General features: G+C 44.8%; 1 long non-coding RNA gene across 1 annotated transcript; it reads left to right on the forward strand.

Annotated features, from left to right (window-relative positions):
* Positions 1-16,496: 16,496 nt before the first annotated feature.
* Positions 16,497-88,020, forward strand: LOC147028630 (uncharacterized). Its single transcript, XR_015057635.1, has 5 exons — positions 16,497-16,838; positions 36,899-37,027; positions 44,814-44,928; positions 80,991-81,177; positions 86,654-88,020. It is a non-coding gene; the product is annotated as an uncharacterized LOC147028630 (long non-coding RNA).
* Positions 88,021-111,123: the final 23,103 nt, after the last annotated feature.

The raw sequence follows: 111,123 nt of genomic DNA on the forward strand, positions 1-111,123 counted from the left end.
AACATTTATTGTGGTGTTGACATTTTTGAACATTTTTTGTGGTGTGTTGAACATTTTTTGTGGTGTGTTGAACATTTTTTGTGGTGTTGACATTTTTGAACATTTTTTGTGGTGTTGACATTTTTGAACATTTTTTGTTGTGTGTTGAACATTTTTTGGGGTGTTGACATTTTTGAACATTTTTTGTGGTGTGTTGAACATTTTTTGTGCTGTGTTGAACATTTATTGTGGTGTTGACATTTTTGAACATTTTTTGTGGTGTTGACATTTTTGAACATTTTTTGTGGTGTGTTGAACATTTTTTGTGGTGTGTTCAACATTTTTTGTGGTGTTGACATTTTTGAACATTTTTTGTGGTGTGTTGAACATTTTTTGTGGTGTTGACATTTTTGAACATTTTTTGTGGTGTTGACATTTTTGAACATTTTTTGTGGTGTGTTGAACATTTTTTGTGGTGTGTTGAACATTTATTGTGGTGTTGACATTTTTGAACATTTTTTGTGGTGTTGAACATTTTTTGTGGTGTTGACATTTTTGAACATTTTTTGTGGTGTTGACATTTTTGAACATTTTTTTGTGGAGTGTTGAACATTTTTTGTGGTGTGTTGAACATTTTTTGTGGTGTTGACATTTTTGAACATTTTTTGTGGTGTTGACATTTTTGAACATTTTTTGTTGTGTGTTGAACATTTATTGTGGTGTTGACATTTTTGAACATTTTTTGTGGTGTTGACATTTTTGAACATTTTTTGTGGTGTGTTGAACATTTATTGTGGTGTTGACATTTTTGAACATTTTTTGTGGTGTTGACATTTTTGTACATATTTTGTGGTGTTGACATTTTTGAACATTTTTTGTTGTGTGTTGAACATTTATTGTGGTGTTGAAATTTTTGAACATTTTTTGTGGTGTTGACATTTTTGATCATTTTTTGTGGTGTGTTGAACATTTTTTGTGGTGTTGAAATTTTTAAACATTTTTTGTGGTGTTGACATTTTTGAACATTTTTTGTTATGTGTTGACAATTTTTTTGTGGTGTTGACATTTTTGAACATTTTTTGTTGTGTGTTGAACATTTATTGTGGTGTTGACATTTTTGAACATTTTTTTGTGGTGTTGACATTTTTGAACATTTTTTGTTGTGTGTTGAACATTTTTTTGTGGTGTTGACATTTTTCAACATTTTTTGTTATGTGTTGACAATTTTTTTGTGGTGTTGACATTTTTGAACATTTTTTGTTGTGTGTTGAACATTTATTGTGGTGTTGAAATTTTTGAACATTTTTTGTGGTGTTGAAATTTTTAAACATTTTTTGTGGTGTTGACATTTTTGAACATTATTTTGTGGTGTTGATATTTTTGAACATTTTTTGTGGTGTTGACATTTTTGAACATTTTTTTGTGGTGTTGACATTTTTGAACATTTTTTGTGGTGTTGACATTTTTGAACATTTTTTTGTGGTGTTGAAATTTTTAAACATTTTTTGTGGTGTTGACATTTTTGAACATTTTTTGTTGTGTGTTGTACATTTTTTTGTGGTGTTGACATTTTTCAACATTTTTTGTTATGTGTTGACAATTTTTTTGTGGTGTTGACATTTTTCAACATTTTTTATGTGTTGACAATTTTTTTGTGGTGTTGACATTTTTGAACATTTTTTGGCCCGTTTTTCACGAACCATCTGGCCAGTACCGACAGTCAACTGGGGTGACATGAAGTCGTAATTTGTTCGGGTTGCTGATGGTTTCTTCCCTCTTCATGAAAGGCACAGTGGGATCGTCAACCACCTGTGCAGAGCAAATGGATCCTTCGGCCTAATATTCCAATGGATGGCGCATACCTTGATGCCTCACCCCACGTGTGAAACACCAGGGTGACAGTTTATAGCTGGGTCGGATTTCAAAGGCGAGTGTGTTTGCCTTTAAAGCCGAATATAAGCTAATCTTCCAGCCCATAGGACTTCACTTCACTTCGTCCTCAATCAAATTCCCCAAAACCTTGAAAAATTGCAGGACAAGTTAAGGGTTCTAATTCTCTGTTCATCTGAAATAAATTTCATCTACTAGAGAGAGAAAACACAAAATGTTTTGCATTGGACTTGGAGATTAAAGTCACATCCATAAAGCATGTGATTAAAGAGGGAAAATAATCCATCTTTAAAGTACCCTTTGTGTGTGCTGTCTTCCCCCTTTGTATGTGCTGTCTTCCCCCTTTCTATGTGCTGTCTTCCCCCTTTCTATGTGCTGTCTTCCCCCTTTATGTGTGTGCTGTCTTGCCCCTTAATGTTTTGTGCTGTCTTGCCCCTTTATGTGTGTGCTGTCTTGCCCCTTTATGTGTGTGCTGTCTTCACCCTTTATGTGTGCTGTCTTCCCCCTTTCTATGTGCTGTCTTCCCCCTTTCTATGTGCTGTCTTCGCGCTTTGTGTGTGCTGTCTTCGCCCTTTGTGTGTGCTGTCTTCCCCCCTTTGTGTGTGTGCTGTCTTCCCCATTTCTATGTGCTGTCTTCCCCCTTTATATGTGCTGTCTCCCCCCTTTGTGTGTGCTGTCTTCGCCCTTTATGTGTGCTGTCTTCCCCCCTTCTATGTGCTGCCTTCCCCCTTTGTGTGTGCTGTCTTCGCCCTTTATGTGTGCTGTCTTCGCCCTTTATAAGTGCTGTCTTCGCCCTTTGTGTGTGCTGTCTTCGCCCTGAATGTGTGCTGTCTTCCCCCTTTCTATGTGCTGTCTCCCCACTTTGTGTGTGCTGTCTTCGCCCTTTGTGTGTGCTGTCTTCGCCCTTTGTGTGTGCTGTCTTCGCCCTGAACGTGTGCTGTCTTCCCCCTTTCTATGTGCTGTCTCCCCCCTTTGTGTGTGCTGTCTTCGCCCTTTGTGTGTGCTGTCTTCGCCGTGAATGTGTGCTGTCTTCCCCCTTTCTATGTGCTGTCTCCCCCCTTTGTGTGTGCTGTCTTCGCCCTTTGTGTGTACTGTCTTTGCCGTGAATGTGTGCTGTCTTCCCCCTTTCTCAGTGCTGTCTTCGCCCTTTATGTGTGCTGTCTTCGCCGTTTGTGTGTACTGTCTTTGCCGTGAATGTGTGCTGTCTTCCCCCTTTCTCAGTGCTGTCTTCGCCCTTTATGTGTGCTGTCTTCCCCCTTTCTCAGTGCTGTCTTCCCCCTTTCTATGCGCTGTCTTCCCCCTTTCTATGCGCTGTCTTCCCCCTTTCTATGCGCTGTCTTCCCCCTTTCTATGCGCTGTCTTCCCCCTTTCTATGTGCTGTCTTTCCCTTTTATGTGTGTGCTGTCTTGCCCCTTTATGTGTGTGCAGTCTTGCTCCTTTATGTGTGCTGTCTTGTCCCTTTATGTGTGCTGTCTTCGCCCTTTATGTGTGCTGTCTTCCCCCTTTGTGTGTGCTGTCTTCCCCCTTTGTGTGTGCTGTCTTCGCCCTTTGTGTGTGCTGTCTTTGCCCTTTGTGTGTGCTGTCTTTGCCCTTTGTGTGTGCTGTCTTGGCCCTTTGTGTGTGCTGTCTTGGCCCTTTGTGTGTGCTGTCTTCCCCCTTTCTCTGTGCTGTCTTCCCCCCTTTGTGTGTGCTGTCTTCGCCCTTTATGTGTGCTGTCTTCGCCCTTTATGTGTGCTGTCTTCCCCCTTTCTATGTGCTGTCTCCCCCCTTTGTGTGTGCTGTCTTTGCCCTTTATGTGTGCTGTCTTCCCCCTTTATGTGTGCTGTCTTGTCCCTTTATGAGCACTGTCTTCGCCCTTTATGTGTGCTGTCTTCCCCCTTTCTATGTGCTGTCTTCGCCCTTTATGTGTGCTGTCTTCCCCCTTTATGTGTGCTGTCTTCGCCCTTTATGTGTGCTGTCTTCCCCCTTTCTTTGTGCTGTCTTCCCCCTTTGTGTGTGCTGTCTTCGCCCTTTTTGTGTGCTGTCCTCGCCCTGAATGTGTGCTGTCTTCCCCCTTTCTATGTGCTGTCTCCCCCCTTTGTGTGTGCTGTCTTCGCCCTTTATGTTTGCTGTCTTCCCCCTTTCTCAGTGCTGTCTTCGCCCTTTATGTGTGCTGTCTTCCCCCTTTCTATGTGCTGTCTCCCCCCTTTGTGTGTGCTGTCTTTGCCCTTTATGTGTGCTGTCTTCCCCCTTTATGTGTGCTGTCTTCGCCCTTTGTGTGTGCTGTCTTTGCCCTTTGTGTGTGCTGTCTTTGCCCTTTGTGTGTGCTGTCTTGGCCCTTTATGTGTGCTGTCTTCCCCCTTTATGTGTGCTGTCTTCGCCCTTGATGTGTGCTGTCTTCCTCCCTTTGTGTGTGCTGTCTTCCCTCTTTCTGTGTGCTGTCTTCCCCCCTTTATGTGTGCTGTCTTCCCCCTTTCTATGCGCTGTCTTCCCCCTTTCTACATGCTGTCTTTCCCTTTTATGTGTGTGCTGTCTTGCCCCTTTATGTGTGTGCTGTCTTGCTCCTTTATGTGTGCTGTCTTGTCCCTTTATGTGTGCTGTCTTCGCCCTTTATGTGTGCTGTCTTCCCCCTTTCTATGTGCTGTCTTCCCCCTTTGTGTGTGCTGTCTTCGCCCTTTGTGTGTGCTGTCTTTGCCCTTTGTGTGTGCTGTCTTTGCCCTTTGTGTGTGCTGTCTTGGCCCTTTGTGTGTGCTGTCTTCCCCCTTTCTATGTGCTGTCTTCCCCCCTTTGTGTGTGCTGTCTTCGCCCTTTATGTGTGCTGTCTTCCCCCTTTGTGTGTGCTGTCTTTGCCCTTTATGTGTGCTGTCTTCCCCCTTTCTCAGTGCTGTCTTCCCCCTTTCTATGCGCTGTCTTCCCCCTTTCTGTGTGCTGTCTTTCCCTTTTATGTGTGTGCTGTCTTGCCCCTTTATGTGTGTGCTGTCTTGCTCCTTTATGTGTGCTGTCTTGTCCCTTTGTGTGTGCTGTCTTCGCCCTTTGTGTGTGCTGTCTTTGCCCTTTGTGTGTGCTGTCTTGGCCCTTTGTGTGTGCTGTCTTCCCCCTTTCTATGTGCTGTCTTCCCCCCTTTGTGTGTGCTGTCTTCGCCCTTTATGTGTGCTGTCTTCCCCCTTTCTATGTGCTGTCTCCCCCCTTTATGTGTGCTGTCTTCCCCCTTTGTGTGTGCTGTCTTTGCCCTTTATGTGTGATGTCTTCGCCCTTTATGTGTGCTGTCTTCCCCCTTTCTATGTACTGTCTCCCCCCTTTGTGTGTGCTGTCTTCGCCCTTTATGTGTGCTGTCTTCCCCCTTTCTATGTGCTGTCTTCCCCCTTTTTGTGTGCTGTCTTCCCCCTTTATGTGTGCTGTCTTCCCCCTTTATGTGTGCTGTCTTCCCCCTTTATGTGTGCTGTCTTCCCCCTTTATGTGTGCTGTCTTCACCCTTTATGTGTGCTGTCTTCCCCCTATCTTTGTGCTGTCTTCCCCCTTTGTGTGTGCTGTCTTCGCCCTTTTTGTGTGCTGTCTTCGCCCTTTTTGTGTGCTGTCTTCGCCCTTTATGTGTGCTGTCTTCCCCCTTTCTATGTGCTGTCTTCCCCCTTTTTGTGTGCTGTCTTCCCCCTTTATGTGTGCTGTCTTCCCCCTTTATGTGTGCTGTCTTCCCCCTTTATGTGTGCTGTCTTCCCCCTTTATGTGTGCTGTCTTCGCCCTTTATGTGTGCTGTCTTCCCCCTTTCTATGTGCTGTCTCCCCCCTTTGTGTGTGCTGTCTTCGCCCTTTATGTGTGCTGTCTTCGCCCTTTATGTGTGCTGTCTTCCCCCTTTATGTGTGCTGTCTTCGCCCTTTGTGTGTGCTGTCTTCCCCCTTTCTATGTGCTGTCTTCGCCCTTTATGTGTGCTGTCTTCCCCCTTTATGTGTGCTGTCTTCCCCCTTTATGTGTGCTGTCTTCGCCCTTTGTGTGTGCTGTCTTCCCCCTTTCTCAGTGCTGTCTTCGCCCTTTATGTGTGCTGTCTTCCCCTTTCTCAGTGCTGTCTTCTCCCTTTCTCAGTGCTGTCTTCCCCCTTTCTATGCGCTGTCTTCCCCCTTTCTATGTGCTGTCTTTCCCTTTTATGTGTGTGCTGTCTTGCCCCTTTATGTGTGTGCTGTCTTGCTCCTTTATGTGTGCTGTCTTGTCCCTTTATGAGCACTGTCTTCGCCCTTTATGTGTGCTGTCTTCCCCCTTTCTATGTGCTGTCTTCCCCCTTTGTGTGTGCTGTCTTCACCCTTTGTGTGTGCTGTCTTCGCCCTTTGTGTGTGCTGTCTTCGCCCTTTGTGTGTGCTGTCTTCCCCCTTTGTGTGTGCTGTCTTCCCCCTTTGTGTGTGCTGTCTTCCCCCTTTGTGTGTGCTGTCTTCCCCCTTTGTGTGTGCTGTCTTCCCCCTTTGTGTGTGCTGTCTTCCCCCTTTCTATGTGCTGTCTTCCCCCCTTTGTGTGTGCTGTCTTCGCCCTTTATGTGTGCTGTCTTCCCCCTTTCTATGTGCTGTCTCCCCCCTTTGTGTGTGCTGTCTTCCCCCTTTATGTGTGCTGTCTTCCCCCTTTATGTGTGCTGTCTTTCCCCTTTATGTGTGCTGTCTTCCCCCTTTATGTGTGCTGTCTTCGTCCTTTGTGTGTGCTGTCTTCCCCCTTTATGTGTGCTGTCTTTCCCTTTATGTGTGTGCTGTCTTGCCCTTATGTGTGTGCTGTCTTCGCCCTTTATGTGTGCTGTCTTCCCCCTTTCTCAGTGCTGTCTTCCCCCTTTCTTTGTGCTGTCTTCCCCCTTTGTGTGTGCTGTCTTCGCCCTTTGTGTGTGCTGTCTTCGCCCTGAATGTGTGCTGTCTTCCCCCCTTCTATGTGCTGTCTCCCCACTTTGTGTGTGCTGTCTTCGCCCTTTGTGTGTGCTGTCTTCGCCCTGAACGTGTGCTGTCTTCCCCCTTTCTATGTGCTGTCTCCCCCCTTTGTGTGTGCTGTCTTCGCCCTTTGTGTGTGCTGTCTTCGCCGTGAATGTGTGCTGTCTCCCCCCCTTTGTGTGTGTGCTGTCTTCGCCCTTTGTGTGTGCTGTCTTCGCCCTTTGTGTGTGCTGTCTTCCCCCTTTATGTGTGCTGTCTTCCCCCTTTATGTGTGCTGTCTTCGCCCTTTATGTGTGCTGTCTTCCCCCTTTCTTAGTGCTGTCTTCGCCCTTTATGTGTGCTGTCTTCCCCCTTTCTATGCGCTGTCTTCCCCCTTTCTATGTGCTGTCTTTCCCTTTTATGTGTGTGCTGTCTTGCCCCTTTATGTGTGTGCTGTCTTGCTCCTTTATGTGTGCTGTCTTGTCCCTTTATGTGTGCTGTCTTCGCCCTTTATGTGTGCTGTCTTCCCCCTTTCTATGTGCTGTCTTCCCCCTTTGTGCGTGCTGTCTTCGCCCTTTATGTGTGCTGTCTTTGCCCTTTGTGTGTGCTGTCTTGGCCCTTTGTGTGTGCTGTCTTCCCCCTTTCTATGTGCTGTCTTCCCCCCTTTGTGTGTGCTGTCTTCGCCCTTTATGTGTGCTGTCTTCCCCCTTTCTATGTGCTGTCTCCCCCCTTTGTGTGTGCTGTCTTTGCCCTTTATGTGTGCTGTCTTCCCCCTTTGTGTGTGCTGTCTTTGCCCTTTATGTGTGCTGTCTTCGCCCTTTATGTGTGCTGTCTTCCCCCATTCTATGTACTGTCTCCCCCATTTGTGTGTGCTGTCTCCCCCCTTTGTGTGTGCTGTCTTCGCCCTTTATGTGTGCTGTCTTCCCCCTTTCTATGTGCTGTCTTCCCCATTTTTGTGTGCTGTCTTCCCTCTTTATGTGTGCTGTCTTCCCCCTTTATGTGTGCTGTCTTCGCCCTTTATGTGTGCTGTCTTCCCCCTTTCTTTGTGCTGTCTTCCCCCTTTGTGTGTGCTGTCTTCGCCCTTTTTGTGTGCTGTCTTCGCCCTGAATGTGTGCTGTCTTCCCCCTTTCTATGTGCTGTCTCCCCCCTTTGTGTGTGCTGTCTTCGCCCTTTATGTTTGCTGTCTTCCCCCTTTCTCAGTGCTGTCTTCGCCCTTTATGTGTGCTGTCTTCCCCCTTTCTCAGTGCTGTCTTCCCCCTTTCTATGCGCTGTCTTCCCCCTTTCTGTGTGCTGTCTTTCCCTTTTATGTGTGTGCTGTCTTGCCCCTTTATGTGTGTGCTGTCTTGCTCCTTTATGTGTGCTGTCTTGTCCCTTTATGTGTGCTGTCTTCGCCCTTTGTGTGTGCTGTCTTTGCCCTTTGTGTGTGCTGTCTTTGCCCTTTGTGTGTGCTGTCTTGGCCCTTTATGTGTGCTGTCTTCCCCCTTTGTGTGTGCTGTCTTCGCCCTTTATGTGTGCTGTCTTCCCCCTTTCTATGTGCTGTCTCCCCCCTTTGTGTGTGCTGTCTTTGCCCTTTATGTGTGCTGTCTTCCCCCTTTATGTGTGCTGTCTTCGCCCTTTATGTGTGCTGTCTTCCCCCTTTCTATGTACTGTCTCCCCCCTTTGTGTGTGCTGTCTTCGCCCTTTATGTGTGCTGTCTTCCCCCTTTCTATGTGCTGTCTTCCCCCTTTATGTGTGCTGTCTTCCCCCTTTATGTGTGCTGTCTTCCCCCTTTATGTGTGCTGTCTTCCCCCTTTATGTGTGCTGTCTTCCCCCTTTATGTGTGCTGTCTTCCCCCTTTATGTGTGCTGTCTTCCCCCTTTCTATGTGCTGTCTTCCCCCTTTATGTGTGCTGTCTTCGCCCTTTATGTGTGCTGTCTTCCCCCTTTCTATGTGCTGTCTCCCCCCTTTGTGTGTGCTGTCTTCACCCTTTATGTGTGCTGTCTTCGCTCTTTATGTGTGCTGTCTTCCCCCTTTATGTGTGCTGTCTTCCCCCTTTATGTGTGCTGTCTTCCCCCTTTATGTGTGCTGTCTTCCCCCTTTCTATGCGCTGTCTTCCCCCTTTCTACATGCTGTCTTTCCCTTTTATGTGTGTGCTGTCTTGCCCCTTTATGTGTGTGCTGTCTTGCTCCTTTATGTGTGCTGTCTTGTCCCTTTATGTGTGCTGTCTTCGCCCTTTATGTGTGCTGTCTTCCCCCTTTCTATGTGCTGTCTTCCCCCTTTGTGTGTGCTGTCTTCGCCCTTTGTGTGTGCTGTCTTTGCCCTTTGTGTGTGCTGTCTTCGCCCTTTATGTGTGCTGTCTTCGCCCTTTATGTGTGCTGTCTTCCCCCTTTATGTGTGCTGTCTTCGCCCTTTGTGTGTGCTGTCTTCCCCCTTTCTCAGTGCTGTCTTCGCCCTTTATGTGTGCTGTCTTCCCCCTTTCTCAGTGCTGTCTTCTCCCTTTCTCAGTGCTGTCTTCCCCCTTTCTATGCGCTGTCTTCCCCCTTTCTATGTGCTGTCTTTCCCTTTTATGTGTGTGCTGTCTTGCCCCTTTATGTGTGTGCTGTCTTGCTCCTTTATGTGTGCTGTCTTGTCCCTTTATGAGCACTGTCTTCGCCCTTTATGTGTGCTGTCTTCCCCCTTTCTATGTGCTGTCTTCCCCCTTTGTGTGTGCTGTCTTCGCCCTTTATGTGTGCTGTCTCCCCCCTTTGTGTGTGCTGTCTTCGCCCTTTATGTGTGCTGTCTTCCCCCTTTCTATGTGCTGTCTTCCCCCTTTTTGTGTGCTGTCTTCCCCCTTTATGTGTGCTGTCTTCCCCCTTTATGTGTGCTGTCTTCCCCCTTTCTATGTGCTGTCTTCCCCCTTTATGTGTGCTGTCTTCCCCCTTTATGTGTGCTGTCTTCCCCCTTTATGTGTGCTGTCTTCCCCCTTCATGTGTGCTGTCTTCCCCCTTTATGTGTGCTGTCTTCCCCCTTTATGTGTGCTGTCTTCCCCCTTTATGTGTGCTGTCTTCCCCCTTTATGTGTGCTGTCTTCGCCCTTTATGTGTGCTGTCTTCGCCCTTTATGTGTGCTGTCTTCCCCCTTTCTATGTGCTGTCTTCCCCCTTTCTATGTGCTGTCTTCCCCCTTTATGTGTGCTGTCTTCGCCCTTTATGTGTGCTGTCTTCCCCCTTTATGTGTGCTGTCTTCCCCCTTTATGTGTGCTGTCTTCGCCCTTTGTGTGTGCTGTCTTCCCCCTTTCTCAGTGCTGTCTTCGCCCTTTATGTGTGCTGTCTTCCCCTTTCTCAGTGCTGTCTTCTCCCTTTCTCAGTGCTGTCTTCCCCCTTTCTATGCGCTGTCTTCCCCCTTTCTATGTGCTGTCTTCCCCCTTTGTGTGTGCTGTCTTCCCCCTTTCTATGTGCTGTCTTCCCCCCTTTGTGTGTGCTGTCTTCGCCCTTTATGTGTGCTGTCTTCCCCCTTTCTATGTGCTGTCTCCCCCCTTTGTGTGTGCTGTCTTCACCCTTTATGTGTGCTGTCTTCGCTCTTTATGTGTGCTGTCTTCCCCCTTTATGTGTGCTGTCTTCCCCCTTTATGTGTGCTGTCTTCCCCCTTTATGTGTGCTGTCTTCCCCCTTTCTATGCGCTGTCTTCCCCCTTTCTACATGCTGTCTTTCCCTTTTATGTGTGTGCTGTCTTGCCCCTTTATGTGTGTGCTGTCTTGCTCCTTTATGTGTGCTGTCTTGTCCCTTTATGTGTGCTGTCTTCGCCCTTTATGTGTGCTGTCTTCCCCCTTTCTATGTGCTGTCTTCCCCCTTTGTGTGTGCTGTCTTCGCCCTTTATGTGTGCTGTCTTCCCCCTTTCTATGTGCTGTCTCCCCCCTTTGTGTATTCTGTCTTTGCCCTTTATGTGTGCTGTCTTCCCCCTTTGTGTGTGCTGTCTTTGCCCTTTATGTGTGCTGTCTTCCCCCTTTCTATGTGCTGTCTTCCCCCTTTTTGTGTGCTGTCTTCGCCCTTTATGTGTGCTGTCTTCCCCCTTTCTATGTGCTGTCTCCCCCCTTTGTGTATTCTGTCTTTGCCCTTTATATGTGCTGTCTTCCCCCTTTGTGTGTGCTGTCTTTGCCCTTTATGTGTGCTGTCTTCCCCCTTTCTATGTGCTGTCTTCCCCCTTTTTGTGTGCTGTCTTCCCCCTTTTTGTGTGCTGTCTTCCCCCTTTATGTGTGCTGTCTTCGCCCTTTATGTGTGCTGTCTTCCCCCTTTCTTTGTGCTGTCTTCCCCCTTTGTGTGTGCTGTCTTCGCCCTTTGTGTGTGTTGTCTTCGCCCTGAATGTGTGCTGTCTTCCCCCTTTCTATGTGCTGTCTCCCCCCTTTGTGAGTGCTGTCTTCGCCCTTTATGTGTGCTGTCTTCGCCCTTTATGTGTGCTGTCTTCGCCCTTTATGTGTGCTGTCTTCGCCCTTTATGTGTGCTGTCTTCGCCCTTTATGTGTGCTGTCTTCCCCCTTTATGTGTGCTGTCTTCGCCCTTTGTGTGTGCTGTCTTCCCCCTTTCTCTGTGCTGTCTTGCCCCTTTGTGTGTGCTGTCTTCGCCCTTGATGTGTGCTGTCTTCCTCCCTTTGTGTGTGCTGTCTTCCCCCTTTCTGTGTGCTGTCTTCCCCCCTTTGTGTGTGCTGTCTTCCCCTTTTCTATGTGCTGTCTTCCCCCTTTCTATGTGCTGTCTTGCCCCTTTATGTGTGCTGTCTTTACCCTTTGTGTTTGCTGTATTCCCCCTTTCTATGTGCTGTCTTGCTCCTTTATGTGTGCTGTCTTGCGCCTTTATGTGTGTTGTCTTCCCCCTTTATGTGTGTGCTGTCTTCCCCCTTTCTATGTGCTGTCTTGCTCCTTTATGTGTACTGTCTTGCCCCTTTATGTGTGTGCTGTCTTGCCCCTTTATCTGTGTTGTCTTGCCCCTTTATGTGTGTGCTGTATTCCCCCTTTGTGTGTGCTGTATTCCCCCTTTGTGTGTGTTGCTTGCCCCTTTGTGTGTGCTGTATTCCCCCTTTGTGTGTGCTGTATTCCCCCTTTGTGTGTGCTGTCTTGCCCCTTTATGTGTGTTGTCTTGCCCCTTTATGTGTGTGCTGTATTCCCCCTTTGTGTGTGCTGTATTCCCCCTTTGTGTGTGCTGTATTCCCCCTTTGTGTGTGCTGTATTCCCCCTTTGTGTGTGCTGTCTTGCCCCTTTATGTGTGCTGTCTCCCCCTTTGTGTGTGCTGTATTCCCCCTTTGTGTGTGCTGTATTCCCCCTTTGTGTGTGCTGTATTCCCCCTTTGTGTGTGCTGTATTCCCCCTTTGTGTGTGCTGTCTTGCCCCTTTATGTGTGCTGTCTCCCCCTTTGTGTGTGCTGTATTCCCCCTTTGTGTGTGCTGTATTCCCCCTTTGTGTGTGCTGTATTCCCCCTTTGTGTGTGCTGTATTCCCCCTTTGTGTGTGCTGTATTCCCCCTTTGTGTGTGCTGTATTCCCCCTTTGTGTGTGCTGTATTCCCCCTTTGTGTGTGTTGTCTTGCCCCTTTGTGTGTGCTGTATTCCCCTTTGTGTGTGCTGTATTCCCCCTTTGTGTGTGCTGTATTCCCCCTTTGTGTGTGCTGTATACCCCCTTTGTGTGTGCTGTATTCCCCCTTTGTGTGTGTTGTCTTGCCCCTTTGTGTGTGCTGTATTCCCCTTTGTGTGTGCTGTCTTGCCCCTTTATGTGTGTGCTGTATTCCCCCTTTATGTGTGTGCTGTATTCCCCCTTTGTGTGTGTTGTCTCCCCATTTCGTTTTCTATCAAAATGTTTGTGATGTCAAACGAGACAATTCAAGAAAGCAGGCGAGCCTCAAAATGAGATGTATGTGTGTTTTTTAAACAGTAATTTTGCATCAAGTTATATTTAACATAAAAAGCATTTCCCCAGCAGCACCATCGGCGGAACCAAGTTATTATCTGTTCAATATTCAAGCAATCAATTCCCGTTCAAGCAGCCCAAGTTCAAGTTCAAAATTGGTCAATTCCGGGAAGCCCTTTGGGTGAGATCCATGAGCAACGCCATAATTCCGTCGAAGACATAAGCCATGAGCGAAATCCGTACGGGTGTACGACTTTTACTTGTCGAGGCCGGTCTGGGGCTGGGGGTCTCCGAAGCCCCCACGGTCTCGCAGGCTCTCCTCGGGGTGGCTGATTAAAACGCGGCCTGACAATTTCCGAACACCGCCAGAGAAATTCCGCTCCTTGAACTGACTTTCCCCCGACATCCCTGAAGTGCAACCATCCGCGGCTTGGTTCGTTCACTGCAAAAGACCCCGAAATTAATGCCACGACCCCTTCGGCCTTGAGTTTTGCACAAAACAAAGTGCTTTGTGTCCCGTTTCATTGCCCCCCCCCCACCTCCACAATCAAATTCCCTCCTTCACCACAACCTCACTGTTTGGTTGTGCTGCAGATTAGGACTATATTTTCAGAAAATTGGGACATACCAGAGAAAAAGCACCAAATTTTTTCTCATATAATTTTTGTCAAATACATTAACTTTGTTGGCGACCACCGACCCAGGTCATTCTGGGTCATTATAATGACCAACTGGTTGTGCCTACTTTTTGAAAATAAATCAAGAAAAATACTGTATTTTTTTTATTGAATGACATTGAAAATCGAACTTGGGTCATAATTCTTGTTTTATTTACCAGCAGAGTATCCGCCCGATGGGTAATGTTGTTCCAAGCAGGCAACACGTTCTTCTGACGCATAGCCTTATTTGGGCGGTGTATAGGCAAGTGACAGCTCTTTATAGGAAAAACGAATAACTAAGGTTTTGTGCAAGAAGCAAAACATACCTTCTGCTTATAATTCAAGACGCTTCACTGTGCTGGAAAATGTGGGTCCAGGAATACTGCACTGTGAATGGTGCAGACTTGTAATACTCTCCCCCACCTGGAGGCAGCCTGACACGATATACATTTACTTGGAGAATTTGCGTCCCTCACCCTCCCCCAAAGACCGCTGGCAAAGACTAGAATACAAAAAAACACCCCTACGCATTAAATGGGGTCATGCTGATCCTGGACAGCAAGTCTGGATGGAATTGGCCCACAACTGTCGGAGGAGTAGCGCGGCACACACACACACACACACACACACACACACACACACACACACACACACACACACACACACACACACACACACACACACACACACACACACACACACACACACACACACACACACACACACACACCGGTCCATGAATTATAGGGAGGATAAGGGAAGAAAGGGGGGAAGTGATTGTGAATTTAACGTTCCAGCGTTATTTACTTTTAGCGTTGTTCTTAACAAATGGGGACAGGAACAACGCAGGCATGATATGCCAAATGGCCTTCTTATGCGCAAAAGTTCCCTGTGTATCTCTGTGTAACATTGTTAAGAACGGGAAGAAATGGCGAGGGGAGGACGGAGAGTTGGGGATGAGGGTGCATACAGTTGGAAAAGGGAGATTGAGATGCTGGGAATGGGGAGGCGGAGGGGTTATTGAGTACTTGGGGGTTGGGGCAGTTGAGGACTTGAAAACGAAAGGGGGAGGGATGACAATTGGCTTTGGGGAGGGAGGGAAAAGAGGGGACAGAGTTGGGATCGAGGGTTTTGAGGGTTTTGAGAGTGGGGGGCTGCGCGGAGTTCAGGACATTCGGTTGGGAGGGGTTTGAGGATTTGAAGCAAGGGGGAGGGGAGCACAGATTTTGGGTTTGGTGGAAAAGGGGGAGCAAGGAGAGGACAGGGTTGGGAGTGGGGTTGAGGACCTGGGATTGTGTGTGTGTGTGTGTTTGGGGGGGGGGGTATTTAGCGACCCAAAGTAACATTATACATTGTCCACAATTTCCATGGGTCCCAGATAGTCCTGTTGGGTCTTTTGGGTCCTCCAGGTATTTGGGATTTTCGAGGTGTTTTGGGTTATCTCGGTGTTTTGGGTGCTCTCGGTGTTTTTGGTCCTTGTGGTCTTTTACGTCCTCACCGTCTTTTGGATCTCCTGGGTCTTTTAGGTCCTCTGGATCTTTTGGGTGTTCAGGGTCTTTCAGGTCCTCAGAGACGTTTCGGGTATCTGCATATTTTAGGTCCTTGGGGTAATTTACGTCTTCGGGGTCCTCAGGAATTTTTCGGTGCTTGGGGTCTTTTTGGTGTTTTGCGAGTCTTTTCCTCCATTGGACATTTGGGTCTTTGGGGCTTTTAGGTCTTCGGACGGAGTTTTTTTTGGTCTTTAAGGGTCTTGGGGTCTTTTGTGTCTTTGGGATTCATTGGGTCTTTGGGGTTCATTGGGACTTTGGGGTCTTTTCAGTCATTGGGGTCTTTTAGGTCCTCAGAGTCATTTAGGTCCTAATCATTGCTTGGGTCTTTTGGGTCCTCAGGGGATGGGTGCAGTCTTTTGGGTCCTCTGGGTGCTTTTGATTAAGTATTTCAAGTTACAGTTGTGGGTGATATCAGGTCAGCTGTCCAATCATTGGGTGAAGAGCAGATATACCTTCATAAATGCATTCATACATTCATGCATTCATGCATACATACATACATACATACATTCATGCATACATACATACATACATACGAACATACATTCATACATACATACACATACATTCATACATGCAAACATACATACATTCATGCATACATACATACACACATACGAACATACATTCATACATTCATGCATACACACATACATACATGCATACACACATACATACATACACACATACATACATACATACATACATACATACATACATACACATACATACATACACACATACATACATACACACACACATACATACATACATACACACATACATACATACACACATACATACATACACACACATACACACATACATACATACATACATTCATACATACACACACACACATACATACATACATACATACATTCATACATACATGCACAATACACACACATACATACATACATACATACATACATACACACATATACACACATACATACATACATACACACACATACATACATACATACACACACATACATACATACATTCATGCATACATGCATACACACATACACAATACACACATACATACGTACATACATACATACACACATACATACATACACACATACATACACACATACATATATACATACACACATACACATGCATACATACATACACACATACACAATACACACACATACATACATACATACATACATACATACATACACACATACACATGCATACATACATACACACATGCACAATACACACATACGTACATACATGCATACATACATACACACACATACATACATACATACACACACACATATACACACATACATACACACATATACACATACATACATACATACATACATACATACACACGCACATACACACACATACACACATACATACACACATATACACATATACACATACATACATACATACATACACACATATACACATACATACATACATACACACATATACACATACATACATACATACATACATACATACACACGCACATACACACATATACACATACATACATACATACATACACACATATACACATACATACATACATACACACATATACACATACATACATACATACACACATATACACATACATACATATATACATACACACATATACACATACATACATACGAACATACATTCATACATTCATGCATACATACATACATACATACATACATACATACATACATGCACTAGCTCCATCATGTATCTATCAATCTACACTAATAAAGGGGTGTGTGTGTAAATTGGGTGTTTGGGTTAATTAAAACACCCCATTTTGAAGATAATTAACAGCATTATGTAATTATATCCTTCATCAGGCGATCTTAGGCCACCTCGCTCTCTGGGTCTTTAGCCGTTTCCTGGGAAACCTCACCAAGGTCTGAAGCCGCCATGTTTTTTGGGCCTGCTCAACAATGCCTTGACTTGGAACTGACCGTCGTGATTTCTTCAGGATAAAGTTGTTTGTTTTTTTTCACTTTCCTCACTCATATTTGAGTGCGTGTTCATCGCAGCTCCGACTCGTTGTGAACATCGCTTTTGTAAGTACTACAAGTTTTCAAATTAGGAGTTCGGAGCGATTTCATGCATGAGATGATACGATTTTCCACGATTATTTTTCCGCTTTAATTAGTCTACTCTCACGGACTAATTAAAGTGTTTCATGGCAAATATTATTTCGGTTTTGAGGTTCGCTTATCGTCCGGACTAAATAAGTGTCGAAATCTGTTGTGAAATCTGGTAATTTGAAGAAATAACGAGTCTTATAATTAAGCCGATATACCAATTTACTTTAAGTAAGCAAGGCTATGTTCCCTCCTCCTCCAAACATACACAAGAAAATGTAAAAGTTCCAAAGCATTAAACTTCTCTTTTTCGAGTGTTTGGAGAATTATATTGAGTGAACAAAACATTTAGGAACATGACAATATTAACCAACTTCATTGAGCTGGATGATTTAATGCATTCTCTGCTTCAACCTCACGCCCTGGCCCCCCTTACCTGAGGGACTGCTTATCCATAGCGTCTGCCAGATGTGTGTCGATATTTTCGTCGGTTTCGTGAGGTAATCGACAGGGAATCAAAGCAAATGTGGAAAAAAAAAAAAAAACCGGACGTCTCAAAAAGCACAAGTTAAAACATTTGCGTGGACTCCGAACTCTTTTGTAGATAAAGTTATTTTATTTCATGAACTGCTGCATGCCCGGTGAAGACGGGCTTTAAAGTTAAAGGCATCCTTAATGGTATGTAGTGACAGTGGCAACTGTTTATCAACCATTGAATTGGTTGAGAAACGATTCGAGCTCCGTCACCCTGAGCGAGTGGTACGTGCTCCGTCACCCTGAGCGAGTGGTTCGTGCTCCGTCACCCTGAGCGAGTGGTTCGTGCTCCGTCACCCTGAGCGAGTGGTTCGTGCTCCGTCACCCTGAGCGAGTGGTTCGTGCTCCGTCACCCTGAGCGAGTGGTTCGTGCTCCGTCACCCTGAGCGAGTGGTTCGTGCTCCGTCACCCTGAGCGAGTGGTTCGTGCTCCGTCACCCTGAGCGAGTGGTTCGTGCTCCGTCACCCTGAGCGAGTGGTTCGTGCTCCGTCACCCTGAGCGAGTGGTTCGTGCTCCGTCACCCTGAGCGAGTGGTTCGTGCTCCGTCACCCTGAGCGAGTGGTTCGTGCTCCGTCACCCTGAGCGAGTGGTTCGTGCTCCGTCACCCTGAGCGAGTGGTTCGTGCTCCGTCACCCTGAGCGAGTGGTTCGTGCTCCGTCACCCTGAGCGAGTGGTTCGTGCTCCGTCACCCTGAGCGAGTGGTTCGTGCTCCGTCACCCTGAGCGAGTGGTTCGTGCTCCGTCACCCTGAGCGAGTGGTTCGTGCTCCGTCACCCTGAGCGAGTGGTTCGTGCTCCGTCACCCTGAGCGAGTGGTTCGTGCTCCGTCACCCTGAGCGAGTGGTTCGTGCTCCGTCACCCTGAGCGAGTGGTTCGTGCTCCGTCACCCTGAGCGAGTGGTTCGTGCTCCGTCACCCTGAGCGAGTGGTTCGTGTTCCGTCACCCTGAGTGAGTTGTGAAACAACACCCAATTTCCGAGCCGTTTGCCATATTAACGTGCTTTCAATTACCGAACCAAGTTTTTTCTTTTTTTTATTTTTATTTATTTTTTTTCCACCTGCCCACACAAAACTGTTGATAAAGAATAATGTTTGTGAACATATCCCTGAAATGTCTTTCTAAATGAAACATTACTTTTCGGTGAAAGCTTCTCAAGATTTCTGGGTTGTATGCAGTAAGTCCTGAAGTTGGTAATCACACTGACCTGGTTTTACCAGGTTGGTAAAACCTGTCGATTCCTGAAAAATTGCCTCCCCACTTTCGTAAATTACTGTCAGCGAAGCAACGGGTGGTATTTTTTTTTCCGTATATCTGTGTATGTATGTATGTATATATATATATATATATATATATATATATATATATATATATATATATATATATATATATATTGTTGCAAATTCGTGCCCGCCGGCGTGCGAACGGCCACGTAACTCGAATCACAGCACGTCGCCCACCGGATGGACAATTCTGTCGTGATCCTCTCGGACCAACGCCGGGAGCTAGTCACGGGTGGGCCTTTCGACCTCACCACGATCGTGCCAATCGGCCACCCGTGTAGGATAGGGTTGTTCGCCAAACTCGACCTACCTAAGTACCCACGCGGATGGTAAACCAGGCGATCGTACCTCGCCGCAGGTCGACTCTGGACACGAGCCGCTTGGGCGGCCCGTTCCGGACTATCGGAATAACCGAGCGGTGTTATCGTCGACCTCGACGGTTCAGATTATTTACCGGGCGTTTTGCACCCACTACGAACCCCTTACGTGAAGCAGGATGGAGAGTCAATAGAGAAAAGACAAAGGAAACGGGCACAGTTCAACATGCAAGCACTTTATTACGCGACACACGGAAAGCACGTATATACAGCCATACAGAATCAAAATGCACATAAAGCAAATACAAGAGTTAAAACCGACTACGCGCACACACGGCAACACTTATACAGTTTTACTTCACAGACGGCGCCAACACACATTTATACAAAAGCAAAGGAAAGAAGCCACCCTCACAGACAAGGAGGCAGACAGGCCCGTCGGCCAAATGTGCGCGTGACCTAGAGGAGCGGCCAGGTCCGCGAGACCAGCGAGGTCTTACCCGCGTCCTCGTGACGCGTTGGCGGGCAAGCTGCAAATGTGGCCGTGCCGCTGTGCCCCGACTCCGTGCCCCTTGGCGGGTTTCGTTGGCACCACGTTTGGGGTGGGGTGGGATCGTGGCCCCCTTTTGCACTATCTCAGCGCGGGGGAAAGGGGGAATTGTTGATGCCCTGGGGGAGGGGAGTGGCTGGCTGACTTGGGTCCCGCAATGAGACGAGCGATCCCCGACACCGCAACCTCGTCGCCGTCCTTCTTGCCTCGGACCCGAGCTCCCTGGCTTGCAGTTCCACCGCGCGCACTTGACTCAGCTCCGCCAACGCAATGCTCATTGTCCCCAAGAGCAACCTCTCGACGACACTCTCCAAGCAACTCCAAAATCCGACTTGCTCCAATTCGCCTTGCGCTCGCCTTTTTATAGGCGGCAGGAGCAGCCAATATGCAAATTTTAGGATCAGAACGCGATTGAAGGCAGGGCCACGCCGCTCCCCCCCCCGGTTAGCCATTGGTCGGGCAAAAATGGGCGTGAACCTCTCCTGATCCTAAAATTTGCATATACGGACTTCACATACACAAGCTTGGAGGCGGGGCCAAACCGCCCCGCGCTCGCCAATTGGACGGAGGAGAAGTGGGCGTGAAGCGTTTCTAATCCGAATTTTCCCCTCGGAAAGGCCGCCATTCGCGCTCGCGGCTCGGTGCGTTCGGCACCAATCGCCGAACAGGCCCGATACAGCCCTACGTTCAGTGTTCACAGGTGGTGCGGGAATGGCCGTAGAAGCGATGATGTGGGATGAATTCGTGAAGGTAAAGGTGAAGGTGGTGGAGGGTCTTCTGTGGTGAGGGTTGGCGTTGTTGTTGTCTGTGGGTTGGAGCGTGGTGGTTAAGGTGGTTGTTGTGTGATGGTGCTTGAGACGTGGTTGGTTCAAAATAACGACAGAAAAGAAAAAATGGCTAACTCAAAGCGTCGCAGCCCGGATGAATCGCATAAATTCCCTCTATACAATGGGTTTAGGCTAACTACACATGTACCTATGAAGATATCTCACCTGAGGGCCCTTTTATTTATGGTGTAATGCGAATTTACACAGCCGTAACAATATATATGATGTGGCTGGACGAGGAGGAGAGTTCTGACCTGTTCCGTGGCGCGAGGAGAAATACGGAGAAGAGCGCTGAATGGGCAGATCATTGACTCTGATCAGACCGATCTTTGACTTTAGCACTTGCACTTAGACTCTCGCACTCCATTATTAGCTATCCTCTCACAATTCTGTCTCTCTCATCTTCTGTTTTGTCTGCTGTGGATGCACAAGAGCTGAAATAGCAACCTACAGATACGCACCTGTTCATTTTCCCTCTCTGCACCCCACTTGCACTTCATTACATCCCATTTTCACCTCCCACTCATGCACCATGGACACCCCCAGTTTTCTTCCTCCCTCCCTCCTCCTAAGCGACTTGGTTTTCACTGGTTCGCCAGCCATGCCCAAGTACCATAGGGGTCATTTACACCTCGTACTCTCTCTTATCTTTCTAGCTATTCTAATTTTGTCAGGTGTGTCTGATGGCACCTGTAATGTTTGCATAAGATAAGATTGTAGAAGATAAGATCACGTGTTATATATTTATTTATATATTCTTGTTGTATCTATATACATATTTGAGGTGTGTGTGTGTGTGTGTGTGTGTGTGTGTGTGTGTGTGTGTGTGTGTGTGTGTGTGTGTGTGTGTGTGTGTGTGTGTGTGTGTGTGTGTGTGTGTGTGTGTGTGTGTGTGTGTTTTGATTTGTCGGCCACACCTTTTGACCCCCAGGGCTCAATCTTGCCATGAAGACTGTTTACTCCCCCAGGGTGGTTTTGCACTATCAACATCCCCCCCCCTCCCCAAAGCAAACTCCTAGAATGCTTCATATTTGTCCTCTCGGACAAGCCGAGCAACCAGGACCCTGTCAATGAGGCACGGAGAGAGATGTTCTGCCAACAAAACAAATTGATGGAAAACATCCCACCTATGCAGCACTCAAAGCGCTCCCACCTACGCAGCAATAAAATCAATTCAACTCAATTAAAATGGAAGAGTCCATCAGGCTGGGATCTGGACCACGAGTCGCATGACCCTGCAAGAAACTTCATCTCCTGAAGGACGAGGCTGGACTCTGGATAATGCCAACAAGTCTTGGTTTCCTGTGTGGACCATGCTCCCCATGGCATCAGAAGCATGCAATGAGCAGCTTAAGTGTGGCTGCAATAGCATGAAAGGCTGTGGTGGAAGATGTACAAGCAACAAGGCTCAGTTGATATGCGCAGAATTTTGGAGCTGTAAATGTCTCAAATAGATATCGGAGAACGATCAACATGTTTCTGTAAGTAGCTGCGATTGAGGTGGGAATTGGTAAAGGATATAAGCTATGATTACACCTGTTTATATAAGGAGTATATAAGATTGATTCTGTTTTTTTTTAAACATTCTGATAAAGCGCATATCGATGTCGACTGATCTGTTGACTCGTAACACTTTCATCTGCAAAAAAACGCTTTTCAATATCCCTAGTCCTTGATTTTCTATGGAATTTCAAAACTGTAAGCAAAATTTTGGGACATCCTCTGTATCTTCTATATATATTACGAAAACTCTTATCTTGTATGTATGTATGTTCCAGAAATACACCCAAGACTGTACACGATAGCGCAAAAAATGTAGGGCCACCTTACTCACCATTCGCCTGCGGTGTGCAGTATCAAGTTTCGTTAAAATCGGGCAACAAAAAAATTATTTAAAAATCAATTCCCAATTCAAGCAAGTACTCTTCGGGAGAATTTTGTCAATGCAAACAACCTCTGCGGTATCGTTCGCTGGAGTTTTTTTTTTCTTGAAATGATTTATTTAAAAAATCTCAAACCATTAGTATAGACAAAGAACGATTTATTTTTAAGCATAAAATAAACATCGCCATTTTGATCTAATACTTCCGTGTTCATTAATAAATAAAATTGTGTTTAGAAGATGACTCATAATTTTTTCGTTTTTTTTTTCACATTGATGTGCAATATCAAGTTCCGTTCAAATCGGGCAATGAAAAAAATTGTTAAAAAATCAATTCTCGATTGAGTCAAGTACTCTTCGGGAGTATTTGATCAATGGAAACAACCTCAGTGGTATAGTTCGCTGGAGCTATCTTTTTTCTTTGTTTTTTTTTTTTAATGATTTTTTTTTATCAACCGCTGTCACAACGGGAACCCAACGGGTTCATGGGTCGTTTAGTATATTACTAAATGTCATTTTCTGTCTGTGTGTAACACCAATCATGTCAAAACTACGGTGCCAATTGCCACCAAACTTGGCATATTGACCAAGTTCGACCTCATCATGAAAATGGTCTCCTTAGTTTCATCTGTAATCATGGGGGTTCGGGCAGGAAGACTGACAAAGATACTTTTTGTAAATTTGTATAGTGTAGCACCACTCGGTGGTGGTGGCAGAGGGCATTACAAGTCAGCTGTGGAGATAACTTGCATTTTTGTGCTGAATATGTTCCCAGAGAGTGGGAAGCCCTAAATGAAAGCCAACTTCCACTCATCAGGAGGAGGAGAATGGTGGGGGTGGGAGACTGGAGGGAAGGGTAGAGGTGGGGTGGGATGACAGAAGGGAGGTGGGGTGGGAGGAGGGAAGAGATGGGAGGAGGGAAGGACCCGCATTGCCCAGCAACACCCGGCACCCGTGCTCTTATATAAAAATAGGACCGCCTATCCAAAAACTCACCTGGATCAGGAGCAACAGTCACTCAAACCCCCTTGAGACCCCTTACCCCTGAATTTTTTTTAATGCCGTGAACAGACTTTGGTACATCAAGGGTGATGAAGGTTGTGGTCAAGTTTCATTGAAATTCTGTGTGTAGTTTAGAGAAGAGAGCAAATTTGGTGGGGGTGGGGGGGGGTCAGAACACCCTCCACCCTTCCATAGACTCTTTTAATGAGTGCAGATTTTGATGCGGTCAATAGACCTTTGGTAAATCACGGATGATGAAGGTTGTTGTCGTTTCATCAAAATTGTGTGTCGTTTTGGAGAAGAGAGGAAATACCTATTTTGGGGGGTCAGAACACCCCCCCCACCCTCCCATAGACCCCATTAATGAGTGCAGACTTTGATGCGGTCGATACACTTTGGAATATTATGGATGATGAAGGTTGTGGTGAAGTTTCATTTAAATTGTGTGTGTAGTTTTGGAGAAGACAGCAAATACCTATTTTGGGGGGGTTTAATATCCCTCCACCCCCTCCCCCCACCACCATGTACACCGTTAATTAGGGCAGATTTTGATGTGGTCAATACACCTTCATTTGGCATCAGATATTAAGCTTGTGGCCAAGTTTAATCAAAATCGTGTTTAGTTCAAGCGACAATGACTGAAGAGTTTACGGACTGACCGACTCACTGACTTACTCACCGACAGACACTGCTCGATCACATAAGCTCACCTGACTAAAGTCCAGGTGAGCTGAAAATGAGTCTTAATTTGCAACTCTCCTGCATAATTTAATTATTCCCGCGCTTTCGAAGAAAAGCGGGAATATTGTGATTGTCTCCGCCGTCCGTAAGTCCGTCTGTCTTACCCTGTAACTCCTCCTACACCGTTTGATATAGAAACTTGAAACTTTGGGACATAGTAGATATATGTATGGAGAAGTGCACAACACTTTTGGATTTTTGATATGATCCCTAGGGGCCGGGCCAGGGGGGTTGGGGTCATGGGGGTCGATTAAAAAAAAAATTGTCATAGCTTTTTAAATCAATAAAATTTCACCTAGCTTTAATTGGACAAAGCAGTATGCGTGGGAATATGCGATGGTGTGCCATCGGCAATGTAGTTCTAGTTATAATATGATTTGGTGGTTAAAAATGCTTTGATATTCTAAATGATGCAAATTACAGCTTCTGAGATGTCAAATTTAAAGGTCCCTATCAAAATATTTAATGGTAAGATATCACAAAAAGTGATCTACAAAATTTGGTGCTTTTTTTCAATGTCCCCATCTTTTGGTGAAGCTGCCGTACTATGGGTGCTCAGGAGGTAAACACGCTGAGCTCATGATCCTCCTGTAAAGAAAGGGAGAAAAAAGATGCTTCTCCACGTTGTGTGGGATTGAGACGACCCTTCAGGTGCGTGCGATTTTAAATCGGACAACATTCATATAAATTTTTGAAGACAGTAGGAGAGCGACCATTGGGTTGAGTGCTGCTGTGTGTAAAGAAAATAATGAATTAATTATTTTTGACTATGTAATGTTTTCTTTGGAGACATGTATGCGATCACGTGGTTTAAATGTATTCAATGTTTGCCATGTCCGAGGTCCAATCCTCGGCTCAATTTCCCCAGAAATCAGAATCCTCATCACGGCGCACTCCGATGCACCTGGAAGCATGGAATTATTTAAGTCCCTGTGGCATACTCAATCTGCACCAAATAATATAACCTTTATATCTAAACACTGACTTTCCATTGTTTGTTTTTTGAGAACAAGTATTCCGAAACTGTGCCAACATTTTCATTTCTTAAAGAGTAATTGAAAAAGGTGAAAAATCACTGCTTGTAAAGAAATAAATAATCTTTCTAATCATAATCAGTGGGTATGTCGATGGCATAAGTAGATCCTAAAAAACGTAAAAACGAAGAAAAAAACTGCATGATCGCGAAATCAGCAGCATAAACGCTGCCTTTTTAACTTGCTTGGAAACATTGTTCTTTCAATATTCCTTGGAAGAGGTCTGGAGGTGAACGTAGTGCAGCTGCGTAGCTGATTCTTTCCTGACGTTTAATTAGCGTGTACAACACACCGCCCGCGTTATCTCCAACGCTTCCTTCCGTTCACCAATCCTTATCGGCTTCGTGGTGCGGCACTGCTTCCATAATGGACTGCTTGCTCTTTGGGGGCTCTCACTTTTTCTCTCTCTCTGTCTTTGTATTTGTTTTTGTATTTGTCTTTGTCTTTGTTTCCATCACTGTCTCTGTCTTTGTTTCTGTCTCTGTTTCTATCTTTGTCTTTGTCTTTGTCCCTTCTGTCTTTGTCTATGTCTCTGTCTCTTTGTCTCTGTCTTTGTCTCTGCATTTGTCTCTGTCCCTGTCTATGTCTTTTTGTCTCTGTCTCTGTCTCTTTGTCTTTGTTTCTGTCTGTGTCTTTGTCTCTTTCTCTGTCTCTGTCTCTTTCTCTTTCTCTCCCCTTGCTCCTCTCCACTCATCATTCCCTTGGTTTTTTGGTTTTTTTGTCACTCACTTGGAATGCAGTTCCAGGGAGGTTATGGGATGACACATCATCTGTCCGTCTGTCCACAAATACTTTCAACTTCTTCTCTGAAACCACTCATACGATTTCGATGAAACTTTACCAGCAACGTTCATCACTGTGTATGTACCAAAGTTTGTTCAATGGCATTAAAAACAGGAAAAAAGCAATCAGAGATTGCAGACCCTCGCCAGGACTTTTGTGTCGTGTTTGTGCACTGGTGTGTTACGTAATTAATAAGAGACATAACTAGAACTGCCACTTTATAACTACTGGCAGTGATGACCTGGTACCAAGATGGCCTGCTTTGATCGGACACCTGACCTTGACCCATGAGGTTAAAAAAAATTATTATTCAATTTAATTCAGAATGGTATTAAAATAAATTCAACTCAAATCAAATGGAAGACCAATTCGGAACAGTCCTGCATTGGAGTAATCAGAAGGAACCCAAACAAGCAAAAATAAAAGATGAAGTCATTAGGAGGAACCTGGATAGGATTCACATTTCAGCTGCAACTCTTCCACCCTCAAACCCATCCAGGCACAGCCAAGTGAGCCTTATTCATAAATAAATAAATAAACTCAGATAAAAAAATGAAATAATTCTGGCTGCCAGACCATGTGTCCAATCAAGTTGAAATTGAAAACATGTATTCCCCATCACTACTAGATCACAAGTTTCACGTCGATTGATTAAGCGGTTCCAGAGAAAACATTATTTAATATTTTTCTTCAATCCAATATGACTGCCAAACCCCGTTACTTCAGTTATTCCTTCACAACCTTGTACACGCATGCCTTGGGGAACATTTGTGTGAAATTTCCCTTCGATTTGTCCAGCCGTTCTGAAGAAGAAGAATTTTTGTATGTTTTAGGATAAATCCAATGTGGCTGCCAAACCATGTGACCTCTGATGTAATATGTCTTGAACATTTTGTTCCTCATGGTTAGGCGGTCACAGGTGTAAAGTTTCGCCTTAATCTGTTCAGCCATTTCGGAGAAGAAGATTTTTGAAGGTTTTCAAAAAATTTTTTTTTGTGGATCATTTTATCCCTCGATGACCCTCAAAAATTTTCATACTGATCAGATGTAGCATTCTACATATTCAATTATGATGTCATAAAGAAGTCGGACTCCTTCCCCATGAGGAGTACTTGCCATGTGCCAAGTGTTAATTTTTTCCTTGGTGCGGTTTCCGAGATACACAGGTTCAAAGTTATTCCATTTTTCCAACATGGCAGCCACACCACGTGACCTATGACGTCATAATTGTCATTAAAATCTTCGACATGAGTAGTCGCACCAATGGTAAAAATTTCGTCTCAATCCGACAAGCGGTTGCAGAGAAAAACATGAAAGTTCTGTGCAAACAAACAAACAAACAAACAAGCAAATGAAAAATCACTCGTAGAGTAACAACTTGGCGAAACAGAACGGCACTCCAGAGAGAACAGACTGAATAGTTTATAGTTTACATCTTGTATGCCACTGATAGGTTGGATCTGATTTCAGACCTTGACCAAAATCGAATCGGCTTGTTCTTGTCACCTAACCAACTCTTCCACCTTTTGTCACAAGTCGTCCACAACGTTTTGAGATAACATGCTAATACATAGTTTTTGGCCCCATTTCTCAAGGGTGAAGAATCACCTGAAAAATTCTCGAATCCGAATCTGGATTGAGATCTTCACCAAAATTGAATAATTTGGTCCTTGTCACATACCCAACCTGTCCACCAAGTTTCACCCAAATCCGTCCTCAACTTTTTGAGATCTCATGCGATATTGTTTATACCCCCATCTCTAAATGGTGAAGAATCAGTTAAAAATTAAATAATTGTTGTCTCCAGATCTGGATTGGAATCTTCACCATAATTGAATCCATTCTTCCTCGTGGCACTCCCAACCTGTTCCCCAAGTTTTTGTGTGAATCCATCCATAACCTTTTGAGATATTGTGCTCTATCATTTTTGGCCCCATCTCTCAACAGTGAAGAATCACTTAAATTTCTCGAAATGTGATCCGGATTCGGATCTTCACCAAATCGATACAATTAGTATTTGTTACACACCCAACCTGTCCACCAAGTTTCATCCGAATCCGTTCTCAACTTTTTGAGATATCATGCAATATAATTTTAGCCCCATCTCTCAATGGTGAAGAACCAGATAGTAATTAAATAATTATTGTATTCAGATCCAGATCTGGATCTTCAAAACTGAATCATTTTGAATATTTGTGGAAAAATTATGGGTCCAGACCAGGAATCGAATCCAGGTCCTCTGGCAAACTGTATCAGTGCTCTGCCATCTGAGTGACCCACCGGCTAAGCAACGCAATTCGTCCACAAATACAAATGTCACTCTCTTTCTCCCACTGCTTCCTGGGCACTCGCTGCCAACCATAGGAGCAGCGAGGGCCTGCTCACGAGAGGGTCTTCCCCCCGTGAGGGGGACACATCCATGTCCGCTATCAATCACCACAGTGGGTGTAGTAATATAATTGGAAATGAACTGGATAAAACAAACATTATAAATGAATGTGGAAAAAATACGTGTCCAGATCGGGAACCGAACTCAGGTCCTGGGTTCTGCCAAACCACATGACATCACAAGACGCTCTCACTGCTCACAAGACCCACCAATCAGAATGTTGCCAAAAACGGAATCAATTCTTCCTTGTGGCACTCCCAACCTGTCCACCAAGTTTTATGAAGACATCCATAACCTTTTGAGATATTGTGCGATGTATCGTTTTTGGCCCCATTTCTTAATGGTGAAGAATCACGTAATAAATCCTCAGATCCGAATCTGGATTCGGATCTTCACCAAAACTTAGCGTTGCCGTCCTTGGCCGGTCACCTACACACAAAAATTTTTTTTCAAAACGATTACTTGAAAACTGTGGCCAAAAATTGTGTGAAAACCAGATAAACAAACAGGCAAACAGACAGACCAACATACTTGGCAAATTTTTTTTTTGCCAAGTAACAAACGGACCCAAAATGCAATACCCTCTCCTCCGGCGAGGGTAATAATCGGGCCCGAAGGAGGTCTACGGGGGTTGCCCCCCAAAAGGCGTATTTGTTTTCTTCTCAGAAACTACACACAAAATCCGATTGAAACTTGACCACCACCTTCATCACCCGTGATGTACCAAAGTTTGTTCATGATATAAAAAAGCAAATCCATAGATATTTACTTTCTTCCCGATTGCATATTTTATGGGTCATCCATGCCTACCAGTGGTTCCCTGGTTATCTTATCCAGCCACGACCAGGTGAGCACCCAGGGGTATTGACCCTATATTTTTAACCTCTGCCATCTTCGAAGATGGATGGAGGTTACTGTTTTCACCCCTTTCTGTTTGTTTGTTACTTACGAAATCTAAAGATTTCGTAAGTATATTGATGACTTCCGTTTCTGTTTGTTTGTGTGTTTGTTTGTGTGTTTGTTTGTTTGTGTGTTTGTTTGTAGGCACGATAACTCGAGAACAGAAGAAGCTACCAATGTCAAATTACACCACGTGATTCAGGAGGGTGGTGGCTCGCACTGATTATATTTTGGTCAAAATCGGTCAAAGGTCAAGGTCACGGTGAGGTCAAACATCCAAAACATTCGATTTTTGATGGTTTGGTGCAGAATCATCGTTGAAACTTCTGGTTTGCGTCGCTACCTTCTCTCGAGACAGCTTTTATTAGACAAGGTCAGAGGTCAAGTTGACGATTTCGTAAGTACCAGTCTATGACTGCTTGTTTGTTTGTTTGTTTGTTTGTAGGCACGATAACTCGAGAACGGAAGAAACTACCAATGTCAAATTACACCACGTGACTCAGGAGAGTGATGGCTCGTGCTGATTAGATTTTGGTCAAAATCGGTCAAAGGTCGAGGTCAAATATTCGATTTTTGATGGTTTGGTACCGATAACTCGAGAACGGAAGAAGCTACCAATATGAAATTGCACCCCGTGATTCAGGAGGCTGATGGCTAGTGCTGATTAGATTTTGGTCAAAATCGGTCAAAGGTCAAGGTCACAGTGAGGTCAAACATCCAAAACATTCGATTTTTGATGGTTTGGTACAGAATCATCTTAGAAACTTCTGGTTTGCGTCGCTACCTTCTCTCGAGACAGCTTTTATTAGACAAGGTCAGTGGTCAAGTTGACGATTTCGTAAGTACCAGTCTATGACTGCTTGTTTGTCTGTTTGTTTGTTTGATTGCTTGTAGGCACAATAACTCGAGAACGGAAGAAGCTACCAATGTCAAATTATACCACGTGATTCAGGAGGGTGATGGCTCGCGCTGATTAGATTTTGGTCAAAATCGGTCAAAGGTGAAGGTCACAGTGAGGTCAAACATCCAAAACATTCAATTTTTGATGGTTTGGTACAGAATCATCGTAGAAACTTCTGGTTTGCGTCGCTACCTTCTCTAGAGACAGCTTTTATTAGACAAGGTCAGAGGTCAAGTTGACGATTTCGTAAGTACCAGTATTTGGCTGCTTGTTTGTTTGTTTGTTTGTGAACAGTATTACGGAAAACTCCTCGACGGATTTCGACGAAACTTGGTGGGGGGGGGGGGAGGGGGTTAGGTATGGTCCAAGGATCATGACATTAAATTTTGGACTTGGTCCCCCCCCAAAAAAAAATAATGTTGGAGAAAAGAACTATAACTCTGTCAGCACTGTTGACATCATATTTAATGAATAAGATATAAGGTTAACTTGAGTGACCCAGCAGTATTGGCGGCGGAGGTTTTGCACTCTCCCGAGTGCTCCCCCTCTAGTTTTTTTTTCTTTTATGCTCAGGGATTCACGTATGTGTCTTGTGCTACTCTAAGTTGTATTTCTTTTCCCTACGTTCTTGTTTATTCTAGTTTTTAAAAGGCTCTTTGTTCAAGTTTGTGTTTCCGTGACATCTCTGTTCTCTTCATCTTGGTGCGTGGTTGCATTTTTAGCTTATCTGGAATTGGAATTCCAGATAAAGTATTGTCATCATGTTCCGTCTGTCCGTCTCTTATTTCGACTTCTCTGGCCAAACTGCTGGGCAGATCTGGCTGAAATTTGGCAGCAACGTTCTGCTCCTGACTGGTAATGCGGATTGCAAAGCTTGTTCCGGTCATGTGACTTTAAGTAGGTCAAAGTGGCTGACAGTAAATTCCTTTAAAAACCCTCTTCTCCAGACCCACCAATCAGAATGCTGCCAAATTTGGGTTACAACATTAGGACTGGATCCTAATGTTAAATTGTGGAGGCCATGCTGATCATGTGACCGGAATCTTCACCAAAATTGTGTGTATGTGTGTGTGTGATCCAAAAACAACTTCGTAAATTTTTGATAAAATCGCATAAATTCCTTAAAAAATCTTCCTAGCCAAACTCACCAGTCAGAATGCTACAAATTTGGGTTAGAACATTAGGCCAGGGCCCAGAGAAGTGACAGGTCTTGTGGTCTGATTTTTTTTTTTCCACCTGTAATATTTCACTGTTGGTTGCAATGCATTTGGCAATGTGAAAATGCCAAATTGAAGTGTTTTATTTTAATGAAAAGGACTATCTTTTTTTTTTAAATCATCATTTCTCTGAAGGCTGAAGAGTGAAGCACCAATGATGCATTAAATAATTGTGTGTGAAGCTGAGGGTCAGTGATTTACATGTTGAGATTTGAATCGCAGCGATTTGTTTTCACCATTGGACTGATTATGAAGAATATAAAACGAAGAACAAATGAGAAATGTTTCATGTCTCCACATGCAGTAAAAGATGTGCTCGATGGGGAAAGGATTGTCAAAAATGCAGCCTTTAAATTATCATATACACTAATAAATGTCAGTGTGTCTCCATAACTCCAAAACCATGAAACCTAGCAGCTTGAAACTTTGCATGCACACAAAGAAAACGCCAAGGAAGTGCAAGAGTGAAAATTGGGTGTTTGGGTTAATTAAAACACCCATTTTGAAGATAATTAACGGGCTTATTTAATTATATCCTTTATCAGGTGCATCCTCTGTCACCACTCACAATCGGGTCTTGAGGTGTATCCGAGGTAACCTCACTGGGGTCTGAAGCTGCCATGTTTTTGGCCTGCTCAACCATGTCTTGATTTGGAACAGGCCGCGATAATTTCTTAACGATTAAGTTTTTCTTTTTTCACTTTCCTCACTCATGTTATCAATTGCCTGTTCATCATAGCAATGAATCACTGAGTACATTGCAATGCTTATAAATGCCCGTAGACGTCAGCGTTCATTGCTTTATTTGATTTCTGCACATGCAATCACCGCAAAAAATCTCTTAAACGAAGCAGAATTTCAAAATTTAAGCACCACAATTGAACTTACAAGCAGCTCCAACTCGTAGAACAGTTTTCATTTGTCCAATTTGGACATGCACTACATGGCCAAAAGTATGTGGACACCCCTTCTCATTGGTGGATTCAGTTATTTCAGCCACACCCATTGCTGACAGGTGTATAAAATCAAGCACACAGCCATGTAATCTCCATAGACAAGCATTGGCAGTAGAATGGGCTGTACTGAAGAACTCAGTGACTTTCAACGTGGCACCGTCACAGGATGCCACCTTTCCAACAAGTAAAGTCATTTTGTCAAATTTCTGCACTGTTCGAGCTGCTCCGGTCAACCGTAAGTGTTGTTATTGTGAAGTGGCAACGTCAATGAGCAGCAACAATTTAGCCCCGAAGTGGTAGGCCACACAAGCTCACATAACGGGACCGCCGAGTGCCGAAGTGTGTCGTGCAGAAAAATCATGTCTTCGGTTGCAACACTCACTACCGACGTCCAAACTGCCTCTGGAAGCACGTCAGCACAAGCACTGTTTATTGGGAGCTTCATGAAATGGGTTTCCACGGCCGAGCAGCTGCATTGAAACCGAAGATCACCATGTGCAATGCCAAGCGTTTGCTGGAGTGGTGTAAAGCTCACCGCCATGGGACTCTGGAGCAGTGGAAACACGTTCTCTGGAGTGATGAATCACACTTCACCTTCTGGCAGTCCAACGGACAAATTTGGGTTTGGCGAATGCCAGGAGAACACTACCTCCCCGAATGCATAGTACCAACTGTAAAGTTTGGTGGAGAAGGAATAATGGTCTGGGACTGTTTTTCATGGTTCGGGTTAGGCCCCTTGGTTCCAGTGAAGGGAAATGTTAACGCTAAAGCATACAATGACATTCTCGACAATTCTTTACTTCCAACTTTTTGGCAACAGTTTGGGGAAGGCCCTTTTCTGTTTCAGCATGACAGTGCCCCCATGTACAAAACGAGGTCCATACTGAAATGGTTTGTTGAGATCGGTGTGGAAGAACTTGATTGGCCTACACAGAGTCCTGACCTCAAACCCATCGAACATCTCTGGGATGAATTGGAACGCCGACTGCGAGCCAGACCTAATCGCCCAACATCAGTGCCCGACCTCACTTATGCTATTGTGACTGAATGGAAGCATATCCCCACAGCAATGTGCCAGCATCGAGTGGAAAGCCTTCCCAGAAGAGTGGAGGCTGTTATAGCAGCAAAGTAGGGGGGCACCAACTCCATATTAATGACCATGATTTTGGAACAAGATTTTGGCTGAGCAGGTGTCCACATATTTTTGGCTATGTGATGTATTTGACATTTTGGGCATCTCTGGGGGGTATATGCCTCATATGACTGTTCGGTGGTTGCCTATTGTGTGCCAAGCAAGCCATTTCTGATCAATCATTTCGTTGGAGTGCTTAAGCCACCTGGCGAGCACTCTACAATATTCGCACTGTCACTGAATACTGTACGTTGATCGGCTTGAACAAAATTCAGGGGTCACTCGCATGCGTTCTTAGCCAAGTGTTGTTCTGCGGTGCAACAGGCAGTGGCTGGCTCACTGAAAATGTGAAATTCTATTTTCCACGACATTTCCCCTTTTTGTTTGATCTTCCATAAAACGAACCGTCACTTTCGCACAGATAAATACAAATAAAAACAAGAAAAAGAGCAATCGGAGATTGCAGACCCTCACCAGGACTTGTTTTGTGTGGTGTGGTGTGTTGTGTGGTGTTTGTGTACTGGTGTGTTACATAATTAATAAGAGACATAATTAAAACTGCCACTTTATCACTGCTGGGAGTTATGATTGGTTCAGCCATTTCAGAGAAGAAGATTTTTGAAAAAAACAATATTGCTGCTGAATCACGTGACCGATGATATCAAAAAATATTTTGTGGACCATTTTATCCCTCGATGACCTCAATAATTTTCAAACTGAGTGGATGTAGCGTTCTACAGATGCAATTATGATGTCATAATGAGGGCACCTATGATGTCATGAATATCACACTCATTCTCCATGATGAGTACTTCCTATGTGCCATTTCAAATTTTTCCTTGGTGCGGTTTCGGAGAAACAGAGGTCCAAAGTTTTTCCGTTTTTCCAATAGAGCTGCCAAACCACGTGACCTATGACGTCATAATTATCTTTGAAACATTCTACATGAGTCGTCGCACCAATTATGAAAATTTCGTCTCAATCCGACAAGCGGTTGTGGAGAAAAACACAATTCTGTGCAGACAAACAAACAGACAAACAGACCCAAATGCAATATCCTTTCCGAATCCTTCGGCGAGGGTAATTATTTGATCACAATGAGCAAAAAATGTTTTCAGTAATGAAATATTGGTAATGAAATGATGGCAGGAAAGCCGGGAGGTACGCATGCTCACTCTCTGTCGCCTGGATTCCAATCCTGACCCAGCTATAAGCTGTCATCCTGGTGTTTCACAAGCAGAGTGATTCATCAATGTGTGTGCAGTTTCTCGGATGGATGATAAACTCGGAGTCACATCTGCCGGAATCCCTCACCCCTCTCCCTGATTCACCCCTCTCCCTCCTTCACCCCTCTGCCTTCCTCACCCCTCTCCCTCTTCTCCCCCTCCCCTCTTTCACCCTCTGCCTCTCACCCATATTCCACACCTTTCTCTCCTTCCCCTCTCCCTCTTTCCTAACCCAACTTCTCCCTCTCTCTGACCCCTCCCCCCCTTTCCTCTTCCTTCTCTTTATCTCTCTCCTACCCCTCCCCCTGCTCACCAACCTTCCCTCTCTGTTGAGGAGACCAGCATGTACGAATCAGATTCGGAGTGAGCCGACCTGTGAGGTGCAAAGGTCGCTGCATGTACAAACATGCATGCATGTAGGCAGACCTTTGCCAGGAAGATAGCATGGGTTTTAAATGCTCCTGCACCACCTCTCAAAGTTTCCGTATGTGTGTGTATGTGCAAGTTGCTGTTGATGCCTATCTCCACATGTGGTGAATGGGTTTCACAGGTGAGAGACCTACCAGGTGTGTGTGTGTGTGTGTTTGCGTGCGTGCGTGCGCGCGCGCGCGCGTGCGTGCGTGCGTGCGTGCGTGCGTGCGTGCGTGCGTGTGTGTGTGATCTAATTTTTAGGAACCGTTTTTGTGAAAAAACGAGATGTGTGTGATTATGGACATTTCTTTTGGTGAGGCTTCTTACACTGATTTGTCATTTTCTTTTCGTTGAAAATCCACTGTGCTGTTTCTTCAATATTCATATGTTTATTATCTATTTATTTGATTCTTGTGTATTGACTGCCTGAACACAACTGAGGTTGTGGATCAGCTGGGGTAGGTAATCTACTGATGTGGATCTGTGACCAGGGTTGTGGATTCACCGTTTGGAGAGGTTCTGGGCTAAAAGGATCGAAACCTTGAGGAAGAACGGTGTCCAGCTAATGATCCACGCAGTCCGAAAAGTGTGTTTGTTTATTTTGGTGTGTGTGTGTGTTTGTATGTATGTATGAGTGTGTTTGTGTGTGTGATAGAATTGGTAGGAACAGTTGTGTGTGGAAAAAACATCTTTTTTTTGGTGGGGGGGGGGGGTGGTGGAGTCTTGGTGGCAGACGGACAGTTGCTCTTTGCGGATTATGCGGTTTAACCGTGTGAGACATAATCCACAGCGATGCTCACCATAACAGTCAGGAGGTGCTTCTGATGTATAAACGACGAATGTGGTCATCATTGTTTGATATTTATCGGTATGCTGTCCTGATGAGGGAAAATAAGCCTGAAATCCAGATCGGCGGCTCTGTAAGATGTTTCACTGATGTTGACCAAATAATCTTTGTCTGTTTGACAGTTACCGGGCCGAGGCCTCTGTGGTGGAGGTGATGCTTTGGTGTCTGACTGTGTCCAATGGGGATCGGGGGAGTGCTCGTCACACTCCACATGTTTCAATGTATGTAGATGTGTATATATATATATATGTATATATATATATATATATATATATATATATATATATATATATATATATATATATATATATATATATATATATATATATATATCACAGTACAGTATAACAAAGGGAGCACATTGAGCCTCGATGTGACATGACACTGACATCATGCACATAAATAATGCCAACAAGTCACCTCCAAACTAGGATGGTGTCCGTGTTGCACTTAAGTCTTTGCAGACTGGGATTTATGTGTTTATGGTTTTGAATAAATGAAAGCAGAGCGTCAATCCAGATTTCGCCCTTGTTATGAGCTCATCCAGATAACACTGCAAATCGTTTACTCATGACCAAATTAAGCTCATTACTAAATACAAATAGAATCCCCTGACTTGATGAGGCTGCAGGGTACACATCAAGTTTCCTCAAAGCATTTGCTGCATGATCTGTGAGCAACAAGTGTTGTCTGCCACACAAACGCATTGTCTCCGCCCTGTTGATCACCAGTTAGGATGGGACTCCATCTGTACTGGTTTCATCACTCGTTGGCGTGTCATCAGCGACAGTGTAGATAGAAACTCATACCACCGAGGCTCCCAAGGCCTTACCTTGTGCGGCTTTTCGTGGTTGCTTTATGCAACTTTATTTGGCTGGACTCACCACATGGGGTCATTCATTAGATGAGAACTGATTGGTTATTCCCTCCTACTCCTGGTGAAAGATGTGATTGGGTCTTGATATATTTATGTATGCATGCATGGATGTATGTTTGCAAACACACACATTGAGAAAAATATTTGTGTTGGACGACTCTGAGTATCTCGTTCTGAAAACTGTATGCATGCCCTCAGGATACTGAAAGATGAAACCTTTGCATATTTTCAGAATTGACCTCTTCTGCATTTATCCGATGTGGTCCATTGATGATCAAACTCTAAACAAGGCCACAAGCGACCAGTTCTGATTGGTGTTCACAGGTTGCTTCCAGCGGGATTGAGAAAAGGGATGTTTGAGGTTTGTGTTTGTTTGAATCACTATTATTTGTTACCTTTTTTTTCTTTGTAAAGTACTTTGAAATTTCATTTGATTGATTGGTTGTAAAACCTGAACCATCAAATACACACATGCTCCCTCAACTCCCCCTGTCCCTTAAACACCACCACCCATATCCCACCTTTTCTCAGCATATATGTGTGAACTGATTGCCATCTCCGTGTGCAATCCAATCATCCTTGAACATTTAGCGGGGGTAGGGAAGGGGGTGAGGGGGGATTTGGGATTGGGAGTTAACGGGTGGGAGCCTACATAGCCTTAATTCATATTTATGTTTCAACTTTCATTTTGGAACTATGTGGACCAGGACAGGTTGAATTACCATCTCCCTGGCTGATCCAGCTCTGTTTCCATGATAATTGTATTGGGACTAGTGGGTTTCTTGAACCCTGGGTCCAAATTCTTCGATACTGATTCTGCCTTCACTTGGATGCTCATTCATTGTCTTTAGCATTTAGCCACAACATCCACTGCTAGACTTGTGTTACTATCAACCAATTTAAAAGATTCGTTGAAGCTTGAAATACAAATAATGACAGATGAAACCTTGTTGGGAGCGAATGTATATTGGACTGAGATTTGATTCTAAATTGAGCCCACTGGTTGCGTCATTACTAATGTCCTGCTGTAAATCTGATGCAGTGCAACTGCAAATTTGGGCAGGAATTGGTAATTTGTTGAGGTTGCCGGAGATAAATTGCCTACTTTTCATGAAAGATCCCATGAGGTCTTTAACATCCACTGTCCACCATCGCTAGCAGATGGGTTCTCCCACTTAACATCCATCCGAAGGACAGCGCACACATATTAATGTCTCGCCCTGCATGTGAAACACGAGAATGCCAGTTTATAGCTGGGTTGAGATTTGAGCCCAGGTGAGACAGCTTAAGAGTGAGTGTGCTTACCTCTCAACAGTCCTGCCAGTCCACTTTTTTGAGTGTGACTCTGACTTGGCTTTATCTTAACGACGTATTTATGACGAAATCTTGATTTTGTTTTTCTTTAACACTCGCAAATACCACTGGTCTCTTCGCTGATCGTAATATTAAGAGGGGAGGGGAGGGAGAGAAAGAAGAGTATGAAAATGAGGAGGGGGGAGAGAGAAAAAGGAGGGGAGAGTGAGGATGGGAAGAGAGAGAAGGGGGAAAGAGATTGGGAAAAAGAGAGATAGAGATATATTGGGGAGCGAGGAACGGAGGGGAGAGCGGTGCCTCACCACACATCACTCTCCATTCCAGTAGGGAGAGGGTGGGAGGATAAGGGGGAGGGGGGGTGCGAGAAAGAGAGAGAAGGGGGAGAGAGAGAGCAAGAGAAGAGAAGCGAAGCGAGGCCAAAAAAAAAGAGAGGTGGGAGCGAGGAGGGAGGAGAGTGTAAGCAAGGGGGGAGGGAGGAGGGATGGGAGAGAAAGGAGGGAGGGCCGGGAGAGAGAGAGGAAGGGGGGTAGAGCGACGCCTCATCACATGTCGCGAGACACTGGGAGTGAGGGGTTTGAGGAGGGGGTGGGAGAAAGAGTGAGGAGAGTGCTGCATTTTATTCGGAGTGGACAGAGAGAGAGAAAGAGAGGGGGGAGGGGTAGAAAAAGAGAGAGAATGGTGAGGAAAGGAGGGAGGGTTAGCAAAAATAATGATATGTTATGCTGAATGACCACACACACACACAAACACACAAATATTATTGTATAATACTAGCAAATACCACCCGTCGTCTCGCTGACAGAGATGTCAGGGGGGAGGGAGAGAGAGGAGGCAGAGGAGGGGGAAGGAGAGGAAAACAGGATGGGAGGGGGAGGAGAGGCAGAGAGGATAGAGGGGAGGGAAGGGAGAGGATGGATGGTTGGAGTGAGGGAGGGGAAGGGAGGGGAGAGGCCAGAGGGAAAGGGGGAAGAGTGAGGAAGGAAGGGAGCGCGAAGGTGGGGAGAGCGACACCTCACCAAACGTTACTCTACACTGCAGGAGGGAGGGATGTGAGGAGGGGGTGAGAGGAAGACAGAGAGAGACAGAGGTTTTGGGAGGAGAGTGCTGCATTTTATTTGGAGGAGTGAGTGAGGAGGGGAGAGAGAGAATAGAGAGGGGAGAGAGATAAAGAGAAAGAGAAGTGAGAAGTGAGAGAAAGGTGAGGGATGGAGGTGGGGAAAGCAAAGACAATGATGTGTTATGCTTGAAGACCGAACACAAGTACAAAAATACTCATGTCAGAACAACTAAAAACTATACACAGGACGACACAACAGAGTTTCTAAAGTAATCCGCTGGCACATCTGCAAAAACTTTGACGTCCCAGTTACAGAGAATTTGTGGGAACATGCACGAAAAGCAATCACTGAAAGCATGGAAGTGCCTTCTGATCACATATGACCTAATGGTCCCATAGAGCATAAACATCGAAATCAAAGCATTGTAACCAGTTATCATACTTAGGTACAAAAAAGAGAAGACATTGCTGATTGAGTTGTTAATACCAGTGATGTTGGACTAAACGATGCAGAAATCAAGAAAATGACCAAACACCAAGACCTCAAGAATGAAATGAGAAGATCCTGAAAGCTGAAGAATGTAAAAGTTGTATCTGTGATTGTTTGAGCTCTGAGAATGATGACAAAGAACCTCACAGAGATATTAAAAACGATTCCTGGGAATATTATTACAAACAAACTGCAGTTGGAAGCTGTCCAGGGCTCAGTAACAATCCTGAAGAGAGCCATCGGCACAAAACTTTGCGAACAGAAAACTTCACAGCTTGGTCCATGAATCCTGACCCCTTACCCTATTGAAGGTGGATACTTTGAGCCTACCCTGGAAGGACTCCATTCCACATTCTAAAACCTGCATATGTAGATACCAGTTTACGACGGAAACACACAGAGGTGGATACTTTGAGACCTGGTAGGTCTGTTTCACCTCCTGAAACCCACTCACAATAACAACTTGGCAACAACAGCAACTTGCGTGCGTGGACACACACACACACACACACACACACACACACACACACACACACACACACACACACACACACACACACACACACACACACACACACACACACACACACACACACACACACACACACACACACACACACACACACACTAGTGGTCGGCTGATTTCGGCAATTTTTCAGGAATCGGCAGGTTGGAGTCAGTGTGATTACTGACTGCAGTAAATACTGTATGCAACTCAAAAACGTTGAGCAGCTTTCACCGAAAACAACATCACATTTAGATAGACGTTTCAAGGAGATATGCATAAATGTTGATCCTTATAAACAGTTGCGTATGACGGGTGGAAATTTTTTTGGCTCGGTAACGAAGAAAACATGTTAATACACCAAACACCTCGGAAATTGGGTGTTATCAAACATATTTTCGTTTGGAATTCATAAAGAGAAACTTATAACCTTTGTAAAGGACACCTGATAACCAAATCCTTCAGAAACGGGCACAAGAACAAAGTAAAACCTCAGGGATAAAACTTCCATGAGATACTGGATGAAACTTTGCCACCACGGGACCCATAACAAGCATGGCATGTCCACACGTCCACAGAGAGTCCACACACCCAAGCATTGCAATGTATCCAGTGATATGTAGTTATGATGATCAGGCATTCAATGAAATGAGAGGAAAGTGAAGAAAAAAAAACTTTATCAAGAAGATATCGTTGTGGCCTATTCCAAGTCAAGGCATGATTGAGCAGGCCAAAAACATGGCAGCTTCAAACCCCAGCGAGGTAACCCAGGATATGCCTTAAGACCCCAGAGAGCAAGGTGGCCGAGGATCACCTGTTAAAGGATATAATGAAATAATGCCATTAATAAAATCATCAAAAGGTGTGTTTTAATCAACCCAAACACCCAATTTTGAGTCATGCACTTCCTTTGAGTTTTCTTGGTAAGCTTGCAAAGTTTCAGGCTGCCAGGTTTCAAGGTTTTGGAGTTATGGAGGACACACACACACACACACACACACACACACACACACACACACACACACACACACACACACACACACACACACACACACACACACACACACACACACACACACACACACACACACACACACACACACACACACACACACACACACACACACACACACACACACACACTTATTCGTATATATTGGTTCACGAAAAATATAAGTGACCACTATATTTGTTATTGTTGTGTGTCTGTCTGTCTGTCTGCCTGTCCCGAGCAAAGCTCCGTGTGTGTTGATCCGATCCTGATGAAATTTTGGTGGGAGGTTTATATCATGATCTAGTTGTGTTTTTTCTGAGAATGGGCATGGTGCGCCCATTATGGGCAGAGCCATGCCCAAAAAACATGTGTTTTTAGGGGGTAGCAAATTTCAATTTGCATCTTCTCCTCGGGGTTTTGTCGAATCTGACGGGTTTCGGTATTTGGTTAGCACAATGGCACCTGCATAGCCCCACGGAGCTCGACTTTTTTTTTTTCATTTTCGTCCCAAGGTCAAGGTCACAAGGTCCCGAAGTTAGAAAATTGCGATTTTGACATAAAAAAATTTCTTCTCCGATGGGTTTGTCGAATCTGGCAGGGGTTTCGGTATTTGGTTAGCCCAATGGCACCTGCATAGCCCCACGGAGCTCGATTTTTCATTTTCGTCCCAAGGTCAAGGTCACGAACTTAGAAAATTGCGATTTTGACATAAAAATCCATCTTCTCCGAGGGGGTTGTCGAATCTGGCAGGGGTTTCGGTATTTGGTTAACCCAATGGCACCTACATAGCCTCACGGAGCTCGATTTTTTTTTTTTCATTTTAGTCCCAAGGTCAAGGTCACAAGGTCATGAATTTAGAAAATTTCGAATTTTGACATAAAAATCAGACGACCGCCCAAACTTTGAGAGCTAGGATGACAATATTTTTTTATGTATAATCTTGAGGTCATTCCCCACCTAAAGTCTTGAAACCATTTTGCTCTATCTCGAACACCTTGCCCGTGGCACCCATTTCAAGTTTGTTTTTACGCTGATTTCATCAAAGTATGGATATATAATCCGAGAAGTGCGAAATGCCATATAGCCTATATGACGTTATATTGTTCCTGAATGTTCCAGAGGAAGTTTTGCACCAAAGGTCATAATCCTTGACCTTTGACCTTTAAAGTTCACAAAGGCCAAATTTTCAAAGTTGTGGGAATCGAACCGGGTTTTCGACCTTCTTCGACGAACTAACTCCATTAAGCTATAGCACGTATCCTGTTTCCTTATTTTAATGTCCACAACATTGTTTTGGGACCTTTGAAGTTTATGCAAAGGTCAAATTTTTCACAGTGTTCAACAAAATCTGGTTTTCGACATTTTGCAGCTAATAACCTGTCACTCCTACCACATCATGTTGGTCATTTTCATAACTAGGTCAAACATTATCACATTGTCTCATCCTTGACTTCTGAAACAATCTACATCGTCAAATACCGCTCGTGAACCATCGTCTTCTTCAGACTTGTAACAGTTTAAATTCAACATAAAATAAATGTTTCAGTAACGTGCATGTCACAATTATTTTTAACTGCGTCGCATTGCGAACGCTGGCTCTAAGAGAGCGCCGCGTTGTTTGTCTTGTTCTTCTTCTGGTGAAGACAAAACCTTTATTTATTTATCTTTTTTAGCAGCGTCTCGCGTAGCGAAAAGAGAGCTCTACTTTCTTCTTCTTCTTCTTCTTCCTTCTTCCTTCTTCTTCTTCCTTCTTCTTCTTCCTTCTTCTTCCTTCTTCTTCTTCCTTCTTCTTCTTCCTTCTTCCTTCTTCTTCCTTCTTCCTTCTTCTTCCTTCTTCCTTCTTCTTCCTTCTTCTTCCTTCTTCCTTCTTCTTCCTTCTTCCTTCTTCTTCCTTCTTCCTTCTTCTTCCTTCTTCCTTCTTCTTCCTTCTTCCTTCTTCTTCCTTCTTCCTCCTCCTCCTTGAGGACTGCTCTTTTATGTACAGGATCCGGATCTCCTTAAATACTAAGCACCTGTACACATCCTCGCATTGAGGGTGCCTTTTGAGAGCGTCTATCATCAACTTTTAAATATATTCGGACATTTGGTTTAAAGTTTCGAAAAGTTCACGTTCCTATTTAAAGATTATTCCATTTAATGTATTGTAATTTCGTAAATACACTATTTTCTCGTCATGAACGAAGATCGTCCATGACGGACGTGATGTAACGGCACGTGACGAAATAGCGGAAGTTGTTGTTTTTTTATTTTTTTTTTAATTATTCTTCCTCTTCTTATTCTTCTTCTGGTGAAGACAAAACCTTTAGGACGCGGCTCTTGGACACATTTGTCCTTGTTTTTTTTTTTAGCCGCGTCGTGTTGCGAACGCTGGCTCTAAGAGAGCTCCGCGTTGTTCTTCTTCTTCTTCTTGTTCTTCTTCTTCTGGTGAAGACAAAACCTTTATGACGTGGCTCTTGGACACATTTGTCCTTGTTTTTTCAGGCCAATCCTCAATTTTTAGTTTTAAAAAAAACGATTTGGGATTCACATAAGAATTGAAAACACCTGCAAAAACGAGAAGGGCACTCGGTAGAGCACATACCTCCGCCAAGTAATGCCTGATCCACGAGAACATATCGGGCCCAACATGTTTTTGAAATACTATGCTAAACAGTTCGATAGCGTTTTTGCCCCTATCTCTCAATGGTGAAGAATCACTTAAAAAATTAAATAATTCTCTTATCCAGATCCAGATTTGGATCTTCACCAAAATCAAATCAATTCGTCCTTGCCACACACCCAACTTGTCCACCAAGTTTCGTCAGAATCCGTACACAACTTTTTGAGATATCGTGCTGTCTATCGTTTTGGCCCTATCTCTCAAGAGTGAAGAATCACTTTAAAAATTGTAGCAGTCGGATTCGGATCCGGATCTTCACCAAAATATCATCAGTTCGTCCTTGTCACACACCGAACCTGTCCACAAAATTTCATCCGGATTCATCCACAACAATTTGAGATATCCTGTACACAAACAGAAAGAAAGCGGTGAAAACATAACCTCCTTCACCTTTGGTGGCGGAGGTAACAAAAACTTTGCGAATGTCTTAACGTTTTCAGATTTCACTCCATATTTCGACATATATTTACTCCACAAGATGCGATCCTCAAAGCCAAAATCATATGTCGATTATATGCTTTAATTTATCCCCGAGAGGTCATCGTGGAAAAGGACATAAAGAAATGCATGATATCACTCCAAGCTCCGAATTTGTGTACTATAGCACTTACAAAAGCGACGTATACTGCGATTCGTAGACATGAAGAGCAGGAATTTGATGATATGACTGAGGAAAGTGAAAATAAAATTTGGTCACGGTCAGCTTTATCATTAAGAAATAATTGCGGCCTGTTCAGAGTGAAGGCATTGTTAAGCAAGCTGAACAGAATGGTGGCTTAACACCCCAGCAAACTGACAGAGGGCTGAGCAAGGCGGCACACCGCCATTTTGGGAAGGCTTATTCTGTGGGTTTTTTGTGATTAACACCCCCTAAATTACATTCAAAAGGTGTGTTTTAATTAACCCAAATACCCAGTTTTCATTCATGCACTCCCACAGAGTTCCATTAGTCTGCATGCAAAGTTTGGGTCCGCTCGGTTTCATGGTTTTGGAATTATGGAGAAGACGCACACACGCACACGCACACACTGACACACTGACATTTATTATTACAGATATAACAGTCAACATAAAATAAACGTGTTTCATTAACGTGCATCTCACAATTGTTTTTCTTTCTTTTTTCAGACTGATCCTAAATTTTTAGTCCAAAGAAACTGATTTGGGAATTCATGTGAGAATTGAAACAACCCAAAAACATAACGTCACTGGCGACTTCGTCACTTGAGGCATCACTAAAAAGGTAAAAAGAAAAACTGCAAACTGATTTATATTGTGAGTTTAATGGCGGCTTCTTGAACGTGTCTATGGAGTTAAGTAAAATGTATTTGGTTTTGAGGCTTTGCTTGATTGTTGATCTGCAGTACTATATCGACATTGAAAACCTGATTTTGAATTCTCAGCTGCAGTCAGATGGGATTAGGCATGTTGCTAATCTGGGCTTTATCTGGCTTAAACACGTGCATAATCTGTGACACATCTGCATAATCGTGAGGCCCGAAAAAATCCTGAAGCATTTACACAGCGACCCCAAGTCAAATTTACACAGCGACCCCAAGTAACCCAAGATTTGGAGCTGTAGTACAACGTCAAAGCCTGTCTTATATTTTGCATGGTCTTTTTATATCTTCAATTTTCTTCAAGCCAGACTTGGTGGCATTGCAATTGTTAGAGCATCAACTCAAGCAAGTCCAGTAAGTCGGCTGTTTGATCCTGATCCTGACCGAATCGTACCAAAGACTTTAAAAATGCTACATGCTGTTGCCCTGCTTTGATGCTCAGCATTTCTGGGGCACGGACGACTCCCGTGAGTCGGCATCCCATCGTGGGCTAGAGGAGGGGTAGTGGGGGAAGACTTTTCCTAATTCCCCCACTGAGTGAAGACAGAATAACGACGTCACAAGATGGCATCGTTAGAACCCAGAGTGCACCGGAAAGTAGTGTCACTTTCTCCACGGTTACTGGCTGTGTTTGTCTGACGTTGAAGTCGAATCCAGTGTTGTCTAGTGTCTGTGTCTGCACTTGTACGCGTGCTCTGTTCGGTGGCTCTTCCACGAGCCTTAGACCCTGCAAAAAAAAAAATGAATAAAAGAACACCATTGATTTGTCTTTACACAATAAATCGTGTCGCATTCTGCTCCGAAGATCTCTCAACCTGTCATGCTTTTTACAGGTTAGCAGGTCTTGAGAAAACAACCAAATGCAGTGAGCAAGAAATCAATCTCACTCTAACTAACAACAGCGTTTTGTAAACCCATCCGTGCTTGGTTCATTAATGCAACAACTGTCTCTACATTTGCTTGTCCATCCAGTTGTCTGTCCACTGCCTCATTCGTTATGGTTAGACTTTCTTCGGATGTAAACTCTTTTTCATGAATGATATATTTTTTTTTTTTTTAGCAAAAGTGATCAATATTATATTTCACCAGTTGATAACTTTTAATTGATCCTGGCCTCATGGTTGGATTGTCATTGTTTCATAAGTGGAGAAGTTTTATTTGTTTTTGGATGACATCGACATTGGAAAATTGTGCTCCACCTTGTTTTCAGGTTTGCATCTCCATCATTTTTATACACGGTCAAGGCTTGTGGAAGCGTTAGAACACTGAACACATCAACATGCAACAGAACAAAGGCAACAGTAAAGAGAGGGGGAAAACAGCAACAGCAGGGTTGAAGGACAAAATAGAGGGAGATTTGGACAAACAATGGGTATGGGGACGAATGATTGGGATGGGAGGATACATAAGGTGGACAAGATGGATGCAGAAGCAAAATCTCAGGAAGGAAAAACTGCAAATTTGAAAGTAGGTGGGTTTAGGGTGGGGGTTGTGGCAAAACGTTATCATGGTTTTGGATGGGGCATGATCTGAGATAGTGGTGAATAGCTGTCTTGAAGACTTGGAGGGGAGAATGAGATTGAGAAAAATATGGAAGTTGGTTCCACAGTTGGGAAAGAAAAAAGGAACAATTGAGTAGAGGTGAGCAGTGATTCTGGATTTTGGGAGTTTCACAAGAAGGGGTTTGATGATAGATGGCATTCACCCTGAAGAAACCTGGGGGGGGGGGGGTGGGAAGACAATGCATGGAAGAAGCAGAGGGTGCAAGACCAGAAAAGAGATGGTAAAAGGCACAGAGACCACTAACCTGTCTGCGATGGTAAAGTGGTAAGCCCATAGACTCAGCTTCATCACGGGCCATTCCAGTAATCTTGAAAAGTACCCCTTCTTCAGTCGTCTCTTGTACCTCCAGTATCCCTCTCTTCTTTCAGTTCTCTGCTTTTATCCTGCTTTTCCAGTGGAAAACTGGGCAATATAGGTAATTTCTGGTCTTTATATGGATGGAACACAGAGGAAGGGGCAAGCCCAGAGAGAAAGTGGTGACACCAGTGGGCTCCCAAAGTAAGAACAAAGCCTGGCACCCCACCCCAGGAGACTGAAAATGTCAAGGCCATTGAAGGTTTCTATAGGTTGTGCAGTGGTACTGTCCCAGGTAACCTGATATAAACCATCCGACCACCGTTAGTTTTCATCTGGAGTTTTCCTTCCAGGTGATATAGCTTTCATCATTGCTATCCAGGCCCACTTCCCCAGAGTAGTCTGGGTTTAAGGCAGCAGAGACTCCTCTTTCACACATCAATCATTTGTTGAAACAGGGTCAGCATGAGAAGTCAGGCAGTCGGAGTATGTGGAAAAGTTACATGCCCAGCCCAGGAATCAAACTTAGGTCATCTGGCAAACAATACCAGTGCTCTCTCATCTGAGCTATCTGGGTGACCCACCAGCTGAGTAACACAATTCTTCCACGTGTAAAAGTGCCACTATCTTTCCCCCACTGCTTCCGGGGCACTCACTGCCAACCACAGGACCAGCTCGGGACTGTTATTTGAATATGTGTATATATATATATATATATATATATATATATATATATATATATATATATATATATATATATATATACATGTGTGTGTATATATATATATATATGTGTGTGTGTATGTATATATATATATATATATATATATATATATATATATATATATATATATATATATATATATATATATATATATATATATATATATGTATGTGTGTATATATAAATATATATATATATGTATGTGTGTATATATAAATATATATATATGTATGTGTGTATATATAAATATATATATATATATATATATATATGTATGTGTATATAGATTTATATATATATATATATATATATATATATATATATATATATATATATATATATATATATATATATATATATATATATATATATATATATTGTTGTGGTTGACCAAATTCGCAAACCACCATTCAGGTCCCTTAGGTGAGATATCTCTGTAAGTATATGTGTAGTTAGGCCCAAACCCGTTGTCCAGAGGGAATAAATGTCATTCATGCGGGCTGAGACTCTTCAGGATAGCCGTTTTTCTTTTACTATCTTTATTTTGGACCAGCCGCCATTATTACCACCACCAACCACGTCTCAACAGCCATCACAATAACAACCACCAACCCCAACGCCGCTTCACAACAACAACCACCAACCACAACGCCGCTTCACCACAACCGCCACGACCTTTACCGTCACAACTCGCCACCATCGCATCACCGTCATTCCCACGCCACTTGTGGGCGCCGATGCTGGACTCGTGCAGGGCGTGCACCGAGCAGCGTGTCACGGACTTTCCGCATCAAAAACATCACGGACTTTCCGCAGAAAACGGATCAAAAACGACTCACGCCCACTTTTGTTCCGTCCAATCGGTGAGCGAGGGGCGAATTGGCCCCGCCTCCAGGGCGTTGGAGGGCGGTCGCTATATGCAAATTCATGGATCAAAAAGCATTCAAGCCCACTTTTCCTCGGGCCAATGGGGAGCCAGTTAGAGAGGTGAAGGGTCGGAGGCAGAGGGTCAAGGGTGGAAGAGCGAAGCCACGGGGCTTATATAAACGGCTGCGTCAGTCAGTCAGTCAGTTCAGTTGGAAGTTGAGAGTTCAAGTGTGCGGAGTTCAAGAGAGTCGTCGGTGGAGCTGGAAAGAAGTGGTACTAGTCAGAGTGAAGAGGACGGAGCTGTGGAGAGGTGACGGCGGTGAAGGCGGACGAGGGGGTGCTCGCGTCGGTGCCGGGAGCTGCACAGGGAGAGGCCAGCAACGCGACCGAGGTGGAGGAGGAGACGCTCGCCGCGGGACCCGAGACAGGGTGATAACCTCCTTCCCCCGAGCATCAGCAACCCCCTCCTGTTTCCCCCCGCGCTGAGATAGTGCGACAAAGGGGGCCCCCTTCCCACCCCCTACCAGACACTGTCCGCGAGGCCCGCGGAGTTGAGGCACCACCACCGCCGCTCCGCGTCTCATCATCAGACGGGTAGGCCCGACACGGTCTCGGCCCCAGGCCCGCCTACCCCCCTCATCCTGGAGGGTGGTTCTCTTTTCTTTTGCTTTGGGAATATGTGTTGTCGGCGCCGTCTGTGAAGTAAAATTGTATAAGTGTTGCCGTGTGCCCGGTAGTCGGTTAGATCTGCATTGTTGCATTTGCTTTTTGTGTAATATTGCATTGTCTTCTTCTTTTACATGTGCTTTTGGTGGAATTGTATATGTGTGCTTCCCGTGTGCCGCGAAATAAATGTGAGTTATGTTGAACTGTTTTCCCGCTTCGCTTCGTCTTTTCTTTCATTGAATCTCCATCTTGCTTCACCTAAAGGGTTGGTCGTGGGCTAAAATGCCCGATAATTAATCGAACCGTCGAGGCCGACGAATAACACCGCTCGGTTATCCCGATAGTACGGAACGGGTCGCTTAAAGTGGCCCGTGTCCGAAGTCGACCTGCGGCGAGGTGCGATCGCCCGGTCTACCCTCCGTGTGGGTACTTAGGTAGGTCGAATTTGGCGAGCAACCCTATCCCACGCGGGGGCCGATTGGCATGATCGTGGTGAGACCGAAAGGTCCACCCGTGACTGGTTCCCGGCGTTAGTCCGAGAGGGTCACGACTGGATTGTCCGTCCGGTGGGCGACGTGCCGCGATTCGAGTTACGTGGCCGTTCGCACGCCGGCGGGCGCGAATCCGCAACACTGGTGTCAGGAGTGGGATATAAATTCATCGCCCTCCTCGCGGCACTGGTATTGGAGAACGGGAAAACGGGCTCTCCTGTCTCCGGCTAAATTCACGGGAATCGGTCCAGGGGTGAGAGAAGCGACCCCCGATTCCCTCCAAATTACGAGCGAGCTAAATTAACCCTTTAAGAGAAGCAAGATGGCGTCTCAAGGCGAGCGGGAGCCAGGGGTATTAGAAATGGATGTAGAATGTGTAGAATCCATGGCTCAGGATGAAATCCCCGTGCAGGAAATGTTAATTGTACAGGAAAACGAACTCGCCCAACTGAACCCAGAGCCCGAAATAGGTGCGGCAGCGGCCGCGGTGTATGACACCTCCCCTCCCCCTCTCCACCAAAACCCCCCAACCCCTGCCGAAACGGCTCACCCAAGCGCACCCGACATGGCCCAGCTATTCACCATGCTGGCAAAAATGTATGCGGAAATGACAGCGAACATGATCAAGCAAATGAACGAAAAGATGTATACAAACACGAATGAAATGAAAAACGAAATGAAAGGCATGAACGAAAAGATGGATACAAACACGAATGAAATGAAAAACAAAATGAAAGGAATGAACAAGCAAATGAAGGAAGAAACTAAAAAGCTCCGGGGTGAGACGCAGAACATGGGCCGATGCCTGCAGGCGGGCATGAAGGCCGTTAGCAGGGAGCTTAAAATGGTGACTCCACGTGTCGGAACGAACGAGCTGGAAGGGGGTGCAACGGCTGTCGGGCCCGCGGTGGAGGCGGGTAAGGAAAAAGTAATTCGGGAGACAAGAGACGAGGTGAAAGTAATTGCGAGGGAGAGAAAAGAACAATTAATACGGAAAGCAAGGACGAGGTACGCGGAGATCGTGAAAGAGCAAGGAGTGAAAAACAGGGAAGGACGGGAGCGACTTAAAGAGAAAGCAAGATTGACCTACATAAAGATAAGGGAAAGACGCCAGAAAGAAGCGGAGACTAATAGACAGGAGGGGACAACAGAAACTTATAAATGTATAGAGACACGGGAGACAGAAAAAATAGAGGAGAGACTGCATGAATTGGACAAGGTCAGAGACGAACACACACACACAGAGGTAGTGGAGGACGATGAGGTTGAGCTGGCGGACCGTGTAGGGACCCAGTGCGAGCAGCTGGATGGCCTCCTCCAGGAACGAGGGGAGGGAGTATGCCCCCTTGAGGCGAGTCACGACCAGGTGAGTTCGGTCGTGCTTTGCGAGGTTGAGGGGACGGGTGCTGTGGACAGGTGCACGGAGAGCTTGGGGGGTATAGAGGCCCCGGAGACCCTTGTGGGGACACGAATCCCCAGTGTGGTTGTCCCTGTGTGTGTGGTGCAAGGCGTGAGTGCGTCCCCGTGTGTGGAAGCGACCCCGTGTGTGAGTGGTGTGGTGGCGATGGTGCCAGAGTACGTGCTTCCCAGCACGCCGTGTGTGGGTGAGGCACCGTGTGTGAGTGAGGCCGTGTGTGTGGATGAAACGGCCAGTGTGGATGAGGCACCGCGGGTGAGTGCCCCCGCGTGTGTGGGTGAGGCACCGTGTATGAGTGAGGCACGGTGTGTGGATGAGGAACCGCGAGTGAATGGAGCACCACGTGTGAGTGGTATGGTTTATGCAAGGGAGACCGTGTGTGTGAGAGAGCAGTATGTGAGGGAGATGTCGGTGGGCATGTGTGAACATGCAGCCGCGTCTCCCGGTGTGAATGTAATGGAATGGAGTGTGAGCGTCGTAACACGCAGGTGTGCGTGGGTCGAATGGCGACGACGGCGACATGTGAGGAAAGAAAGCCGAGTAGCGGCTGTAGTTGTTTCGGGGACCGTGCCGGGTTCACCCAGCCGCGAGCACGAGGTCCGTGCTGTGCAACGCACGAGGCCCCCACGTGCTCGCTTGCGAGAGTGAAGTCCCGGTCCGGAAACGCACGCGGTGGATTTGCCGATCCCGCGGACGGACAAAGTTTAGGCAGGATTATGGATTTGGACCGGACGGGTTCTCCACGCGATCGTGTGTGTGAAGCTCCAACGGGCAAAGCACATGTGTTCGCGTGGGGAACCCCTCGAGACGTGGGGCTTGTGTTTTTTTTTTTATGCGCACGGTGACGCCATGGCTGCACGTGGGGTTGGAATCCGGCAGGAGGGGTATCCCTGCCGGATGGTACCGTCCAAGGAGGGACGAGGTACACGTGCAGCTGCATGACGTCACGGGCATGTGCAAAGTGCGCGAGTTGCCGCGCTGGTGCTGCGCATAAAAAAAAATAAAGCAAGCCTCACTTTCGGGTGCACAGGATTCCTGGGCAAGGGGTGGAAGACCCCCTTGACCCGGGCACAGGATGGAAACTAGTTAGGGGGAACGGTTAGCTTAGCTAGACCGGCTCCATGGGGCAGGGGTAAGTCCTCATGGAGTCCGTGGAATGGATTAGTTAGAGGGATTGTAGCCAGATTTAGGATGGGAAATTATTTTTTTTTATTTTGAGGACATGGACAGACTGGTGAATGTGTAGAGGGGACGTAGTTTAGCTACGTAGTGTTAAATGGAACGTGCTATAGTATAAGGGACGACGTGGGAGCACGAGTTAGTTAGGGGATGTAGTAAGGAGGATGGCAGAGTTCAGCAGTGTGTGTGTTGAAGAGTTGGTGAGTTGTGAGGTGAGTACTTTGTCGAGTGAGTGAGGCCAGCGGGTCTGTGTATGGAGCGAATGGGGACTGCATGGTGCGATGAGTGATTGGGGGGAGGAGTGACTCCCGCCCAAGGGACCCCCGGGGTCAGTGTAGACTGAGTTAGGGGGTTAGTCAAATTTACAAAATGGAGGTCGTTTTGTTGTTGGTGGGAGTGTAGGCTCGAAACCCGTTTGGAGGGGTGCAGTAGCCCTGTTGACGGGCTGGGAGCTTGGCTGCGAAAGGTGAGTATCGCTGAGTGGGTACCCCGGGCACCAGGCTAGTCGGCCGTGGTAGGCCAAGGGCCCATGGGGGGCTGGGATAGAGTAGTGGGCACGGGTGCGCCTGCTTGGTGCGGGGGCCCGGGGGGTCATTAGCCGCGTGGGCAGTGTTGTGGGCACGGGTGACCCTCGGAAAGGGGCCCGGGAAGCCAGCCTGCCACGTGTGCGTTTCAGGGGAGGTGCCATGGGGGGCACTCCCCGGTGTTAGGGAGCTGGTAGGCTCGGAGGCAGTGTAGTGCCCGGGGGTGCCATAGCGGGAGATTCGGCAGAGGGTCGTGCCTGCCAAAGGGGGCCACGTGTCCCAGCCATGAGACCGTGTGAGGGCACGGAGAGAAAATTGGGGGGGGCGAGGCCCGAAATAGTAAGGACACCAACACAGGCGACGGGAATCTGGGTTGTTAGAACCAATAGTTTAAGCGAGAGGCGCTTGTTGAAAGCCCCGGGGTAGTTTAACAGTTAAATGGATAGGGTAGATAGGAAGTTTACCCCTCCGCACCATCCATCCCCTCGCTCTCGTTGTGGGCCGCTGGACCCACTTTGGTTATAGATCGCTGAAGTCTGGGGAGGCCATCCTGGGGCTTCGTTGGGCCTCGACACAGGACGTTAGCTCTCCCTTGTTCCCCTCCGGGAAGTGAACGTAGGGGTTGGGAGTACGCTAGGTGACAGGATAGGTTAGCCGAACAAGGACGATAAAGGGGGTTAGGGGACGATTTATAGTGGGGAAGTAAAAAAAGAAAAGAAAAGAAAATAAGTTGGGGCTAAATTGGGGTTTGACAAATTAAGGGTGTGGGTATGTACAGTGACAGGCAAAGGCGATAGGTGGGAGGGAGACAGGTAGGTAGGTCCGAGCCCGCCTTCTGAGTGGCCAGCACCACCGCACTCCCTCCACCAACCTCCACTGAACGGCAAAGGCTGGCCAGCTTCATCTGCTGGCTGCGTTGCTGCAAGGCAAAGGCCGGCCCACTTCATCGGCAGCTGTTGTTTTGCTGCAAGGCCTGTGCCGGCTGGATTGTCTGCAGCTGCTGTGCTGCAGGCCTGTGCCGGCCGGATCGTCTGCAGCTGTTTTTCTTCAAGGCCTGTGCCGGCCAGTTCATCTGCCGGCTGTGTTTGCCTGCAGCGGCCTTCTTCTGCGGGCTGTGTTTGCCTGCTGCTTTTGCCATGCCATGCCCACTGCCCCTGTTCACCAGCCCCGTTCAAATTTTGCTTTGCCCCCCCCCCCTATTCATTGCCATGTGCGCCAGGATCAAGGCAACAGTTTGCAAGCTGCAAGAACTGCCCTGTTGGCAGCTACAACACGGGCCTGCAGTGGCGGCCCGTGCACCGTGTTTGTGTTCATCCATCCATTCGTTGTGTTCATTGCGTGTGCCACTTGAGCTGGCACGGAGACTGCATTTGTGCAGCCCATGCACCGTTGTGGTTCACTGCGTTCAGTTCAAACCATTCATCCATCCATTCATTGTGTTCATTGCGTGTGCCACTTGAGCTGGCACGGAGACTACGTTTGTGCAGCCCATGCACCGTTGTAGTTCACTGCGTTCAGTTCAAAAGGGAAGGCCTTGGACTGCGTGTGAGCAGCCGGCCACGTTCCCTGTCACCTGCATTGTTTTGAGCCAGAGACTGCATGCGAGCAGCCTGGCTCCCTGCTAACTGCTTTCTTTTTGCAGAGTTCAGTGATCCTGGGCCATGGTTTAGTGTAAAATTTGTAAGTTAAGGTTAAGATGTACTGTAAATATGAGTGCGCCCCCGGCATGTCTGTCTTAGCGCCGGCAATTTTATTTAAGTCGTCCGTGTGAGTGAGTTTGTTTAGGTAGTTACTCAGCCCTCAGGTTATTTATTTTGGGGACACGAATACCATGAATGTCGCACTCAGGGATCCGTAGGTAAAATGTACTAGGGGAAAACTACACATGATGGCACACGAAAATTTGACGACTCGGGACGAGTCTGTAAAAAGGGGAGGGGGTAGTGTTGTGGTTGACCAAATTCGCAAACCACCATTCAGGTCCCTTAGGTGAGATATCTCTGTAAGTATATGTGTAGTTAGGCCCAAACCCGTTGTCTAGAGGGAATAAATGTCATTCATGCGGGCTGCGACTCTTCAGGATAGCCGTTTTTCTTTTACTATCTTTATTTTGGACCAGCCGCCATTATTACCACCACCAACCACGTCTCAACAGCCATCACAATAACAACCACCAACCACAACGCCGCTTCACAACAACAACCACCAACCACAACGCCGCTTCACCACAACCGCCACGACCTTTACCGTCACAACTCGCCACCATCGCATCACCGTCATTCCCACGCCACTTGTGGGCGCCGATGCTGGACTCGTGCAGGGCGCGCACCGAGCAGCGTGTTCAAAAACATCACGGACTTTCCACCGAAAACGGATCAAAAACGACTCACGCCCACTTTTGTTCCGTCCAATCGGTGAGCGAGGGGCTAATTGGCCCCGCCTCCAGGGCGTTGGAGGGCGGTCGCTATATGCAAATTCATGGATCAAAAAGCATTCATGCCCACTTTTCCTCGGGCCAATGGGGAGCCAGTTAGAGAGGTGAAGGGTCGGAGGCAGAGGGTCAAGGGTGAAAGAGCGAAGCCACGGGGCTTATATAAACGGCTGCGTTCGTCAGTCAGTCAGTTCAGTTGGAAGTTGAGAGTTCAAGTGTGCGGAGTTCAAGAGAGTCGTCGGTGGAGCTGGAAAGAAGTGGTACTAGTCAGAGTGAAGAGGACGGAGCTGTGGAGAGGTGACGGCGGCGAAGGCGGACGAGGGGGTGCTCGCGTCGGTGCCGGGAGCTGCACAGGGAGAGGCCAGCAACGCGACCGAGGTGGAGGAGGAGACGCTCGCCGCGGGACCCGAGACAGGGTGATATCCTCCTTCCCCCGAGCATCAGCAACCCCCTCCTGTTTCCCCCCGCGCTGAGATAGTGCGACAAAGGGGGCCCCCTTCCCACCCCCTACCAGACACTGTCCGCGAGGCCCGCGGAGTTGAGGCACCACCGCCGCTCCGCGTCTCATCATCAGACGGGTAGGCCCGACACGGTCTCGGCCCCAGGCCCGCCTACCCCCCTCATCCTGGAGGGTGGTTCTCTTTTCTTTTGCTTTGGGAATATGTGTTGTCGGTGCCGTCTGTGAAGTAAAATTGTGTAAGTGTTGCCGTGTGCCCGGTAGTCGGTTAGATCTGCATTGTTGCATTTGCTTTTTGTGTAATATTGCATTGTCTTCTTCTTTTACATGTGCTTTTGGTGGAATTGTATATGTGTGCTTCCCGTGTGCCGCGAAATAAATGTGAGTTATGTTGAACTGTTTTCCCGCTTCGCTTCGTCTTTTCTTTCATTGAATCTCCATCTTGCTTCACGTAAAGGGTTGGTCGTGGGCTAAAACGCCCGATAATTAATCGAACCGTCGAGGCCGACGAATAACACCCCTCGGTTATCCCGATAGTACGGAACAGGTCGCTTAAAGTGGCCCGTGTCCGAAGTCGACCTGCGGCGAGGTGCGATCGCCCGGTCTACCCTCCGTGTGGGTACTAAGGTAGGTCGAATTTGGCGAGCAACCCTATCCCACGCGGGGGCCGATTGGCACGATCGTGGTGAGACCGAAAGGTCCACCCGTGACTGGTTCCCGGCGTTAGTCCGAGAGGGTCACGACTGGATTGTCCGTCCGGTGGGCGACGTGCCGCGATTCGAGTTACGTGGCCGTTCGCACGCTGGCGGGTGCGAATCCGCAACTATATATATATATATATATATATATATATATATATATATATATATATATATATATATATATATATATATATATATATATATATATATATATATATTGTTACGGGCCGGTGCGTCAGCCGCGAACCGACCGCTCTGAAGGAGCCGCAAATCGAGTTGGCCCGACCGATCGCCCGGAATATAGATCGCCGCCCGGATAACTCCGAGGCCGACGGGTCCTTCTGCAAGAACCAAAATACGCCAATGGGCAGACCACGTGGGGTAGGGTCGATTGCCAATCTTCAATTTACCTAAATACCCATGTGATCCAACTGCTGGGGTATTCCACCCTCGACGGAACTCGTACAGAACAAGCCGCTTAAGCGAGCCTGTCCCGTGCACGATTCCGAGCGGCTTAATCGCCGAGAACCGTCGGTCCGAATATCCCCCTCTTACGGCAAACGAAATTCTCAGTCAATGAAAGAATCGACGTGACGAGCTGAAAACATTTAACAATTGGGGTATTTATTAATAATAATGGGGAACTAGGGAAGCACGTAAGAGCAGAACTATACCGACCATATGAAATGCAATGCAATCATTTACAGCACACACAGCACTTAACAGTTTCCTACTTATTAGACGGGCCCACGGACACACGTACGCACACACACACACACCCAATAAATGGTGGCTGATGCCTTTAATAACGGACTCCAGCTCGGAAGGACAGATGAGCTGAAACCCAGAACCTATCTCGAACCTCTCCACCTCGTGTGGTCTTCAAGCTGTTCAGACCCAGGCTCCAGCGAGAGCGAGCTGGATCCAATCGGCGTGAGCCGCAATCCTTCCCGAGCTCCAGCGAATCCTCTCGCGCTTCTGAACACGTGCTGGTGAGACGAGGCGCCGATCATTCCCGTCGATGCATCGCTATCTTGAAGAACCACCTCCAAGATTAGGCCGATGAGTCGCACCAAACCAGGAACCAAGTGGAGAACAGAGAGCTCCACGAACCAAGAAGAGCCAGTCGAGCAACCAGCTCAACTCTCTTCCGATGACCAAAGCCTCTCACAACACGAACCAAGAACTCCGAGCCGACAACCAGCTCAATTCTCTTCCGATGAACAAAGCCTTTCACAACACGAACCAAGAACTCCGAGCCGAGCAACCAGCTCAACTCTCTTCCGATGAACAAAGCCGACTCTCTTCGACGAACCAAGCCAGAGCCCAAAAAGCGAACCGAGCCAAGCAGAACCTGAAGGTCTGCTGAAAAGCCATGCCGAAGCAAAAAGCTTACTAAAAGCCAAGCCAAAGCAGAAAGCCTTCAAAAAGCCTCGACCCTAACCCAAGCCAAGCAGAAGCCGAAGCTCTACTGAACCCCAACAAAGCAGAGGATCTCTTCTTTATTCTTATCGACCCCCTCCCCGCTCCCGGTGTGACTCATGCCCTCGTGCTCCATCCTCTGCTCAACCATGGGTGGGAGGGCGTTGTTGACGTCATGAATCACGGGACGGGAGGGCTCTTCTTCCTCTTCGCAGAAGACAGGGAGGGGCATCTCCATTGTGTTATGATCGCTCCCTAACTATTAAATTGAATCGCAGCACACTTAATCGATTTCTGCCCATTAAACAATGGAAGGTGAACTATCTAGGGAACAAGCACTTATCGACATCACTGACTAAAGGAACCTGAATGTTGTGTGCAATCAAATTCCCAAATTCGTAACAATATATATATATATATATATATATATATATATATATATATATATATATATATATATATATATATATATATATGGATGTATTTCTATATGTATGTATGTATATACATATATATATATATATATATATATATATATATATATATATATATATATATATATATATATATATTTCTATATATATATATATATATTTGTCTTCTTATTTCGGCTGCTCCCGTTAGGGGTCGCTACAGCGGATCGTCCATCTTCATTTCGCTCTATCCTCCACATCTTCCATTGACACTCCAACCACCCGCATGTCCGCCCTCAAAGTATCCATGAACCTCTTCTTTGGCCTTCCTCTTCTCCTCCTACCTGGCAGCTCCATCCTCAGCATCCTTCTCCCGATATACTCCGCTTCCCTCCTGTGCACATGTCCAAACCATCTCAATCTCGCCTCTCTCACTTTGTCTCCAAACCGTCCTACTTGCGCTGTCCCTCTAATACAGGGGTCGGGAACGTTTTTGACTCAGAGAGCCATTAAAGCAAAATATTTGGAAATATATTTCAGTGAGAGCCATATAATATATTTTAAGACTGAATTCAACTAAATGTGAGTATAATAAGCCTCTGAATTTATTCTTTTAAATAATGTTGTTATAATACTCACCATTAATGGGACTTCTGGTGCTGCATGGATTTGCTGATGGCTTTGTAGTCTGGTTGGTACTTGGTGAGGTTAAGCTTCATGCAAGCGTTGAGGCTTTCATCCGTTAGACATGATCGTAGGTTGGACTTGATGTTTTTAAGATGTGAGAATGACTGCGCACATGCATACGTAGATCCAAACAAGGTCAATACAGCAATACTCACACGCTGCAGTGTGTGGTATGTGACAGGAAGCGCGTTCCAAGTTTTGATAATCAGCTCGTCTTCGGGTTGAAGTTTTTTCATTTCTGTCCACATGTGCTTGCTCGCCAACTCTGCTTTCTGTCGTGCGATTCTTTCCAAATCTTCATTCAGTGACTTGAACTTATTCACCCACATGTCTGAGGCCTTCAGGTCAGCCACTTCTGCTTCAAAATCTCTGACGGAGACACCAGGAATGTAACTCAGGTCGGCTGTGTTCAGTGAACACTCGTTTGGATGGGTGATGAACTTAAAAAGATGAGTGTGCTCACGAAATTCTCCAAAGCGTGCTTTGAATGACTGTAGGAGACTGGATGTGAAGCCAGCTAACTGGTGGAGATCAAAGTTTTGAGTGGGCTCACTTGCTGTGCATGCATCTTTAAATTGTCTCAGTTTTTCAAAATGTAGTAAACGACCTGTTTCAAGATCCATGATAAAGAGCTCCAGCTTGTTTTCAAAAGCAAACACAGCTTGTTGAAGGGATAACACTGTATTTCCAATGCCTTGCATTTTCACGTTGAGCTGGTTCAGATGTTCAGTCATATCCACGAGATAGTAAAACTTGAGGAGCCACTCAGTTTTGGCTAGCTCAGGATGCTCAATCCCTTTCATTTCAAGGAAAGTCCGGATTTCGTTCAGGCAAGCCGCAAAACGGCTAAGCACCTTCCCTCTTGACAACCAACGCACATTGCTGTGCAAAAGCAGACCGTGATAGTTATTTCCAACTTCATCCAGCAGTGTTTTAAACTGGCGAGCATTTAAGGCTCGGGCAACAATAAAGTTGATCACACGAATGACCAGCGACATCACTTCGCCAAGCTGCCCATCACACATCTGAGCACAAAGTGCCTCCTGGTGTAGAATGCAATGGAAACTTAGGATGGGTCTATTTTCATGTTCACGGAGAAGCGCCACAAATCCTTTGTTTTTCCCCACCATACATGGAGCACCATCAGTACACACTGAGATAAGTTTATCCAGAGGTAGATTTTTTTTCTTGAGCGAACTCCATGAAAGACTTGAATAAATACTCACCTCTTGTGGACCCTTTTATTGGCAGAACAGCAAGACTTTCTTCGCGCAGTGTATCACCAGCAGCATATCTTGCAATCACACTGAACTGCGACAAATGGCTTTCGTCTGTTGACTCATCCAAAGCCAGGGAAAAGAACGGCACTGTATTTATGTCATTCACTTGCCTTTCCTCCACTTGGTTTGCCATCATGATGGTACGATCATGAACAGTTCTTGCCGACAGAGGCATGTCTTGTATCCGTTTGATTATCTTGTCTTTGTTCGGAAGATCATCAAAAAGTTCATTGGCGACATCCAGCATGAACGTTTTTGCATACTCGCCATCTGTGAATGGTTTTCCGTTCCTCACTATTGCTAAAGATCCAGCAAAGCTGGCGGAATTATAGTCACCTTGCCGGGTCCATACGCGGAGTTGCTGCTGGCTGGCTTGCACCCTGCTCAGTAGCTCTTGGCACGCTTTCTTTCTGCTGTCTCCCACAGGGTATTTTGATGCAAAGGTAGCATGGCGCGTGTCGAAGTGCCGCTTTATATTCGACCGTTTCATCGATGCAATTTTGTCATTGCAAATTAGACACACCACAGAACCTGCTCTCTCCACAAAGGCGAATTCTTCGGCCCATTCGTCCTGAAATGTACGATACTCCTCATCTATTTTTCTTTTCGCCATCTTCTTCGTCGAAGGGCTAGCTTTGAGCAAATGAGAGAGAGGGAGATGTTGACCCAAGTGAGTCTGGCTGGCCTGCGCACGGGCTGACATACTCGAGAGGTGCGGCGCGGCCGGCCGCCTCTGGGATGCTGTCGCCTCAGCGGTGGCGCGTGATTGGTCGAGATGAATTCCGTGACGCGTCTCGGCGGCGGCACGTCATTGGATGAACCGAAATCACGAGTCGCCTCAGCGGTGGCGCGTGATTGGTCGAGATGAATTCCGTGACGCGTCTCGGCGGCGGCACGTCATTGGAGGAACCGAAATCACGAGTCTCCTCAGCGGTGGCGCGTGATTGGTCGAGATGAATTCCGTGACGCGTCTCGGCGGCGGCACGTCATTGGAGGAACCAAAATCACTACTCGCGTCGGCCGCATGACTGGACGAAACAAAAACCGCTTCAGACAATTCGGAGGTGTTTTTTCTTCTCTCCTTCTGCCAAGTTCAGCCCTGCACGTGAATGAAGCACGACACCATTCAAACTATAGGTAAAGCTTCTGCGAGAAATATTGGGCTTTCCAAGTTTCAAACTCCAATTTTATCTGCGAGCCAGATGCAATCATCAAAAGAGCCATACCTGGCTCGCGAGCCACACATTCCCGACCCCTGCTCTAATATATTCATTCCTTATCCTGTCCATCCTCGTCACTCCCAACGAGAATCGCAGCATCTTTAACTCTGCCACCTCCAGCTTCGCTTCCTGTCTTTTTGTCAGCGCCACCGCCTCCAAACCATACAACATCGCTGGTCTCACTACCATCTTGTATACTTTCCCCTTCACTCTTGCAGCTACCCTTCTGTCACAAATCACTCCTGCAACTCTTCTCCACCCACTCCATCCTGCCTGCACTCTCTTTTTCACTTCTCTACCACACTCTCCGTTACTTTGGACAGTTGATCCCAAGTATTTAAACCCATCCACCTTCCCCACCTCAACTCCTTGCAACCGCACCATACCACCACCCTCCCTCTCATTTACGCACATGTACTCCGTCTTACTCTTACTGACTAACATTCCCCTTCTCTCCAGTGCGTACCTCCACCTCTCGAGGCTCGCCTCAGCCTGCTCCCTACTCTCCCTACAGATCATGATGTCATCCGCGAACACATATATATTGATATGTATGTATGTATGTATATATATATATATATATATATATATATATCCATGTATATGTATATTTATATATATTGTTGCGAATTCGCGCCCGCCGGCGTGCGATCGGCCGCTCGACTCGAATGGCGGCCGCCTCGCCCGCCGGACGGACAATTCAGTCGTGACCCTCCGGGAACTATCGCCCCGGAGACAGTCACGGGTGGGCCTTTCGACCTCACCACAATCGTGCCAATTGGCCACCCGCGTAGGATAGGGTTGTTCGCCAAACTCGACCTACCTAAGTACCCACGCGGATGGTAGACCGGGCGATCGTACCTCGCCGCAGGTCGACTCCGGACACGAGCCGCTTGGGCGGCCCGTTCCGTACTATCGGGATAACCGAGCGGTGTTATCGTCGGCCTCGACGGTTCCGATTAATTATTGGGCATATTAAGCCCACTACGAACTCTTTACGTGAAGCAAGATGGAGATTCAAACGAAGGAAAGGACGCAGTGAAACGGGGAACGATTCAACATAATGCACATTTATTACCCAGCCCACGAAAAGCACACATATAGTCAATCAGTCAGAATGCACATATATCAATTTAAAACAAAAACAACAATGCAGAGCTACGACCGAATTGGCGAACACACGGCAACACTTATACAGTTTTACTTCACAGACGGCGCCGACACACATTTACTCAAAAGCAAAGGAAAGAAGCCACCCTCATAGGCAAGGGGGCAGACGGGCCCGTCGGCCAATGTGTGCGCGGGACCTGAAAGAGCGGTCAGGTCCGCGAGACCGGGTGGGTCCTACCCGCGTCCTCGTGACGAGCCGCAAATGTGGCTGCCCGGCCGTGCCCCGACTTCGTGCTCCTTCGCGGGTTTCGTTGGCACCGCTTGGAGTGGGGTGCGAACGGGGCCCCCTTTTTGCACTTTCTCAGCGCGGGGGAAAGGGGGGAATTGTTGATGCCCTGGGGAGGAGAATGGCTGGCTGGCTTGGGTCCCGCGACGAGCTATCCCGCTGCGACCTCGTCGCCGACCGCCGTCTTCCCTGCCTCGGACCCGAGCTCCTTGGCCTCCTTCCACAATTCTCCTCAGCCGACTGCAGAAACCACCTTGACGCCTTCGCCTCCCGACTCCACTCCGCTCTCCAACCCGACTTGACTGCCAAAACCCTCTGCTACGATTCTCTGCCTTCTACCAAAACTTCCTGCCCTTCCAAAACTTTCTGCGCTCGGCACTTTATAGGCCGGCAGGGGAACCCATATGCAACTTTCCGGATCAGGATGAGCCCGGGGGCGAAGCCACGCTCGCCCATTGGACGGAGGAAAAGGGGCGTGAACCTCCCCTGATCCTAGAATTTGCATATTTCGATTTCACACGGTCGTGCCTGGAGGCGGGGCCAAGCCGCTCCGCGCTTGCTGATTGGACGGATCAGAAGTGGGCGTGTAGCATTCTTGATCCGAATTTTCCCTCGGAAAGGCCGCTGTTTGCACTCGCGGCTCGGTGCGTATCGCTTGAACGAGCCCAAGACAGCCCGACGCTCAGTGTTCGCAGGTGATGCGGGAATGGCCGTAGAAGGAGAGAGGTGAGGGTGGTGGAGGGTTTTTGGTGGTGGTTTGATGGTTATGACGGTTGATTCAAAATAAAGATAGAACAGAAAAACGCCAAACTCAAAGCGTCGCAGCCTGAATGAATCACATAAATTCCCTCGAAACAACGGGTTTGGGGATAACTACACATGTACTTAGAGTTATCTCACCTACGGGACCTGAATGGTGGTTTGCGAATTTCCACAGCCGTAGCAATATATATATATATATGTATATATATATATATATATATATATATATATATATATATATATATATATATATATATATATATATATGTGTATATATTGTTACGGTGGTGGAAATTCACAGAACACCATTGAGGTTCCCCGAAGATCAGTTATTTCGATAAGTGTGTGTTCCAGGTTAGATTTCCCCCCACCAGGGCTGTGAATCTCTGAGTTAGCTGTTATTCTGTGCCATCTTTTATTTTAAACAAACTCTACAACCATGTCCATCTCCACAACACAGCGCTCTTCTCAGCAAACAGCGGCAAAATTCCGTTGTTACGAACTCGCGGCGCAACAGAGAGAGCCACATTCGAACGTCCGTGTGCAATCGGCCGTTTCGTGGCTGATTTGCATCAGTGGATCAGAACGACCTCTGCCGAGAAAGGAACTGTCCAATCAGTAGTGAAAGGGGCGGAGCCAGCCGGGGATGAATGGTCGAAGGTGAAAAGGGGGCGGGGCCGAGCCTCGGGTGAGAGGTGAAAGAGCGAGCGCCCCCGGACCCGATAAAAAGCCGTGCTGGAACGCTGAGAAGTCATTTGGGCTGGGTCGTTGGAGAGCAGTCGGTTGGCGGTTGGATAGCAGTTGAGTCGGTTGGAGGGCAGTTCTTTGGAGTCGTAGGGGAGACTGCCGTCAAAAGTCGGGCGTGCTGCCAGGCCCTGTAGTGGAGCGGTCGAGGCGAAAAAAGGGCCTTATTTTAGGAGTTACCCCTCCACACTTTAGAACAAGGCAAATTAGGTATCGTTGGATTCGTTAGGATGTCTACTTTATGAAAAACGATGTTTTACAGTCAGATTCTAATTAAAACATGGCCATTTAACCCATTTAACCCATAAAACGCATAAAAATTTGAGCATTATGGAATATCTTAATAATTGTTATTTTGGCACTTACAAAGATTGAAAACTTGGTAACATAACATTAATTCCTTTCTGCCAAGTACACTCTCACAATATTTGGGGTTAATGAATTGGGGGTTAACCCACTTCAGCTGGCCCAAAATAGCCCACAATTGGGAAGTTTTTACACACTATTTATACCATCATGTCCGTATCATCTCCGTCTTCATCTCCATTTGCCACCTCACTTATCTCCGGCCGATTCTCACATTCTCCACCACAGGAACAAATGTCAATGCACTCAAGTCCAGCTATGACACACTGCCATTTCTGTCCGCGACAACCTTTGTCAGTGCAGTACAAATGAGTTAGGTCTCTAACCTCTGCTGGTGCCGATTCATTCTGGTACATTGTTGGACGCAGTTCATCCTTTGCATTCACATGCCAACCATGGCCAACTGGGTTCATGTTCTCAGGTTTTGCGACGTGACTCTGACACCACACTGCTACTTGGTACTGGGCCCGCAATACATGTTGTTCGAAGGCATCATCTGTTGGTGGCAATATCGATGCGGGCTTATTAGTGGTGGTGGTGAGTTCGAAACGAAGCTCATTCAGTGAACTGAGATTTTTAGTTTTTTCACCATGCATGAGAAGGACAAATCGCCTTGCGGTATCTAGGAAAGTAGGCACATCCTGCAATGCTTCCAGGCCCTGTAAGGCATCTGAATTTTTGGTGAGAGCTGAATATGCCATTCGCTTTCCAAGTCTGTATAGAGCACTTGTCGTGTCACATCCTGACAGACCATGCACGGCTGGTAAGGACTTGCATGCTGCTTTGCCGAGTTTGGTACTGATATGGTGAACAGGGATGAATCGTTGATTTGAGACGAATTTCCCTGAGTGCCCAGCATGTATATATACTTCATCGGCCAGTGCTCTCCTGCTCCAGTAATACACCAACAAGACCAGGACATCCGGGTCGTCACACCGAATGATTATCCTTGGATGGTCTCTCGATAACATGATTGCATGCAATACCAGACGAGTGTCCGCTGGACAACCCCTCAAGGCTGGACACACCCACTTCATTCAGAACTTTGACCACTTCTCCATCTTCAAATCCACCTGCTAGTACTACCGGTTTATCTGCAGGCAGGAGATCTTGTCCATTGTCTCAGATGTACTGACAGATGAATGAAGCGAGACGAGCCTTGTTGGTACTGGTTTTGAGGAAGTTCCTGTAGTTCGGGACGTCCCTGTTCCCTTGTATCTGGTCGTTGAATCCGGAATCCATCATTCCTCGTCTGTGTCGTTCAGTCGACTTAATTGAATGTTCTCTATCGTACCGGTCAAAGACCAACGTCAATGGAAGGATCCATGTCACTGTTCTTCAGAAGATGCACAGTTCGGTTCAGAACCACCTTTCCAAGATCATTGAAAGTCTTGAAATGATTCTCGTTCAGGGCCTGACACATTTCCATGCCATCAATGAGGTATGCAGCAGACTGCGATGACGTCGGGGAATTCTGACTAGGAAGGACAAGAATTTCATCCGTATTTGCTTCCAGCTTTTTGGCAAGATCTGCTTTGTTGGTTTTCCTCATCGAACCATCGTCGTGGAACATTGAAGGCGGAACAGCTGCCTGTTCGTAGGAGAGGACCTTGCGCATATCTACGTCACGGTTCTTTGACACTGCAAGCAGTCTTCTGAAGAGTACCTCCGTATCGATCATTATCTTCCTATCCTTATCACTGGAAAGACACTTCCTCATAGCAGAAAACGTTTTGACTACTGTCTTGGGGATTGGATCCCAGAAATTCCTCTTCTTTTCGTCCTCAAGCCTTTCTTTCGTGAACTGATTGAACATTTCCCCACCCTTTTGTGGCACTCCATTTATCGACTCTTCGACGTCTTCTGATGCCACCTGACCACTAGTTATATTAACTAGGGTGGTTGCCACACTTTCCAGGTCAAATGGATCTTGGCATTGTTCCTTGATGTATTCCTTGATGACTTTAACATCATTCTGGTCCTTCGTCACTCGAGCACGTCCAAGTTCTTCATGTGTATTCTTGGATTTGGTAGGTGTACACATTTCTTTGAATCGTTCTGCGTATTACCCGGTTATGTGGAGGGTCAGCAGCCAGCGAACTAAGGCTCCTTTCCTCAGTGTGTAACCGATGACACCACCTTGGCTTTTAGCCTCGCGATTGATACTCTGTTCGAGAGACTGATCCGTAGGAACGCAGTTGAAAGTCCTTTTTGAGCGTTTCACAACGAAACCACCTTCCGACTTGTGCTGAAACATTCGTGGAGCTGACACCTCCAAGTGACGCATTTCCGCAACATAGACTGCGGTGTATCGTGCATAGTTGCTGCGGCCTGCCAGGAAGAAGTACGGTATGACTTCAAGGACGGTGGTAAGGTGCATTTCAAAATCAGCCTCACGGTCTTCCTGAAGTAACTTCAAGAGGGTGTCACCAGCATCCAGAAAGCTAATCCAGTAACGGAATGTTGCTGATTGTTCTCTTCCTTTGTCTTTGAACTTCTTCATTGTACTGAGAAGAGAGGATGACAACCGCATTTCAATCTCCTGACATACAGCAGTGCAGGCTTCCGGGGATTGCATTTTGAAGGTATTATCTAGATCTGAAATTAAGTGTGTGTTCTCATCATCCAACCAGGGCAACTTGTTTTTCATTGCAAAGGTTTCGGCAGCTGATAGAAACAAGTGAAACGGTGCTTCAAGTACCAGTCTGATTCCTCTTAGACCTCTGGCATACTGCTTCCCTTGCAACATCAAACTCACGGACGCATCAGCATACACTTCAGGTACTGTCAGCATGTTGTGGAGACCACCATCACTAAACAGCTTCCCTATACTAGCTATGAAAGCCATAGTGAGATGCATCCCACCAAGCCTCATCGTCACTCGACCAGCCAAGGGATCTGGCTCAATCCAGAGAATCTGTTCAGCCTTGCTATATATTGCCAGGTCAGCAGAGACCAGAACATGTTCTTGTCCCAATGCAGTTGCAATTTCAACCAATTTGATTTTTTTGTTCCTAAACTGGCTATTTAAAATATATTTTCTCATTTTTTTTGTTCCTAAACAGGTTATTTCTCAATTATCATGGGAGTCAGCTTATTGGACACAGCTACAGCAACTCCTTGGGCATGGTATTCATCAGTGCGATCAGACCAGTAGGCGGTGTAACTACCTGCCATGATCTGATGTGGCCTGACCTATATACATTCAGGAACACCTTCCTAATATTGAGTTACATCCCCTTTTACCATCAGAACAGCCTCAGTTCGTTGGGGCATGGACTCTACAAGGTGTTGGAAGCGTTCCACAGGGATGTTGGCCCATGTTGACTCCAATGCTTCCCACAGTTGTCAAGTTGGCTTGTAGTGGATCTCTACTCCGAATAGCTACTTCCATCTCATGCCACATATGTTCAATTGGATTGAGATTGGTAACTGGGCAGACCACTGCAGTAAGCTGAATTCACTGTTATGTTCATGGAACCATTCTTAGACAATCTTAGCCTTGTGGGATTGGGCATTATCCTGCTGATGAAATACATTCGTGGATGGATACACTACTGCCATGAAGGGATGCACCTGATTAGCAATGATGTTTACATATCCGGTGGCATTCAAATGTTGCTCCACTTTTATCAAGGGGCTCAAAACACACCCCACACCATCACACTGCCACCACCAGCCTGCAATGTTGACACATGGCATGATGGATGCATGAACTTATGTGGTTTTTATCCATACCCAAGTCCTCCCATCATCGTGAAACAGCAGGAACCGGGATTCATCACACGAGGCAATGTTTTTCCAATCCAACACGAGGCAATGTTTTTCCAATCCAACACGAGGCAATGTTTTTTTCCAATCCACCAGTGTCCAGTGTTTTCATTCCTTTCCCACTGCAACCACAGGTTCTTGTTTTTAGCTGAAAGAAATGGAACTCTGTGTGGTCATCAGCTGCCATACCCCGTTTGTGTCAAGGTGCAAGTTGTGCATTCTTTTATGGGTCTTTTGGCACCAATGTTGAACTGGACTGTCAGTTGACTAACTGTAGCCCGTCTGTTGCTATGTGCAATTTGGTGAACCTCCTTTGGCCTCTTTCATCAATGAGCCATTTTTGACCACTGGCCTGCCGTTGGCTGGGTATCCTTTGGGTGGTGGACCATTCTTGATACACACGGGAAACTGGTGAGCATGAAAAATCCAGTAGCGATGCAGTTCTTGACACACTCAAACCTGTGCACCTGGCACCTACTACTATACCCTGTTAAAAGGCACTTAAATCTTTTGGCTTGCCCATTCACCCTTTGAATGGCACACATACACAATCCATGTATCAAGGCTTAAAAATCTTTCTTTAACCTGTCTCCTCCAATTCATCTTCACTTATTGAAGTGGATTTAACAGATGCAATCAATCAGGAATCATAGCTTTCACCTGGATTTACCTGATCAGTCTATTTCATGGAAAGAGCAGGTGTTCCTAATGTTTTGTACACTGGGTGTGTATGACTCATTTCATTTCTTCCCGTTATATATATTCTTTTATCAGCATACTTTATTTTCCTTGTTTGTCTCAATAACTCAACAAACAAGATGGTTTACATGCGCAAACAATTATTAGGTTCGATTGCAAATGGTTATTTTCATGAACACAACCAGAAAATGCAGTCTTAGTATCCAAGAATTGCTGATGGCTTTACAGTACTTATCTGCGGATGATATTCTAACAAGGAAAACTTCCACTCCAGTTCCAATATTCTCAATGTCTGTCATTTGTCAATTTTGACAATAAATGTGTCATATATCTCAAGTACCCAACCCATCCTATTATGTCCCCATTTTGCTCCAGCATACCCACTGTCTACTGGGCATTATGTCCTTCTCACCTGAGACGATAAAGTTCTGTTCGACCTTGACTCTGCTTCAGTGATGGGCCCAGATGTCATCAGTTCCCATGTTCTAAAATCATCCTTGGCTGTCGGTATTGCTTTCCTTCTTAGTCATTATTGCTTATTTCCTTTCCTTATCTATCTTCCATAGCCATACTTCAGTTTTTTCTTTTCTTTTTGGTCTTCATCAAACTCTCATAATTTTTCCTGATTAAAAAACATGTAATTTAACTAAAGATGTCTGAAATTTAAACTGAATGGCAGGTGGGCAAGAGCAGGTTAAAGGATCCTGTTGCTGCTGGTCTGACAGGGTTATCATGATGGAGATATCAATTTATGTGAACAACCCACACTGTATCCCATAGCAGATGAAATTATATCGACTAAGCAATGAGTCCTGTCAAAATCGAAGTTCTAAGGTCCCATTAACTTTGATTCAAAAACGCGATATAGACCCATCCATGTTGTCCATATGGTCTCTTTCCATCATGACAAATTGTCCAATCAAAGTTATTTCTTTCCGAGTAAATGGCAGGTGTGATTTGACATGTGTACACCTCGGAGCCTTCATTTAAACTTGGTGCTCATGCTCAATTCAGCTCAAGTCTAATGTGGCCAAAATATTGGTACCCTTGCAATTTTCTCATAAATAAGTTGAAATTTACGAAAGTATTTGGTCTCCACAATTCTTTATTTCACTGTAAATATTATAGAACCTTTGTTTTTGATTCAGAACTTAATATCTCCTTTGAAATCAGAAAATAAAAAGAAATGGCATTGACAAAATTATTGACACTCTTTATTATTTGGTAGTACAGCCTGTGGACAAAACAACTGCAGTCAAGCACTTCATATAGCCATGAATGACCTTCCTCCACTTCTCTACTGCCAGTTTGGCTCACTCTTCTTGTGCAAACTGCTTCCTTTCTCCCAGATTTGAAGGGATTGAACTTTATCTCGTTTTTTTAATTCTCCCAACTGCTGTTTTCAGATCTCCCCACAGGTGTTCAATGGGATTTAGATCTGGGCTCATTGCTGGTCACTTAAGAACAGTCCAGCATTTTGTCTTCAACCATTCCTGGTTGCTTTTTGATGTGTGTTTGGGGTCATTGTTCTGCTGCAAGACCCATGACCTTTGACAGAGACCCAAGTGCCTTGGTAATCTCCTGATTTCATGATGCCATGCACACATTCAAGGCATCCATTGCCAGAGGCAGCACAGAAACTCAAAAACATCACTGAACCTCCTCCATGTTTGAATGTAGGGAAGGTGTTCTTTTCTTTGGAGGCTTCATTTTGTTTTCTGTAAACATAGAGATGATGTGCTTTTCCTAAATGATTTAATTTAGTCTCATGTGTCCACAGGACATTCTCCCAGAAGGATTTTGGTTTCTTCAAGTGTGTTTTGGTAAACTCCAGTTGGGCGTTCTTATGTCTTTCTCTCAGCAGTTCGGTCTACCTGGGTCTCCTTCCATATAACTCCCTTTCACTCAGTTGGCAACGGATGGTGCAAGTTGAAACTGTCATACCTTGTGTCTGAAGATCAACTTGAATCTGTTTGGCAGTTGATCTCGGTGCTTTCTCCACCATTTGAACACTCCTTCACTGCAATCTTCGATCAAGTTTTCTCTTGCGGCTACATCCATGGAGGTTGGCTACAGTGCCATGGGCCTTAAACTTCCTGATAACATTGCGTACGGTGGACACAGGAACATCAAGATCTCTGGAGATGGACTTGTCGCCTTGAGATTGTCCATGCTTGGCTTCAATCTTGTGTCTGACCTCCTCAGACAATTCTCTGGTTTTCTTTCTTTTCTCCATGTTCATTGCAGAATACACAGTGCCCCAAAACAGCAGAATTACCCCTTTTCTCTATTCAATCTGGTTGAATGAGTGATTTTTATATTGCAGGCACCTGCAACTCACCACAGTTGAGTTCAATTCCAAAGTAAAGGAGAAACACCTGCTTGAAATTTAATTATTTCTAACAACTTCTAAAAGGTGCCAATAATTTTGTCCGGGCCATTTTAGGATTTCTGTTTGGAATAAGTGAAGATTTCATAATTTTTTCAGCTCTTTTTTTTTGTTCCACTGCAAACCAAAGAAATACATCTGTGGATACCAAAATATTTTTTTAACTTCAACAATTTTCTGGAAGAAATGGTGCATTATTTGAAAAAAGTGCAAGGGTGCCAATATTTTTGGCCATTACTTTAATGTTGAGATATCTGAGGGAAGGGTTGAATGGGTATTGAAAAAAAACCAAATATTTGAAATGCATTTTTTTCCAGCATGAAATGGGCATGCTGTTTTGTGTGCGAGTGGGACACCATTAGCTACTGCAAGGGATTTTTGAGATTATAAAGGAAAAATAAACTGTCAAAGAGAACATAATGGCTTTGGCAAGATGTGTGGACAAATTTGATATTCTCTAGATGTCCAGTATGCACAGGCATGACTATTTATGGAACACAATGTCATTTGAAGAGAGACATTGAACTAGGTGGCCACTTTACAGTTGCATTTGGTCGTTAAACCATATCATTGTGTCTTTCAAACAGAAGCAGGCTTTTGGGTCAATATTATCCTTTGTGGTTCAAAATTCTTGCTCCAAACTGGAGAAATTGTACAACTGAACCTGTGAATACTGTCGTCAATTTTGGTTCAGGGTTGCTTCACATGTAAGTCAAATTTGCAGCCTCCTCCTTCCTCCTCAATCAAAGCCAAGTTTTCCAAATCGGATCTGTTGTGTTTTCCTGTTATATCTTCATCCCTGTGTGACTGCGTTTTCATCGAATTTTCCATGTTAAATCATACTTTGTTGTCTATATTGTCAAATTGGTTTTCATATCGCCCAAAACGATGGTTGGAAGCAAAGTCGTCTTGGTTTTGAGGTTGTTTGTCATTCTGTTTCTTGTTTTTTTTTCCCTCAAAATGTTATCATTTCTACCTTTTCAACATTATCCTAGTCCCTGTCCTTCTCTTTCTGCTCTTTTCACCCAATCATTTGCCCGAGGTCATCGTCCGTCTGCTTAGAAATCAGCCAACATCACCACATTCCATAAAAAGGTGCAAAAACCGACCCCTTTAACTACAGACCTATCAGCTGACTTTCAATCATCAGCATGGTCATGGAATCCATCATTGCAGGTTATATGAAATCCTTCCTTTTCTCCAACAACCTCATCTCAGATCACCAATTTGGGTTCAATCCAGGTCACTCTACCTTGGACTTACTGCTTCTACTCTCCCAACAATGGGAGGCCCTTGGTGTCAGACACGAGATCAAGGCCATCTCTCTGGATTGTAAACATATCTTGTCCTTTCAGTATAGTCAAGCATCTCACCTTGCTCTCCAAACTCTCTGCCTGTGGCATCCAAGGATAACTCCACATATGGCTCACTGACTTCCTCTACTCTCGTAGCCAATGTGTGGCTCTCAACTGAATATTTACATTTTCTCGTTCTCTCCCTGTTGAGGTTGGAGTGCCCCAAGGCAGTGTTCTGGGCCCAGTCATATTCTTAATCTTCATCAATGATCTCTCTGGCTTTGGAAAAACCTCTATCTATTTGCTGGTGACTCCACCCTCTGCCATGGCATCCCCCTCCATTCAAATTGGCAAGCATCAACCTCTTCAGGTCATGACAAAATCACAAGCTGATCAAACACTTGGAATATGTCTTTTGATACAGACATATCTCATTCTCTCTCTCTCTCTCTCTCTCTCTCTCTCTCTCTCTCTCTCTCTCTCTCTCTCTCTGAAAGGACCATCTGGCAACCCCTCCCCCCCCCATATACTTTCTTAACAATCCCCTTGAGGAAGTACAGTACTGAAACCCCTGGGTCTCACTCTCAGCCATGACCACATTTTGAGGTTGGCCTCCAAAGCCATTCACCGACTGGGCATCCTCCATCATCCAAATTCATTCCTTGGTACACCTGGACTCTTATACACCTGAGAGATTTTCATCCGCAACTTGATGGAGTACTGCTCTTCACTTTTGGCTGGCTCCCCTGCCTCACACCTTGCTCAGCTTGACGTCATGGAAACCAAGGCCTTTAAGATCATTGTAATCTCCCACATTGAAGCTGAGTCTATGTGCCAATCACTTTCCCATCGCAGACAAGTCGGTAGTCTCTCTGCCTTCTACCACCTCCTTTCTGGTCTTGCACCCTCTGCTTTGTCCCCCCCCTTCCAGGTTTCTGCAGAGTGCACGCAATCCACCATCACTCCCCTTTGGTGAACCTCCCAAAATCCATAATCACTGCTCACCTCCACTTGTTTGTTCCTCTTTTTCCCACCTGTGGAATCGATTTCCCCACACTCTACAATCTCATTCTAGCCTCCAGGTTTTTAAGACAGCTGTTCACCACCATCTCAGATCAGACTCCATTCAAAACCATGATCTTTTCTACCCCCGTTAATCCCTGCTCCATCCCAAGCCTTTTCTTTCCTGAGAGTCTGCTTCTGTCTTCACCATGTCCACCCCATGCATCCTCCCCTACCCACTTTCCTCCCTACTCCCCTTGTTTGTTCAAGTCTCCCAATATTTTATACTTCAACCCTGCTGTTGGTGTTCTCCCACTCTTTCTACTGTTCCTTTTGTTCTGTTGCATCCTGATCCATTCACTGTTCCCACTCTTTCAGGGATTTTGACCTTGTATACAATCCCCCCCCCAAAAAAACCCAGCAATTATGATAAATACTAACTTGCAATCCAGTTAATATTTATAGGATTAAGAGTTTTATGAGATTGAGTCCCACAACACAAGATACACTTCTTAAAAAAAAAAACTATTGCGATAGGACACCAAAACTTGAAATGAACCCTCCCCACCTGAAATTAATTCTGGTATGTGCACATCTTCTCTGATAACAAAATTAAGCAAGTGATTTGTAAAGGTTTACAGTGGGTATTAATGCACAGTTATAATCAACATGCCCATGATATATCTCACTGACCTTCAATGTGCAATAGATATTGGGTCTCAGAAGTTTGGAATATTTCTAACACGGTGGAGTGCACATGGATTAGAGGAAAAAATGAAAGAGGTCATTGTTGTTGAATTGTATGAAAACAAATAAATGATAATCTCTGGCATCTTTATAAAGGAATCTGTTGGAGTTCACTGGTGTCACCAAAATAAATAAAACAAGAAAAAGAGCAATCAGAGATTGCAGACCCTTGCTAGGACTTGTTTTGTGTGGTGTTTGTGTACTGATGTGTTATGTAATTAATAATAGACATAACTAGAACTGTCACTTTATAACTGCTGGCAGTGATGACCGGGTACGAAGACGTCCCACTTTGATGCAACCCTGCTTTGAATGGACACTTGATCCTGACCCATGACATTTATTATTATTCAATTTAATTCAGAATGGGATTAAAATGAATTTAATTCAAATCAAATAGAAGACCAAATAGGTACAGCCCTGCATTGCAGTCATCAGAAGGAACCTGAACAAGCAACGAGCCAAGATGGAGTCATCAGGAGGAACCTGCATAGGGTTCCGGTTTCAGATGTTACTCCTCTACCCCCAAACGCACCCCAGGTGTAGCCAAGTGGGCCTTATGAAAAAAAAAAATCAAAAAGAACCCAGATCAAAAAAGATATAATTCTGGCTGCCAGACCATGCATCTGATCAGGTTGAAATTTAAAACAGATATTCTCTTTCACGACTGGATCATAATTGTGAAGTTTCACGTCAATGAATGAAGCAGTTCAAGAGAAATATTTTTTAATATTGTTGCTTAATCCAATATGGCTGCCAAACCATGTGACCTATGACATCATATGTGTGAACGTTTTGTTCCGCATAGATAGACGGTCTTACGTGTAGTTTCACCTCAATTTGTTCAGCCATTTCAGAGAAGATTTTTGAAGGTTTTAAAAAAAACAAAAAAACAATATGGCTGCCGAATCATGTGACCGATGACATCAAATTTTTTTCTGTGTACCAAGATGACCCTCAAATATTTTCGTGCTGATTGGATGTATTATTCTACATATGCAATTATGACGTCATAATGAAGACACATGGCATAAAAAATCACATTCCCCGTGAGGAGTACTTACGATGTGCCAAGTTTCAATTTTTTTCCTTGGTGCGGTTTCAGAGAAACAGAGGTCCAAAGTTTTTCTCTTTTTTCCAACATGGCTGTCTCACCTCATGACTTATGACGTCATAAGTATAATTAAAACGTTGTACATGTTGCTTCTCGTCACTCTTATGGTAAAAAGATTTGTCTCAATCTGACAAGCAGTTGCTGAGAAAAACACTAAAGTTCTGTGCGGACAAACAAACAAACAGACAAACGGCCCCAAATGCAATACCCTCTCCCCTGGTGAGGTTATTAAAACGATTGGTGATTAAAAAAAATCAAGTCAATAATATTTTTTACAAAGGGGTAAAATCCATACAGTTGTCATTTCTGCCAGATTTAGGAAAAATTGGTCCAAAATTAGAAAACGTCTCATCAACATTCAAACACTTGCTCCTCTAAGAATTTGAACACTATGTTATTCTAATGTCAATCAAGGACCAGGTATAGGGGATAACTGTGCCCTGTCAAAATTCGTCCAGTGCTTAAATCATCAAACATGGGGAGTTTTGGCCTGATTAGAAGGAAGTGGACTTCTTTCTAACTTAAAAAAAGGGATTTGTTACTAAAAGTGTGCATCTGCCAGAAATCGAATAATAAAAGGGATGGAAAATCGCAGCATTCTGGTTCGCAGTACCTCCGCCGGAATTCCGTGGATTGTTGTTCTTCTATTGTCGTTTCCGAAGGGACAATTATGAATCGCATACAATATGAAGCGAGAATCACAAAATTAAGGAGATTATAAAATGGAAAAGTTAATTCCCAAATTAAACCTGCATAAAAGGCAAAACGGCAGTCATTAATTACTGACCAATACTTGTGCTTCTTCTTCTTTCTATATTATGTGATCGGCATAACAGATTATACCGACGAATGTAGGTATTTTCAAACTAGTGTCAAATCTGTGTATTGATGGTAAATTCTAATACTTTTCTTATGATAAAGATAAGGCTGACTGGTCTATATTTGCGAGGGTCAGTTTTTGGACCATTTTTAGCTCGCCTGTTCGAAGAATATATATATATATATATATATATATATATATATATATATATATATATATATATATATATATATATATATATATATATATATATATATATATATATATCGGGGCATATTATGTGATACCTGTCGTCCGTCCGTTCCTGTCCGTACTCTCACTCCCAAAGTTTTCAACTTTCACGTTTCATATTTGGTGCATAGGTACAGACTGTGGAGACGGTGTGTCGCGATATACGTTCGTCATCTAAAGTGGTTGCTATGGCAACCAGGATGCTGTTTTCCATCTGTTCCGGTCCCCACTCTAACTCCCAAAGTTTTCAACTTTCACGTTTCATATTTGGTACATAGGTACAGACTGTGGAGACGGTGTGTCCTGACATACGTTCGTCATCTAAAGTGGTTGCCATGGCAACCAGGATGCTGTTTTCCCTGTAGTAGCACAATTCTATACATACATTCTTGTTCATGCATATATTGTACTCACTTGCTTTCTTGTTACTGATTATAATATACAAATACATATATTGCTTTAAAATGATTTGGATCAGACCACTGCAATGCTTTATAAAAAATATTAATTATTAAATGAGTCTTTTAAAAACGATAAATGTATAAACAGGTGAGCATTCGGTGGCTTTGACACAAACTCTGGTTATAAACTAGCAAGTTATAAACCACACGGAGTTGTAAACGGGGTGGATATGAAAGCAGGAAAAACGCAAATGGCATCGTCTGTCATTGAGCCAGCAAGCTGGAAGCAACAATTCACATTTATTGCCACATCTGGTGCTATTTCAATGCTGTAATGAGGAAGAGGTGTTCCAATTGAAACTGTTCGATATATGTAGCTTTTTGATGCCTAGGGTTTGGTATAAATATTTCTATTCGTGTCAAAGCCGGTGACTAATTGCAAATTAATAAGAGGATCAGATTAGCAATGGCAACTTTCCACAACGCACACAGGCAACCCTTGAAGGAAGACCTGCAATCAGTAGAGAAAGAGTAAACAGGGCAGACAAACACTATTTTTTGGATTAAAACACTGGTGTAAGTTCATTAGCAGTGGCACATATCTCTGCCTTGTTGGGAAGGAAGCTCACATCCTCGAGGGGTTTTCTGGGATTGGATGGAGAGGGGCGTCGATTGGTACAAGAAGAGAGTGATTCAATGGGACCTTGGCTTTTTCCACAAAGATGGAGAAAAGGTACTCAACCTTTGCAAAAACGGGATCCATTTTGACTCCGCTTTTTCAAGAATGAAGGAACAGATGAGGTGCAAATCCCAGTGACAGATTTAAACAACTGCTGCCTGTTTCTTTCAAATGGGGAGATATCGTACAACAGGTGGGTCTAATTTGAGCATTTGCATGCCTGAGGACGGAAACACGAAAAGCAAGCTTTACAGAGCAACCACAGGTTCCTGTCGATGGGGTTTGCTTTCCTTGATCAAAAAGGAAGCTGCTTTCTTCCAATTGACTTGGTGCATGTATCATTGTTCTGGCCACAGGATGTTGATCAGTATATCGAGAGGAGTGAAGGTATGAACTGAAGGAGATAGAAGAGAAAGTTGAGAAATGAGTCCCAGAAACTTTGTCTAGAGATTGTGGTTCAATCTGTGTAAGAGACTGCAGGCCAAACCAATCTGCTTCGTTTAATCTGCCAGAGTGTCACCATGGAGGATTGGAGGTTCACTGAAGCCAACCAGCAAAATGAACACGTTCAAGGGAACATGATGTGAGGGGCCAATGGGAAATGAAGAAGAGAAAAGAAGAGAAGAGAAGAGAAGGAAAGGTTGGAAGGAAGTTTGGAAAACATAAAGTTTAGCAGAGTTTGCAATGTCGTGATATTGTTCTTTTCACATGTTCAACAGACCAACTCAGCAAATGATGAGTCAAAAGAGAGTTAATGGTATAATAGATATACCGTTATTAATAAATATTTTCGAATTGTTCTTGTTTATTTTCAGAGAGAGATAAACTCGATGCAATGTTGGCACAGCATTTGGTGAAAAAGTAAACAGTTTTTTTTTGTTGGAGTGGGGGGGGGGGGGGGACAGTATAGCGTTTAAACACTTTTTCCTCTAATGTGTTAAAGATCTGTTTCGGTTCTTTTCATTTTCCCATCATGCCTCCACTGGTTGTCCGATTCCGTTGGCAAATTGTTCATTTCCAAATTCTCATTCTGCTGCGAATGCCTCCTGTTTTTCCCTGGTGGGGTTAATTTTGTGCAGGAAATTGAGAACTATGCGCTCTACAATCTGCAGGAGACAAACTTAACACTTCCCAATCTTTCATTTTCACCTTTTCATTAATGTTGTCACCAACTCAGACCTTTCAATAAACTTGCACATAACGTTCTACCGCTTTCTTAAATTTCCGAACAAGTCGCTTGTGCAGTATGCTCTCTTTAGTCTGTGGTTTCATCTCGGTATTGTTGAGTCACTCTGTGAAGTAACATCCTTGAACGATGCCTCTTTCTTTTCCTTTTTTGGATATCGACTAACAAGGTGTTAGAGCAAGACCTTGGATCTTCCGGGTGTATTTGATTCGTAAATCTGTTAACAGTGTTAGCAAATTATTTGATGGCAACGAGAGACCCCTTGCTGGTGAATGACATTTCAATTTAAGTTGCAAAAACGCACATCGAGCGATATTAATTGTGTTGCATGCATTGCGAAGCGCCAACTAATGGTGTGTTTTGAGTGCCTGGGGGATAGCAATACGTGTTGGGACAGGAAAAATGATCTCAGGTTTGATATAGCAATTCTCTGAATGGACTATCTAAAATGCCTTCGACGTGCCATGTTTGCTCAAAGAGTAAACCTCTTTATGTGCAATTTGGGAAACGAATTTTCTGTTGAAATTTTGTAGGTTTTATATTATTTGAGATTTGACCCCCAAACGTAGAATGAGTTCATGCCTTCCTGATAACCACCAACTATGTCCCTCATATTCTGCCACTTCCAAATTCCCATTATCACCACCAGCAACTAGTTTTGAATGTGACAGAGTATAATTGAAAGTAATTACTTTTTCAATTCACTTCGTTTCATTTATGTTTTGTCGACACCTTTTAGCTCTTTTTCTTTTTTGTAGGCATAAGACTGACAGGAGCTTACCCTGCAGAAAGTTTTCTACATCATTGGGTTCGCTGTCACCACATCACCAGTGCGTGACCGTTTATAGAGGCACCTGAGTGGCACCATCATTGCTGCTATTGGCACCTGTCTGCAAACCTAAGTAACGCTTGGTCGACAGAAATAAGGCAAAGGATTGATCACCTGATTATTTTCTTAAGGGCATGTCCCAGTAGGCTATGAAACCCCTGGTAATCAAACCTTTCCGTGGCTTCAAAATGTTCTTTGTCCCCATGGATTCCTACTGTACATGAGGAAAGGAACGGAGGGTTGGGAGTTTGTACGTCCATGTTTTTCTTGCTTTGACCATTCTTCCACTTACATATGAGTTAATCTGAATCTGAATCTGTCTTCTTTTCTGCCTACCAATCTACCACATGTCAATAGTCAGCGTGCTGCATGTGTCAAACACGATATCCTCTTTGTCTGTCAACTGGGTTGGCCTGTTTAGTGTTCCCGTAGCTCAAGATGCTGCGATCGCAGTGAAGATCTAATATCCTGCTTTCTTTTTCCATTGTCTACTAATGTCACAGTAATTAATACAGCATGGTCTGTGTGTCTTGTTTCTACCATGTTTCATGTGATTTTGCATGACATTTTTGAAATTTCTTTAATTTCAATATCATAGATATTGCAATAAAATATAAATTTGTTTTAATTCACATGTTAAACCAATCACATGGTCATTGTGACTGAGAAGAGATATATAACAAAGTGATAAGATCTTCTTATTTGTAAGAAGTGATGAAAAAAATACATGGACCATCGTTTACACCAATGTAATTTGCATCCAAATTCCACCATGAGCGTGTGTTATCATAAAAATAATAATAATAAAAGAAGGATACACAAGGATTGTAATACAACACTTGATTTTGCGAGGAATCAGATATAAATATTTCATTGAATATTAATATAAATAGTGCCTTAAGAAAGTATTCACACCCGTCGACTTTTGTCACATTTTGTTGTGTTACAGACTGAATTGTAAAATGGATTCAATTTAAATTATTTGTCACCGATCAACACAAAATACCCTGCCATAACAAAGTGAAAACATGTTTTCAGAAATTTTTACAAATGTCTTGCGTCAATAAGTATTCAATCCCTGAGTCAATACTTGGTAGAAGCACCTTTGGCAGTGATTACAGCTTCGAGTCTTCTTGGGTATGTCTGTATCAACTTTGCACATCTGGATTTGGGGATTTTCTCCCATTCTTCCTTGCAGATTTGCTCAAGCTCTGTCAGGATGGACGGGGAGCCTTGGTGAACAGCAATCATCAAGACTTTCCACAGATTCTCAACCGGATTCAAGTCTGGGCTAAAAGCCTGGCGTTGGCTAAGTGGTTAGGGTGGCTGACTTGGGATCCTAGGGTCCTGAGTTTGATCCCCATTGGCTGCTGAATAAACACCTGGTAAGGTTTACCCAGCCTGTCATCCTTCTGAGGTTGGTGAAATGAGCACCGGTGTATTAGTAATCGGGGCACTGCATCAGTGATCCCTAACCAATGTTACAACCAGCAGCCTCAAGGCTGCACATGAGAGTGTGTGTGTGTGTGTGTGTGTGTGTGTGTGTGTGTGTGTGTGTGTGTGTGTGTGTGTGTATGTGTGTGTGTGTGAAATATGGGCTTTTGCTTGGCCACTGAACGACTTTCACGTTGTTTTTCTGAAGCCATTCTAGTGTTGCTTTGACTGTTTGCTTGGGGTCATTGTCCTGTTGGAATGTAAATCTTCGCCGCAGTCTGAGGTCTTTTGCACTCTGAAGCAGGTTCTCCTCAAGGATTTGCATGTATTTGGCTCCATTAATTGTTCCCTCCATCCTTGCAAGTCTCCCAGTCCCTGCTACTGAAAATATCTCTATAGCATGATGCTGCCACTACCATGTTTCACACAGTGACCAGTCTTTGGTATAAAGGCCTGTAGCCCTTTCAATGCTGATGATCTCGGCATCTTTATAAAGATTTATAAAGGTCATAGCTCATATTCTAACAAGCCTGGTGTTGGGTTAGCAGTTAGGGTGGCGGCTTGGGATCCTCGGGTCCTGAGTTTAAGCCCTGTTGGCCACTGAATTAATACACCAGAGGGGTTGACTCAGCCTGCCAACCTTCTAAGGTCGGCAAATTGAGTACCAGATTGCTGGGATAATTGAGCCATTCGAGTATTCTGTGTCGGAGTGGCAACCTGTCCAGGATTGTGCCCAATAGCCCAGGAAACTGCTTCGGCAGCACCGACACTCTCTGTACAGAGTATGGTTCCAATTATTATTATTTATGATCATATTCAGGTTAGAATATGATCATATTCAACCATGCGGAGCACTTGTTGACCTGCAACATGTAGCAGGTAAAAATCTCGAAGTTTAGTGCAACTCAAACAGTCTTATATACACCGCCCTTATACACTGTAATGAAACGACATTGAGTCACAGTTCAGGAGATGAAGGCTTCATTGATCACCACAGAACACAACATCAATCGGAATCTTATTCATCCCGGCTCTCTCACATGCCACTTCCTCTCATGCTATACATTGATGTATAGCGAGGTTCTTGGAAATATTATGAAGGTGACTTTTGTTCTACAGTGTGAAAGTATATAATTCAATTTTAATCAAGGTTTAAAGAGGTCTAAAGACATGTATATATATATATATATATATATATATATATATATATATATATATATATATATATATATATATATATATATATATATATATATATATATGTAAACTAATTACTGCCATTTTACTAGGTGTCTATTGCATGCCCCTATCAAACATGGAACGTTAGTTCTTTGTGTCTGTTGTTTGTGTCCTATTTATGACGTCTTTAAAAACAGTAAGTTTCCTGTTTGGAATGATTTTGAATTTTGTTTGACTTCCAGGCAGGCATTTAAAAATAGAAAAATCTCACTCTCTGCTCATGTGCGATCGGGACAAATTTAGAGCCAAAGTACTGCTAAACGGCAGGTTTGTTTTTTGATTCATGTTCCAATTCGTGTTCAAAATAAAACATTCAATTTAAATTAAGCTGTTCCTCCATCATAAACCGATGTTTGTGGATGGACAGACATACAGACAGAAGGACAGACAGACAGAAGTGAACCTATTGCTTATACTTCAGTCACATTTGGCTCGGCGGCCGTAGGGTCTAAAAAAATCTACGGCCACTAGCAATTGTAGGGCGGCCGCAGTATTTCCACGGTTACACAATGTAGCAGTCATATATGTTTTTATTTTTCGGGTAGCCGCACGGGCTATTTAGAAATTGTGGAGACGGAAAACGTGGGGGTGCCGGGCATATTTAGAAATCGTGGAGAACGAAAACGTGGGGGTGCCGTACGGTCTTTGATTTGATGTCGCATGGTGACTTTAGGGCGTCCCTGCGGCAACCATAGAATTTTCAAGGCAGACGCAAGGCCACAGTACGGTGAACACAGGGACGCTTTAGGACTACCCTACGGCGACCGTGGAAATAGTGCGGCCGCCGTAATTGTTTTGGGGTTGGCAAAATTCATTTTTCATTGATAAGAGCCTACGGCAGCCACACGAATAACTCAAGCCCACCGTATGCCCTACGTACGGTCGACCTGGAACACATTTACATCATGGCTACGGCTTGTCGAATTGGTACGGCCAACCAAGAAATGAAAAAAGTTATAACTCCGCGTTTTAATTCCACGGAGACCCCTATGGCCTGTAAAAGATAGCCATACACCCTAGGGCCACCCTGGGGCCACCTCAGAAACTCTGCGGCCGCCGCACGTTTCTGTCAATTCGGGGGGGGGGGGGGTACGGCCACCGTATCCTAGCCATAGAGCAAATGTGACCGAGTCATTAACCCTTCTTTTCGCTTCACATGCATGGGATAAAAAGCAATAATTGACAATAACGAACAAGGAAGTAATGCTCACGTACACCTGATGATCCCATCGAACATACACATAGAAAACAAAGCATTGCAACTGAATACAGTACTTAAGTGCAAATATGAAAAGACAGCATTGTTTACAGAGGTGTCATTACCCAGATGACAGAGGTGTCATCAAAACTTTGAGAACAAGAAAACCTCAAAACTTGGTCCATGAATTGTGATCTGTTACCAAAACGAAGGTGCTGATTAGGGTTCAAGACCTAGAATGACTCTGTTCCACCTTCTGAAGCCCACATATGGAGATAACGTGCACGCGCGCGCACACACACACACACACACACACACACACACACACACACACACACACACACACACACACACACACACACACACACACACACACACACCATGCTACACACGTGCATTTACAAATCCATTCTACAATATGAAACACTAGATCTTGCTGAATTCATACACAGGACATATTTTACTCTTTGTATGCTACTTTTGCACATGCAAAGCAGTTTGTGAACTCACAGATACTTTGTCCTATCAATAATACAACCATACCACAAGTATGGTTGTGCTCATGGAATTGCACAGTTATATCGGTGTCCTCTGAGCTTGGATTATGTACTGACATCATTTTTATTTGTCAGGCAACATTGTGGGAATGTGGAAGCTTTATATTGTATTTTGCTTTGCATCCTTTCATATGTTCTGTTAACCACTAATTTGAGCCACAACTTGCACACAAATGTTTCACTAAAAATCCTGACAACCCTTTCTCAGTTCACATTAAAAATATTTCGTCGTCATTGTGGGCCTTAAGCATTTGGTCGAAATATCAATCTTCCAACATCCGATATCACTTGCTAGCACAACTGTCTGATTCGAGGCATATGGAGACCTTTGCTGATCAAAGTCAAGGTCGCTTTTTCAAAGGCTCCAATAAACTGGCTTCGATGTAAAGCAATTACATTTTTCTCTACAGGCTAGGATGCCTGGGTTTTTCAGGTCAATCCAGCATGGTAAAGGATGGGAGAAAAGGTTAACTTACAGCTCTGACCTGCAGATGGAAGCGAGGTTGTGAGCCGTGGGGGTCAGGCCTAGCGGGGGGAGCTAATCTAAAGTAGGTTAATCGCAATGGGCTTGCAAGCACCTTGCCCTTTGGCTCCACATTCCTGCCTCGTATAATCTCACTCACCAAAGCACAGCACCTTTTATGCTTCATCGCCGCCATACCGCATCTCACGTCTTGTCCCCTATCTCATGCGACAAATGGGGGCACCACTGTTATGCTCTTCAGCTTGTGCTCCCCTTGCTGTGCACTGGGTTTTTGCCACAAGGCCCGTTGGGTAGCCCTGGGGTATTACAACGACCTAATACTCGGTTCAAGGGGGAAAAAAACTTTGGTAAGCTCTTTCGTTCTCAGCCCTGACCTCATGAGGTGTCACACAAGCATTACAATACCATTTGACCACAGCGACATGTGCTTTCTTCGACAGGTTTCCCGTTGGGAAATACAAAGTATATGGAAGGTCATGGTACATAGCTCATTAAGTCCCAGGTACTCACTCGCCTGTTGTGTTCCAGAAGTCAACTATGGCGAGACCACAACAAAGTTTTATTAACGTCTTTTTTTTCTTTTTTCTTTTTAACTTTTGTATGAATCTTTATTGGCTGTTCTGCCACTATGCTATTGAAACTTGCCTCCCCTTTTTGCTTTGGAAGCTAATCTCAGAATTCCCACACCTTCGATGGTGATCTCACCGAAGACTGAAGGAGAAGCTTCTACATAAATGATATGCAAGTCAAGAATATGAGGACACATCGGTGTATGGTTTCATGAATTGCACTGACATTAGTTAACAGTGGACAAATAAGCACATTGTGTGAGATTTTAACTTGGTTTCGCAGCATCATGAGCTGCCTACTCAGGAGCACAAAAGCAGGCTAATCCAGTTGGTTTGAACACCTTCAAAGAGTCTATATTTAATCACTGGGTGAAGGTCCTATTTGTGTTGGAAACCCAGTTAACCATTTTTTAATTGTTTATAAATTTGTTTTGCATACATAGCCGAGGTTCGTGGAGGAACGAGAACAGAGAATGAACCAGGAAGTAACAGACCAAAAAGAAAACTGAAACAAAGTTTGATGACAATTTTATTGAATTAAGGAAAGAAAGAAGATTGACAATTTTGAATTGTTATGTTGGAAACTAATGTTAACAAATGACTTCTTTTGAGTGGTGTATTTTTATAGGTTTTAGGGTAAAAGCAATATGGCTGCCAAACTATGTGACCTATGACGTCATATGTGTGACACTTTTGTTCCTCATGGATAGGCGGTCATATGTGTAAAGTATCACCTCGATCTGTTCAGCCATTTCAGAAAAGATTTTTGAAGGTTAAAAAAACTCCCAAAAACCCAATATCATGACCGATGACATCATCAAAGACAAGTTTGGGAACATGTTATCCCTCGATGACCCTCAAAAATGTTCATACTGATCGCTTGTAGTGTCATACATGTGCCATTATCACGTCATAACGAAGGCACCGATGATGTCATAAAAATATTGCACTCATTCCACATGAGGAGTAACTTGCTATGTGCCACGTTTCAGTTTTTTACTTCGTACGGTTTCAGAGATACAGAGGTCCAAATTTTTCTGTTTTTCCAACATGGCGGCCAGACCACTTGGCCTATGATGTCAAAATTACCATTTAAACATTCTACATGAGTAGTCACACCAATGGTGAAAATTTCGTCTCGATCCAACAGGCGGTTGCGGAGAAAAACACAAAAGTTCTGTGTTAGACAAACAAACAATCAAACAAACAAAAAAAAACATACAAACAAACAAACGGACCCAATGCAATACCCTCTCCTTCAGTGAGGGTAACAGACAAATCAGTGGTTGTCGAAATTAGACCACCATATACATTAGAAGCACTGATGTTAAAACAGAAATTTTCACACCTTTGGTAACCTTGGACACATCATGTGTGCAGAAATCGTCTGGAGAAATCAACCATGCACAGTGTGGTCGAATGAAGATGAGGAAGAGGCAGACTTTGTATGTGCTGGATGCATGGGGACAAGGCGGCAACCATGCTGTCTCTGCCAGAGCTTCGGGAAGCAATGCAGGATCGGAATGTTTGGAGAAATGTCGTCACCAGAAGTCAGACGCAACTTGACGGAACAAGATAAGTATTTATCAATCATCCAAAAGATTAATGTTGGCTTAAGGTAATGATGATGAACTCATCTCATTTTGATAATGAACGATGAAATTGTTGATAAAGACCGATGTCAATAATTAACTCATCTGAGTTTGGCCTGATTGCTGACTGAAGAAAAAGAATGTTAGCTACTCAGGCCTTAGATAATGGGCTACATAAACGACATCCACATCCTTCTTGGTTACTTCTTGTAATTTTGCACAACTTTGTTGATGAACTTCTTGAATGCAGAGCGATCATTTTTCATGGCTTGGCTTGCCCATGTATCTGGTACTTCTGGTCCTTCAATTGATATGCTCATTAGTTCATTTACATGATCAGTGTTACACTTGTGGGGTTTATTGTTTAATGATGGTGCACTCGTGGGGCTGGGCTTGCAACGATGAGAAGCTGTGACCGTTAGGGTGTATCTCCTGTGAAATGCTGGGTCGGCTGTGGAACCAGAATAGGTCCTTTCTTTCTTCCTTTCCTTTCAATTTTATTTTATTATTTTTGAAAAAGATCTTCCTTTTCGACTTTATCCCACCCTTGAGGGCCCGACATAATTTCATGGGCAAAGAACTACAACAGAAAAAAAAGAAGAGGACATGAAAGAGTGAGTCGAGTGACGAGAAACTTGGCCTCCGAGATGAGAAACTTATGACGAGAAACTTGGCCTTCAAGAGTTCTTTGAGGATTTGAGCGATCCCTTCTAGGGGTGTCTGTTGGAGAGATTGTCTGTGTTGAAGAGGCTGGTGTGGAGGAGAGTCTCTCGGTGCACGTGGCATCGTGCAGTAAAGAGGGAGAGGGAGCAGAAGCATTTGCTCCTGCTGAGTATCATCTGAGCTGACCTGAGGCCAGCCCTGCATTAACCATTAAGCAAAATAAGCACGTGCTTCAGGCCTCAAGGGGAGAGGGGCCCCACAGTTTTTTTCCAGTGCCGGATTTACAATGAACCATGGTGCAAATGTTGCAGCTGAACCCAGGGCCCACAAAAAAGGGGGCCCCAGAATAAATGAAAAAAAATACATATACAAGAATATTATTTTTTTACACTTTTTTTATGCAATGTAATACTGATGCCGTAGCGTTTACTGCAAATAAACCTGACTGTAAGTTTTGTTTCATTTCGAAAAATAAAATTTCATTTTACGGTTTAGTATTGTTTTTATTTTGGATTAGTTCTGGATTTTTATTTCGTGAGTTTTTGTAGACGTTCTTACCGGGTGTTTGAGGCCTAGGCCTTGGCCTAGGCTTGAGGCCTACCGGTTCCCCTCGGTATTCGATCTTTTTTTTTTGTTTGTTTTTTTCTCCCCATTACCTTCAATTTCTATCCTCCCCACTTTCCTAACGTCCACCATTCTCCCAACTAATCTCTCTATTTCTTATCTTAAAAAAAGAACACAACAACGACAATACGCGAACCTTCTCCTGATTCTGCTTCTTCTTCTTCTTCCTCTTATTCTTCCTCCTCCTCTTCTTCCTCGATTTTTTTTTTCTACACTTTCATGACCTGACCTAATCTGTTGAAAAATCTCTCAAACATTAATAATAATAACAAAAACGATCTTATAATGCTTCATCTTCCTCTCACACATGTGGTACTCTTTACTGTTTCATAATGCACTACTCTTCTGCTATTTTAACAGACCTCTCATTTTGACCTCTCCTTCATACCTTGCCTAAAAAATCCAACTGTTACAGCGTTTCTTCTGTCCATTCTCTGAATTTGCCTTTATTGCATTCATCAAGAATTGTGTTAAATCGCATCTCTGACCTAAAACTTTTAAAAACCCCAGTTTGCTATGAATTTCGCTTTCCATCAACCATTCTTTTTTTCCAACTTCAGTGCCAACTCACCCCTCTCACCCCTCACTCTCACTCTCAAAGCAACCATCCCACTCTTCTCCCTCCAAGTCTCCTTCTCACCTCTCTCAAAAACTCCCCCCTCACCTTTCTCCCTCCATTCATCCCCTCACTCATCCTTCTCAAAGTTGCCCCCCTCTCATCCACAAAGCTGCCTCCTTCCACTGCTCTCTCACCTCCATCTCTTCACTCCACCTCCTCAAATCCTCAACTGCCTTCTTCCCCCTCTCTTGTCACCCCTCGCCCCCAGCACCACAGAGCCTTTTCTCCTCCTCATTCAGCCCCCTCCCCTAGCTATTCTGCAATCCCCCACACTCTTTCAACAACCCTCCTTACCTCCTTTCTCGTCCCTTATCCTACCCTCCCCCTCCACCCCCACCCCCTGCTCCAAAAGCCTCCTCCCCTACCTCTTCATCAAAAGTGTGGACCTCAAATATCCGGGGCCTTCGCTCAAACCTTTCAGATCTTTCCATACAGGCTGCCACTGACAAACCAGACATTATCTGCCTAACAGAAACTTTCCTCTCCCAAGACGTGTTTGACTCCCAAGTATCTCTACCCGGTTACTCCCTCCTCCGGTATGACAGACCTGAGCCTCGACCTGGTGGAGGTGTTGCTCTCTTCATCAAAGACTCTATTCCTCACTCTCCATGCACTGCTCTCACTCCCCTACACCCCCAGGAATACCTCTGGCTATGGCTTCCCCTCCACTCCCACCTCATGTTTATATGTGTACTGTACCGTCCACCTAACAGTGATGACTCCATCAACACCTCACAATCCGAAAACATGGACCATCTTCTATCTTCTCATCCAAACTCTCTCTTCCTCTTATGTGGTGACTTCAATTGTCATCATGCCAGTTGGCTAGGTCATCATGCCAGGTGTGGGTACCTCTCTCACCTGTCATGGCACCTCAGCAAAAGCTTTCTGCGACTCATTGGGACTGACTCAATCGGTCAACTTCCCGACCCGGATCTCAACCAATGGTACTCCATCTCTTCTGGATCTGATTTTGTCAAATTTCCCTGACGATATCTGCTGCTCTTCCTCCGCTCCAATCGGTTCTTCTGACCACGTCCTTGTCAAAGTGGACATCTCTCTGCCTGTTATTAGAGAACCACCTCACTGCCGTCGAGTCTGGCATTTTACTCAAGCCGACTGGCAGGGTCTCCAAGCAGCCATCAAACTTATAGACTGGTCTCCTATCACTACTTTGTCAAACATCAACTCATCCTGGGAATTCTTTCAAAGAAACTTGCTCTCCCTCATGCACAGATTTATCCCCTCTCGTCTTCAGTTGTCCTACCCTTCCTCCCACCCTTGGTTTACTGAAGCTTGTGGCGAGGCAGTTGTCCTGAAAAAAACTTGCCTTTGCCTCATGGAAAGCAAACCCAACTGAGGGTAATCTCAGTTCCTTCCATAAAGCTCGGAGATCTTATCTAACATCCATAACATACATAACCATAACATAACATAACATCTATCCATAACAAACAAATCTACCCCTCAGGAGAGCCAGAAAACAACATCTTTCTCATCTCAAGTCTGAACTCTCAAACCTCTCTCCCTCCTCAAAATCCTGGTGGCGTTTAATCAAATCTGTTTCTGGTGTATGTTCCCCCTCCATCCCCTCCCTTACCTTAAATGGCCGCACTGCTGATACCGCACGTGAAATAGCTGAATGCCTAAACTCGGTGTTTGCAGCTAAATCTTATGTCCTAAACCCATCACTTTCTCTACCCACCTTACCCAGTCGCCCCCAACTGTCCCTGGACTCTGTGTCCTTTTCTCCTGACAAGGTGGGGAGCTTGCTTTCAAACCTCGACTCAGATTCTGCAACCGGTCCAGATGGCATCAGTCCACGTGTCCTCAAAGCCTGCTCTTCTGCTCTTGCTCACCCTCTCTCTGTTCTATTCACCCTCTCATTTGCTCAAGATCATCTGCCATCTGCTTGGAAATCTGCAAACATCACTGCCCTGCATAAAAAAAGGTGCAAAAACAGATCCCTGCAACTACCGACCAATCAGCCTTCTCCCAATCATCAGCAAGGTTTTGGAATCCATCATCGCCTCAGACATGAAATCCTTCCTCTTCTCCAATGGCTTAATTTCCGATCATCAATTTGGTTTCAGACCAGGTCACTCTACCCTGGATATGCTGCTTCTGCTCTCCCATCAATGGATGGAGGTCCTCAATGCCAGACAGGAAATCCGAGCCGTATCCCTGGACATATCACGTGCTTTTAACACAGTCTGGCACCCTGCCCTACTCACCAAACTCTCTTCCCATGGTATCCAAGGCCATCTCCACTCATGGCTCGCAGACTTCCTCTCCTGTTGCAGTCAACGTGAAGCCCTAAATGGAGTTCTTTCATCCCCTCTTCCTGTCTGGGCTGGAGTTCCTCAAGGTAGTGTTCTGGGCCCTGTTCTTTTTCTGGTTTTCATCAATGATCTCTCCGACTCTTTGGAAAATCCTCTATATCTCTTTGCTGATGACTCCACCCTCTGCCGTACCATCTCTCATCCCTCAGACCGGCAAGCAGCAGCTTCTTCGCTCACTGCAGATCTGGATAAAATCACAAACTGGTCAAACGCGTGGAACATGTCTCACACACTCACTATGTCTCTTTGAAAGGACCGTTTAGAAACCCTCCCCCCCCCATCCACTTTTTCACAATCCTCTGGAAGAAGTATTTTCTTTCAAGCTTCTGGGTCTCACTATCTGCCATGACCTTTCCTGGGAAAGTCACATTTCCAACCTCGCCTCCAAAGCCAGTCGCCGACTAGGAATCCTCCGTCGTGCAAAGTCCTTCCTCAGCCCTCTTGAGCTCCTGACCACTTACAAAGCTTTTGTCCTTATCCTGATGCAGTACTGCTCTCCCCTCTGGGCTGATGCTCCTGCCTCCCACCTTTCTCGGCTTCACGCTGTCGAAACCAGGGCATTTAGGATCATCGGCATCTCCCGCAATGAAGCTGAGACTTTGGGCCTCTCACTCAATCACCGCAGGTTGGTCGGTGGTCTTTCTGTCTTCTACCGTCTCCTCTCCAGCCTTGCTCCCCCCTGCTTTCTCTACGATTTTTCCCCACCACATTTCCATGGGCGCTCAAGGTCCGCCAACAACCCCCTTCTGGTATCACTACCAAAATCACGAATCACTGCTCACCTTCACTCTTTCATTCCTCTTTTTCCCCGCTTTTGGAATAAACTCCCTCACTCTATTCTTTCCCAATCTTCCCTCCAGGCTTTCAAAACAGCTGTTCACCACCACCTCTTATCATCCCCCATCCAAATCCTAGATCTTTTCCACCCCCGATAATCCACCCAAGCCCACTTCCTTCAATTCCCCTGCTTTCCTTCCTGAAAGTCCCTGTAATGTCCATTTTCTCTTCCCCATGTTCCCCGTCCCATCCCTCTCCCTTCCACCGATCTCCTAATGTGTCTGTTCCCCACTGTTTTGTCCCTCCCACTCCCACCCCTCTTGTCTCATGCCCCCTTGCTGTGCGTTGTGTGTTAGCTCTCATACGAGCCTCGACAAGGTATACAATATATATATATATATATATATATATATATATATATATATATATATATATATATATATATGGGGTACCATAATCTTTTCAGTGCTTAGGGCCTCGAGAGGTCTTAATCTGGCCCTGCCTGAGGCAGTTGCAGGAACTGCTCTGGTTTGTTTGTTGGTGAAGTTTGAGAACACATCGAGATATGTATATGGCTAAGCGCATGTAAGTGGTTACCACTCTGTTTCAAAAATGTCAAAAAATGAAGTTTGTTTCATTGCCTTCTCACTACATTTTCCTGAAAGTGTAAGTCTGACTGAGTTCAGAACAAAAAACCGTAGAGCTTAATATATATATATATATATATATATATATATATATATATATATATTTCTATATATATATTTCTATATATATATATATATATATATATATATATATATATATATATATATATATATATATATATATATATATATATATATATATATACCAAAATATGATACTTTGAAGAAGGGGTACCTATTCTGATGGTTTTGCGAGTTTTCAATGAAATTACCTAATTTTTGTTTTTTGGCAAAATAAATGAAGGTCATAGTATGCAACGTATTCTAGCAACTAATCTAATAATCAAAATACCAATTTCTGGGAATATTAAGAAATAATACATCGCTATATTTTTATTTCTGCTCTATTCAGTGACTGTCAGATGCTGAAAAGCACTAAAAGAAAGAAGATTTATCGAACAAATTCTTGGACGTAAATTTTCAATTCAATAAATTCTGGGAGTAACAAAAAGCTCTCTAAATTCTCTAAAACTGTTTTAACTGCCTTCTAAATCAATAAAATATTTTTAAAATACCTGGAAAAATATTTAAAATTGTTTTTAAGAAAATTAATTTTTTAATCAAATTCAAAAAAATGTGACGTGCAGTCGGACAAAAATGCAAAATTAATCCAAACCAAAGGCATGCATGTTTTCAATATTTTTTTTATCCTATTATATCTATATCACAGTGCCCCGTTTGTAAATATATTTTAGTGAAAAAAAATCTGATGCACAGAAGAATAAAAGCATTTTTTTGAAAAACGTGACATGGAGTCGGACATTTGGGTTGGAAAGTTCGGTCAAGCCGCTGTAATTAAGTATCCACCCGGATCAGCTCAATTTTTTTTACATTGATTATTGGTAAAAAGTTGAATAATTTAAGACACGTAAATATGAGTATTGATAAACTAGTCATTTTGTTAGGGGATTTCATAGTTCCAGGCTCTTAAAGGGCAATAAAACAAGAAAAAATAAAAATATGCCAGAATGTGCATATATCATGTGAATCCACCACTGACGGACACAAATGCTGATTTTCTCAGACGGTGGGTGACAACCTTTTGATTCGATGTGAAATTTCATCCAGAATGTTTTATATTTTGTATTTGTGCATGGTCTAATATATGTCATATTTTAAGGTGAAACAAGAAAAAAGGCCAATACTGGGCATGTATATTCAATAAAAATCCTGTAGATTCAGTAATATACATCATAGACCCATGAACCTATATATTTTAAGGTCCTATGGAACACTGTCTGTGCAATGAACCAAATTTCATGACCACTAGTAGTCTTTGTGACTTTCAAAAATGCCACTCAAGTCAGGGTATGCCCTAAAATAGGGGTGGTAACCACTTACATGCGCTTAGCCATATATATATATATATATATATATATATATATATATATATATATATATATATATATATATATATATATATATATATATATATATATATATATATATATATATATATATATATATATATATATATATATATATATATATATATATATATATATATATATATATATATATATATATATATATATATATATATATATATATATATATATATATATATATATATATATATGTATATATATATATATATATATATATATGTATATATATATATATATATATATATATATATATATATATATATATATATATATATATATATATATATATATATATATATATATATATATATATATATATATATATATATATATATATATATATATATATATATATATATATATATATATATATATATATATATATATATATATATATATATATATATATATATATATATATATATATGTATATATATATATATATATGTATATATGTATATATATATATATATATATATATGTATATATATATATATATATATATATATATATATATATATATATGTATATATATGTATATATATGTATATATATGTATGTATATATATATATATATATATATATATATTGTTACGGATTCGCGCCCGCCGGCGTGCTGACGGCCACGTAACTCGAATCGCGGCACGTCGCCCACTGGACGGACAATCCAGTCGTGACCCTCTCGGACTAACGCCGGGAACCAGTCACGGGTGGACCTTTCAGTCTCACCGCGATCGAGCCAATCGGCCCCCGCGTGGGATAGGGTTGCTCGCCAAATTCGACCTACCTAAGTACCCACACGGAGGGTAGACCGGGCGATCGCACCTCGCCGCAGGTCGACTTCGGACACGGGCCACTTAAGCGACCCGTTCCGTACTATCGGGATAACCGAGCGGTGTTATCGTCGGCCTCGACGGTTCGATTAATGCTCGGGCGTATTCAGCCCACTACCAACCCTTTACGTGAAGCAAGATGAGGATTCAATGAAAGAAATGACGAAGCGAAGCGGGAAACAGTTCAACATAAAGCACATTTATTCGCGATGAACGGAAAGCACACATATACAATTCCACCAAAAGCACATAGAAAAGAAGACAAAAAGCAAATGTGACAATGCAGATATAATACCGACTACGCGAGCACACGGCAACACTTATACAATTTTACTTCACAGACGGCGCCGACAACACACATTCCCAAAGCAAAAGAAAAGAGAACCACCCTCCAGGATGAGGGGGTAGGCGGGCCTGGGGCCGAGACCGTGTCGGGCCTACCCGTCTGGTGATGAGACGCGGAGCGGCGGTGGTGCCTCAACTCCGCGGGCCTCGCGGACAGTGTCTGGTAGGGGGTGGGAAGGGGGCCCCCTTGGTCGCACTATCTCAGCGCGGGGGGAAACAGGAGGGGGTTGCTGATGCTCGGGGAAAGGAGGATTTTTACTCTGTCTCGGGTCCCGCGACGAGCGTCTCCACCTCGAACAGGTCGCGCCGTCGACCTCCCTGGTGTGCAGCTCCCGGCACCGACGCGAGCACCCCCTCGTCTGCCTTCGCCGCCGCCGCCTCTCCACAGCTCCTAACTCTTCCTCCTGCGAACTCCTTCCAACGCACACACGACACTTTTCTGACGAACGCAGCCGCTTATATTAGCCCCGTGGCTTCGCCTTTGACCCCCTGCCTTCGACCTTTCACCTCGCTCCCCATTGGCCCGAGAAAAAGTGGGCGTGAATGCTTTTTGATCCATGAATTTGCATATAGCGACCGCCCTCCAACGCCCTGGAGGCGGGGCCAATTCGCCCCTCGCTCACCGATTGGACGGAACAAAAGTGGGCGTGAGTCGTTTTTGATCTGTTTTTGGAGCGGAAAGTCCGTGGTTTTGTACACGCTGTTCGGCGCGCGCCCTGCACGAGTCCAATACCGGTACCCACAAGCGGCGCAAGAACGGTGGCGATGCGACGGTTGCGAGGTGTGACGGCAAAGGTCGTGGCTGCTGTGGTGAAGTGGCGTTGTGGTGGGTGGTTGATGTTGTGATGACTGTTGAGACGTGGTTGGTGGTGGTAATCATGGTGGTTGGTCCAAAATAAAGATAGTAAAAGAAAAACGGCTATCCTGAAGAGTCGCAGCACGCATGAATGACATGTATTCCCACTAGACAACGGGTTTGGGCCTAACTACACATATACTTACGGAGATATCTCACCTTAGGGACCTGAATGGTGGTGTGCGAATTTCGTCAACCACAACAATATATATATATATATATAAAAAAAAAAAAAATATATATATATATATATATATATATATATATATATATATATATATTGTTGTGGTTGACCAAATTCGCAAACCACCATTCAGGTCCCTTAGGTGAGATATCTCGGTGAGTATATGTGTAGTTAGGCCCAAACCCGTTGTCTAGAGGGAATAAATGTCATTCATGAGGGCTGCGACTCTTCAGGATAGCCGTTTTTCTTTTACTATCTTTATTTTGGACCAACCGCCATTATTACCACCACCAACCACGTCTCAACAGCCATCACAACAACAACCACCAACCACAACGCCGCTTCACCACAACCGCCACGACCTTTACCATCACAACTCGCCACCATCGCATCACCGTCATCTCGCGCCACTCGTGGGCCCCGATGCTGGACTCGTGCGGGGCGCGCGCGGAGAAGGGTGTTCAAAAGCATCGCGGACTTTCCGCAGAAAAACGGATCAAAAACGACTCACGCCCACTTTTGTTCCGTCCAATCGGTGAGCGAGGGGCGGTTTGGCCCCGCCTCCAGGGCGTTGGAGGGCGGTCGCTATATGCAAATTCATGGATCAAAAAGCATTCACGCCCACTTTTCCTCGGGCCAATGGGGAGCGAGGTGAAAGGTCGGAGGCAGTGGGTCAAAGATGAAAGAGCGAAGCCACGGGGCTTATAAAAACGACTGCGTTCGTCAGTTGAGTTGAGATGAGTTGGAAGCGGAGGAAGAGTTGAGTTGAAGTGGCAGTTCGCAGTTGGGAGTTCGCGGAGTCGGAGTGAAGAGGACGGAGCTGTGAAGAGGCGGCGGCGGCGAAGGCGGACGAGGGGGTGCTCGCGTCGGATTCGAGGAACTGCAGAGGGAAAGGCCGGCGGCGCGACCGAGGTCGTGGTGGAGACGCTCGTCGCGGGACCCAAGATTTTGTGAAATCCTCCTTTCCCCGAGCATCAGCAACCCCCTCCTGTTTCCCCCCGCGCTGAGATAGTGCGACAAAGGGGGCCCCCTTCCCACCCCCTACCAGACACTGTCCGCGAGGCCCGCGGAGTTGAGGCACCACCGCCGCTCCGCGTCTCATCATCAGACGGGTAGGCCCGACACGGTGTCGGCCCCAGGCCCCTCTACCCCCTCATCCTGGAGGGTGGTTCTCTTTTCTTTTGCTTTGGGAATGTGTGTTGTCGGCGCCGTCTGTGAAGTAAAATTGTATAAGTGTTGCCGTGTGCCGGTAGTCGGATAGATCTGCATTGTTGCATTTGCTTTTTGTCTTCTTCTTTTACATGTGCTTTTGGTAGAATTGTATATGTGTGCTTTCCGTTCATCGCGAAATAAATGTGCTTTTTGTTGAACTGTTTTCCCGCTTCGCTTCGTCATTTCTTTCATTGAATCCCCATCTTGCTTCACGTAAAGGGTTGGTCGTGGGCTAAGACGCCCGATAATTAATCGAACCGTCGAGGCCGACGAATAACACCGCTCAGTTATCCCGATAGTATGGAACGGGTCGCTTAAGTGGCCCGTGTCCGAAGTCGACCTGCGGCGAGGTGCGATCGCCCGGTCTACCCTCCGTGTGGGTACTTAAGTAGGTCGAATTTGGCGAGCAACCCTATCCCACGCGGGGGCCGATTGGCTCGATCGCGGTGAGACCGAAAGGTCCACCCGTGACTGGTTCCCGGCGTTAGTCCGAGAGGGTCACGACTGGATTGTCCGTCCGGTGGGCGACGTGCCGCGATTCGAGTTACGTGGCCGTTCGCACGCCGGCGGGCGCGGATCCGCAACAATATATATGTATGTATATGTATATATAGTTGAAAGTATGTGTGTGTGTTTCTCTGTGACCTATGCACGCGAAAAGTACTGGATTGATCCTCACCAAACTTCACATGCTGACAGAATATGTACCCGGGAGTGTCCTGATGTAAAAGAATTGTACTTCCGACTTCCGGTTTCCAAATTATGACGTCATCGCCTGATTTCGTAACGTTAATTTTTCAAGTTCAGCCGATTGACATAGGGCCAACGCCATATACAATATATCTAACATATGATTTAAAGTTTTTGTTTGTCTGCACACGCTAATCTCCTGAAAGGTGAAAGATAGGAGCTAACCACTGAAAAAAAATGTCGGGATGGGCCCCGGGAAGGTTATAGGCTATGTGGCAAGGCCACTCGGCTAGGGGGGGGGGGAGGGGATGTATTTCCCTCTCACCAACCCCCTTAGCCTGGGACTGCCATGGCCCAATAAGGAACTGATACTGTGCTCGCGTCAGACATATGTATAGAAGATTAAATTCATTCCAAAAAAACCCGGGCAGCGCCGGGTGCATTCACCTCGTTTGTATATATATATATATATATATATATATATATATATATATATATATATATATATATATATATATGTATATATATCTTCTTCTCCTTTTGGCTGCTCCCGTTAGGGGTCGCCACAGCGGATCATCCGATCCGCATAGTGATTTGGCACATGTTTTACGCCGGATGCCCTTCCTGACACAACCCTGGTCGCCTCTTACGACACAGGGATATGGTACACCTATTTTAACCGGGGTATACACCGGCCCAGTACACTGGTACTCATTTCGCCGACCTCGGAAGGATGACAGGCTGAGTCAACCCCCTGGTGTATTAATTCAGTGGCCCAACGGGGCTTGAACTCAGGACCTTTTGGATCCCAAGCCGCTGCCCTAACCACTGCGCCAACACACCAGGCTTATGTATATGTATATATATATATATATATATATATATATATATATATATATATAAATATATATATATATATATATATATATATATATATATATATATATATATATATATATATATATATATATATATATATATATGTATGTGTATATGTATATGTATATGTGTATATATATATATATGTATATGTATATGTGTATATATGTATATGTATATGTATATGTATATGTATATATATATGTATATATATATATGTATATGTATATGTATATATATATATATATATATATATATATATATATATATATATATATATATATTTGTGGATTTTCGTCCGTTCGGCGTGCGGGCGACCGCCTTTAGCTAAATTGCGGCCGTGCGTGCCCACCGAACGAGCAATCTAGTCGCAGCTTTTCGGATCAACGCCGAAACCCAGCTACGGGTGTTGTTAACCACACCGTAAACCAGCCAACTCTTCCGTCCACGCGCTACAGGGTCGATCGCCAAATTGTCGATATACCCAATTATTCGCGCAGACAGAAATGTCGGGGATTTCCAGCTCAACGGAGCCTGCACGAAAATGAGCCGCTTTAAGCAGCTCGTTCCGTTTGCGATTGCCGAGCGGTTTTATATCGCCAAGCCCCGTCGGACCAGATGTACGTTTTATCGGCTATTAATCAGCCAGCTATTTATTCCGAATGCAATTATGGCAGCCAATGGCAGGAAAGGACGCAACGAGCAGGTGACATTTCAACAATGGGGACATTTATTTTCACACGTATGCAATGAATGAGGGGATGCGTCGTTTTGATCCGTTTTGCAAGTCATGCGCGGCCGTGTTTGAAATCACTTTTGCCGCTGTCGAGGATGCCATGTGTTTGTTTGTGGAGATGTTGTTTGTTGGGGATGTTGTTGTTGGTGAAAAGATGGTGGTGCCGTGGAGATGCTGGTGAGGAGATGTTGGCGGTTGTGGCGAAGGTGGTGAGGAGATGTTGGTGGTTGTGGAGAAGATGGTGAGGAGATGATTGTTTAAAATAAAAATAGGAAAGAATAACACGACCTCAAAGGTTCACAGCCCGTTATACATCGGTGTGGAAATCTAACCTGGACACACACTTATCAACATAACTGATCTTCGGGGAACCTGAATGGTGATCTGTGAATTTCCACAACCGTAACAACACACACATATATATATATATATATATATATATATATATATATATATATATATATATATATATATATGTGGTGAGGCATCATCCTTGTGTCCTGTGGCTGGGGTGAGGTCACTGTAACATCAACTCAAACATGTCTTAATTCCCCCCCTCCCCCACAACACCACCACTTTCCTTCACCCATTATTTTATTCTCTCTTGGCAAATATTCCTTTGTTATTTTCCTTCTCTCTCCCCCTTGTATGCTCGGGATTTCTGGTGGGCCATTTAATTGTCTTGGCGGTGTTGTCTTTGCGCCTGTCTTTCGTCCTTTAATTACTTAATCGTTACCACCGCATATCAGTGGTATTTCTTATCAATATGAATTATCTATTGCTTGGTGGTGTACCCTGTGTTTTCTTTATCCTGAGTAAAGGACATGTTTTCATTCCACTGTTTTGAATTTGCATTGCATTATTGGATCTGCCTACATTTGCATACTGTGTGTTTCAGAGGTGGGGGGGGGGAGGGGGTGTAAATTTGTGTCAGCATTTGAATGGTAACTTTGCTCGGTCTGACTGCTTATATGATGTGATCCGCACATGGGGAGCGTATTGGTCTCCTGACTACGTCAATTAAGACCTCCGGAGCAATAGGCTGTACTCTGTGTCCTTTACCCAGAGGCCGGGTGGGAACATCAGGCAGGTGGGAGGTGACTTCTTTCAGAGCTCAAAATTATATTTAATGAAGAAAAAGAACATTCAACGGCAGCAGTTATGAGTGGAAGTAGCAAAAGACAAATCCCTACTTCTCTCATTCCAGGAAACGTCGCACAGAGATTAGGTCGAGACACAAGTGATGATAAAAAACAAGTTTGAGTCAAATCCTTATTCATTCGTCAAATTATATTCCACTCTGTGTTGAAATTCTCTGTTCTGTCCTGATCACGTGGTAGCCCCATTGTTGGTAGTGCCTCCCTAAAGTCAACTATCAGTGTTTTTTGAAGACAGACATCTGTAAAAACGATGTAGAGGGTGAATTGAACCCAGAAGTCGCTGTTGTAGATTGGTAAGAATCAGGTCTGTGTACCTTTTGTGTTGGCTTAACAAATGCTTCTTGTCCTCATCATTTAGGAAGTCAATATAAATGCCTTCACGAGTCAACTTGTGGATTGAAGTCTTCACTTCTTCCAGGACTTCTTCAATGGATGTCTCTCTGATTGAACCAAGTGTAGCTTCTATTGCTGGATAAGAATATACTACTGTTGTAGCAGATGCTTGGATGGCATTGTTTAATGACACAAGTGGTTTTAACAGTTTACTTGAGAGAGAATGATGATTGTCTGAAAGAAGCAGCAAAAGTAGCCCACTAGCCTCACTACTCAGATCCGCCCCATCTTGATGGATACCTTCAAAAGCCGGTGATAACAGTTTCAATAATTTCAAGACAACAGTAGAAATATTAAGGGGGGGAGAGGAAGGAGGGGTTAGGAATGGGGGTAGTGAGGAGGGGTGGGAGTGAGGAGGAAGAGAGTGGGGAAGAGAGGAGGGAGGGAGGGGAGAGTGAGGAATGGAGAGAGAGATAGGGTTAGGGAGAAATGAAGAGGAGGAGCAAGGAAGGGGGTAGAGAGAGGAAGGGGATAGATGGGGGAAGTGAGGAGAAAGTGGAAGAGAGAGGAGGGAGGGGAGTAAGGAGATGTGGGGCAGTGAGGAGGGGGTGAGGGAGGGGGTAGAGATAAAGGGGTGAGCGACGCCTCTCCACACGTCGCTATACACTCCGGGAGGGAGGGGTAGCAAGGAGGGGGAGTCAAAGCCGTGAACTATCTATGGAGAAGCTTCTGAGTTACCCACTTGGACCGCTCCCACTCTCAATCGCCACGCCAGATGGAAGTCCAGTGAAGACAGTCAAGGCTAAATTGCTCAGAGCACTAGAAGACAATGTGCAACCGCTGACAAGTATCCCCCCGGATGCTACATGGGTGCTTGACGCAATGGCCATCATCCATTCAGCAAAAACGGCACCAAACATGACATACTCACAACTGGCCTCTTCACTCTTCAACACCATCACATCTGGTTATCCAGCTGGTGCGCGCAAAGACTGGGTAGTTGACACATACCCTGATATATCCATTAAGATTGCGGAGTGCAACCTGAGAAGCGATGCTGGTATGGAGAGCCTCGAAACCAAGATCCGCACAGGAACACAGAAGATTGACCAGCAGCTGAACAAGTCTCTGATGAGTGGATCCTTCAAATGTGCCCTGACAGAATTCCTCCTGAATGAGTGGTCCAAGCCAGAGTATGCTGCGCAGCTGGGCCAACAAGCACTGTTCGTGGCAGTTGGAGAGAGGTGCTTCAGGTTGAAGGCCAATGACCAACTAACAGAAGTCCTGAAGGCAGAAGTGGCTGAACTGAGATGCACACACGAAGAGGCAGACACCAGGCTTTTGCTTCACGCAGCCCATGCAGCTGATCACGGTGCTCCTGCTGTGATCATCAAGTCCCCAGACAGTGATGTTGCAGTCATTGCCCTTTCAGTCTGCCATCGTGTTAGCTCGCAGCTCATCTTTCGCACCGGCACACAACAGCGGACCCGCTACCTTGATGTTATAGCTATGGCACATACCCTGGGACGCGATATCTGCTCTGCTCTCCCAGGTTACCATGCCTTCAGTGGCTGTGACTCGACCAGTGCCTTCACTGGGCGTGGAAAGCTGTCAGGACTCAAACTTCAAAAGATCGAAAATGAATTTAGAGCCACGATGAACAGCATTGGGCAGTCCTTCAGTCTTGTCAGTAGCAGAACTCGCCAGAGGAGAAGAGGCCATCTGCACCCTGTATGGGAAGAAGCAGCACAGTAGAGTCAACGAACTGAGGCATGAGATGTTTGGCGCGCATACCACAGACCCATGCAGACTTCCACCCTGTCAAAATGCAGCCGAGTTCCACCTACGTCGTGCCAATTACCAGGCTGCCATTTGGAGAAGATGTCTCGAGAACTGCCCACATGTACCCACTCCACATGGTCATGGCTGGGTTGTAGCCGGGAACGAGATCACCATCAAATGGTTTGATATTTCTCCTGCCCCGACGTCTGTCATGGAATGTGTTAGCTGCCGGTGTCTGCGTTGTGCTGACCGGAGGTGCTCCTGCAGACAGAATCAACTAAGTTCCACCAGAGCATGCAGATGCAAGCCTGACCAGTGCAGGAATTCCAAAGAAACTATCGTTGATCCACTGGAATCCGACGATGAGACAGATGACGAATAGGACATTGAATAATTCATATGAATCCAGTTTTTCTTATCACGTAAGTAAGATTTTGCTTAGTCTATAGGTCTTTTAACCTTATTTTACACGGGGTCTGAAATGACATGGGAACGTGCTAGAAACCTGAAACTTGGCCAGTTGCTACTGCCACATGCTTATTTTATAAAAATGAACTCATTTTAATTTTTGCCTCAACAATGAGCTTATTCTGACGTCAAGAATAATTAATTTTGGCGAAACTCCGTGTTTTTAGTCGGTAAGTTTTAGAGTAAGAACCCCCCCCCCCTTTGACAAATTGCTCCAAAATTTGGTACACGTTTTTAGAAATGACATGGGATAAACCACCAAGTTTCAAAGTCATACCTCTAACCGTCGTGACGGTATAGGCAGAAAACAAATTCCCCCCCCCCCCCCAGTGTAAAATAGGGTTAATATGTGTATTATTCAGTAATAAACATGTTTTTCAGGGTTTTGATAAACGTCCATGCAGGTTTAGTAAAGTTACAATGTCTCAGCACAATACAAAATGCTTCCTGAAGCCAACAATATTATCCTATACGAATGCTACAATACTCAACACTGCAAAAAAAATGTCAAGTTTTGCCAAAACGTATCACTATATGAAATGGCTTGCAATGGGTCATTTGGACACTTTTTGAAAGGGGTAATGTTTTGAAATCAGATGTCTATAGATGATATAACATGAAAAAACCATCAAACCTATGTTTGCAGGGGGGTGCAGCAAAACTCAAAATTTTGGAATCAGCCCCAGGACTATAAGGGTGGTCACGAATCATGGACCAACTAAAGTGTTGTTTTTTTTCTCAGAGTTTTGTTCCGAGGGCTCTTTTTAGGATCATCATTGAGCAACGCACAGCTTCCAACTGCAGTTCGCTTGCAGTGATATTCCCAGGGATAGTTTTAAGATATCTGTGGGGTTCTTCTTCATCATTCCCTTTGCTTCAATGATCATTGGTACAATTGTAGATCTCTTCAACTTCCAGGGTCTTTTCACTTCTTTTTAGAATCTTGGTATTTGGTCAGTTTCTTGATTTCTGCATTGTTTAGGCCAAAATTGCTGGATACTAAAACCTCAATTATGCCTGGTGTTGGCTTAGTGGTTAGGGTGGTGGGCTTGGGATACGAGGATCCTGAGTTCAAATCTCCCTTGGCTGTTGAATTAATACCAGGTGGGGTTGAGTCTGTCATTCTTCTGAGGTCAGCAAAATGAGTGTCAGCTTGCTGGTATCCTGTGTCGGAGTGGCGACCCATCCAGGATTGTGTTTAATAGGTAAGGAGACTGCTTCGGCAGCACCAACGCTCTGCACAGAGTATGGTCCCAATGTATGGATGGATAGAAACGTGTGTGTGTTTGTTTATGTGTGTGTGTGTGTGTGTGTGTGTGTGTGTGTGTGTGTGTGTGTGTGTGTGTGTGTGTGTGTGTGTGTGTGTGTGTGTGTGTGTGTGTGTGTGTGTGTGTGTGTGTGTGTGTGTGTGTGTGTGTGTGTGTGTGTGTGTGTGTGTGTGGTCATTAAGCATAACATTTTCTTGTTGCTAACCCCACCCTCCTCCCTTCACCTTTCTCTCCCCATCCCCCCCTCTCGCTCTCTCACTGTCTATCCCCTCATTGCTCCCCCCACCGAAGAAAATTCAGTACTCTCCTCCCACACCTCTGTCTCTGCCTCTTTCTCTCTCTCACACCCTTCTTTGCACCCATCCCTCTAACAGTGTGTGGCAACGTCTGGTGAGGCATCATTCTCCTCTCATCCCCTCCCACCTTTCCTCACTCTTCTCCTCGATTGAGCCCCCCCCTTTCCTCACCCCTCCTAGCTTCCCCTCCCTCCACTCCCTTCTGTCCTCTCTCACCTCCTTCCTCTCTCTCTCTCTCTCCCTCCCCTTACTCCTCTCTCTCCCTCCCCTTACTCCTCTCTCTCCCTCCTCTCTCCCTCCCTCTTTCCCTCTTCCTCACCCCACACTTAATAACCCCGTTAGTGAAGTGACAGATTGTATTTGATATATATATATATATATATATATATATATATATATATATATATATATATATATATATATATATATATATATATATATATATATATATATATATATATACATATATATATATATACATACATACATACATACATACATACATACATACATACACACGAGTGGAGTGTGCTTAAACATTGTTTCAGCATACGAACAGTACTTCCTCATTGTCTCGGGTCGCTCACCTACATTTGATTTTTAATCAATTTATTTTTATTTCTATGTAGTATTTGAATATATCTATATCTGTATCTTCTTCTTCTTTCGGCTGCTCCCGTTAGGGGTCGCCACAGCGGATCATCCGTATGATCTGCATAGTGATTTGGCACAGGTTTTACGGCGGATGCCCTTCCTGACGCAACCCTGGTCGCCTCTTACGACACAGGGATATGGTACACCTATTTTAACCGGGCATACACCGAGCCCAGTACACTGGTACTCACTTCGCTGACCTCGGAAGGATGACAGGCTGAGTCAACCCCCTGGTGTGTATTAATTCAAGTGGCCAACGGGGCTTGAACTCAGGACCTTTTGGAGCCCAAGCCGCTACCCTAACCACTACGCCAACACCAGGCTTATGGTAGGATATATACATATAGGCAGGATATATGTATATGTATATTGTTACGGTTGTGGAAATTCACAGAACACCATTCAGGTTCCCCAGAGATCAGTTATTTCGGTAAGTGTGTGTTCCAGGTTAGAATTCCCCATCAATGTATAATGGGCATTGTTCGTGTGCCGGGCGTTGCATCTTTGAGGTAGTGTTATTCTTCTCTATCTTTATTTTAACAATAACAACAACAGCAATGACAACCCATGGCCACGTTTTGACAGTGATCTCCAACACGGCCGCGTTTTGACGGTGATCTCCAACACGGCCGCGTTTGACGGTGATCTCTAACACGGCCGCGTTTGACAGCAAGATCGGATCAAAACGGTGTTACCCTCTGAAAGAGCTGGCTATCGGAAGAAGAAGGGCGGATCTAGTATGGGTGAAGGTTCAAAGGTGAAAGGAAGGATGGTGCTGATTTTGGGTGGTAAGCCCAGAGTGACCCCTCCCCTCAGGGCTATAAAAAGCCACGTTTGCCGCAAAGAGTTCGGTGTTGTTGGAGTCCGGAGAGTTGGGGAGAGCGCTTGAGTTGGGTGCTGGACTTTGTGGCTTGCAGTCGGCGGTGGGAGTGGAGAGACACCCCGTTGGGAGCTGGAGAGTTCAGAGTTTGGGCAGTTGGTTCGCTGGGGGTTCCCCGGCGCAATCAGGAGGCCTGAGTCGAGACCCATTCACTCCTCCAGCGCGTCGTCGACTAGACCAGGCCGCAGTGGATGCCGGATGACCAAGGGAGCCAGTCGGAGCTCAGGGGTCTGGGCAAAGACACCGAGGGTCGCCGAACCAGGACCCATCGAGTCACCACGAGGGTGGCCAGGTAGCCCGCCCGGTCTCTTGGAGCCCCTTCGGTCATCCCGGCTCCAAGCAATTATTAAGGCCCACGAGCCCGGTTCTTTCTTTCTGGGGTTTTGGATGAAAGTCTGTGGCGCCTTGTCTACCTACCTAAGTAGAACTGATTAAATGCATGATTGTGTACATGATAATAGGAACCGGCTGTAGGTTTTTCCTCGTGTCTTCTCCCTGAGCCCCCATTGCTTAATTGACTGCTTACGTGCCGAGTACAAATAAATACCCCTATTGTTTGAATGTTAACCTGCTCGTTGTGTCACTTTCTGCCATTGACTGCCATGATGAGTTCGGAATATTAGCTGGCTGATTATAAGCCGATAAAACGTACATCTGGTCCGACGGGACTTGGCGATTTAAAACGGTTCGGCAATCGCATACAGAACGAGCTGCTGAAGCGGCTCGTTTTCGTGCAGGTCCCGTTGAGGTATAAACTCCCGGCATTTTTGTCCACACGAAAAATTAGGTACATCGACAATTCGGCGATCGACCCTGTAGTGCGTGGACAGAAGAGTTGGCTGGTTTATGGTGTGTTAAAAAACACCCGTAGCTGAGTTTCGGCGTTGATCGTTGATGGAGGAAGACAATTTTCAAACAAGTCATTGTCTGAGAAATATATATTGTCCATCTACTCCCGACACTGTGATATTTTCATTCAGCATGCTGGATCATGGTGTTGTGAATGGGTCTGCATCATATCTCTACTTTGGCTTTTCGTCGAACACCCTGTGAGATGTTAGTTGCACTGCGTACGAGAACATTTCTCCGTCTGCTGTGTTTTCACTACCTAAACCACATCTTATCCACACCTCATTGCTCCCATATCTCCCCACGACATGAACTTCGTCTCAACATGACCTCAACATCTCGGTGCAGTTACCCGCATTTTTTTATTTTTAGTTTATGTCTGTTCTTCTTTTTCTAAATTTTCTGAAAACATGCTTTGCAGTCCATAAAAAGTTCTCCCCTGGAGTTGCAGAAGGAGCTTGAAGGAACATTTTGACTTATAAATCATGAATACTTTTATTTGAATGAAATAGTTTGAAAGTTACCTGAGGAACATTCGATTCCCCACCACAACCACCCCCATTAATGACAAACACTCCTCCAAAAATTGCGTTTGTCGATGATGACATCATTGGTGGTTCTATAACTTCTGACCGTCAACTTTCAACAAAAATGTAACCACCAATGGCCTCACAATGTGATTGTGATTGTGATTAAGCCAGGAGCACTGAGGAATTTACGTTTGTATAACACTTGTGTCACAAAACTTTTTGGGAATCCCCATTTGGTTTTCAGGCCAAATGAGCTCTGTCATTTCAAGTTTGTTTGACATTATATATGACCCTATAAGGAACAACAATTGGTTTCATTTTATTCATCAGAAGAGGCTGTCATGACTCACAATGGCCTCGACCTAGAGGTATGCATACTCACTTCTGAGCCCTGTTTCCTGGGTTCAAATCTCAGTTTGGTTTTCAGGCCAAATGTGCACTGCCATTTCAAGTTTGTTTGACATCATATATGACCGTATAAGGAACAACAATTGATTTCATTTTATTCATCAGAAGGGGCTGTCATGACTCACAATGGCCAAGACCTAGAGGTATGCATACTCACTTCTGAGCCCTATTTCCTTGGTTCAAATCTCAGCCCAGCTCCAAAGTGTCATCCTAGTGTCTTGCAGGTTGGTGAGGCATCAATGTGTGTGCCGTCTCTTAGATGGAAGTTAAACCGGGCTTCCCTTCTGCCAGCATTAGTTGATGGACATTAAATATCCCACGGTGTCCTTCGCAAATAGAAGGCAAGCTATCGCTTCACCCTGAACAAATTCCAAATTCCTGCTCCAACATGTAACCTGTACTGCATCAGCGGCATCGTCACACCTCCAGTCAATGATGTTACTTGCAGCCTTGTCATGCATATGTATGAAGAAGAAGAAGAAGATTTATGAGAAGAAAGGGGTCGGAGTGGCTGACCAATTGACATGATCACAATCATATATGGTTCAGAAATGTCATTTCTGTTCATCCTCACTACAGTAAAATAACTCAAGGTGCCCCTTCATTTCAATCCAGGAGCGAAAAGCACACGTCCCTGGTGCTCGGTGCGTCAACATTGTATTGCAGGAGGTTGACGAGCATTGAACATGGGCTCTTTAGGGAACCGAGCAAGCACACATGTTTGCTTCCTTCTTGGTGAGCGGCACTTCGTTAATGACCGTGCTTTGTTATCCTGACAGTATTTCAAGAGCGAGTACCCTGCCTGCGCCGGTTATAGACAAACGGCTGATGAAAGCACGTCGAGTGAGTGGTTAAATGTACATGTGCTTGAGATGTGCATTGCGAAACACCATGCACGCTCCAATCTGAGGAGGTTAAAAAAAAAGAAGAAAAATCTTTAAGAAGGATTGATGTGTTTTGCCTGCTCCTCTGCTGATTTAAACGTTTTATCAGTATCTTAACCTTTACACGCGTGTTCTGGATAAATGAATAGTCATCCAGCAAAGACCAAATCACCAAAGATTGGGGAATAAGGGGAAAGCGGCTTTGATGTTTGAGAATTTGAGCCAAAGCAGATAACCAACCCAGCCTTCAAAGCCATTGCCTTTGTGTATTGAAGCTTGTACATCTTTCTGGAAAATAATTTCTTATTTAATCCCTCCAGCGTGAGAGATGACGTCATTAATTCGGTGACTCACTCACGCTTTCTGGGCCACAAATCATGACTACAACTTGAGCACGATGAAATGAAAGTTGAGGCTTTTATTGCGTCCGATTTCTCCCTACATTTGGTGGGATCATTCCCGAATTAATTTTTTCATTGAAATCCGAACGCTTTCTCACCTCTCATTGTAGTTGCAATTACTGAAAGCGAGTAATTTATTTTCCTGCACAAGTAACTCAAATTTCATGAGCTTGATGATGTCTAAATCATTGCTAAGCTGTCGCGCAAAGAGCGATGAACCCTGTTCATGTTGTTGAATTAATTCTTCCGAGTTGTTTTTGCTTTTTGTTGGAGTTTGGCTGCTGATCCCATCTTTAAAGATGATATTGTATTTTTGTGAGTGGAGAATATAAAATTATGTCACAACCGGTGTTTGACAGTGTTAAATTGCGCATTTGTTTCTTAAAGAACTCGCAGGGACCTGTGGAACATCCGCGCAATGTAAAATGTTACTTCAAGTCGTCAACTCTTCCCCCCTCCTAAATCCCAAGTCCTCAACCTCTACCTCCCATCCCCAATTCCTCACCACCACCCCCCCCTAAGGCATCAATCCCCTAACCATTCCAAGCCTTCAAACCCCTTCCTTCCCTCCCCCACCCCCTCCCCAACTGTAAGTCCTCACTCTCCCCCTCCCAACCCTAAGGCATCAATCCCCTCCCCACTTCAAGCCTTCAAACCCCCCTTCCCACCAAAATCCTAACTGTTTCATTTCTGCTCTCCCCTCCCTCCCCTAACTTGAACTCTGTCCTCCCCTCATCACCCACCTCCCACTCATAAAAATAAATGGGCATTCCCACATCGACACAGCAGAACATTTAACACTTTCCTCTCCTCCTATCATGCTGTCACTGACTTCACAGAAACAGCTCCTGCATATCCTGGTCTGTCGCGGTTGCCTGTCCAACTCACAATCCTGCGAGATATGCGGAAACCCCATGGAATTGCAACTGTCAAGTGACCATGAAACCCGAAAGCAATTATCTTATTCCTGATGCAGAATGATACATGACATGGGTTCTGTGGTCCCCAGTATTTTTCCTGATGCATGACATGTAATATGCATGATGCATGACACAATGGCATGACATGGGTTTTATGGTCCCTGGTGCAGTCGTTTTCGAGAAAATGGTCGGAAAAAATAGTAAGAACCTGTTTAACCTCCATGGTAAAAGCCCTGCTTGACAGAATGCCACATAGTTATGTGGGCAGTATATAAACAACAGACCGCTGCCTCTATCGGTGAGGCCAATCTTCACAAGGCCCATGGCACTTATCAGCTCAAGATCCTTTTAACTGTCGCTTTGGTCGTTTTACACTGAAGGGAAAACTTATAAGGAGGGAATGGCGATTGTGATACGACAGCTACAAAGATGTATTTGGCTTTTCAGAGCACAACCAACTTGGTGGCCATATTGTTTTTTTCAGGTTGACATTGTGGGTGGAGCCAGGCAAACTGTCCAACCAATTTATGAAAGGACAGACGCACGCACGCATTCACAGTGCCTTTATAG

Source organism: Eptatretus burgeri, chromosome 4 (genome assembly GCF_056783735.1).
Source record: "Eptatretus burgeri isolate ZD-2024b chromosome 4, Ebu_testis_v1, whole genome shotgun sequence".
NCBI lineage: Eukaryota > Metazoa > Chordata > Myxini > Myxiniformes > Myxinidae > Eptatretus > Eptatretus burgeri.